This window comes from Theropithecus gelada, chromosome 15 (assembly GCF_003255815.1).
Source record: "Theropithecus gelada isolate Dixy chromosome 15, Tgel_1.0, whole genome shotgun sequence".
Lineage (NCBI taxonomy): Eukaryota > Metazoa > Chordata > Mammalia > Primates > Cercopithecidae > Theropithecus > Theropithecus gelada.
Window position 1 is genome coordinate 71300489 of NC_037683.1, and position 144179 is coordinate 71444667.

The window sequence follows — 144179 nt, forward strand, 5'->3', positions numbered from 1 at the left end:
TGAATATATAGCATTCATTCAATTACCACACCGTATGCATTTTAAATCCATAGCCTAAGATATTATTGGGCATAATGATATAATCATATAGAACAATATAATTATTTTAATTTTATAATTATAAATTAAACCTTCAGACTCTTTCCAGTAATGACATTTCCACTTATCTACAGGTCTGCCCTGTAACAGAGATATTTTGGCATTTTAAAAATTTGTTGGTGAGAAGAGGTTGGGCATTATAATATTTATTTGATGTGTTTGTAACTAAACATTAAAAAAATACTATAGCAAATCTTGTCTATGATCTGATGATGTTAATACAAAAATAATTGAACATTGCCCATTTATTGTAACTACAGAGACCACTGAAGATGACGATACGTTTTTCTAGTAAATCAGTAAATGGGTGATTGCTCCTGTCTGTTGCCATTTCCACTCACCATAGGTATGCTGTGAGATCATGAGATTGAAATGGACTCTATGAACATCTTTAGTTTGACAATTTTCAAAATCTTTTTACATTTATTTTTCTTACTCACCCATGCTGACCTGTGAAAGCTGGCTCTCATTTTTGATTTTGTGCTGATTAAACTGGAAACACCTTTAGAGAAAATTGATATACACAAGCTAAAAGTGAAAATTCTTCTGTCATAGATATTTACAGCTGAAGTTGCAGTGTATGGGCAGACCTCTACATACCAGCAATGTGTTTCATGTTGGCTGCAGATATTTTGTTTTATATATTATGGTGTCTTTTCTTGCAGTAGAACAGGTGATGCTGAGAAGCAAATTGCTCTGTAGGGTATGGATGCATTTTTCTAGTTTCCAAAGTCAGAATGTTGTCAAGATTATAGATAGGATACATACAGTTCACTTTTTTCTTCACACAAATGAATACTATGAAATCTGTGTAGACATGACATACATTCTTATTATTTCTTCAATTTTCCTTTGTTACTCCACTGTAATACTAGGGTTTTTGTACAAATGTGATATTAGATAGTTTTATAATTAAATCTGGTTATATGGTAACTTAAATGGTTACTTATTAGATGAATAAACTAATAAAATTTTATCTTTTTAAATTAAACTAAATTTAAACTACTGAAATTATAACCCTATCGTATATAAATAACAAATGCCATCCTTATTTATACTTTTATTTAATATTTCTCAGCTAGAGGAAATAGAAACGTCAGTAATTTCTAATTAATATACATTAGAATATCTCTTCTATTTCCAAGAAACATTGATCTGAGCTAATGTATCTTATAATGGATAGTTTACAAGAATATTTTGTGATTAATCCTTATAACATTCACATACTAATATCCATTGATATAGTTTAACAGCATTAATATGCTGTAGAACTCAACACTTGAGGTAGTCCAATCTTTATTTAAGTTTGTATTCCCTTATTTTTTATACTATGTATTCCTCTAAAGTTAATTCTTTTAAATTTTATTTAATAAAATCTTGATGCCTATCAGCTTCCCTTGAATTGATATAATTAGGCTTCACCAAACCATCTTATTGTTAAGTTGGTTAATATTTACTAGTTGAAGTTATTCTTTTGGTCCATATTAAATTATTGAGTTTCCATTTTATTGCATTTATTTGCAGATATAAATTATTTGTTATTGGATCACTACAAAATTTCTGTACATATACTTCTTTAATTTTTACACAGTATAAACTCATATGTAAGTGATTGAGAAGATTCTGAACCAGACCGTCAGGGAAGAATAAAAATTATTTATATCAATTGCTTTTATTTTATTTCCTTGTTTAGTGAATTAATCATATTCTATATATGTTGTACTGTGGCAACTGTGTTTCTCCCTAACCCTTGCTCTGCTATTCTGGTTGAAGTGTTATTATCTGTTTTATTTTCTCCCCTCCAGGACCAGAAAGTAAACTTTTCTTGTTAACAGATTTGTAGAAAATATAAGTAAAAATTCCAAGAAACTGTCAGTTAAACAAGATAATTATTTTAAACTAAAAACTTACTTGTTGTAATGCCATAATCAAACCAAGATGCATGGTAGCTTTCAAAGGCCTTAGATTCCTGCCAAATTCTCTCTATTAATATAATGGTCTGGCATTTTGACATGAATCTATCTAAGAGCTGACCCCAATTTCTTTTTTAGAAGGTTAATTTTGTAGTTTCTTTAGGGCTTGCCTGCCAGTTATATGCCGATAGCCAGTTAATTATTGGTTAATCCAAGCATGTGATGAAATTGCTCTTCTGATTGTTCACAAGGAAGAAGGGATGAAATTACATCAGTTTGAAACTGGACCTTTCCATTGCCACAGTATTTAGTGGCATTCACACATGGCTGTGGAGGATGAGCCTGAAGTGTTATCTCATCATTGCTGTTCTCTCATTTTTACTAGCCAGCTCTGCTCAGTAGTTTAGAGGGCTAGGGAAGAAAGTCATATCCTAGCTCACAACAACAAAGACCAAGTTAGACCTGTTTCAGTAGACACAAATTTTGGCTGATACATGTTTGTCAGTGCTGAGGATCTGAAATTGGCTTGAGAACTATAGAACTTTCTCTACTTGCAGGTATAAAAATGTCCTGTTATTAAGATTTAATATTTAATAGTGATTTTATTAATACAGCTTGATATTCTAAATAAGATGCCAGAACATGAAATGATAATTTCTAGAAGTTCACACTCAATAATTGCTACTTGTCATTTAATGTTCATTGGTTGATTTTGGACATATCACCAACATGGCTTAAGTTTAAAATAGAATTGCATTTATAAACGAACATCATTTGTGTACTATGATTATCTAAACTGTTTAATTAACACAGATTATATACTTTTGGAAAAAAATCAAATAAAATTTAAAATAATCAAAATCAGAACTGATCCAATGACTCTTGACTGTCTCTCTGCAGGGGTTCTTAACTGTTCTGGAAAAAATTAGGAAAGTTTTGAACTTTCTCTAAAAAAGTCAAAAAATCACCTATATGTATATTAAACAATTTCACAAAGAATGCAGAGGCCTTGAACCTGAAAAGTAACTATTTAGAAATCTATAACCACCTTCCACCACCCCTGGTTGAGAATCTCAACTCTGCGTTTGTTTGTTTGTTTATTACTTTAAATTTGTTTTTGTTAACTTTATTGTTTTCAGCAGTCTTACATTCACAGCACAATTTGAGCAGAAAGTACAGAGTTTCCACATACTGTCTACCTTCATGTATGCATGTCCCGTCCAACAATGATCATCCTCCACCAGAGTCGTGGATTTGTCATTACTATATGATACGTCACTATCACCCGAAGTCCATGTTTGAAATTAGGGTTCACTCTTGCTGTGGTACATTCTGTGGGTTTGGACAAATGTTATTATGGCATGTATCTACCTTTAGAATATTGTGCAGAGTATTTTTACTGCCCTAAAAATCCCCTGTGTTCTGCCTATTCATCCCTCCCTTTGTCCTAATCGCTGGCAACCAATGGTCTTTTAACTGTCTCCACAGTTTTGTCTTTTCCGGAATGTCATATAGTTGCAGTCCTGTTGTATGTAGCCTTTTTATATTGGCTTTCACTTAGTATTATGCATTTAATTTTCCTCCCTGTCTTTTCATGGCTTGATATCTTATTTCCTTTTAGTGCTCAGTAATATTTCATGGTCTGTATGTACTACAATTTGTTTCTTTGTTTACCTAGGAGCTCACTTGCTGGAGCCTATGGTCAGAGTGTGTTTAGTTCTATAAGAAACTGCCAAAGTGTACCTTTTTGCTCTCTCAAAAGCAATGAATGAGAGTTCATGTTACTGCATGCACATCCTGGACAGCATTTGCTGAGTCAATGGATTTTGTCAATTCTAATAGGTGTGAACTGTTACTCAATTAGAAAAATTATTTAAAATTTAAAATTAAAAAAATTTAATTGACTAAAATTTCAAGATAGTTAAAGTATGGTTTAACTTATCCTTTCTGTGTACTTAAATTTTCATTCAATCTTTACAACTGTTTAAAATATCAAGACTGACCTTCTTAGGAAATTGATCATTCACTACATTTTTCTTATTTTATATGTATATACACACACACACACACACACACACACGTATAATATATATATATATATTATGTATATTTACGCACACACACACACACACAACAGGAAAAGAAAAGCAAATGGAAAAACAAAGTGCTTAAGGCCAAAGCTTTAGTTTTATATTTTCTTTTTCAGTTATTAAAAATTTAACTGCAGCTTTATTTCTATACTTAGTCTATGGCAATACATATTGGTATGACTGGACTGAAAATATTTAGGTTGATGTGGGGAACCTAGGCTGAGAATTGAGTTACCCACTAGTTTCTTCAGTAGTTTCTAAGAATTATATAATTGGTGTGTTGTGAGGAAGTGGTAAAAAGTAAAAGAAGCACACCAATTTAAGCAGATCTAATGGCTAGGAAGAAATGTAATAATTGTCTAGAAGCCTACTACTTAGGCTTCAAGGCAATAAAGACATTCATGGTTTTGAAAGAAAGAGAGGCCTTGGTATTTTTCCGACATTAGGTGACTGGAGACCTTAGAAAATTCAGTTTCAATAAAATGAAATGAGTTTAATGTATGTTGAAATCTGTCAGAGATAGACAAAATTAGGCTGGGAAAAATGATTTAGTCGAGCTAACAAGTAAGATATTTCATTTATTTAGTTTAGTTTCTTCACTTTATGTAAATTCAGGAAGGGATAATTACATTCTTGTCAGGGATAACATAATTTACAACATTTATGTTAATGTATACTGTAGTTAATAAAAATATATTTTACTATTACTTTTACCACAAGATGTTTTTCAGAAATCTTCAGATACTAAATGAATGCTTTACTCTGCTTTATGGATCTGCTATTTTCTCATCTTAAAAATTAAAATTATAATCTGATGTTTAGTAGATATAAAACATATTTCCAAATGCATTAATGTTGGAATCACAGATTAAATTTGCCCTCTAAAATGTATCTTAGGAATTGGAATATGAGTCATTTCAGAATCCCAGAGAGTTCATAGAAGTATAATTGTTATAAATATTTTTGTCAGTTCTGTAATCTCAAGATATTTCATAAATCCCCATGTAGTTATTTATTGCATGGGCTTGTTCATAAGACAATCTGAAGACAGTTAAGTAATATTAAGTATTTATTGCTTTATGAAACAGTGGTTGGCCTAGTGCCTGCTCTTTAATGGCATGGGAACACCATTTACATTTTATGCCCTTTACCTTTTGACTTTTTTCCTTTCAAAACCACAGTCATTTTACTCTGATTTTAAACTTTATGAATATTTTTCAAATCTCATTTTATAATTGGATTTCTTATAGGGTGTTTTATTCCAGTGCTCTATCTCTGGAATATGCTCAATTTCTACATTTAAACTTTTTATTTTGGGCAAATTCATAAACTGGCAAATATGATTATCAGATGTAAATATATTAAAGTGAGGGTTTGATTCAAACTTAGGAATTTAAAGAAACCGGGAAAAGCCTCATATTTACATATGCTTTTATAGGGGTAGGACACATATGAAATTTTTAATTTGTAAATTATCCTGAGTATCCCATTGTAATCATACAAAGGAAGAAATTCTAGATGATAATTTAATACTATAGATATACTGTTATATCACAGACATACTGTATATACCTGTTTATATACATAATTTAATACTATAGATATACTGTTACATCACAGATATACTATATATACATGTTTACATACTGTGAGCTTTTGGAAGGCCACATACCATTTTCATGTCTAATACCTTTTGCCATAAGAACCAATTTTATCCATTTAGGAATGATACTCTGCCCATTGGAAAGACGTGTTCTGGACTATCTCTCAAGAGACTCCTTTTTCCAGCTAATGTCCACTTGATAGATTTATCATATAGAGATCACTTCAAGTAAATTACTGCAGGCACGACAGAACCTAACCCCTGTCCTTGAACAATTTATTATTTCCAGCGATGCTACTGCTGTATTAAATAAAATAAAGTAGCAGAACTGCAAATGCAAAGTAAGATGTTTTAGGAAAAATTGAACAAGTGGAAAACAGAAAATGGTCATTTTTAGTGAGAAACTTAAAGAGAAGCAAAGCATTTTATATTTAATATGAAGGTAAACATCTAGGCCTATGAAAACAGGTAATAGTAAGTTTTTATTGGGTCTAGAGCTGATTGGAAATTGATTTGTGAGGAAATAATTATAGTTGTAATGAATAGTCGTTGAATATGTATGTTTAAAGAGTAAAGAAAGGAATTGGAGGAATACAAATAAATAGATAAATAGCATGGAATCCAAAGGGAACACAAAGAAATAGATAAATAACACTGGATGTACTTTTAGCTCCTAAGTAAACTATCAGATCATTAGTTATGAGGGGAAATAATATATAATTTTAAAATATAATATCAGTAAAAATTAAAAAGGAAATAGGAAAAAACATTTTTGACAATTTTAATAAGTTTAAAATTACTCTGATTAATTTGATTTAGAAATTCAGTTGACATTTTAGTTCAAGGAATTTTTTACTAATCCTTTCAAGCTTGCTAAATTTTCATCAATATTCCATTTGATGTTTCTTAGTTTGCCTGGAGTGATGCAAATTCAAAAGCTGATTTTTACAGATTTATTTCATTTTTTACTTTGATCCTCAGTGAATGCATTTTAAAGTAACGTATTACTTTTGGTGCTAGCTATGGCTTACCTGTTACTAATTTGCAAAAACACAACTAGTTACATTATTATAAAGAAGAATAAGTCGACGAATTACATGAAAAATTGTATTTATTTTAAAATGTAAAGTACTTGTATTGACTAGAGAAAATGATGATAATAGTAACAATATAATAACCACATTAATAATTAACCCCATTTATTGAAGACTTTCTCTGTTGTAAATATTTAATATGTGTTATCTCAATTAATTCTTACAATAGGTCTGTGAGTGAGCACTGTTGTTATCCTTCTTTTAGAAATGAGAAGAGTAACTCACACAGACTTCAGTTGTCCTGCCTGACTACTACATAAGTGAAGGAGACAATAATTGAATCTATTTCCTCTGGCTCCTGTGAACACATGCTTAACCACTCTGTCAGAGTTGTGCTCTATAAAATAGGACAAAACTAAGATTTTCCTCTAAAATGTAACTTTTGAGAGATAAGCATTTCTGAAATAAAAATCTGATGTTACTCCCCTACTTTTAATGATTTATGGTTTCCCATTGCCAACAGCATAAATATAACATCTTTAAAATGGCGCACAAGGCTTTTAGGGTCCCATTTCTATCCATTTTCTTAGTTACACATCCTCCAGCTCAAATACCCCTTTTCTTCCCACCACTTGTAGGTTTCACTCTAGAAGCACTGAACTATTTTCAGTTTCTTTAATATATCATGCTCTTTCTTAGATTCTCACTGCCTGGAATATCTTTCTCCCACATATCATCTGCCTAAATATTCTTGATCAGTTTTTAAAACTAGTTCAGATGTCACCTCATCTCTGAAATTTTCTCTTAACAAGCCTCCACATAGGTATAGGTAACCTTGTCCTCTTATGCCCCTTGTATCTATTTCTAATGAATTATACCATCACTAGATATTGCTATTGAAGAACATGCATACTTTCATGAAGCCTCTTAAAACTAGTTTCATGTAGTTCTTTCTTTATATTTTCAGCATCTACACCACTGCCTGAACACATTTTAGGAACTCAGTGTTTGTTGTGTTAAATAACACTTATAAAAATGTTTTGGGTTTTTTAAAATAAAAAATATACTCTAATGTTAATGTTGTATTTCTGCTTAAAATCACTACTGCGTTTCCTGTGAATTATAACATATATGTTTTCAAAGCATTACTATGTAAGTGTTTAATAGTGGAAACATTTGAAATCAAAAAAGTATATCTAAGCTTTTCCCATTCTCTGATAATTACAGTTTTATCATTTGTCTCATCTTTGCAATCCTTCTCTAATTTACAAATCTAGGAATCTTTCAGTTTCTCCCTGCACAGGTCTTGATGAGTTTATTTCGTTTGGTGATATCATATTTCTTGACAATCATTCTATATATAAGTTAAGACCTCATCTCTGCAGGAACCAACCACTCTCAGTCTCACTTCAGATAATATTCTGAATGAGACCCTGCAGAAGAGAAGTCAGTCTGACATTTATTAGACATTCTCATCATGCCAGACACTGTGTTAGGAGGTTCCCATGTTGGAGATAATCAAGCACAGTTTTGGCTCAAATAGTCTAAAGCCTCAGATCCATGATTTCCTAGCAGTCTGATCTTAGATAAGTTATTTATTACTTTTATGCCTCCGTTTTCTCACTTCTAAAATGAGGATAAAAATAACCTCCTCATAGAATTGTTGTAATAATTATATGATAGCACTTTGAAAAGGTCTTCCATAATAAAAACACAATATGCATACCTGGCTGCCATTGTTATCGTCATTCATTATTATCACCACTACTAATACCGATAACTTTCTCTGCTCCTCATAACAACACTGTGAAGTCAGTTGGAAATATATTTTTACACTGAATTATAAGAAGCATTATGGAAGAAAATGGTTTTCATTTGTACTTATGTCTATAGTGCCAGGGTCCATATCTAGCACATAGCAGGTGCTTATAAAGTTTGGGAGTCTTCAGGTCCACCCATAGGTTCAATAGTTCACTAGAAAGATTGGCAAAATGCATTGAAAGCTATTTTTCTCATGGTTATGGGTTATGGTTATAGTAAAAGAATACAGTTATACAAATATATAGATAGATGTAGGTATAGATTTAGATATAGATATAGATATAGATATAGATATATCTGTAGCCCAGGCTAGAGTGCAGTGGTGCAATCATAGTACACTATGGCCTCGAACTTCGGGACTCAAGCAATTTTCCCAATTCAGGTTTCCGAGTAGCTAGGATAGTAGGCATATACCACCATGCCTGGCTAATTGTTTTTAAATATTTGTAATGACAGGGTCTCGCTGTGTTGTCCAGGCTGGTCTCAGACTCCTGGTCTCAAGCACTCCTCCGGTCTCTACCTTCTCAAATGTTGGGATGACAGGTGTGAGCCCACTGCACCTGGTTCTGGTTAACATATTATATAAATTGCTAAACACACAAGCAGAGGAAGGCCAGAATATATTGTTTTGATTTGAGAGATGGTAGAACAAAGGATAATGCATATAATTCAGTTAATGTATTAATTTTTACCTGCTCCTAATTAATATCAGTCATGTGTCACTTAATGACAGCAATACATTCTGAGTAATGCATGGTTAAATGATTTGGTTATTATGCAAACATCGTGGAGTGGACTCACACAAACCTATACAACTAGACTATATGGTATAGCCTATCATCCATTTTCTTAGTTACGCATCCTCCAGCTCAAATACCCCTTTTCTTCCCACCACTTGTAGGTTTCACTCTAGAAACCTACTGCTCCTAGGCTACCGGCCTGAACAGCATATTACTGTGATAAATACTGTAGGCAATAGTAAAACAAGGTAAGTATTTGTGTATTAAACATAAAGAAGATACAGTACAAATACAGTATTATAATATTATGGGACCACTATTAGATATGTGGTCAGTCATTGACTGAAATGCTGTTGTACAGTGCATGACTATATATATAAATAATTTTAAAATTGTGTCAATTATGATTAGTCCACTATTATTTTCCAATTTGCGTTGTTCCCTCTCCAAAAACAAAAGGATTGTGGTCAGAATTATAATAGGTTGTCAACAGCAACAACAACAATAACATTGCTAGGTAACAAGTACAGCAATTTCATGGCCTAGTTACTTGCTGGGACACTTACGTGTCGTTAAACTGACACAACAAATGTGTGATGGATGTACTATTACCATGTCCATTATACAGCTATGGAAACTACAACATAGAGTAATTAATTTGTGACAAGTCACATAAGTGTTAACTGGTAAACCTGGTGTGCAAATGCAAGAAAGTTCCTGTTGATATTTAAGTTTTTTCCAATTATCTTTGTTGCCTTTTAGGGAGAGATAGCAAGCTGTTAATCCTATAAAGGAGACACATTTTCTGGACTACAATTACCCAGTGTTGGTGTTGGGAGCAAGTGGTATATATTTCTAAGCTATTTTTAAGAGCCCCACAGCTGCCTGTAGTTTCCCCAGACGTGTAGCTAGGTGTGTGACCTGCAATTGTCAGAAAGATTGTTTGACTGAATGTATTAAGAGCCTGATTCTAGGGTCTCAAGTATGGAGGAGGTGCCCGCAGTGTTAGCTATGTAATTTTGTTCACAGCTCCCTTCAATCTATGCCTGCCTCCCCACTGGGCCAATTTATACTGCAGTGTAAAGTAATGAACAGTTACAGTGTCCCTGGGGAAAATCAGCAAGTTTTATTCAGTATTGCATTACAGAAAATTGTTATGTATACTTCCCCATTAGTCAGATTGAACAGACATAAATGAAATCTGCAGTTATTTCCCAAATCTCATTAAGACGGTGCTTTACCCTTATTTCTACCAAATCTTTTTACTAGGTATCTAAGAGCTAACCAGATAGATTGATTTCAGTTACACTGTCTCTCTAATTCTCTTCCCAGAATCTGGCAGAGGGATTAATAGGATTAAAGCTAGTTTTGAAATAATTGACAGAAGAATAGAACTGGGGGAGAAGAAAAAGAAAGGATGATGAATAATTTAGATAATTAGATCCTAAATAATCGACATATTTTACAACCATTCCCAACAGGTTGAGTCCAATAGGCCAATAGATCCTGAAGAATTACATGGTCTATTGCCCAGCCAGCTCCCTCAGGCTTCCTCAGCATCTCCCTCCTCAAAGCACAGCTCATTCCTCCACCTAAATGGTCATCAGAAGATTTCAGGGAAAGTAAAATAACACTGCTATTTCTGAGATAAAGTCCAGAGGCTCCTAATTTCCTTATTATATCACATTAGTTTCAACTAAAATTATCATTTGTAAGTAAAGGATCCATCTTGCATTACATAGAATAAAAAAAGGTGAGGAGGTATAACAATCTGAGGTTTTTCCATGGAGTCCAAGCACAGGGATGCATTCAGACTCACGAAGGATTGGAACTGAAAACTAGAACGTTCTAAAGGCACCAGAAAATCATTATCCATCTCTCCCTTTCTCCTTCTGTCTGTCTGTCTGTCTCTCTCTCTCTCTCATTCTCTCTACATCTCTCTGTGGCTTCTTCTTCCTTCTTCTTCCTCTGCTACTTCAGGACTACAATGTTTCCAGATCCTTCTCTAGGAACAAACAGTTCATTGATTCTCCTGAGAATTGCATGATTTTTCAGTGTTTTATTTGCCTTTTCCTTCCACATTTGTGATTATTACACTTCAGGTATTTAAAATGAGGATTTCTATGCCCAAGTGTAAATCTTTGGAAGGGAGAACTTATTTGGCCCCCATGGATCAGCTTATGTGTATTAATATCATTAACTTGGCCCTGAGAGATGAATAGCAATCTATGGGATGGCAGGACAACAATTAGTCATTAGTTATATATACATTTGTTTCTCAAAACATTAATATCTTTGTGGTCAATAATCATCTTATTTCTCATTGCTTTGCCTAAAACCTGACACAATGTCATATAGTGGATAAATTTAATTTTTTTCAGTAATGATAGTATTTTGAAAGAAATAAAGGGCATGGTGACTGCCTTTAGAAAGCCTGCAGTAGAGTAGAAGTAGAGGTTCGCTAAGAGACATTTCTCAGCATTTACCAAGCAGTAGGAGAGTACACATATATTGATAAAGTGCAGGCAGCAGAACCCAGTGTGACTGACAGCTGACCAAAAAAAAGAAACAATGGTGGCAGCACATAAGTAAGTTCAGTAAATGCACATTAAATCCACGTTCATCAGCACCATAAAAGCATTATCTTTGGAATGACCATCTTGGTACCTAAAATAGATTACATCACTCAAGTTTCTAATTTTATTTTTTAAAGTTTATATTGATGGTTTATTCTATTTAACAAAAATCTAAATTATTAAATGGCTTATTTCAAATCACTGTACATTTACTATTTAAAGTAAATAAAATTGTGCCCCACATGTCACAAAAGGCTATTTTCATGAAGGTTATTAATCACATGACATTGAGTGACTATTAGTGCGAGTTACTCAAAGAGTGTTTGGATAGGCTACATGGTTTTGGAAATGTATTTGCATCCTAAGGTTTCATAGTGTGCATTCTCTTCTATACAGTCTAACTTAGTTTATGTAGCAATTATTATCGATGAAAAAGGTTGATAGATAATTTTGCTGAGATCATGCTGCTACTAAGTGATAGTGTTTGTCTTTTGTATGGTCATAGCTAAGAAGAAGGCATTATTCATTTATTGCCAAATTATTCAAGATAAGGGCTAGATCCAGTTGTTGAAACCTTAAATTATATCTAAGTTACTAAACTAGATTTCAAGTTTTCAAAAGAATGTATGTTGAAGCAAATGAGAATTTTACTTATGTAAGACAAATGGTTATATTTTCTATATATTATATATAATAGAAATAAAAATATATATTGTATATTATCTTTATATATATGTTTATATATAGATATATATGTATATATATCTTCATATATAGATATAGATATATAGATATATATGTTTCTCTCTATATATAGATATCTCTATATATCTATCTATAGATAGAGATATCTATAGATTTAGATATATAGAGATATCTATATATCTATAGATATAGATATATATATAGACATCTCTATATATATAGAGAGAGACATACATATGAGATATATATATATGGGGGGAGAGAGAGAGAGAGAGAGAGAGAGAGAAAGAAACTCTATTGGGTCTTGCTATATTGCCCAGACTGGCCTTGAACTCCTGGCCTTAAGCAATCCTCCCTCCTTGGCTTTCCAAAGTGCTGGGATTAGAGACATGAGTCATCATACCTGGCCCCATCAGTTTCTATTTTACATACTTCTCTTTCTCTTTTGCATTTTCCTTGAAATCAAAGGGAAACTAATGTAACAAATATAAATCAGAACCTTGAAAGAAATGGGTCTAATGTATTAATTTCATTATGATATGGATCATAAGAAATATGTACTCATACATAGTTTCTGCTCTCTTTGGTTCTGGCCACACACACACACACACACACACACACACTCTCTCACAAAAATAGCACACCAATTGTTATTTTTTCTGTCAGTACATTTTTTACTAGTGATTATATTCACTTGCTACAGAACTTTATTACTATGGGACACTGTATCAAAGATTTTCAGATCTAAATATTTTATAATGGATATTTTGAGCATAAAGATAGAAAAATTTTTAGTGACTATGCATACCACACTACAAACTATACAAACAATACAAACACTGTTGTATAGGAAAGGCTAAGGAGTGAGCATCAGGAGTTCAGTGTAAGAGTACTGACCCGACTAGAATATGGCTCATAGTGGAAGGTCCAAATTCCCAAAACTCCTAGACTGCTCTGCTCTGCTACTTTGAGGACTGAGAATCTAGCAGACCCTACTGTGATGAATCACAGGATTCTATACCAAGACCTGCCTACTCCACCCACTGAAGGCCTCAGAAATCTGCTCCATTCTTTCTATTCCAACAAATGTCTGTACTTCCAAAATAGCACATGCTCCCTTACATATTCAAGCTTTGCCCATGTTCTTCCTTCCATCCGAATGGTCTTCCAATCCTTTTTCTGTTTTTTTTTTCAGTCAATTCCTGCTCATTCATAGAACCTCAAATAAGACATAATATTCTGGCAGAATTCCAAATTCCCTTCTCTGGATTCCCATTCAAATGCATGCTCTAACTCTATAAAGACATTTTAATCCCATATTATATTGTATAGCCATCTTCCCTCAGTGTATTACTTGAAGGAAGAATGTTTTTATTCCTTTTTACATTCACTGCACTGTGTAAAAGGCAGAGGTGAAACATTCTGGATAAATATTCACTAAATAAAATAATGGATGATGTTACATAGCTGGGTGCATTTCATGCAGTAGAGATTTTATCCCTCAAATTGGTCTGCTTCAGAATGGGGCTGACTCCCTTTGATTCTTGGTAATGGGGAATTCTTATCTAATCAGGTGATCTCAAATGACTAATATGTAACCTTCTTTACTTGCAGAAAGAAGTTTTGTATGATTCAATGTAATGCCACCTAACCATAGAATCAACCTGATCCTTATGTGGCTAGTGACTAAATCCATATTGTGGATCTATACATTTTGCATGATTATACCTTTGCTATATGCTAGAAAATGCACTCAACTCTTAGGATACAGCTGTGGCCAGATGTAGTTCTGGGCCTCATAGAATTTACATTATGGAAGAAGAGACAAATAGTAAATAGATACCTGAATAAATAATGTAAATACAGTAGTGATGAAATGCTATGAAGAAGAAGAAGAAGAAAAAAAAAACATAGTAGGGAAAGGAAGAGGCATAAAAGAGTTTAAGAAAGGTTTTGCCAACAGGTGACCATTTGAGCAGAAACCTGAAGGAGGTATGAAGTGAAACTTCTGATGACCTGGAGGAAAAGAACTCTTGATAAAATATATAGCAAGTGTAGAAAACCAAGATGCCATGAGTAGCAGTGAAAAATATCTGAGAAATAACCATGAGTAGGTTCACAGTAAGGTTTTGGCTGCTGGTCTAAGGGCAATGGGAACCCATTGGAATCTGTGCACAGGAGAGTAAAATATTCTAATTTATATTGGAAGAGACCACTGGGGAACCCACTAGAAGCAGAGGTCCAAGTAATCAGTAATGTTGACTTGGATGAAGGTTGGAGCAAGGAAAAGTTTGAGCAATGGTTAGATTCAGGGTATATTTTAAAGGAACTGTTGACAGGGATTTACTATTGACTATACAGGCATTCATATCTGTCTTAACTATAAGAAAAATAAGCAGTTTCTAACAGTCAGGAACTGTGCTAGTACTGTCAGTCATTCCTTTGTGATACTTAAAGTTTCCCTAACACTTAAGGCAAGACCATGCTCAGCAGGCTATTCTTGTGTTGAGCATAAAAAATGTATCAGAAGAACATTACATTAGGCCACTCTCTGACTATGATGCATCAAGACAAGAAGAAAACCATCAGATTTTAATGTAGATAATAATGTGAATATTGTCAAAACCACAAAAATAATCAAATACCTCTCATCCTGATATGTTGCTTCTTTACCAATTACAGCTTGGCCCTGCTTTGTTCTCTCTGCCTTCCATATAAGAATTTTTAAGATACCTAAAAATAGAATTACTCCTGATTTCTAACTGCATCCAATCCAGAGAAAAGGCCTACTTTATTAAGTATTAAATAATACTTCCCCAAGTAATTTAACACAATCCCCAATACTATAATGAGTCTTTCTAACAGCCTCTTAGTGAGACACTGCACAGTTCCCCATGGTGAGTGTTCTCCTCCATTGTAAAGTCAAGGGACCAAACTTCATCAACCATTTTATTTCTGGTGACCTTTAGCTGGGAACATTGACAGGTGTTGATAGAAGACCAATAATTTTATAATGCTTTGGGAAATTTATGTGTCTATTTTAAGTCCAAAATCCTATAGCACAATCCATATTAAATGTCTTAGCAAAAGTTTAGGCTCAAGTCTAGAACCTACAGACATGTGTCATATGAATAAATCAGATAAAAGCAAGCCTGGCGAAACTAGTCTATTCCAAGAAATTGCTATATTCCTAGAAGTGTTTAGTCTCAAGCCTCTTTCTTGCACTTATTTTCCCATCCTGAAGAAAGAAGTATGTTCTGATCTGAGAGGTCATGGCCAAAAATGAAAATTATTTCATTATCATTCTTCCAGATTTCCTTAGGCTTCATAGTCAAACACTGACCACTCTGTTGAGATTATCTTAGGTTTCACATACAGTAAGTACATTCTTTGGGAGAGGCCTACTGTTACTGCAAAGTCGTGGGCAGGAATAAGCCTCCTTTTAACAGTTTTCTGTGAAGAATTGCATTTTAACTGCCTTTACCCACTCTCAGGTAACCAGCATCTTCACAGGCTAGTGTTAATCCAGAAAAGAAGAGATGAGGCTGCCAAGCTGAGCCTCATTTGGATTTTAAATTATGTCTGTGGTGTATTGATTATAATGAAATGGAGGTGATGTGGTGAAGGTGAAGGGTGTGGCAGAGTCTAAGACCACATATTATGATTTTGGTTGTAAATCTTTTAGCTATTTTGAATGTTGCTGTTCTCATCTGTAATACAGAGATAAGTAAGATAAATAGCCTATGAAATAATGCATATATGAAATTATGTTGTATTTAATCTATACTGTATATGTGTCCTTACAGTACATAATATTTACTTTCTGTATTTGCTCCTAATGTGTAATTTATCAAAAAATTAATTGTAATTGTGAGCCATGTAATATCATCTAAATAAAAAACAGAAAATTATTTTGAGCTCACTAATTATCAGCTGTGCTGACTGTAATAGCTATAGATTATCTTAATTAATAATAGAATCATTAGATCACAATATCCCTTGTCAGCAATGGTAAGCTCCACCTGTTTTCTACTTGGAAAGGTGCCTTCAAAGTCAAATAAGATAAGAAAAAAGAAGGATCTGGAAAAGATGACTGCTAAAAATTTAAAATTACATGGAGAAACTGAAAAACTAACATGAAAGCATGTTTGTAAAATATTTTATGTGGTATTTATTATAATGACATAGAGGTGAAGTCAATGATGTGTGATATGGAGAAAATCAAGGATGTGGAGTCAGAACAGAGGGCATGTGCTATGATTTTGGCTGTATGTCTTTTAACCATCAGAATATGGATTTATTTATCTGCATTACAGATATAAATAAAGACAGTGCAGAGCATACAAAATAATGTATATGAATTATTTTGTCCCACAAAAACACTATTGAAGTGTTTATAGAAGACTTCTTGGCTGTGTGAAACAAAGGGAACAGTTATGGGTGATGCCAAATTACTGTGTGTGGATTGCTGGCATTGACCAGTGTAAATGTTTAGCTTGAATAGATGTCAGTAACATGGGATATCTTGAAAAATAGTTTGTAATATTATATTAAAATAGCAGTCTGATAAGAAGTCATCTAATTTCCAAAATGTCAGATCTATTCCTAGGGAGTAATTCTCACACTGGGAGCTTTTCATTGTGTCAATAATATTTAAATGAGTCACTGCTATTTGTAAACCTTTCATTGTGACAGCACAAAATAATATGTGAAACACATGATTATATGGTTACCATTCTGTTTAATAGGGTTTGTAGCCTCCATGTACACATAACAGCTGCTGAAGCAAGGCCTCAATTAATTTTACATAACAAGAGCAATTTTACACAATTACTTGAAAATCTTTGGCTGTGTTCCATTTCTCTGACATAAACATATGGACCAAAATCACAAGAAATGATTACTCCAATGGGATCTCTTATAATAATACTTATATTGGAGTTATTATTTTTCTCAATTAAATCTTTCAACTTTTATACAATTTCATTTGATGTTTAAAGCCTTTTTAAAATATGGATAATACTTATTATTGGTTATTATTAGAGCTAACATTTATTGAATGCTTATTAAATTCTAGTCTCTCTGCTAAGTATGAAATACTTATGCATTTCTACCTCTAATCCTCACACTTCCTAAAGAATAGGTTCCAACATTATTTTGACTTTTAAAGAGGGGGAAACTAACTTAGCAAAGTTAAGTAACATGACTAACGTCAAATAGGCAGGACTCAAACCCAGGTTTGCTGGTGTCTACAGCAAATTTTCTTAAGTCCAAGGCCTCTGTCTTCCTTTTGTCATTATAGTATATTATTAGTCAAAGATAAATTCAATACAAGATTTTTATTTCTGACTATAATTATAAATTACTTCAAAATGCATGTGTTTATTAGTCGTGGTGATTAGTATGATCATTTAGGCATCATTAGCTTTTTTTTTTTTTTTGCTAATTATCCATTTAGACATTCATTCCACAAATATTCATTAAGCATCTACTATAGTCAAGTCTCTCCTTGAGTTGACATATTTAGTCACTTCTCCTGCCAAGAAATGCAGACGTGTATTCCCTAGTCAGGAAGCATGTTTCTTTTTAATCATGTTATCTCAGGATGTACTTCCTTCCCATTTGGGAAGAGAATAATTATAGTTGAGTCCAGATTCTATATATAGCTGAAATCTTTGAATCACACTTTTGTCTGTTATCTTCCTATTTCCTTACCTTACAAATACCCATATTATAACATCTTTTGTATTGCATTGTAATTTCTAGTTACATTTCTATTTTCCCTTTTAATCCATTAACTCTTTGAGGAAGTAAATGGTATTTATCATGTTTTCAGCATGTAGATTACAATTCTCTGCTTAATGAATTGTGTTGTCTGAATGAATGGATAAGTGAAGTTCCCAGTGTACTCTAGAGAATTTGGGATCAATGCTTGAGACAACTCTAAAAAGAAGACAAAATTGCTGAGCGCAGTGACTCACTCCTGTAATCCCAACACTTTGGGAGGCCAAGGCAGGCAGATTGCATGAGCCAAGGAGTTCAAGACCAGCCTGAGCAACATAGTGAGACTCAAAAATAAATAAATAAATAAAAAGACAAAATCATTTTTTTTAAATCGTATTCACCAGGTATCAGTAATGACTAGCTCAGCTGTAAATGACAGAAATGGCCTCAAATGTGCTGTCATGCAAGGGAAGTCCTCTTGAAGCTTACATTTGTCATGTACCAAATTCTCAGGGTGAATTGTACAATGACACAAAGTACGGTTTAAGTAATAGGCTTTACTGGGGAAATGCATTATTCAAAGTTAAGCAAGAGGAGAAGACCTGGTAAAGCGGATCCACAATGTCATTTCCCAGGGAGGAAAGGTGAGGCCAGGTCCATTGCCAGAACACCTACTTTTACTGTGTCCAGCCAGCCCCGTTAGCCTCACAGTGGGAAGCTAATGAGGATGAGGAAACTTATGCCTTCTGATATAACTGAATCTTCACTTACACATTTCCCCAATAAAGCTTTTCTTTAACCCACACTTAGTTGTAGTGCCTAACTGGTAAACTATAAGGCATCAACCTTAGAAGACATAAAGAAAAAATGTATGGCTCATGTCACTGAAAAGACACAGGCATTATTAGAGACTATACAAATTGTTAAACAACTATGTTAGTTTGCTATTGCTGCTATAAAGAATTACTGCAAAGTTAGTGGCTTAAAACAACACACATTTATTACCTTACATTTCATAATATGAGCTCAGCAATGGGTCTCACTGGGCTAAAAGCAAGCTATAGGTAGGGCTGTGATCCTTTCTGGAGATCCTTGTGAACAATCTTTTTATTTTCTCGCTATTTCCAGCTTCTGGAGGCTACCCCCATTCCTTGACTCATGGCCCCCTTCCGCATTTGAACCAGCGATGGCTGATGAAGTGTTTGTCATATTGTATTACTCTGACACTGACTCTCTTGCCTCCCTCTTCCATCTTGTAATGACCTTTGGGATTACATTGGACCCAAGAGGATAATCTTTCTATCTTAATGTCAATTTATTAGCAGCCTTACTTCCATATGCAGCCTTAATTCACCCTACACCTAACATAACATATTCACAGCTTCTAGGATGTGGCTATTTTTGGGGATACATTGTTCTTCCTAACACAGAACTGTAGAATTGTCTCTCTTTTATTTAGTTTGGCTCTCTCTGTGGTTTTTTTTTTTTTTTTTTTTTTTTTTTTTTTTTTTTTTTTTTTTTTTTCGTCCTCGGGCTTTGTTCTTAGTCTCTAAAAGGCAGCAAAATGACTTCTAGACTTCTATCAGCTAATGATCTACAACCTTCTGGATTCAGGTTCAACCAGGGAGAGGAAAGTGTCTTTCCTTCCATTAGCATGAATTTGGTTACTGGACCTATCATTTTTTGGTTTGTTTCATGTGCACAGTCCCTGTGGACAGCAAAATGCAAGACCCTGGATCCCCAGACCTAAATCATTTCCTCAACCCTATATGATAAAGACTGATGATGGAGGAAAAGATAAACATAGGAAAAGGTTTCTTCAGGATACTAGTTAGGCTAAAATATGAGAGAATGAGAAGACCAAAATATCCATTGTATAGCAATGTGGAAAGGAGGGAAAATTTCTGTTTCTACAGAAAAATATGTCCATTGGGCTAAATAAGGTCTCTCTACACGTGTGTGTTGGTGGTTCCTCCACCCACCATAAGTCAGAAATATAAACTCATTCTAAACCTTGGGTGTGAGCTTGACTCTATGTATTTTATCATATCCAATGTATTTTAAAATCTGGATAATAAAATCCACTTGCTAAGTAAAGACTGAATTTCATGCTTTCAATTTTTAAAACAGTTCAAAAAATTGGGTCAGTATATTTTTCTTTCTTTCTAAGAAAAAAATCCAAAGGTAAAGAAATATGCCAACCTAGAGAATAATTGTACAAAAGATGCTGTTTTAATAAAACAGAATATGTGATATTTTTGCTAGTATTATTTCATTTTTTAAAAATGTAATTATCTCTTTTAATCATAAAATGTATTGTTCTAAGCTTTACTTTAAAGAAAAGAATTTAGTGTTTACATTATTGACCATCTATCAACTTTCACCAGAGAATCTCATAATGTTCATTTCTTTTGTGATAGCCATCTATGTGTCAGGCACTAAGCTGAACAGTTTTATATTTGCAATTTGCCATGTATGATAAACCATAAGTATTACCTATATTTTATAAGTGAATGAATTGAAGTTGAAAGAGATTAATTTGCTCAAGCCCACACGGCAGTTAAGTGGAAGTCAGGACTCTCCGAGAAAAAGCCCTTCGTATTCCACAATAACATCTTTCATTTTCAGGAAACAACATACTCAAACTTGGAGCTTATATTCTTTGAACTTACTTACATTAAGAATCACTGAAATGTACACTCTTTTTTATTGGTCTGTCAATGTATAGATACATTTTGTTGAATAAATGAATGAGATATGTTATATTCCCATCATTCATAGATTGGAGCCCTCCACTGTGAAGAATACATGCTAAAGCCTACAAGAAAAAATAACCATTAATTAGACTCTAATAGTCCTTCAGGAGCTGAAAGTTTAGTGGAAGAGATAAGACACACATACATATCGCGTATATAACCAGAACATCAGAATATGTATGATATTTTCCCAGTCAGAGGCATAAAGAACTTTAAAAAATAAAAACGAAATAAACTTGCTGGAGTAATAAACTTTTTGGAAAAAAATTAAGTGGTATTTGTGGTTAGCTCTGAAGAACACCTAACATTCCAATATGTAAAAATGTGAGAGGGAACTAATCCAGGTTGAAAAATAACCTGTAAGGTTAGGAATGGTGAGAGATATAGATGGAGGAAGGAGAAATTACCTTGTGAGCCATTTACATTATGAACATAGAGAGAAGCCAGGGAAGTGGATATTTGAGGCTAAGAATGATGTTACAATCCCAGTAAGAGTCCACATTTAAGATATAAATCAGAGTTTAAGTTACGGTTTAAGAAACAAAAAGCACAATTTTATACATCGTTAAAAATCAGATTATCCTTTGAAATTTATTTTAATTCAAATGTACCTCTTTAAGATGGAAAATCAGGATTTTTTCTGACAAATTTAGATATTATCCTTTTTTCAGTTTTTAAATTTGCATCATGTATGCTTACAGGGTTCCTGCTTTTAAATCTAACTTTAACAAACGTTCTTTTTTCTTATACAATGTTTTAAAACTAATTCCACTGTTTTAAAAATTCTGTTTTTATTTTTTTCACAAATTTTGTGATATTTTGTTCTGTTGACTAGGATTGGGGCTATCGTTCCTACCTTTTTAGTTTCACAGACATGTAAAGTTCTTGGTATTTTCTTTCTAATTGTACTTCAATATATTTTTGAAAGACCTTATTTTGCTCAGTATCTGTATTACTGATTCAATTAACATTTTATTTTTTATTATTTTTGATCATACAGAATCAGAAAGTTGTAATGAATCCCAGGAAATCACCCAGTCCAGAAAAAGTATAGAGAATGATGCCTACCACGTTTTAAAATATTTTTAATTTTTGTGGGCACCTAGTAGGTGTATATATTTATAGGGTACATGAGATATTTTGATGTAGGCATGCAATGCATACTATTCACATCATGTGAAATAGGATATCCATTCCTTCAAGTATTTATCCTTTGTGTTACAAATAATCCAATTATACTCTTAGTTATGTTTAAATGTACAATTAAATTATTATTGACAGTAGTCACCCTGCTGTGCCATCAAATACTAGGTCTTTTTCTTTCTTTTATTTTTTTGGACCCATTAAACATCCCTACCTCTTCCTCAGTCCCTGCACTACCCTTCTCAGCCTTAGGTAACCATCCTTCTCCTCTCTGTCTTCATGTGCCTGCCTTCTTTAATGAAGATTTTGAAATGATATTTTCAAAACTCCTTGGTAGATTAAACCTATGACTAATATTCTTAAGATGGATAAATTGTGTCTTTTGCTTATGCTGTAATCACGTGTTGATGTTCCCATTTCCAAATGATATCAGCTAGGCATACTCTTCTATTGCCATAGTTTCTATTATGCTAACTTATGATTAGAGTCAGACGTTTGAGTGCCTGTGTTTCTTTTGAAGTCTATACGATGACAATGACCCAAAATCTTATTGCTAGAGATTTTATCTTGTCATTTGTGATGAATTATTACTTAAAAATGGTGCAGATGAAACACATTCAACACTGTAACTCTGTTAATACTGTGCTTTGATGATCTGATAAGGTGTCATCCATTTTCAACCTGAAACTAAAAAAAGAAAAGGGAGTTAAAATAAGAACAGCTGAAGATGTCAACTGAATTGTCTTCCAAAAACTTAGTCCTTTCCATTTGAAGTAAAGCATAAGCCTTATCAACCACATTAATTCCATGCATTTATTGCAGAAGAAAGGAGCAAAGGAAGCATGAGATATAGTCCTATCCTTTGAAATGTGTCATAACTGAAATGAGAACATTAGGGCCTGAGCAGAGAGCATTATCTATTAAAGGTGATTTTAATTAAAGGCATTCTCTTTCACCTAAAATTGCTTGGTTATTAAGGAGTATAGTGGTCCTTAATAACTAGTGTTTAACTAGTGTTTTGAAAACGGTTACATTTTGTCTGATAAGAATGTTTGTAATAACTGAACAGAAAGTATTTAAATTGTGAATAATGCCTAACAGCCAATACCTGTAAGTTCATAGTTTCTATCCTTTTTGAGGTAAAAATGTAAAGACAAGCTAAGTGAATATGTTCACAATACGTTTCCATGCCCCTTCTTTGTAAGACTATTTTAAAATATGACCAATGTCTTAAGGCATCACTAGCCCATGAATACCAATATGATTATATTAACAGTAGTAATCCAAATATCAGTGTCACTTCCCAACTCATTCAGAAGCTCATTGTCCCTTAGAGAGCTGAATGAAAGGTCTCTCTCCTCACCCTACACTATACTTCCACACCATGGTTCTAAGGAAGATTCTGTCAGAAGCTTTTATATAAAAAGATTAAAACTAGCCTCATTATTATTATTTGTCCTCTGCATTTTGTGCAGGGACCATCTTCCTTGACAAATGCCATTATGTTTCTTTTACTCGTGCAAATTAATGGCTAAAAATAGATATCTTCGGGTTTCCTGTTTCATTCACTATCTCAGGCATACTTGTATGAATTCTGTTTTAATATGAAACCTCCTCCTATGATATATACTGGTATGCTGATTAAGAACTTTATTTTAAGCAAACTCATTCAATATATGTCATACGGGACAGTAGACATGGGTATATGATAGTAAACCTGTCATAATCTCTACTTTATCCTATTCTACAACAGAAAAGCAGGAATACTCAATCCAGATTGTATTTCAATAATTCTTCATAGACGAGGTAATGTTTCTGTTGCGGAAATAAAAATGGCTAATGGCAAGTCAGTTCTAGAATCCAGAAGTTCCAGGTAAACAATGACAATGTAGAGGCACTGGAGTGAAAAGTAAAGCATACAATGTAAAGATAACTAGAAATAATTCAATGAAGCTAGATTGATGTGTGTTTATTTGTCAACTCATAAGAGGAAGAATACAAACAAGAGTTTGAAAAAGAAAGGCTTTAAAGGCCTATAGTAGAAATCTGAAGTTTCATGTGGAGTTACTGAAATTAAGTGACAAGGTCAGCTATTATGTATTAGAAAGATCAGTTTGGCATCATTGTTGAGAATTAAAGCAGCCCAAACTCAGACTTTAATACCAAATAAGTACCCGTTTTGGAAGTAGCAATGACAGTGAATTGCAGACATTAGGCGACTTACTGGATTTGAAGAATAAGAAGTAAGGTGTAAGAAAGGTTCAGGTTTCCTTCTTGTGAACCAGGAAGATGATAGAACTATTCCCTGTTATAAGAAACAAAAGAGATAATTTTATATAAATTAAATATATCACAATGACCTTTGGGTTTAGATATTACTGTGATCACTTTTTACACTGGGAAAACTGAGAGCTACAGAGATTAAGTTTTCCCCCAATAATGCCACTGGTGAAATACCTAGCAGTTATAATAAATCATTATGTATGACATAATATTATTTTCCTCCATACTAGTGTTACACAAATATAACATATAACAGTCACACAGAGCCCAAAAATCTGTAGATAACTTTGTATGTGATAAACTACATCCTAGTTTCCTGAAAGAGCTATGTCCTTCAAAAAGTGAGAGAATAAAGCGATCCCTCTCCAGTGCTAATGTGTGCTAGTCTTTTGTAGCCAGATAACAGATTAGATTAACAGAAGCAAAATAGATGCTTGGTCTGTGGGACCACGAACGTCAAGGAAATGATTTTGGGAGGACCATAACTCTGTGCTTAAGCTCTCTGAAAATCTGTTTGACCCATTTCACTCTGTTGAAAGCATGATATGGTAACAAGTCAGTTGGCTGCAGTCAAGTGCTCCGCTGAAGGCTTCTGCAATATAGGAATGATGAATCTGGCTTACAGAGGGAATTTGGTGGTTAAATGAATTCCTGCTATTGCAGCAAAACCTTTGTATGTTTCCTAGGCAACTAAAATACTTAAGAAATGGTGGCAGTTTAAGTAGAAAAGTACTTTACAACTAAAGAAAAGATAAAAATTCTAAAGGCGATGTGTGGTCAGAAAATAATAAAAAAGAAAAAAGTACTGAGTGAGTAATCATCCATGATGTATAATTGGGAGCATTTTAAAAAATAATACAGGGTTTGGGTTACTTTTTTGTCTTTTTTGGGGTCTTATTTTTGTATTTTAATTATTTTGTATTTTAGTTAATTTAATAGTCTATGATTACTGAGTTGAACTTCCTACTAATCTCTTTCCATTCTAAGCAGCCTGTGGATTTTTAAATATCACTACCATATGTCAATTCTCTTCGGAGTAACTGTCTAAGTGTGAAATATACCTGTGAAAAACTATTTTCAATGTGTGAAGTGCATTTTTCAAACTGGTAAAGATGATAAAACTATTCTGATCATAGCATAATCGACTAATCACAATTGAACTCAAATATACATGGCACAGAATATCTAAAAATCAGACTAGGAAAAAAATGGAAATTTGTTGCGATATTTATTTGATCTGGGATGACAAGGGTTGCAGAAATAATTTTTCTATGCTTATGTTCATATTTCAATTACAAACGTTTCTCACAATTACTAGTGGATTTTGTTCCCTGGACTTCAGAATACTCAACTAGTGTCTCAATTTTATAAAATGCCTAAGGTAAATTGGTAAACAGTAGTTTCCTTTTGAATAAAAGCTGTGGGACACGTGATGGCGCTTTTTTTTCGGTCGTGTGGTAGTAAAGACACATTTTGCTGATTAGTGAAGGATACTATGATATGTGCTTAGTTTTCAGAGGCCTGCTAAATAAACCTTTCTGATGCGAAGAAGCTAAATATATCATTCCTAAAATTTCAAAAGATACAAATGCAATTGAAAATCATGTTCAAAACCTTCAAAACCATCTTGCTCTTATATTTTTTTTCTTTTTTGTTTTGTTTTGTTTTTGAGACGGAGTCTCGCTCTTCCCCCAGGCTGGAGTGCAGTGGCCCGATCTCACTACAAGCTCCGCCCTCCGGGTTCACGCCATTCTCCTGCCTCAGCCTCCCGAGTAGCTGGGACTACAGGCGCCCGCCACCACACCCAGATAATTTTTTGTATTTTTAGTAAAGACGAGGTTTCACCGTGTTAGCCAGGATGGTCTCGATCTCCTGACCTTGTGATCCATCCGCCTCAGCCTCCCAAAGAGCTGCGAGTACAGGCATGAGCCACTGCGCCCGGCCTCTCATATTTTATTCTTAAGATTTGTGTTGACCCATAATGCATTGTACATGTTTTGCTCTCATGGATCATTGATTTCCAGAGAGCATCCATGAAATTTTAAGTTTGCATAGCAAAGCGTTCTAGGAAAGACAGTGTTTTCCTTTTTGATATTATGCTTTCAAAAAATGCAACATCTCTATGTGTTTCTTTCTTGTTCTCTTCGAACGTTAATTAGAAATCAAACTGGCAAAATAGCTTTATCAAAAGAAAGAGTTGAGTGGCTCCTGCCTGTAATCTCAGCCACTCTGATGACTGAGGCAGGAGGATCGCTTGAGGCCAGCATTTCCAGCTTGCTGTGAGTAATGTTTGTGACACTGCATTCTAACCCGCTAGCCTGGGCAACAGAGCAAGACCTCATCTCTAAAGATAAAAAGAAAAGATAAAGAACAAAGAATAGTCTTAGATTTTCTACCAAGATTTTGAATATATAAATAGAAATAAAATACATTAACTAAAAAAGAATCAGACATAAAATATGTTATCCATAACCACACTCAGATATTTGGTAATTTCTACACACATTTATGAGAAATGTACCACATAGTTCAAACTACATTATGTTCCTCTAATGTTCTTGATCATAAATAAGTTAGAAAGACATAAAAGTTTTAATGCATGACCTTCAAACTAATGCAGAAATCTTTATTTATACTTTTTAAAGAAATACTCTTTTTGAACTGTTACACTTTTTAACAGAACACAAAATGACTAGACATAAAAATGTATTTTTTTAAGTACTTACAGTAGAATTTCATGTTAGAAATGTAGTATATTTAACTGTTGGAATATTTGCATGAGGTTGAAAAATTCATGTGGAATAAGTAAAAATAAATCCTGACCTTAATTGAACCTCAAGAATTATCCATTTTGTAAGCCTTTCCTCTAAGATCTGGAATGCAACAAGGATGCTTACTTTTACCACTATTACTCAACCTAATACAAGAACTCCAAACTAGAGCAATCAGACAAGAAAATAAAATAAAATAAATAAAATAAATAAAAGGCATCTAAATTGGAAAGGAAGAAGTAGAATTATTCTTGTTTGTAGATGATATGATCTTATATTTGGAAAAACCTAATAAAAAAAAAACTATTAGAACTAATAAACAAATTCTTTAAATTTGTAGGATACAAAATCAACATACAAAAATCAGTAGCATTTCCATATGCCAGCAGTGAATAATCTGAAAAAAGAAATTTAAAAAGCAATGCCATTTACAATACCAGAAATAAAATTAAATACTTTGGAATTAACTTAACCAAAGAAGTGAAAGATCTTTATAATGAAAACTATAAAACACTGAGGAAAGAAATTGAAGAGGACACCTAAAAATGGAAAGATATTCCATGTTCATGAACTGGAAGAATCAATATTATTAAAATGTCCATACTACCCAAAGTCATCTACAGAGTCAATACAATCCCTATTAAAATACCAATGACATTCTTCATAGAAATAGAAAATAAATTTCTGCAATTTATATGGAACCACAAAAGACATAGAATAGCCAAAACTATCCTATGCAAAAAGAACAAAACTGGGGGATTCACATTACCTGACTTCAAATTATAATACAAAGCTATACTAGCCAAAATAGTGTGGCACTGGAATAAAAACAGACACAGAGACCAATGACACAAAATAGAGAACCCAGAAAGAAATCCATATACCTATAATGAACTCATTTTTGATATAGGTTCCAATAACATACAGAGGGGAAAGACAGTCTTTTCAATAAATGATTCTTGGAAAACTGGATATTCACATTCAGAAGAATGAAACTAGAGATAGGGGTCTACTATCTCTCACCCTATACAGAAATCAAAATGGATTAAAGACGTAAACTTAGGACCTCAAACTATGAAACTACTACAATGAAACATTGGGGGAAACTTCCAGAACATTGATCTGGGCAAAATTTTTTGAACAATACCCCACAAACCCAGATAACCTAAGCAAAAATGGACAAAAGGGATCACATTAAATTAAAAAACTTCTGTGCAGCAGAGGAGAGCGTTAACAAAGTAAAGAGACAACCCACAGAATTGGAAACTGTATTTTCAACCTGCTCATCAGACAAGGGATAAATAACCAGAACATATAAGAAGAGGGCATATGAAAAGGTGTTCACCATCACCGATTGTCAGAGAAATCCAAATCAAAACTGCAATAATACATTATCCTTCTCCAGTTAAAATGCTTATATCCAAAAGACAGGCTATAATAACAAATGCTGGAGAGGATGTGGAGCAAAGGGAACCCTCATATGCTGTTAGTGGGGATGTATATTAATACAACCACTATAGAAAACAATTTGGACGGTCCTCAAAAAACTAAAAATAGAGCTACCATATGATCCAACAATCCCACTCCCACATATACACCCAAAAGAAATGAAATCAGTGTATCGATGAGATCTCTGTACTTCCATGTTTGTTGCAGCACTGTTCACAATAGCCAAAATTGAAAATAACCTAAGTGCCCATCAACAGATTAATGGATAAAGAAAATGTGGTACTTATACATAATGGAGTACTATTCACCCATAAAAAGAATGAGATCCTGTCATTTGCAACAACACGAATGGAACTGGAAATCATTATGCTAAGTAAAATAAGCCAGGCACAGAAAGACAAACATCACATTTCTCACTTATTTGTGGGATCTAAAAATGAAAATAATAGAACTCATAGAGGTAGAGAGTAGAAGGATGGTTACCAATGGCTGGAAAGGGTAATGGGGGTGGGTGGGAGGTGGGGACGATTAATGGTTACAGATAAAATAAAAAGAATGAATAGGACCTAGTATTTGATAGAACCACAGGGTGACAATAGTCAATAACAATTTAATTATACATTTAAAAGTCACTACAATACTGTAATTGGATTGTTTACAACACAAAGGGTAAATGCTTGAAGGGTTACATATTCTATTTTACATGATGCAACTATTACACATTGCATGTCTGTATCAAAACATCTCATGTGCCTCATAAGTATTTATTTACTATGTACCCACAAAAAATAAAAAATATAAACAAACCTAAAGAATCATCTGCTTTGAGGATTTATATAAACAAATAAATTGTAGAATTATCTTCTCTGACTGCACAATTACATGGCTCTGTATTTAAATAGCATTGAAGAATAAATAAGTTCATTTAGATCATGACACCCTGTCTATGAAGATAAGGGGATGATTTTCTGCCTGTCTTAATTCCAGTAATAATTGCTTTCCTCCAATCAACTGGTTATTTTTGTCTTATGGATAAAGCAGGTAACCAATCCTGTTTCCTTTTAATACATATTTACTATGTACAAATTTAGAATGAATTTTGAGACCCCTCTAGAAGGCAAGCAGAATATCAAGGCATGCATTTAATATATGAATATTATTTCTTAAATAACTGTATTCTGTAATTTTTCCTTTGCTCTAGTTTTCTTATGCTGTACATAACAGTTTCCTTATTGAACAGGATAGTCCACAATAGTTGCACTGTTCAGATTCAAAGTTTCCAAGGTAATGCAGCAGGAAAAAGAAAAAAAACAGGTAGTATATCAACAATTAATAATACCTGATAAGGAATGACAGCATTCATTTTGGCTCATCACACATCAATAATAACTAGTCTTATAACCTTTACCTAATTACAAAGTATTCTGGGAAATGTAAGGAAGCTCATTAAAGATGAGGTGAACACCACTTTCTCAGCCATAGTCCCTTACACAGAATAGGCAAGTCAATAAAATATCTTTGATAAAAATATTGTGTAAAAGTATATGACATTATAACAAAAGGCAAAGAAACTATGTTAATGAAGAAATCCTAGAGAGTTAAAAGAAAGCAGTTAATATGCAACAGATTTGAAACAAATGAAAGGATAAATGCAAATTCAAAATAGGGCATGATAAGCTAATCTCAATATTAAGAAAAATTTGACAAATAATTGCTCCACATTGTGAACACTATCTCTTATTCTGAAGAGAATACCCAAGATTTTCAGAGTCACTTGTTAAGAATCTCAAAGGTTTTCCAGGGATTCTATCACCACATATCATAACTTCAAGTACTCTTCTCCTCAAAGGGAAAGTAACAAAGCAGAATTATTCATTGGGGATTATGGTGATAAAATATTCACAGTTCCCATTAAAGCAATAATGTGCCAGTTTTTAAATTACTGAACTATTCTGTTTGTTATTTCCAAGGATATCTGATTAGCAAAGATAGAACACACTAACATGGTTTTGCTTTGGGATTCATCACATGTCTGATTAGAGAATATTTAAAAATACATTTCAGATATCTTCTCCTCACTTGCTATAAACAGGCCGAAATGACAATTAGGTGGTCTCAGGGTTATTAAATTCAGAGGACATGAAGGTACCTTGTAACTTGTGAAATTGAACCAGAAATGCACATAATAATGTAGAGAGTAAAAAGAAAAGGATCAGACTTATAGTTTTAAAATAGATCTAGTTCTGTATGCATAGAATTACTGCCCAAAGCATTCTGGATATAATTTAAAGCATACAGCATCACCTTGGTTGAGTAACATTATAATGTAAGTCCAAGCCTCTACTTAGATATTTAGTTACTTGCCCCAGTAAGAACTGGTCTGGAAATATCTATGTTGCCATGTAGAAAAAGTAAATTGTCTATTTTTTTCAAATTCTTTGAACCTTGTTTATTGATTCAGCCAATTTACATAAAGAACCCATTCTAATATAAGCAACCCAGTTCTATAAACCTGTAGTTAACAATAATTTGAAGATGTTTTATCTTGTTTTTCTATGTTTCCATAGTTCAATATAATTATATGAAATAAATATCCCATGCTGCTGTAACCCAATGTTTCACCGCAGTTTCAAATTATTGAGCACAGGGTGAATTTTCAAATTTGATATTTTTAATGGCTCTTTGGTGAGAGGTCACAAATTACATCGGTACTGTTTTCAAGTAGTCATATATACCACCCCCTGCCAACATCAACTGATTATGGAAGATGGATGTTCTACTTATGAATTAGAAGAGGTTAATTTTTTTCTAATCAAGTGGGTCCTTTTTAATCATAGAGAACATAGAGCTAGCAAATGTGTGGAAAACTACATCACGCTTCATATTACCACCTCCCACTTCTTTTAAAGTGAAGGGAGAGGACACTAAATATAGGCAAGATTAGGTTCTCCAATTCAATTCCAATTCATATATAGATCTGATGACCTGTGGGTTCCTGAGGCATCTGAGTGTGGCTCCTATGATCAGGAAAGAGACAGTCAGTCATTCCATGGGCAAGTTCTAGCAGGTGGAACAGTACAAGCATGGACTAGAGTGCTTGTCTTGTTGCATTAGCCTTTCCCTAAAAGAGTATCAAGGGAAGAGCCAACTGGTGTAATTATGGTGTTTATCAAGAGCAGCCAAATATTTATATACACATTTAACCCCTAGATAATGCACTATCACTGAAATAAAATACAATTATAATTTTTACATTGCACTTGCCTGCAAATTCAAACTTCTGTATTTTGACACAATTGTATCTACTTGTTTATGAATTAAGGGCTATAGCAGCAACCAATTTAAGAGTCATTTTGATGACCGGAAAGGGAAATTTTTAAATAACTAATAACTATGTTCGTATTTGCAAAAAGGACCCTCAAAAGGGCTTTTGTAAGGATTCCTACTTATACATAAGTTATACATAACTACTCTATCTATCTCACAGCTAAGGAGTCATAGAAAATATTTGTACTAAATTAAGGCCTGAAAATGTTGATATAAACAGAGATATTTCTGGGGATGATCTGACCAAACACTAGCCAGGTAGATATACCTGCGATTGATGTGAACTCACCAACCTAAAGGAACATGATGATAATGTAAATAAATGAAGTGGATAGGGAATAAAATATGGTAAAATGAAGAACGTAGTTTTTGGCTTAAGGAGTCAGCTGCTACTAAGTTCCAGCTAATTGCTGACATGTTGAAACAAGGGTTTGATATTGACAAATCTTCTGATTTTTACACAAACTGAGAAATATGGCAAGGCATAAAAGTGGTAGGTCTCAAGAAAAGTAAGAAGAACAGATATTGGAAAGAGAAAGTGAAAAAAAGAGAAATTGAGGCAAAGATCATCAAGGTGCATATACCTAGGGGAAAAGCTCAGGTTCCTGCAATAAGGGATGCAATTTTCTATTTTCCTTTGACTTTACACAGTCATTGAAGGGCATTAGCTTAACTAATGATCCAGTGTCCAGTTCTAGCTACTTATTTCAAACACTTGTATGCTGTTTCACAAGGTGATGATTCAATTAATGATGAATAAATATATAAGTGAGACTGATAAAGCTCATACACTGAAAGTTAAGTTGTATTCAAATACAAAATAATCTGAATGTTAGACATCAAGAACTGTCCAAGTATAGAGAACAAGGAAAGTTACTTGAAAACATAAATAGGTTTTGGGTAAAGGCTAAATTCATATCAATTCATGTAATGAAATTTTTTATTTGACTGCATAAAGTTGATTACTTTTATTGGTTTTACTCACAGTCTGAATAGATTAACCTCATTTTTAACTCATTAGATATATTATGCTTTATGTTGCATTTTTATAAACTTCATCATTTTTTTTTTTTTTTTAAAGTATAAAGACAGGCCGGGCACAGTGACTCATGCCGTAATCCTAGCACTTTGGGAGGCCAAGCTGGGTGGATCACTTGAGGTCAGGAGTCTGGGACCAGCCTGGGTTGACATGGTAAGACCCTGTCTCTACTAAAAATAAAAAAATTATCTGGGCATGGTGGTGAGTGACTATAATCCCAACTACTCGGGAGGCTGAGGCAGGAGAATTGCTTCAACCCGGGAGCCAAGATCGTGCAACTGCACTCTGGCCTGGGTGATAGAGCCAGACTACATCTCAAATAATAATAATAATAATAATAATAATAATGTATAAAAACAAGTATTTTGCATACTTTCAGTCTACCTTTAGGCCTACAAGCTAGTCACATTTTGTAATGAGATTTTGTGCATATAAACATTAGCAAGAACGCTAGTTAATTGCAAACTCATGAAACGACTGAACTTACAAGTTACCCGTATTGTAACATACTGACTGTGTACTCACCATGAGCCAGGCACTGATGGAGGCTCTAGGATGTAATGGAATATGTAAAGGTTTAGAGTAAAAGGAAAGGCAACAATGCAAAGGTAATAGAAAATGTCGTGAGTATGAAAAATGTTAATGGCAGACAAAGTAAAATTTAAGGTAAAAATTCAAGGCAAACAGGAACAAGGTATCACTCTTTTACTAATAGGTGGTATGAGCCACAATCCAGATATGTGTCATTCACTATCCAAAGTCCTGAATTACATGACAAAAATGTCTAAGCAAAAACTTCCAGGAACCAAAGGAATGATAATCAGAAACATGAAGACACGTGGCACCTTTACAACCTTCTCAAAACCTGTCAAATAATGCAAATAACAAAACTGAGGGCATAATTATGAATAATTTATCATATAATTGCATATTACTAATAAGTATACATGGAAATCTAAAGGAGAGGAAGGGAGGTCATTTTAGTAAAGCAGTTATTAATGGATTTAAAAATGAAAAGAAAACAATATGTTGTACTAAAGTCTGTTTTAATAATTATTCTCTTTATCCTTCTTTCTTTCTATTTTCAGCACTTGCTCTGACTTTGTGTTGGCCACACTTTCTCCTACCATTAATGGCTTCCAAACTCCTTTGCCTGTGCCCTACTCCCCACCGTGCATGTGGCTGATAAATAGCTGTTAGCCATTAGCATCACATCTTTCAACTAAGAAATAGTTGGGTCATTTCCATGACCCAAGAGTTAAAGTAGATCACATAACAGGAATGAGAATCAAAATGCAATCAGCTGTTTTATCAGCAACACTGAGAGGTACAAGGCAGTAGGTATGTAATTCTGAGACATACACCATATGCTTCCAAAATATTCCAAGAAAATGGTTTCTATACTAAATTTATATGCTCTGCCAACTTTCTAATCATGTAAATGATCAATTTCCTTTATGCTCTATTTCCAAATGTGCACATTTACTTCATGTGTATATTTGTCAGTAAGATGTTCTGAGATGACCTCCACCAAAATGGAGTAGTGTGACAAGAGGGAGAGTTGGATTAAGGGAATCGAGTATTCATTACAGGAGAAAAGAGAAGAAATGTCCAAGGTAATGATAATTGGAAGTCTGAAGAGGGCTCGATAGACAGATAAATAACTTGTTCAGTTTGGAGCAGGAGGACAAAGTGCTCTGGTAGCTAATACCAGATACCATTTTAAATGGTATCAAAAGGTTTGTGACAATATTAATTTTTAAAGTAAGATGTAAAAATAGAGCAAAACAGTGAGGAAAAAAGTTGTATAAGAAAAGAAACATAATACTAATATGCAGTTCAACTCAGTTACATAGCCAACCATACTAGCATAAACCCTCAATAGCAACTGGACCTGGTTATGTCACTATACTACATTGCTTGAATAGAGGAGAGCAAGTGTGTGTGGATAAGAGACTGTAAGATATTTAAATACATATCATTCATATTAAGCCTTCAGTAGACAATACCTAACATTCAGAATTTTAAAATAAGAGCATAAGCCTATAATTTAGAAAAATGGAGATATATAATAATAGAAAAAAGCTGAAAGTATTGAAAAATATGATCACTGAGAAGCACGAATTTGGTTGAATAGGGAAACTAATGCTTTTCATTATAACTTTAAATTTTAAATTTACCTATTTTATTTTGAGAAAAATAAAATTATTTTGAAAAGAGGCAACTTTTCTGCCAATTCCACCAAACAGAAATACTTCAAGCAAAGATCACATGCTTAACTCCTCTGAACACTCACTCAGACCAGGGGTGAGGATTATTGATCAGAGAGAAACTCATTATATGTCTGCATCTGTGATCTTAGGGGAGAAGAGTTCTTTGATCAAAGACAGCATTAGGTAGGAAATGAGACCATCAAACTGACCTTTCAGACTAATTTAAAAAAGGATGCGTGTAGGTATAATTTTTTGATATTTAAGAAAAAATTCTAACTTCTTAATTATGAAATGTTATTTAAGCATAGTATATTTTGGAAGATTTCTAAATATATTTAGATGAGTAACATATTCTGTCTGCAGAAATTTCATAGAAATACCTCAATGAAAAACGTATTTTCACTTAATTTTTGTTTTGAGTAATTCAATTTCAATGCATTTCAAAATTCTACATAAATGTTTCCTAAGGCCAAACATGTAGAAGTTTAGTACAGCACCGTTTGATTTTCAGGTTGACATGAAGCAGTAAGTATTGCACTATGTCAGAGCATTCTTACCCTAAAAATAGAATAGCCCCAAGAAAGGAAAATATTTCACAATGTTGGAGTCTTCCACTGAAAATTAAATTAATGCACTCTTCAGTTGAAAATTTTAGTAAAGCACAGTTAAGTGGCTTGCTTGTGAACATGTGTTATAATATTTCCTTTCATTGATTACATTCATCACATTTTTAATGAGAAGAAAATAATAAATATGAGGCTTTTGAACGTATGAAGAACTGTGAAAATAAATAATGTTCTGAAATATGTGACTTAACATCCTACTGATAAACAAACCATCAAATAAGTGATGGTTCAAGTCTCTTGTTTCGGACTTTGTTCCACTGCGAGCTATAAGACCTCATTCAATGTACTGGATCTTTCTCTCTCCCAGTTTCAACATCTGTAGAAAAGGGATAATAATAGTGCCTGCGTCATAATATGGCTATGACAGTTTGATGAAATAATATATGTATACTATTAGGACAATGCCTCACATATAATTAAGCACAAGCTCACCACTTGTTCTCATTATTGTTCTTTTTTGACACTATGTTTCTATTTAGTATGACATGCTATTTATACTTTCTTAAAACTTAATTGAGAGGTATTTTTTGTTCATTAAAAAATTCTAATGTGCTGTGTAGCTCACTTAATGCTATTCTTTTGGAAAGTATTATTTTGGAAGATTAGCTTTCAAGACTTACTATCTGATCCAGAAACCTTCAGTCTAGTGAAATATTCAGTCTATAGAAAAAGAGAATGGGGTGAGTAGGCAGCAGTCAGCAATTATTACTTAGAAGGACCAAATTAAATGGGCTGATAGTTAGAAGAGGATTTTTTTCCTTTTAGGGGTATTTCTTTAAAAATCATCTAGTTTCATTTTCACTAGTCTCATTCTTATACATACTAGAAAACACTTGGCTTTCAAAGTTGTGTTTACATACTTGCTATTACAATTGTGGCTGTTCGTATAAGTACACTCAGCTGTCTCACCTGCTTGCTTTGTTCTCTCCCTACTGTCTCCACTCTGTCCCTGCCATTACCACCACACCACCAGGACAAGAACACTGGATGCCTGGCTATAAGAATTGAAGCACTCCTGTCCCTTCATGTTTGATCTTTTGGGAAAATAGATGCAATGTGCTAATTAATAGAAAACAAAGGATAATGGCATCTTGAACTGTTAAAACTGCTAAGATTTTTAGAAAGTATTTGCCAAGGCTTAAACGCCTTATTTTATCATTACGTAAATGAATCCTAAGAGGCAAAATAATTTACATAAGTTTTATTAGCTAGTAAATGGAGAAACAACAACTAGTCTATACATCTTTTGACTCCAAATTTAGCACAATTTTTTTAACCATGGTGCATACCTAAGTTGAGATACTTGGTACCATATTTTTGTTTTGCTTAATTTTATCAAACATAATAAAAAAAACACATATTCCCTGAACAGATATGACTGAAGCCATTAAAATGGGTAAAATAACCCTGTCCTGTATGTTTTGCTGCTTAATCATATCCTCTGGCTACTTACTCTTTTTAAGTTCAAGAAAATCACTAATTTAGTTAGGTAAAAATGTTGATGAAAGGTCCTTCTATGAATCAGTAAATTTTTGTATCATGATTTGCCATATGTCTTTCCATTACCATTCCAAAATAGGTCCAGTTATGCCCAGGCTGAGTTTTGTAATATTAACATGATCATATGTTTAAGAAAAGACTATGCTAGGCTTGATCATAAGTCTTTTAGTTCCTTCCCATAAGTGAGATTAATATGTAGTAATCGCAGCCTACCTTTAAAAGGACAAAAATTCCCTAATATTACTCAATTACAACGTTCTGTATTCTTTCTAGTATTTCTGTGTACTGCATTAAAACCCTATTACTTTAATGACATTGCTTTCAAATAAACACCTCTAATTTATCGATTTAGACAAGATCTATTTCATTGAATGTATTCTTGAGAAGGGTGAGAGGTATTATTTACTATCCATCACTATTTCATTTTAGTAGGTGAACTTAGAACAAAAATAGAAGAACAAATAAGGTGTCATCATTGTATCTAGAAAAGAAAATCCATCTCTAAGTCTCCCATTAGATATCTTCAGAAGATATTGTAGATCTTCTATCTATGAGTTAGATAACTTCTTTTTGTATTAGATTTACTCTCTTTCTTTCTAAGTAAATTGTAAAATGAGTTAATATCAGTAACATACATTACTGAAAACAACATATAAAGAGGAAAATTCATCATTTTTATCATATGTATTTTAAAGAAAACTTAACAATATGTGTCAAAGGCAGCACATATAGCCCCTAAGGCTGTCTCTGCTTGCACTCAAATTATGCTTGTCTATGGCTGAAAACACCTGCTATAGCCCTAGCTTATTTCTAGGTACAGAGATATTCCTGACAAACAGAAAAATGATAGTAATTATAATAACAATAATGGCTGTTACTAATTGATCACCAACAATGTGCTGATGTTTAATTATATATTTTGTCTCTAATAGGAGAAATATGCCTGTAAAGCAGATTTTCTTAACTCATTTTTATAGCTATGGGAGCTAAAACACAAGGAGGTAAAGTACTTTCCTACAGGTTTCAATCAAGCATTGTCTGAATTTAGAGTAGATACTCTCTGTATCCCATTTTGCCTCTCTTGACATAAAATAACACTTTGAACACTCTAAGAGCTTAGCGGAGAGGAGAATCAATGGAGTAGTAAAGAAAGGCATCTGTGGCAAGTGAGAACAGCTTCTTACAAACTCTCTTCTCCCCGCCTTCCCATTTTCTGCTTTTATTCATATTGACTTATCTCCTTTAATTCTTTTTACTTTTTCAATCATTGCACTTTTATTTTGCTTTTGGCTTGTTATTTATTTCCCCATTGGGCTTCCAGGATGTCAAACTTTCAACATTATTTTACTCAAATATTTGTGTTTCTTGTATCCCCACAAAGCTGCAAACCACCCCAGTGGCAGTGGTTGGCTCAAAGGATAACACAGTAGGTAAAGAGGTAGGCAATGAAGTGGGCATAACTCTTCCTCTTATGATTATTATATCTTCCATGTAAAGAAAAATCAAGATGACTTGAGCTCTTAAGAGGGTTTCCTAAGGTAAACACCAAGGATTTCTTCATTACACTTTGGGTAAGAAAGACAGCGTAAGGCTTTGGCACAGTTGAATTTTCTCCTTAATTTCTCTCTTAACTTACAAGTTAAATACATTTTTGCCATTACACTAAGTGATTCCATTTTTCAATAAGGAATAGCTACCCTACACTGTAAACCTGTATCTATCAAGAGGGCAGGATATATAAGGCACAGGTCCTTTTTTTTCTTTGATGTTTGTCTGTTTCTTTTTTCTTTTGTGAAAATAAACTATGTATACAGAAAAGTACACAAGTTATAAGTCTACAACTAGGTGAATTACAGCAAAGCAAACCCACCCATGTATTCACCATGCAGGTCATGAAATAAAGCCAAGAGACTTATTTCTAATCATTATCCTGGTGTTCTTTTAAAAAATGGATAGTCTATACTCATAATCTTCTCTTCAAAGATTGATTTCAAGTCAAATGTTTTCACAAAGTCAGTTTTGTCAAGGAGAATTATGAGTTTTTTTAGTGCATGTATATATGTGGCATCAAAACATGGAGCAAGTATATGGCAATAAATATGAACAAGATAGGTGGTGTCTTGATAATTGCTCAAGCTGAGTTGTGAGAAAATGGAGGTTCATTACATCAATCATCTACTTTCAGATGTGTTTCACAATTAGAATTCCCATGATTATAATTATAAAAATAGCAAAAATATGAAATATGATAATTTTATATTGTGAGTCTACATACATCAGTAAAAGCTCTATTTAATCTTAAGTATAACCACTCACTGCTTTACAGCTCTATATTTTGCTTATCTCAAGATCCACTTTGTCTGGTATAGGGTGCTCATTCCACGGTTTTTGGCTGTCCTGGGAACAACAATCTAGTGGAACTCCAGCAATGTGAGTTATAGTGCAAATGTCAAACCAGTGCAGCATCACCATCTATTGGTCAAAATGATAACTGCAAACTTTCTCACCTTTATGAGGCTTCCATATTCTGTATACATAGCAGTTTATGTGAATGTACAGAAAATAATGTTTGCTATTGTTTTCTCTCCAGTTGGACTTCCAGAAAGAGATCATGGCATAAAGCAGGAGCCACCTGTATTTACAGATGGCTAGGGAAGCATACATCGCAGAGTCATATATCAGCAGCACTACAGCATGTTTCAACCAAAGATGAGCCTCCCACATGTCAGACAAACCACCTACAGTGGGACCACAGCAGTGACAATGTTTTTTAGCACATTCCTGATAATGAAATCTATGTTGAACTCAACATGAATGGCTTTTCCTTTCTCTTGGCAGTCAACAGCCTACACCATTCTGCATTTGACTGTTGGGTTTATTCTCCCCTCTGGAAAGGCATGACTATGGAAACAGAGTAGAGGATATTTTGGGGATTTATGAAACTATTAATATAATTTACTCCCATTGCTACACTTTCCACAAATATTTTTCCATCCAAATCAGAGAAATTATTGACATAGTGATGTGGGAGATAAAATGCCCTATCATTTATTAGAAATAATATTATTTGTATTTTAACTATTGAACTATTATTTAAATATCAAAAGTTATAAAGTAGAAAATAGAAAACCATTGGTTAAACCTAATGGTTTGTTTTAATTTATTTATTCAGTAAACGTTGACTGAGCTCCTCTTATGTGCTAAAATCTATGAGAGACTCCCTTGCCTGCTAGAAGTCGATAATCTGGAGTGTCTCAGAAAATACATTTAAAGTACAATAGAAAGTCAGTGATAAAGTATATTCTACTTAAGGAAATAGGAAAATACTTCAAGTATAAAGAATCATCTTGAAGAATAAATAAAAACTGTCAAGCTGAAAATACGGACAAGAACATTCTAGACAGAACAAAAATGTGTGTGCTAAGAAGATTTTAAAGGGCATGGTTCGTTGAAGTAAGAAGCTGATGTAGCTACTTGGGAAGAGAAATAGTTGGGACTGTGGCTGGAAACATAGTCAGGGGTTACATTAGAAATGTCCTTGTATGCCTTACTAAGTAGTTTGGGCTTAAATCTATAAGCAGAGTGGACAACTTAACATTTTTTAGCCTGCAAGTGTAAAGAATATCTATATGTGGTTTTAAAAAGCATGTCTGATGAGAGTATCAAAGAATAATTGGAGAACTGGGAGCCATGAGAAAGTCGGGAGGTACCACAATAGTCCAAAGAAGAGATGGTCAGTCCTTCAGCTAATGTAGTCTCGCCTGAGGTAAAATTAATGTTGATTGGTACACTTTGATGTAATAAAGAAAAAAAAAGGAGAATTGTTGAGATGTCTCTGGGATTCCTAATTAATGAGCAGGTGGTAATATCATTATTCAACACAGTGCTTATTGGCTTATTTCGACAAGGAACATCTTTGTGGGAGGTTGATATGGTTACTTTCTCTTACCATTGTACAAAGGTGAGTGGTGATGTCTAATGCACAATTGGAAATATAATTCTGAAATTTTAGTGAGCTACAAAAATATAGATATCATGTGGTAATAGAGATAATAGATTAGCTTATTATAGCAGAATATGCTCAGTGAAAATTAACGTGAACCCAGGGGATATGATGGAGAAGAAAGACCATGCCCCACTTCCCTGGCAATTTTGTAGGCCTGAGTCTTTTATAATTATTTGTTGATATTCTATTTGTGACATGTAAGTTGTTGGAGGAAGTCTGATTTTTGAGGTTAACTAAAGATATAGTTGGATAGAAAATTTCAACTCTTTGAAAGTTTCAAATATATTTTTCTAAGAAATGAATAGAGAAGCAGCCTGGAGTATACCAGTTAGGAGTACAGATTTTTAAAATTTGTATAAATATATGGGTTACAAGTATAATTTTGTTACAAGCATAGATTGTGTAGTGGTGAAGTTAGGGCCTTTAGGGTACAGATGCTGAAGCCAGACTCCTTGAGTTTCAATCCTGATTAGCCCATCAAATAGATGCTATACCTTGGGTGACATTTAACTTTGCAGTGCTTTGGCTTTTCACCTAAAACATAAAATAATAATAGTACACATTGATTGGGAAGTTATGCCTAGGAAGCAAAAAAAAATTCGTATAATACTTAGAATAGTGTCCAGAAGCAATTAAATATCATAAGAGTATTTGCTGAATAAATACTGATTACTTTCTTTAAAATTTTCCATAATGTCTATCTACATGTGTGAAATGAATGGAATCAAGCCTGACTTTTTCATTGCAAAAAAAACCCATAAGGGGTCACATTTTATTGGTTTCTTTGGACAATGCTTATCTATTGAAATCCTGGAATGATGAATGAATCCAAAAAAAAGTTGATGTGGATGATTTTGCATTTTTCCATTCTAATCTTAACTGTAAGATAACTTGCCTTTTCAAATGGTTAAATATGTGTTGATTTGTGTTTAAGCCATAGAAAAGGTCATAGAAAAAACATTTGCAGTTGGAAATATCCAGACAAAGCATTACAGTATGTCCCCAAGTGAAGCCTGAAGAATTTAATATCACATGTGACAATTCCAGTAGCAGTGAGAAATGTCACTTTTCAGTTTGTCCTAAAATAATGGCAACAGTGAAAATAAGAATGGAAATGTGTAAAAAATATCTTGATGCACAGAGTATTTATTTACTGTTTCTTATTATAACTTGTAAGTGATTTTAATTACTTAAATCTGAAAGTCATATCTATTATTTACTTTTAAGACTTTGATACTCAAAGAGTTGTCCTTGGACCAATAGCCTTGACCTCACCTGGGAGCTTCTTAAAAATGTGGAACCTCAGGCCTCATTCAAGAACCTCCAAATCATAATCTGCATTTTAGCAAGATCCACAATTTGTTGTATCAATATTAAAATTTGAGAAAAAATAAATAAGGAAATCTAGAGATTAGCAACAGATTGATAAAAGAGTTTCTGGAGAATCAAAACTAAACAAAGAACCTCACCTTCCAGCTCCACTTTACTGAATTTCTGATATAGACATACATTATAAATAATAGACTTCTATTCCAAAAATATGTATTAAAAGCCTATTCTGTGCTAGTCAATGTTCTGGGTTCTAAAGATACAGTGGTGAAGAGATTCGACAAAGTTATTTATTATTTATTTATTTATTTATTTATTTATTTTGAGATGGAGTCTCACTCTGTAGCCCAGGCTGGAGTGCAGTGGTACAATCTCAGCTCATCGCAACCTCTGCCTCCCGGGTTCAATCAATTCTTCTGCCTCAACCTCCCAGGTAGCTGGGATTACAGGCACGTGACACCATGCCTGGCTAATTTTTATATTTTTAATAGAGACGGGGTTTCACCATATTGGCCAGGCTGGTCTCGAGCTCCTGACCTCGTGATCCGCCAGCCTTGGTCTCCCAAAGTGCTGGGATTACAGACATGAGCCACCACGCCCGGCTGACAAAGTTATTTTACTAGAGTTGTTATCACTCAATTCTGCTCTGAGAGAGGTAGAGAACATTCGTGTGTTAGAGTAAGAATTTCAAGAAGTAGACTTCTCTAGACATGGAATTTTTAGAAAAACTTCTACATATTCTTTTGTTGTATAGCTTTGTCCAGATTCAGTCATTGCTCGGTTCCTTTCCATATACTGGAGTCAGACTGCCTGGATTTAAAAGCTCTTTTCCTCAGTTCTTTTATCTGAAAAAAAAAAAAAGGTCTCTGTCAGAGGACTGTTATGAGGATCAATGGGGCCGAAATACACAAAGTGCACAGGGCAATGCCTGACATATAATAAGCTTCATGTAAGTGTGAGAGATTGTTACTGTTTTTGTTAGTGAAATAAACATTTCACTAGTACATTTCTCTTTTCTGAGTATGATTTTTTGAGAGATTAGCTCAAGCTTTGGAATATGTACAAGTTTTTAATTTTTTTATGAAATCAGCCACCAGTGGATCCTGAAGAATCTCATTAGTTTAAGCTGTGGCAGTTACTAACTAGATGTTGTTGGAGAAGACCCCATTCTCCAGATTCTGTCCTGCATTGAAAACATGAACATGAAAATGCTGACATCTTAACCATGATGCATTTCCAGCATTTTTACATAATCAGAGATAACTTTTTCTTTTGTTCGCTGCATAGAGGAAATATGTGTGCCCATCTAATTTGCTTTGAGCCTTGCTCATATCTCCATGCTCTTTCTCCTTAATCTCTGCTTCCTCAGTGTAGTTTATTGGTACATGAGCAGGTATTTAATTCTTGCTTACCTTGGTTCTTTATCATGAGTTTTAGTAAAAGTGGTGACTCTTATCCTTTTAAATAGTATATTATTCAATACCTAACAGGAATGGTAAAACTTTATGAATGATTATATAATAGTAAGTGTTCTCAATAGAGATTTTGACATAGAATTTTGTTTCTTACCCAAGTGGAAATGGTTATTAATTAATTCAGATTCTTCACTGACTCTCCATGCATTTGGACTGCTTATTTCAGGTGTATAGTGGACACAACTGCATACATGTTACCTGTGGTCAGGGATTGGCCTTTTAGCCCCCTTTTTTTCTGCCCCACACCCAGCTGTCCACTCTGCTACTCAAAGCACAGCATTTTGTAACTTACCCCTGTGCCGTTGTCTACATCAGTGGTTCACAAAGTGTGGTCTGGGAACAAAAACCTTTCCGGGAAATCTGTGATATGAAACTATTTTTATAACACCAGGGGGTTATTTCATTTTTCACTCTTTTCTCTTATGAGTATACAGGAAGATTTCAAGAAGCTCCATGACATGAGATACCACAACAGATTGAAAGCAGATGGAAGAATCTACCTGTCTTCTATTAAACCTTACAATATAGAATTTTTTCAATGTAAAACAATGCCAATCTTCTCGATAATTTTTGAATTTCAAACTAAGGGATTTTAATGACAATTTTTGTTTGTTTGTGTTGTTTTTGAGATGGAGTCTCACACTGTCGCCCAGGCTGGAGTGCAGTGGCACCATCTCGACTCACTGCAAGCTCCGCCTCCCGGGTTCACGCCATTCTCCTGCCTCAGCCTCCCGAGTAGCTGGGATTACAGGCACCAGCCACCATGCCCGGCTCATTTTTTGTATTTTTAGTAGAGAGAGGGTTTCACCGTGTTAGTCAGGATGGTCTCAATCTCCTGACCCTGGTGATCCATCCACCTCGTCCTCCCAAAGTGCTGAGATTACAGACGTGAGCCACCGCGCCTGACCTTAATGTCAAATTTTACAGGACCCTTTAATGAGATTGCTCTGATCAGTTAATAAAATGTGAATGTTTACAAAGCTCTTCATTTTAATATTTAATACAGTAAATATCGTTAGATAAAAACCATGTGAAATAAAGCTTTTGGGGTTTCTCAATATTTTTTTTGAATCTAAAGAGATCCAAAAAACAAAATGTTAGAAAACTTCTGGTCTGTAATATTTTCTTGGCTGCTTGGGACAAGAGAAAAGCTGGTTCATGCCATGTTGTGACTTCTTTCTCACACTCTCTGACAACTCTATGTCCTTTCCAATACTTTGCCTTTGCAAACTGGAAGGGAAAGAGAATGATAGAGGAAACAAAAGAAAATGTGACATGTTATGTGGATTAAAGTCTTTTTTCTAGACAATGACATGCCTGCAGAATGGCAAGTAATGTCATGACATTATTGTCTGATTTAGTAAAATAAATGGAGTAGCATATAAAGCTAATTGTGATGAGTTTTGCGGTGAGCTTAAAAGTCCAATTTCATTGTGTTGCATAGGCAAAGAAACTGAAGCCAGGATTGATAATCCAACTTGCTCTGAGTGACTGGCCTGGTAGTGTCCAAATCAAAAGTAAGAACTCAAATTTCCAGCCTCTAGTTTTATTATATTACCATGTATCACACAAAATTGAATATCTGTATTTTTCAGTGGGACAAATTATGACAGTAGTTATATAGAACTGTATGCATAATGCAACTTCTCTTAATAAAAGCCTAACTTGTGAACTAATAGATCTGAAAAGGAACATTGAGAAAAATGTAAATCTGTAGCTGACACTGAGCAAAAATTAGTCTTAAAGGTTCAACTGCAGCTTTCAAAACAACATATACAATTCTCCCTGTAATTTGGCAAATTATTCCAATAGCCTGTAACACTCTTGATTTGGAGCTTCTATGGGGGTTATAATTATGTCTCAACTTTTAAAACCATATCATTATCCATTCAGTTAATAGAGTGCATTGATAAAAATCACAGTATCCCCTAGTGTACACTAAAATTGTTAAGCAGAATAATTTATGCAAATTACTTATAGAGTTAATATATGTTAAATAGGTTTAATTACACTGCAGAACTTAGTTCGCTGCAGCACACACAATTATTTTTAATTATAAAAACAGATATTTTTGAGATTTATGTTCAACCCATTACACTGCTAGTTAATACTGCTTTTCTTCCTTGCTTTCAGAAATAAAGAAAAGAGATTAATAATTTGTGACAAAATCTTCTTGTTACTGAAAAGCTTATGTACATTTTAATGTTAGCATTCTTTGAGATTTAAAAGTGACAAAATGCTTTTGGGCCTTATTTAAAATATATACTTATTACCAAGAGATGAGAAGGAAATTAACAGAAGAAACAACTTAAAGATGTAATAATATTTACAACTGGGGAGTAAAACTGGGGGAATAAAGAAGAGAAGAGCTGCAACTGTTTTAATTATAAGCACTTCTTTACTACATGGCTTATAATCATATATATATTACTTCGCTTAAAAAAATTAAATGCACACATACATACACCAGGTTCACCCACAATCTTTGCCCCTACATCTTGCTGTTATTTGAATTTATGTAGAAAGGATGCCTGAACAATGAATATTATGTTAACAATAGATCTGGTGATATAAATAAAACTAAGGATTTCCAAATTTTTGCGAAAATCCTTTTGTACTGGTACAGTTTTTCCACATTGTAACATTAGGCATTAGACTTGTAATATATATACACACATAGGCAAGGAAAAAACAACTTAGCCGAACACATTTCAATAATAATATTAAAACAAAGACGTGAATTATATGGCAAAGTATGAGTTTACAAATGACCTTTGCATCTGCCTACAGTATACCAACCAGCAACCATGGAAGATATACATGTTTACTAAATAATTATACAGAAAACAATATACAACATAATAAAATATGCATTACTTAGTGAAGTTCAAAATACATAATTTTAGTGGACTTATTTTAGTGATATTAGTATTCTATCAGATGAACAAGCAATTCTGTTGGGCACAAAATGCAATTATGTTACAATATAATATTTCAGATTAAAAACTTAATATATATTTGTGTACTTTTCTTAAGATAGTGTATACCGATCTAATAGTAAAATATAATAATCAAATTAAACACAGGATATCTTTTTCTAACTCTAAATTTTTCAGTTTGCTATTTTGAATATGATGCTAATAGACATAAATCTTTCAAATTTAACTCATTGACATTGCAGCTATTTAATAAGGAAGTTTTATAAATACAAGGGTGCCAAACTAAAGTAAATGTACTGTCTAATATTTGTAATTAGATGTTAAAACAAAGATTGCTTCATTGATCAATGAAATTATAATACCCTATAAGATGTAAAATGAACAATAATTAATAAAACTTACACATTATTTATTTGCTATCTTTATTCCCAAATAGGTTCACCATGCATTAAATTTATCCTAATCAGCACGATTAAAGATGGTTAGTTTTGTATTTGAAGAATTTCTGGACAAAAATATTGTCTTTTCATGAAGACAAACCACTGCTAATTCATTATGTAGAATCTCATTATCTCACCATACTATTTTTCATAGATACATATGTACATATTTGTGGGTAAATATGGCAATATGATGCCTTAGACAATCAAATCAGGGTTTTGTCCTCTATCAGATATATAGCTTTCTTGCATTTTAAATATTAGTCTTCTGATGAGGTTGTCTCATCCAAGTATTGAACACTGTAGTTAGTGCTTTTGACTGTGGAGTACCTGGAGATGTATCATTATTGCTATTTTATCAATTTGGTCAATATTGCTGTTTCAGTGGCTTTAGCTTGGAATATCCATCTGATTTCTCTTTATATAATTCTCTCTTTTTCTTTAATACAGTAAAGCACTAAATACCAAGTTCTGATTTACCAAAAAGTCCCCAGTGACCTCATGGGTTTTGATCACAAGGCATTTTAATGGCAAGGAAAATTCTTCACATCGTTGCATATCCTCAGTGCCTAGCCCAGCACTTTATGCATAGTAGTTGTTTTTTAAATTATTTGAAAATCGTCTCCAGCCACTCTGCCTATGGAGTAGCCATTCTTTTCTTTCTTTAATTCTCTAACAAACTTGCTTTCACTTTAAAGAAATAAAAATGTCTAAACTTTCCTACCGGCACAAAAGGAAGTAATAATGCTAATATTAAACCAGTATGTTTTCACCATTTACTATGTGCCAAGTTCTGTTTTAAGCACTTTGCTGATTTATTATTCACAACTCCATCATGTAAATGTTAATCTTATCCCATTTTACAGGCACTGAACAGAGGTTAAATAGTTTGCTGTTTGACATACAGCAAGTAAAAGCCAAGTCCTGAAATCAAGGCAATGAACACTAGAATTCATTCTGAATAATAGTGCCAATTATTATTAAGGAACGAATCCAAGTGAAAATACTTTATTCTAGTAGAGAGTGCTCAAAAATGTAGTTTTGTGATGGTTAAATCAAATCAAACACAGAAAAATCTAATATAAACACACCCTTAAGCAGTGTTCTCAAAAACACCTGGTGTGCAGTGCTGGAGTATATAAAATGATCTAGGGGGTCTAGGAGAAATAGATGAGGATTTCTGTCTCTATTATATTATATTTGCTAGTTCTTCTTATTTTTTGGAGCGTTTTCTGCTTTGTTTTAGAGACATAAACACTAATATAATTTAGTAGTATATTTACATCATTTATAAGTGAATAGTACACAAATATTGGTGGTGCCTATATACTTTTTAAAACCTTTTTTATGGGCTGGACGTGGTGGCTCACACCTGTAATCCCAGCACTTTGGGAGGCCAAGGCGAGTGGATCACCTGAGATCAGGAGTTTGAGACCATCCTGGCCGACATGGTGAAACCCCGAGTCTACTAAAAATACAAAAATTAGCTGGGTGTGGTGGCAGACACCTGTAATCCCAGCTACTTAGAAGGCTGAGGCAGGAGAATCACTTGAACCCAGGAGGCGGAGCTTGCAGTGAGCCAAAATGGTGCCACTGCACTCCAGCCCGACGACAGAGCAAGACTCCGTCTCAAAAAAAAAAAAAAAAAAAAAAAAAAAGTTTTTATGGATACGTGAGCCATAACGTTTGGAAAACCACTACTCACCATTTAGGGAAAAATAAGATTTCAGGTAAAAAAGCATTATGTTCATCTCTGCAACTGTAGTTCTGTATCCTTTTTCTGAGTCTTCTTTTCTGTATAATGGGCGTATTAAGTGCCTATATAGTTTCATTTAACAATGACAGAATGAGCGAAATTTGTATGAATTTTAAAGGTATACAACTCAACAGAACAACTAATTATTCAAATATCACTGGACAACATTTTCAAATAGCATTTTGAGTATATGGAACAAACCCATTTGAGAGAAATATATATTCAGTGAGTCTTTTGTAACCCTTCATGATAAAGTCATCAGATTGACTTTTGGCATGGGTGGCATGGAACAGACAATTCCTGATAGACAAATAATCTCCTCGAGGCACTGTCTTCACCACTTTACTCCTTGTTGCTAATATTTCTGAAGTGTATGAATAGGCTTTTAGGAAGCCATACTAGCCTCTGGCCAGGCAGTTCTGAGCTTGGTTGATACAAACAAAACAAATAGCTGAAAAGAAAGAGGAAATTTTCTCTTTTATTTAAAGCTCCCTCCAAACCCCAACAATCAAAAATGGAAATCAAATGAACCAAAAATTTGGAATGTTATGTTAATGTATTCGGTTAATAGATATTAATATTTTAAGTATCCATATCATTCCCAGTGTGTATCTCAATGCACTCTCTAATACAACTTTAGATTTTAACTTAGTAAACACAATCATTAAATTTCTACTGACAATATTTACTTAGATTTTAACATCTCAAATTTGCATACTAGTTAAAATGAGTTTGTCATAGAGTGTTTCTTCCATAGTCTATGTTTTAAGTATATATTTAAAGGATTGGAATATAGCAACGGCCGGGTGCGGTGGCTCACGCCTGCAATCCAGCACTTTGGGAGGCTGAAGCAGGCAGATCACCTGAGGTCAGGAGTTCAAGACCACCCTGACAAAAATGGTGAAACCCTGTCTCTACTAAAAATACAAAATTAGCCGAGCATGGTCATGCATATCTGTAATCCCAGCTACTCTGGAGGCTGAGGCAGGAGAATCTCTTGAACCTGGGAGGAGGAGGTTGTGGTGAGCCGAGATCGCGCCCCTGCACTTCAGCCTGGGCAAGAGCGAGACTCCGTCTCAAAAAATAAAATAAAATAAAATAAATAAAATAAAATAAAATAAATATAGCAGCATTTCCTAAAGTGTAATCTATAGAACAGAAGTTCTATCAGCTCTCAATTGTTAACAAAACATGCCATGGTGCAATATGTTTTAAAAATATAACAGTTCACATTAGCAAAGTATTGAGCCTGGGAAGTCTGAGTACTTTGAATAGTTCACCAGTTTAATTGACCAAAAAAAACATTTTGAGTTTTGCTTGCTTGCTAATATCCCAAGAAGATGAATTTCACACAATGCTCTATTAAATATCAAGATACGTATTTTACCGCACATGTTTTTTAATAATTTAAATTATATGAAAAAGTTTGAAGTAAATGCCAAAATTTTCTAGAATTTTACATTTAGCTCAAAATAACTGAGCTATTTTGCCAAAATAAAATTTGCCAAAGTAGAAATATATGATGATTTATAATTCTAAGAAATTTGTTTTCTGATTAATTTATTTAAGAGAAATAATACATTTATAAGCCTTGCGTGAGGAAGTATATGTGTATTTAGCAAATAAAATTTAAAAATTGATTTTAGCATATTTTCATCAAGGACAATGGGACACATGCTAAAGTCAGAGGAAAGCACTATGACCACATGCAAAATTGTGATATATACTAGACACACAAAGCACATACGACACACATCCTTCTCATGTCTTTCCTTCTCTCCATTAGAACTGTCTGATGCATTTCCCATGCCACAGTTTGCCACAGTAAAAAATGACATGAAGATGGAAGTGACAAAAGAAATGAGGATATAATGTCACCCTAGCAGTAGCCTCATGTTTCATCAGTGTCCTCATATAATCCTTCCAGTAATATGACAGATAAGGTATTTTAAAACACCTTTTTAATACAAACTGAATACAAAAGAAATTACTAAGTAAAATACAATAAACATTCTTGTAAAAGCATAGTTGAGATTCAAAGAACTTAAGGAAAATCTCTAGGGGCAAATCCTAAGATGATGTAGGAATCAAATGTGACTGTCTTGTGCACATGTATTAAAAACCAGAAACCGGCCGGGCACGGTGGCTCAAGCCTGTAATCCCAGCACTTTGGGAGGCCGAGACGGGCGGATCATGAGGTCAGGAGATCGAGACCATCCTGGCTAACACGGTGAAACCCCGTCTCTACTAAGAAATACAAAAAAATAGCCGGGCGAGGTGGCGGGCGCCTGTAGTCTCAGCTACTCGGGAGGCTGAGGCAGGAGAATGGCGTGAACCCGGGAGGCGGAGCTTGCTGTGAGCTGAGATCCGGCCACTGCACTCCAGCCTGGGCGACAGAGCGAGACTCCGTCTCAAAAAAAAAAAAAAAAAAAAAAAACAGAAACCAAGCGGCTTCATTTATAAAAGTGATAAAGAGGACAAGATTGGAATTTGGGAATTTGAACCTAAAGTTGATTGACTCTCTTAGCCTTTTAACAGTCAGAAATTAGAAAATCCTAAATGTATTTTGCTGAAATGTCTATCAATATTTGATACACATAGAGATAAATAGATAAATAGAAGACATATAGCAACAAATGTTTATCATTACATGGATTTTACAAAGGTAAAGCTAAGCAAATTGCAAAAGCATTCATAATAGATGATACTGATTATATTAAAACATGCTGGACAATGTTATCTATTGTGTAGGGATATTTGTATAGGTAGGAAAAGAATGAAAATTGTCATTAACAATTAAATGGCTAGTACTTGAGAGGGTAGGAGGATAATGTATCTTGGAAGTGCAATACAGGGAATTTACATTTTATTGATAAGATTCTATATTTAAACTGGGTTTTAAGTGCATGGAAGTTTGTTGTATTATCCTTTATGTCTTTCTTATGCTTCAGTTATTTAATAAGTAAAAAATTTACTCAATTGATTTCTTATGGGTGAATTCCTTTGGAGATTCCTAATGATTTATTTAATTGTGACAGTTATTGGTTGTTTTGTGATAATTTTCCAATTAATATGGAAAAAAATTATCAAGCTATATTTTCTAATAAATTATTCCAATGCCCGTTTTTTTGGACATGAGTTTAAAGGTAATGAACAGGGTTTAAATTATATTTTGGCATATGGTTGTTACAAACTTTAAATTCATTTTAAAGTGCTTGCTCTCATTTTGTGAGAGACAGTCTTGATTTTTAAACAGTGTAAGATTATTTTGACTCTCTAATCTTATTTGCAGTCTTTAAGAGATTCTATATTAAAAACCTATAATTCTTCTGCTGAAAATTTTTACTCATCCTCTCTATACCTCCAAATCCTCTCTTCTCCCATGCAGAGGTTGACAGGAGTTGTAAGAAATGTTGTACTGTTGAGAACAGAATATGGTAGAATTAAAATAGTTCTTATTATAATGATGTGAACAAAGTATTCAATTAATATTGATGACTGAAAAGTGGTATTAGGAAGTGGAATAAACAAGCTCTGAAACAGTCAAATGCCAGGAAAAGAAAAAGCATTAGATTTTCTCCTTAGTGGTTCCATTCTTATCCTAGACCATTATTGTAAGTTTTTCACAGAGGATGTGTTTTTTGTACGAACATTAGGACTACCTCAACACCATTAATATGACCACAATATCACCTCTGAAATATTAATTTTAAGGGAGAAATAAATTCAAATATAAAGTTGTGATTTAGCTGAGTATATAGATATGATTATTTTTAAAAAGATTATTCTATTTTGAATTCAGGTAAACTAGCTGATATGTTGTTTGAAAATTTGGTTTTCTGGTAATTTTAAGGGACTTGTTAAAAGGCAAATTTCCATATATACCTTGCCTCACATACATACCCTCTGTGGCTTATCAATTTTATGAGTATTTCACTTAACCGAAAACTGTTGAATATAAGTTAATATTTATTTTATGATTTAAAAAGCCACCTAAAGGTATTACAGCATTTAGGAATCAGTATTATGCTTAAGGAGAGGCAGAGAGGTAAGAGTTAATGAGGATTTCTCTAGATAAAATCCTGAGTAAAGGAGATTTTAGCCTATTTTGCAGATTGTACTTATCTTTAGTCACTTAGAGAACATTTAAATATTATAGTGAGTATATAGAGTAATAGAAATATAACCACTTCATCATTGAATATTCAAATAGTAATAGATTGTAAGAAAGGCTTATATTCAACACCTCAAGATGCTTGAACAAGCAATACATTCAATTACCTATGTTCTTAGAATTATAAATACACATGCTCATGCATATATAGCTATTTCTACGTCTGATCTATATTTCATTACTTTGACCTTACAGGTAAGACAATTGTGTGTTTCATATGCAGGACCTCAACTGCTCTGTCTACAAAGGTGATATAAAATTTCTACTTGAATAGAAATAAATCATGTTAATTCAGCCCTAGTCAAACAAAATGTGGTAGAGAGGATGGAAGAAGAATAGGAATGAGAATGGTCAAAACAGTATAAGAATCTGCCCAATTGAAGTGATGTACTAATATTGAGTCAAGTACTTCTAGTGATGAAACAAGGACTCAGATCAGCAGGAGTGTTTGTATATTTAAAAGAATCTATTGATATTAAAACAGGATAAAGTAATGTTATATATTTTTATTTTAGTACAGTGATTTCTTAAAAAGCCAGTGAAGTAAACTCAATTTAATTTCAAAAATGAGGTGAAAATGAACTGCCTGCCAAAGGTTAATGAGGTAAATATGATTTGCTTTAGAACTACAAGCAGAGTCCAGAGATTGGGGAACTAAGAAGCCACTTTATTCAGTTCTCTTTCCACCACATGTAGTTCTCAAAATGAAGCTTAATGAAATAGGATTTGCCTATCAATGCCTCCAAAGTTAATTAGCATACATAGCTAATCCTGACACAAAACTCAGGCTGTTTTGTAGGGCACATTTTCCTAAGGAGGTTTGCTGACCCATCTATGACCATCTCCATTTGTGACCCATCCCCTTTCACTGTCAAAGTACCATCATTTGGGAAATGAATGTGTCTATTATGTTCTAGGCCTCTACATTTTCCTGCATTTTCAAATTTTCATTCCTCAAAAAGCTTAGGAAATTAAGAAACAAAGAGAAAAAGTGTACATTTTTTTCTAGTGCAAATGTGATACAAGATTTTAGGAACCCTCTCTGTCATTAAAACAAACAAACAAACAAACAAACAAAAAAGTTAGAATTAAAATATGAGAGGCACTAACCTCTGATTGCCTAGTATTATTTCTTGGATAAATTATAGCTTTTGATCCTCTCTTTCCCACAGTTAAAGGCTAAGGGTTCCAGCTATGATTGAATCCAACGTGGCTATTCAGCAGTCAGTAATCATTTCATGACTCCAGTACAATATATTTTCTTACTGGTGAATAAGAGGTCCCATGTGAACAAATCCATTCCCTTTTCTACAAAGAAGGTTTGTGTATGTGACTCTTAATCTCCATCACAGTGTAATTGGGCACTAAAAGAAACAGATTAGTTATTGTCGACCATATGATAGGCAATGCGTGGAGCCAGGAAAAGACATGATTCATTGATTTTAATCATGCTCAATACTTAGTCAACTCGTTATCCACATAAATGGAGGGCGACAGTAATTTAGATAATCCACGATAGTAGATGATACAAAAAAAATGTACAACTGAGTTTGCAAAGCATATTTTTCTTCAACACATTTGTCACAACTCTCTTTTAATGCTTAATGCCTCAGATTTTACAATTCTTTAATACTTTATAAAGTGACTTTATATATTGTGACTTCTCTTCTTGGTATCTGCCTAGTGAACCTCCTTTTATGTATCTTAGCTCAAATGCCATTTCCCTAAAACTGAGCTTTGGCTCCTTTCTTCAGTATTATACCCATCTCTTCTCTGCTATTATCATAGCTCACTGTACTTTCTTTTTTATATCATCACCATTTTATGACTCTAAGGAATTATGATGTCTTTCCACCAATCCTGTAAACTCCATAAGGCCAAACACCTGTCTCTTGGTTCATAGCTGTATCCCACCACGCTCAATATTTGGTGAGCACATCCTAAGTGCACGATGATCATTAGATTTATGATGGAATGTAGGAATGAATGCATAAATGAATTTAATCCTACTTATTGTTCTGAGAAGTTGTGCAGAAGTCTTTATTATCTTTTTATATGCAGTGTAATACTGTATAGACTCTTTTGGCAGATGGCCCGTTTGACCACTAACCAATATCCTGATCTTAGAAAATTACGTATCTTTTGGTGCCTCTGTGTCATCATCTGTAAAATAGAAATAATGACAATATGTTCTGTATATTGTAATGAGGATTAAATGATATGATATATGTAAAAAGCTTAGCAGAGAGACTCAAACAAAGTAAATGCTCATTTTTAAATTTTATAAAATAATGGTATATTGTTTTCAATGGTATAAATAATATTAAGTAAGTTGATATCGGGAAAGATTAAGTGAGCTACCCTAAAGTATATTATATCAAATAAATATCATGTAAAATAAAGGTAATATTTAGATAACAGAATTGTTTAGAATGACTATTTACAAGATAAATTGACTTGGTCTTTAAAGTTTCTTCTTACAGTTCCCTTGACCATATTTTGACAACAAAAAGAGGGTCTTTGCTAATTAATGCCTGGAACATTTAAAAACTGATAAGGCCTCTATGCTGCGTCTCTCTTAAGATATAATCCAGGTTGCTGAGAAGAAAAAAACATGCATACTCTGCACACCCAATGAAATGGGTCTATATTAATTTGTGAAGTATTGTCTAATCAATAATGTCCCATAGACTTTTCTAGTCTGTGAACTTATATTGTCCTCCAAGTTAGTTTGACCAATCTAGCTGCCTTGACAGGCATTGCTGTTTCTCTTTTAATTATTTAAAAGAAAAAGGGTCCTGGCTGGGCACAGTGGCTGATGCATGTAATCCCAGCACTTTGGGGGTTGAGGTGGGCTGATCACCTGTGGTCAGGAGTTCAAGACCAACCTGGCCAATATGGTGAAACCCCATCTCTATTAAAAATATAAAAATTAGCCAGGTGTGGTGGCATACACCTGTAAGATATTCACAGGTTCTTGGAATTATCATGTGGACTTCTTTGTGATGCAATTATTCAGCCTACCAAAGGTGACTTTTAAAAATTTATTTTTAATGATTAACTTTAAATTAAGCCTAAATTCACAGATATTATGAAATGAAAATGACCTTTTTGTACTTTTTCATGTATTCGCACAGTCAAAATTAATTTTAACTTAAATACCTATTCAAATGACACTCTAAAAAAAATACTGAGGGACGTGGAAAGAAATCCACAGTATATCAAATAGAGAGGTTTATGTATATGCATTTTTGTGTATGTGTCTGTGCACATTTCATATTTAGTAACTTGTTTATTTAGGTATGACAGATGGGAACATAGGCCACAATGTTAACTGGAAAAATTTATCTTCAGGGGCTGTAATTACAGCTAGAAAATATGTATGAATGTGTGTTTGTGTGCGTGTTTGTATGCATATGTCAATCAACGAAAATGATCCAGGCAAGTGTCATTTTAGGAGGTTTATTTGCCAAAGTTAAGGATGCCTCCCACCCCCACCCCACTGGAGACAGGTCTATGACTTTCCCCAAAGATGATTTTGAGGGCTTCAAATTTAAAGGGGAAAGGACAGGATATTGAGAAATACAGTTATCATGTGAGATTGCAGTAGGGGAGAATATTAATGCCTTTGTCCTGCTCAGGGAACCTGCATTTTTATATAATATAACATAGACAATAAGGCAGAGGAAACAACCAGATATGCATTTGTCTCAGGTTGGCAGAGGGATGCCTCTGAGTTCTGTCCTATGTCCCCTGTACCTGCAAAGATAATTGATACGTTTATCAATTACATTGCCATGGTGAACTTTGACAGATATGCTTGAAGATAAAAATCTTGGGGCCCACAAGGAATTTACTTGTGGGCAAAATGTGAGGGAGGTATGTAGCTTTTCATCTTTGTATCCATCTTATTTAGGGACCAAAATAGCAGGCAGACTTGCATGACCAAGTTCCCAGCTGGACTTTTCCCTTTAGCTTAGTGAGTTTAAGGTCCCAAGATTTATTTTCCTGTCACACATATATCTAAGTTCCGTGATAGCACTTTACTCACATTATTAGGAAAACTTTACAAGATTTTGAAAATGAAATAATATAACAAATGTTATATGCAAACCGGGGAGGTAAACTTTTTTCATTCTTCAATAGCATATATTAAAAGGTACATTTTTAATACAGAGAAGACAAGTTTTGTGCTTCTTCTGACCAAGGGAATATTACTTAGAAGAATTCAGAGACTGCATCCTTGCTTAGAGGGAAGGAATTTTGACTGAGTGTTGATGTGTACCACAGAAGGGGCGGTGTTTTATCACTTGCAGCGTATGCTTGTCAACCCTGTTTTAAATCATTTTGGTTGTTTTTTTCCATCTAAATGCTGTTTTCTAACATTCGTTTTACCTAAAATTAAATAGCACGCTTAGAAACCTAGATAGATAACAACATTTCATATTAAGAAAGTAGATTATTGGCATAGGTGAATGGATATTTTAGAGTTTATAGTTAGAAGCTCAGACCAATCTTAACATTGCCTTATAAAAAAGTAATCCTACAGAAGCCAGGAAGGGTAACAAGGAAGGAGAGCGGAAGAGAAGTTGATTAATGGGTACAAATATAAGGTTTGACATAAGATAAGATTTGGTGCTTGATGGATCAGTAGTGTGACTATAGTTCCCAAGAATCTATTGTACATTTTTTTGTTGTTGTTTTTAGATGAAGTATTGCTCTACTGCCCAGGCTGGAGTGCAGTGGTATGATCTCAGGTCACTGCAGTCACCATGTCCTGGGTTCAAGCAATTCTCCCTGCCTCAGCCTCCTGAGTAGCAGGGACTACAGGCACATGCCACCACGCTGGGCTAATTTTTGTATTTTTAGTAGAGATAGGTTTTCCCTATGTTGGCCAGGCTGGTTTCAAACTCCTGACCTCAGATGATCCTCCTGCCTCGGCCTTCCAAAGTGTTGGGATTACAGGCATGAGCCACCACTCACAGCCTATTGTACATTTCAAAATAGCTAGAAAATAATAATTAGAATGTTTCTATCATAAAGACAAATAGCTGGCCAGGTGCGGTAACTCACACCTGTAATCCCAGCACATTGGGAGGCCAAGGCGGGTGGATCACCTGAGGTTGGGAATTCGAGACCAGCTTGACCAACATGGAGAAACCCCATCTCTATTAAAAATACAAAAATTAGCCGGGTGTAATGGCAGACACCTGCAATCCCAGGTACTTGGGAGGCTGAGGCAAGAGAATTGCTTGAACATGGGAGGCGGAGTTTGCAGTGAGCCGAGATTGCACCATTGCACTCCAGCCTGGACAACAAGAGCAAAACTGTCTCAAAAAACAAAACAAAACAAAACAAGAAAACAACAAAAAAAGACAAATAGCTAAGACGATGGACATTCCATCTTTACAAATCAAACAAATTATGCTAATGAATTAAATTATCACACATACTTGAAACTATGTACATCTATTATGCATCAACAAAAATTGTATTTACAATGAAATAATTTGACAGAAAAAAATACATGGAGGAAAAACAAAATATGCTCTAGAGGCAGGGCTAGTTCTGGACCAGCTCCATTGAAAAACAGTGGCAGACAATGAAGTGTAAAGACAGGAATGAGAAAGGAAGAGTAGGGAAAGACAACTGGGTGTGTGGTGGAGATCTGGGCTGATGAGAGTGAAATTCCAGGGAGGCTAGGAGGGGAGGTGTGCCTTATAGTAAGGACAGAAAAGATAATTTTTGTTTTTTTTCGTATGGTCTAGCATGTGGCCACCTGAAAGATAAAAGTATTTAAACATTTGCTTTATTGTAATGACATCATAATTATGCAGCTCATAAAACTATGATTCCTTATTGTAAGATTTCTAACAAATTGATAGTTAGACAGATGGATAGATCTAAGATTACTCAGAGCTATGACACTTGCTGTAAGGCCTATGACAAATCACATGTTCTGTGAAATTACATTACCTCTTGCTTTCAGACCCACACCTGTGCAAACTTTTCCACCCATTCACTTCAGTAAATGTAACACAAGGACAGGAAAACAAGATATCCTTTCTGATTACCAGATCAGTTTACAGGCATGGGAAAAAGATGCTGTCAAATATTTTCTACAACTCGAATCTCAGCTCACTGACCTTAGAATGGAAAGAGATAATGCCTCATCATGAATGTTTAAAAATCTACCTATGCAAACATACTTTATATTTTCTGGAATTCTAATATCATTTGCAGTTTAGAATAAAACCATAATCTTATGAAACTACAGCACATGAATTGTTTTTTTGATATTAAATTATTAAATTACTGTATCATATATTCTTATATATTTTTTTCGATCTTTATTTTGTCCTCCTCATACTTTATGCATCAATTTTCAATTCCTAAACATTCTGAACCTCCTCATTGATTGATTCATTCATTAAGGCATTTAAAACATGAATTGAAGCCTCAAAATGAACCAGGTGTCATGTTCATTGCTGGACATAACAAGGTCAAGAAGATATATATTTTGCTTTCAAGGAACACAGGTTTTTGTTTTGGATGACATTAAGAGCTAGGGAATATGTTTTGCTTCTAATTCTTTTCATAGACTTCTACCATTTTTACATGGAAACATTTACTTAAGCATTTTAAGCTTAGAATCCCATTTCTTTCAAATACTATGACTGGTTGTACTGTTTTAAGTTGTGTTTCAAAATAACTGCTTAAATTCTATATATTTTCTGTGTTATCATATATGAAAGGTTAAATGATCGCTACTGGTTATTAGAGAAATGCAAATCAAAACCACAATGAGATACCATCTCACACCAGTTAGAATGGTGATCATTAAAAAGTCAGTAAACAACAGATGCCGGAGAGGATGTGGAGAAATAGGAACGCTTTTACACTGGTGGTGGGAATACAAATTAGTTCAATCATTGTGGAAGACAGTGTGGTGATTGCTCAAGGATCTAGAACCAGAAATACCATTTGACCCAGAAATCCTATTACTGGGATCATACCCAAAGGATTACAAATCATTCTACTATAAAGACTTACATACACATATGTTTTTTGTGGCACGGTTCACAATAGCAAAGACTTGGAATCAACACAAATGTCCATCAGTGATAGACTGGACAAACAAAATGTGGCACATATACACCAGGGAATCCTATGCATCCACAAAAAAGGATGAGTTTATGTCCTTTGCAGGGACATGGATGCAGCTGGAAACCATCATTCTCAGAAAACTAACACAAGAACAGAAAACCAAGCACCACATGTTCTCACTCATAAGTGGGAGGTGAACAATGAGAACACATGGGCAGAGTGAGGGGAACATCACACACAGGGGCGTGTTAAGGGGTAGGGGCTAGGGGAGGGGTAGCATTAGGAGAAATACCTAATGTAGATGATGTGTTGATGGGTGCAGCAAACCACCATGGAACGTGTATACCTATGTAACAAACCTGCACATTCTGCACATATATCCCAGAACTGAAAGTATAATAAAAAATTTAAACAAAAAAAAAGTTTGCTATAAATTTATGAAAATATATTTCCATGTGTAAATTGAGGTTGTCTGAAATAATATTTAAAATTTATAATCATTTTGATTATTTTGAATTTTGATAATTTTGAATTTGCCCAGCAAATATTTATTGACCACTTGAAATGAATCAGATGCAATGGGAGGTGATAGGAATTCATCAGCATACAAAAATATAAGTCTTTTTAGCCTTAGTCTTCACCAAATTTCCTTTCTATGAGAAGGGAGAAAGGATGTAATGCTCAGAAACATAAAATTACATTATTATAGTATAATAGAAGATTTATATGATTTCAGATATAATAGCATCTAAAATGAATAACATAAATATGAGACAACACAAAAAGCATGGCATGAGAACATTATTTATTTGATTCTGATTTTGGTTTGCTTTTTAAAAAGTGTGTAACTCCAATAACAGAGAAACAGAGAGCCAAATCATGAGTGAACTCCCATTCACAATTGCTACAAAGGGGATAAAATACCTAGGAATCCAACTTACAAGGGATGTGAAGAACCTCTTCAGGGAGAACTACAAACCACTGCTCAATGAAATAAAAGAGGACACAAACAAATGGAAGAACATTTCATGCTCATGGATAGGAAGAATCAATATCGTGAAAATGGTCATACTGCCCAAGGTAATTTATAGATTCAATGCCATCCCCATCAAGCTACCAATGACTTTCTTCACAGAATTGGAAAAGACTGAAGTTTATATGGAACCAAAAAAGAGACTGCATTGCCAAGACAATCCTAAGCCAAAAGAACAAAACTGGAGGCATCATACTACCTGACTTCACACTATACTGCAAAACTACAGTAACCAAAACAGCATGGTACTGGTACAAAAACAGATATATAGACCAATGGAACAGAACAGAGGCCTCAGAAATAACACCACACATCTACAACCATCTGATCTTTGATAAACCTGACAAAAACAAGAAGTGGGGAAAGGATTATCTATTTAATAAATGGTGCTGGGAAATCTAGCTAGTCATATGTAGAAAGCTGAAACTGGATCCCTTCCGCATGCCTTATAGAAAAATTAGCTCAAGATGGATTAAAGACTTAAATGTTAGACCTAAAACCATAAAAACCCTAGAAGAAAACCTAGGCAATACCATTCAAGACATAGGCGTGGGCGAGGACTTCATGACCAAAACACCAAAAGCAATGGCAAAAAAAGCCAAGATTGATAAATGGGGTCTAATTAAACTAAAGAGCTTCTGCACGGCAAAAGAAACTACCATCAGAGTGAACAAGCAACCTACATAATGGGAGAAAATTTTTGCAATCCACCATCTGACAAAGGGCTAATATCCAGAATCTACAGAGAACTCAAACAAATTTACAAGAAAAAAACAGCCACATCAAAAAGTGGGCAAAGGATATGAACAGACATTTCTCAAAAGAAGACTTTTATACAGCCAACACATAAATGAAAAAATGCTTGTCATCACTGGTCATCAGAGAAATGCAAATCAAAACCACAGTGAGATAACATCACCGCCAGTTAGAATAGAAGTCATTAAAAAGTCAGGAAACAACAGATGCGGGAGAGGATGTGGAGAAATAGAAAAGAAATAGAAATGCTTTTACATTGTTGGCAGGAGTGTAAATTAGTTCAACTATGTGGAAGACAGTGTGACGATTCCTCAAGGACCTAGAACAAGAAATACCATTTGACCCAGCAATCCCATTATTGGGTATATACCTAAAGGATTATAAATCTGCTACTATAAAGACACATGCACACGTATGTATATTGTGGCACTATTCACAATAGCAAAAACTTGAAACCAACCCAAATGACTGGATTGAGAAAATGTGGCACATATATACCATAGAATACTATGCAGCCATAAAAAAGCATGAGTTCATGTTCTTTGCGGGGGCATGAATGAAGCTGGAAACCATCATTCTCAGCAGACTAACACAGGAACAGAAAACCAAACACCGCATGTTCTCACTCATAGTTGGGAACTGAACAAGGAGATCGCTTGGACACAGGGTGGGGAACATCACACACCAGGGCCTGTCAGGAGGTGAGGGACTGGGGGAGGCATAGCATTAGGAGAAATATCTAATGTAAATGATGAATTGATGGGTGCAGCAAACCAACACGGAGGTATACCTTTGTATCAAATCTGCACATTGTGCATACGTACGCTAGAACTTAGAGTGTATTAAAAAAAAATGTGTGTAACAAACAAGAGGTACGGAGGTAAGGCTATTTAAATGGAGAAGATACTTTATATTTAAACATTGTCCCTTTTCAGAAATCCAACCTTCTTAAGTTGTTCATTCAAAACATTTATTTAATCTCTGGATGGACATATGCTGCTAAGTAGATATATAGAGGAAGAAAACACAAGAACATTGTTTATCTTAATGGAATTTACAGTCCAAGGGATTGCTTAACTTATTTTGCTTTAGTCTCTGAATGGCTTATATTCACTCAATAGTGATACAGGTGTATGCTGGAATTTATTAAATACAAAACACCACATGGAATAGAAGGTGCTGAAAATTAAGAATAATAAAATAATATTATACTCTAAGTAGGTATATTTATATGTTTGAGGACAATACTTTGACTCTTTATTTTCAGATTAATTCAAATAATTTGCCATGAAGTATCTATCCTGTTGTGTTTTCTAGTGTATTTGTTGTTCCATAAATTTTTCTATTGCTACAAAGATTCAGTAACAATCATCATTCTTTACAATGTTGATGCCTTTGTCATATCTGAATTAAGGCATATTTCATCCTAAATGTATAGAAATGTAAAAAGGCAGGCAACAGTATTGAAGTTTTTAGAGCTGTTAGTGTGCTTATTTACAAACATGTTAAATTTCTTCTATATTCTACTTTATTAAAAATGCTGACTATAATCTCGAATAAGCAAAGTAAAGAAGTAAAGAGGATTAGTTACCTATAAATGACACAGGTCAACATCAGGGGCATAACTTATGATGTGGACAGGAGTCAATACGATCTGATGGTCTTCCAGTGAAATGCAAGTGAAGTCCATACTAATTAGCTTATGAATCAGACTGATACTCAAGTTTATTTGGGCCAAAAGACTACCTACTGTCAAGCAATCAAGTGCTATCCCTTTAATTGCAATTTATTTCAAGAACCACAATTTATTGATCCTAGCATACACTTAAGCCACAGCAGTATCATTATTTGACTTTATTTTAACAGCTTCAAAAGGTTAGAAAGCTAGAGACCACTGTGAAAGATACCATTAAAAAGTTGAGTTGCTAAGATTGCTTAACACTCTATGCTGGGTAATATTAACAATACATATGGAATTACATAAAAGGACAGGGAAAAAAGAATTAATATTACTTAGGAACTCAGTATGAGCTGCTGCTTTCTATATCAAATATCCTTTAATAATAACAAAACAAACAAATGACAAGAAGATCAATATTGCTATCTGCATTTGACAGATAAGCAGCAGTTTAGAGAGGTTTTGTAAACTGCCCAGAACTACAGTGTTAAAATGTTAAAACCATCTATCAGACTTTAAAGCCACATTTCATTTCTTACATGATTTCTTGTATAATTTTTGCACACTGACCATTCTATAATACTGTAGTCATCTTGACACACGCTTAACAATATTAAAAGTATGAAGACATAACTCATCCATATGAATTTTGCACCCAATATTGTCTTTAAAACACAAAATATTAATGTCTGATCACTCTCATTTGTTTGGTGTATTATCTTTCATGAGTCACATTTTTTCTTTTTTTTTTTTTTTTGAGACCACATTTTTTCTTTATTCAATCATTAAAGTTGTATAATTTCACCTTATAATTTTCAGCTTATTAGACAATGTATTCAGCACAATTATTGGAGCTTCAAAGACTATTTTTCTTTAGGTAATATTCAGTGACTGTAATGGTTTAGAGTTTGGCATTTCTTGTATATACTTTCTGAGTAAGCCTTAGTAACTGATTATCACAATTTTTCATGAATCTGCTGTTAACCATAGACTAGATTTATACCAAAAGTTGGAGGTCCTAGATTTTCTCTTTGTATTATTCAAAGCAACTCTGCTTTTAATGCTTTCAGTTTTTACTTCCATAAAATTTTATTCACAGAATGAAGAAAGCAATACTTTTAAAAAATTAATGTAAAATAATGGATCTAGCCCATTGTCCTCATTTTTGCAGGTGAAGAAATGAAGAATCAAAGAAGTAAAGGACCTGTCTCAAAGTCACACAACTAGTAAGTAGTATCTGTGAACCCGAAACAGATAATAAGAAACTGAATTCTATCCATTGCATAATAATGCTTCTCATTTCAGAAACAATATTTAAAACATGAAACCATGTTCTTATTCCTGCTTAGATCACATATGGTCAGTGCATTAATGGTGTGCCACCTGGATTTAGTATTGCTATACACTTTGGAGAAATCTTCAAAGTGAATTATGGAATCTTCTGACAGTATTGCTCATCAGATGTTGGCATCCATTTGAGGACTTTCCATGTCCTAGATTCTTAATGTGAATCATCTAATTTAATCTTCACAAAAATATTGTAAGAAAAATGGTTTTATTTCTGTTGTAGAAAGAAATTAAGGCTCTAGGATGGTTGGTAGTTTATCCAAATATGTGGGGCTATTTAATATCTGAGCTAGTTTTTAATTTTCAATAGCTCTGACTTTGAAGATGTTCACCTTTGGTATCACACAATTTTGTACTTAAACCAAAAAAAAAAAAAAAAAGCAGAGACCAATACAAATAGTATATAATCTCACACTGGTGTGATATAGCCAGCTGTGTGATACAGTGCATAGTTCAAGGTGCTAAGAGAAAACTGAATCATGAAAGATCCACTTGGGTTGACACTGTATATGTTGTAAAGATTGGTATGCTCTTGCTATTGACTCCCAGCTAGCAATTATTTGAAAACTGGTTGCTATGAGAACATTACATACAATGATATTTGTAAACATGGGGAAAAACATTGACAACAAATATACATAACCGTATCACAGGTGGACATTGAGAACTTGTCCAGATAATGTGGAATGAGCATTTAGAAGACAGAGGCTAATTTAGCTCTTGTAGTATGAAATAATTATTGAAAAAAGTAATTAGCATTTTTTTTTCTGGATGAGATGAATATATGTGGAGTTAGATAAAATCATTTTCTTTAGAGAGGAGAGTATGAACGGAAACATAAAGGTGGAAATAAATAGGGATATGTTGTCAATATGGCATATGCTAAATCAAAGAATATAGTTGTGAAGAATAAGGTGTTATTTCAGAAGGTTGGAGTGGGATTTGTTGATGGAAGCTTTTGAAGGTGAATTTTCAAAATTATATTTTTACTTTATAAATAATAAGGAGACATCGAAGGTGTTGTTTTGTTATTATTGTTGTTTATTGGTTCTAATCTGTACATTGCTATCATCAGAGCAATGTGGGGAATGAAAAAATAATGAGACCAAGGTTTCCTGTTAATCTCTTAAAGATAACAGGACTTCTCCCCACGCCATTAGCTGTAATCACCCAGGTTTCTATAGCAACTTTGAGGAGGATCCAATATCCATTTTCCTCCCAAATGCCCTTTTCTTCATAAATATTGGTAGAATGAATAAATTCCCTTTCTATCTTGCTGAAAATCCCTGTCAAATAAGAGAGAGAATAGATATCACGATAGATTTTTATTATCCTGGAATCTTATTTCTTCCAAGATAAGAAGTCTTTCAGAGTGAAAATGCTTTTCGTGCTTTGAAGATTCCTGCTTACCTTAAATTTGCAGTTCAGATGAAGGGAAGTGCAAAAACAGTAAGGGATGCTTACTTTTCTCTTGAAGAGCAAAACAAACAGGAAGAAAGTGTGTTATTTTAAAGCATTTTGACTGTATAACAAAAGAACAACAATGAAAAAGCCTTTATGCAAATTAAGAATGATTTAGTTCCTAAAATGTCAACTGTGTGGTTGTAACACTCAGAGAAGAAAGTGGTCTGAAGTTTTCCGCCCTAATGTTAGATGACCAGTACTGGGCAACTTCTCTCCGAATAAGGATTCCTTTTTAATCTTCAGGACTCTCCTCATTTTACAAATTGTTCCAGGACTTATATGTATCCACTAACAAAGCTAAACAATGCCACCTTGATGCTCTGCTGCTTATTAACTCTGCTTATTAACTCACCTCGATACTCTGCTGCTTGCTTATCTTGCAAGGAATGACAGCTGAACTCTGAACAATTTGCTTTGTTCTTGCTCAGTTGAATTTATATCCATGAATCTTTCTTCCGTGTTGGAATTTTTTTTTTTTTTGTCTATATTATATTTATGACCCCAGGTCCTCTTTAGCAATATACTCTATTTAATTTGTATTAATTTGTCCTATAAGCTATATATCTGCTAAGCTTATCCTTTCTATATTGAATCTCTGCTCTGTTTTCTTAGAGAAAAATGTATATATTTTTTCTCCTGTTCCAAACATGGGCTATCTCTCTTAAAAGCAATGCCTTTACCATTAGAGTTCTTTTTGCTAAGTCAATACATATTAACAGTTTTGAGCTTCTAAGAAAGCAGCACTTTGATGTAGGAGCTATTCAAGTAAGTTCTATATATAAAGTTTGACATTTCCTTTAGCCAGGTATTTGCAATAAAAAGATGAGTACAGTTTGGGGTGGGAAAGAAAGATAACACTACACCTTTATCTATAGATGTGATAAAAGTCAAAATAGGCCAACCTTGTGAGGTTTTGGTATGAACACTGAATACCCACAGTATGTGCCTGGCACACAAAAAATTATTTGTTGAAATGCATTATTGGCTTGTAACTGACAGTTCTTTTGTCAGTTTCATTTGTCTGTGTGTGGAAGTACTATCAGCTGAAAGTTATATTGGTATGGATAGAAATCTAGCATTAAATTTCAGGTAACTGTCTTGCAAATCAGTCCTCTGCTTGCTAGAATGTTACTCATTAGCCAAAAAGGTAAGACTGTGCAGGTACTGAGCTATAGCACTTACTATACATGACTCCTGGTAGCCAATTGTGCTGAGAACTGGCAATGAATGTGGTTTCTCAGCACTGTTTCCTTACATAACTTTGAAACTGCTAGCAAGACCCAGTGGTATTCCATATATAATCTTTTTATGCATTCTCAGTTGGTCTTTGGACTCAAAATAGAATGAAGCTCATATGATAGAAATAAACTTACTTCATGACTCTTTAATACCTGACATGGAGAAATGAGTGAAAAAGTTTGCGCTTTTCCCAATAAGATAAATTTAAAAATTTTTAATACTAGGAAAGTTTTAAGAAAATGCAGTTGCTGCAAACAATTTTAATATAAAAGATATAATATGGGAAACAGCTTGGCAAAGAGATCAAAAGCATGGATTCTGAAAAAAATGTAATATGGGTAAAATTGTGGTTTCCACCATTTGCTATTTGTATAACCTTGAAGAAGTTTTCAAATGTTTCTGAGGCTCAGTTTCTGCACCTGTAAAAACATCTACCTCATAGACTGGTTCTAAGTGTTAAATAAGTTAATGCATGTAAAGTTCCTGACACATAAGTATAAATAAGGTTTAGTTTTGAGTATTACAAAAGAGCTTTATGACTTAAGCATTATTTTAATTACATATAAAACTGGTTTTTCTTTAAATTCGCAAATTGCAAAGGAAAAAAAAATGCGTGAGTGAATATACAAAATATTGTTTTGTATTAAAGTTTGTTAGAGCACAACCTCCATATGTTAAAATGTTATGGCCGGGCGCGGTGGCTCAAGCCTGTAATCCCAGCACTTTGGGAGGCCGAGGCGGGTGGATCACGAGGTCAGGAGATCGAGACCATCCTGGCTAACATGGTGAAACCCCGTCTCTACTAAAAATACAAAAAACTAGCCGGGCGTGGTGGCGGGCGCCTGTAGTCCCAGCTACTCGGAGGCTGAGGCAGGAGAATGGCGTGAACCTGGGAGGCGGAGCTTGCAGTGAGCCGAGATCGCGCCACTGCACTCCAGCCTGGGTGACACAGCGCGAGACTCCGTCTCAAAAAAAAAAAAAAAAAAAAAAAAAAAAAAAAAAAAAAAAAAAAAAAATGTTATGCATTTCTTTGGGACCTATTAAAGTATACTATCTCTGTTTTGTTCACATAAATTTCCTATTCAGATGCATGAAAGTGGATAGATAGATAGATATGATTCTTTGAAATGATATCTAAATCCATTTGGTATAAATCATTAGGAAGAGCAAAGTGTGCTATGTTGAATAGTATATCTGTATCTTGCATCTATATGTACATGTATACTCACCCTTTAGATTAACATTTTATTTGGAATTTATTATAAAATCTATACATATATAATAATGAGGGGGAAAATTCTGTATTATAAATGGTGTTTGCAAAAGTGATTTAAAGTAATTTAATACAATATTGAGTCACTCGGTTTTAGGAACATAAAATTGAAAAGGAAAAGTTTTGTTTGTTTGTTTTTGGTTTTGCTTTTTAGAAATTAAATAAGCAAGGTTGTGTAGATGCCAATATTTGCTGAAGTTGCTGCAGTCGCAAACCAACTGACCTAGTCTAGTTTGTCAGATGGCTCCTGGACTATGACTTTGAATGAATACTCTCCATTCAGAATTTCCTGGGCTATTTATTTCTTCATTGCACATCTGGAACCATTTCATCTCTGTCTATAGAGAATGACTTTTATCCCTAAATCCAACTTCCAAAGCTCCAGTTTTCTTTCACAGTCTAGTTCTAGCAGTATTTTCCAGATTTCATTACTGGTACTCATACCCTATTCCCTGTGTCCCCTTAGTATTTTGTTTTAGATTTAGCTCTTTATAGTTCCTGCCTATTGTTATTTGCAATTTTTTTTGTCTCCTCCCTCAATTTTTTTTCATTCATTCTTTTTATCTTCAACCTTCCAACCATCTAGGACAGACATAAATATTACCTAGACCTAATATTCTTGGCTACTGGAGAACCCATTCTTGCTGATCCTGGCTCTTTTCCTGTTATTTTTTATTTGTGACTGAATTCTGGCAAATGCAAAATAGGCAAAATTATGTGAACCATTTTCTGTCCCACAAAAAACTCCCACCCATAATCCTCATGCTTTTTTCCTTCCAGTAATCACTTTGGGAGCCACACAAAACTGGTATTTTCCTTCTGCTTACTAATTCTCTTCCATTCAAACTCTGAGATTCAGTCTTGGCTTTCACTTATTTTAGTATTCACATTTATTAATTAGAAGTATACCATATGAATAAAGCTACTAGAAACATCTGTATGAAGTTTTTCTGTGTGAACATAAGTTTTCAGCTCCGTGGGGTAAATACCAAGGAGCACAGTTGCTGGATTAGATGGCAAAAATCTGTTTAATTTTGTAAGAAACTGCCAAACTCTCTTCCAAACTGGATGCACCACTTGCACTTCCACCAGCATATGAATGAGGGTTCCTGTTGTTCCACATCCTTGACAGCTTTTAGTGTTTTCAGTGTTCTGGAGTTTGGCCATTGTAATAAGTGTGTATTGATATCTCTATGTTGTTTTACGTTGCTTTTCCCTGATGACGAGGTGAGAATCTTTCCACATGCTTATTTGCCATGTGTATATATTCTTTGGTGTAATGTCTGTTAATGTCTTTGGCCCATTTTTTAATGAAGTTTTTTGTTTCTTATTGTTTAGTTTTAATTGTTCTTTGTATATTTTAGATAACATTCCTTTGTCAGATATATCTTTTACAAATATTTTCTCACAGTTAGTGGCTTGTCTTTTCATTCTCTTGACAGTGTCTTTTTCAGCTGGAGTTTTTTTAACTAATTCCAGTTTATCAATTATTTGTTGCATGGATCATGCCTTTGTTGTTCTATCTAACGTCATCACCAAACTCAAGATCATCTATATTTTCTTCTATGTTATCTTGCAAGAGTTTCATCCTTTTGGCTTTTACACTTGGGTCTGTGATACATTTTGAGTTAACTTTTGTAAAGGGTGCAAGATTTGTGAGTAGATTCATTTTTTCATTGCTTTTGCATAATGATGTCTATTTGTAGCAGGCACCATTTGTTGGAAAGGTGATCTTTTATCCATTGTTTTGCAATTGTTTCTTTGTGAAAGATCAGTTGACTATGTTTATGTGAGTCTGTTTCTAGGTGCTTTTTCTGTTCCATTGATCTTTTTATCTGTTCTTTTGCCAGTACCACACAGTCTTGAGTACTCTGTTTTTATATTAAGTCTTGAGGTCAGGTAGTGTCAGTCCAGGACTTTGTTCTTCTCCTTCTATATTGGCTTGGCTATTCTGGGTTTTTGCTTCTACGTATTAGCTTAATAATCAGTTTGTCAATACCCAAAATATAACTGGCTGGGGTTTTGATTGGGATTGCAATACATATTTAGATTAATTTGGGAAGAACTGTTATCTTGACATTGAGTCTTCCTGTTCTTGAACATGGAATATTTCTCCATTTACTTATGTTTTTAATTTCTTTCATCAGAGTTTCACAGTCTGTATCATGTACATCATGTACATATTTTGTTAGATTTACGCCAAAGTATTTCATTTTCTTGGGCACTAATGTAAATAATATTGTATCTTTAGTTTCAAATTCCACTTGTTAATTGCTGGTGGTTAAGACAGTGATTGACTTATCACTGTCAATCAAAGAAAGAGTGGCTTTTCTTTATTGACCTTGTATGCTGGATCTTGCTATAATGGCCTATTACTTCTGTGAGATTTAGTTGTTGTTGTTGTTGTTGTTGTTCCTTTTGGATATTCTGTGTAGGTGATCTTGTCATCCTCAAGCAAAGACAGTTTTATTTCTTCCTTCTCAACCAATGTAAATTGATTTCCTTTTCTTGTGATATTATCTATGACTTCCAGTATATTCTTTGAAATGAATAGTGAGAGGGAATATTATTGCTTTATTCCTGATCTTAGAAAGAAAGCTTCGAGCTTCTCACCAATGTGATGTTTTCAGTATGTTATATTTTTTGGCGGGGGCCGGGGGAGGGGGGTAGATATTTTTTACCAAGTTGAGGAAGTTCTCTTCTATTCCTAGTTTACTGAGAGATTTTATTATGAATGGAAGTTGGATTTTGTCAAATCCTTTTTCTGAATCTATTGGTATTATTATATTATTTTCTCATTTATTCTATTAATGTGATAAAGAAAAGTCACCTTTTAACATTTGATATAACATATAGGTATATTTGCCTATTATCTTATAACCTTTTTTCAGAGTCTTCTTTGTTAACTAAGTTGAATAATTATTTTCAGGCCTTCCCCTATCTTTAGTTCATACTTACTTCATACAGAATACTTAGCTTTAGTATCTGGTCATTGTTATAATATTTTACATACTAATCATATTCTTTCCACTATGTATACTTGCCTGTTTAGAAATTTAGTATTTCATTTTTTATGTTAACAAGAAGAATGAGGAAAACTTGGGTCAACTTTAATATGATTTCTGTAACATTTGGCAGAATGAGGGAAATTTTCTTCAACAGAAAATATAAATGTCATTGTATTTAATTTATTAGTTCAAATATCGAGAAGGTAGCAAGTCTCAGTCAAGTGCATAGATGCAGGAACTAATTCCACAACAATCCTAGAGACCTAGGTAGACAAAACCTAAAATGTACAGAAGAAATAAGACTTTTCTAACAGCATTGTGCTTCTTTAGTTTTAGTAACATCTTTGCAAGAATCAAATGAAATCTTCATAGCTATCCTGGTGTCTGCCATGGAAATAGCAGACCTTAATCAACTGGGCTGAGTTTAAAATTCCTTGCTAAGATTTTACCTTTTTAAATGGAAGTAAATATTGTCTTTCTTCTAACCTTTCCGTATTCTCAAACCCCCTCAAATATGAAATTAGAAAACAGCAGATTCCACTTCTTCAGGGCAGCCAATTAAATGGCTGAGGGTATCTGTTTCTGTGTCGTTTTCAGAAACAATTGTATCATTAAATCGCTGAAATTGTAGTGTCAGCAGGAAATAGAGAAAATAGCTGCCAAAGAGAAAAAATATGAACAATACAGCTACTTTGATGTCTTCCTGCCCTCCTTTCCAGTGTCTAGTGCTGAACAAGCTGTAAACAAAATGTGAGGGACCAAAGGCTCCTGTGGTTGTTCCTCAGTGACTTCAACCCCCCTTTCAGGGAGATCTGCTCACTGATTTTTCTGCTCCCACCTGACGCCTTAGGCAAACTGCACTAATCAGATCTCAGAACACAACTCTGACTTCCATGCCTCTGTTTCTCTCCACTTACTGTTCACTCACTGAATATCCTCACTTCGTATGTTACAGAAATCAATCATTTATTTATTCAGCAAATACCTTTTGAAGCCTACCTTGTGTCAGGCATGATTCAAGCTGTTAAAATACATCCATGATCAAAGCAGATTAAAAAATATCTTCCTTCGAGGAGTTTACTTGAAGGTGGTAGCAACAAACATTACGTTATATACATAATAAATATAACAATTGTATGTTAAAAGGTGATCAGTAGAGCTCGGAAAGGGAAATCAAAAGTTAGGGGGCTGCATCTTTTAATCAGGTGGTTAGAGATTCCAGACAAAGCTTTTTGCTTAAACTGTCTTGAGAGGCTCATGACATAGTGCTTAAAAGCACAGACTCTTTCACCAGACTGCAGGAGTTCGGAATGTAGCTCTGTTGTTTATTAATTGTGTGACCTTGAAAAACTTACTTTATTTTTTCAGGTCTCAGTTTTCTCATCCATAGACTGAGGTTAGTATTAGTACCTACGGAGTTTTATTTTACATATAGGATTTAGGACAAGGGGTGTAGGTAGTACACATTATACACTGCATGTAGTATGTCGTACTAGGTGAATTCCCTCAATATTATTTTCTGAAAAGAGTGTACACTTCAATTTAGAGACATATGGGTTCGAAACTCAAAGATGTTTTTTTCTCTCCTCACTAATCTGAACCTCAGTTGTATGATCAGGGAAGTGAAGATAATTCCTACTGCTGAAAGCTGTTTTTGAGGATTAGAAGAAAGTTCATTTATGTATGGGTAGGAGATCCTTGTTGAATGTCATGCCTCTTTGCTCTGCTCTTCGAAACCCTGTTGACATTCTTCGTACTCTTCTTATATTATCTCAGCTGGTGAAACATTTTAAGTCTCCTGGCATCTCTCATGGTATTTATTATATATTAACTTTTGCAATATTATAGTTTCTTCCATCTAAGACATTACAGATGATTTAGAAGCCATTGTTGATTTAATAGCAAATTTTCAAGGGAAAAAAAGAAACACTTTCACGTGAAATGCATCCAACAGTATATGATGTGCCCTGATTTTAAAACAATTTAAATGTAAAAATTTAATGCATTATAGAATCAAGGAAATGTGTTAGTTTCTGTTTACATGTCTTATTGCTGCTAGTGTGTGATTATTCAGAAAAACTATGATTTGGTATATCCTTCTCCTTGCTTAAGCCCCTATTGTGAACATTGAAAGAACTCAGTAACTATTTCCTAAATGATTTAAGGAATGACCACGTAATTTATTGAACAAAATAACTTATTTAAATTTATACAAAATGCCAACTGAAAGTGATCATGACTTTTTCTCTAAGAGGTATTTTTCATCTAAAATTGCATATAAATAAGTAAGGACATAGTAAATTTTTGGATATTAATATGCATGACAAAATTTCAAAAAGTTTATTTTTGATAGGTTGGGACTCTTTTTGGTGGCAAGTTACAAAAACTCAATTTGGACTAACAAGCAAAAGTGGGGAATTTCCTCTAAGCACACAGGATTCTAGAAGCATAGTGTATAACTCAAGAGCAGGAAAGCAGATGCAACTCTGACTGCTCCACTTTCAGCACCAAATTATTTATGAACCATCTCTTACTATTTAACAAACCACTTCAAGACTAGTGAAAAAACAAAAGAACTGTGGATCAGAGAATTCAGACAGTTAATGGGGAGATGGGTTGCCTCTGCTCCACAGTGTCCGGCCTTTCACATGGAAGGCTTAATTGCTGCCTTCTCTTCAGTCTGCACTGACAGCCTCCTTCAAGCTAGACAAGCTTCTGTTAATAGTCTTCTCAATGCCCTTTTAGCTTCCTCACACTGCAGGAGTCCAAAGCCATGGCCAGATGGTTTTGCTGCTCCAAACCATGCTGTTTTTATTGAAGTAGCAATCGTCTTCCAAACCAGTATCTGCATTAGGCAGTGTTTGGTAAGAGAAGCAGGATCACTATGATGATACAAACTATGGGATTTATTATAGGCATTAGATCTTATGGAATTGTGAGAGCTGATGGAACAGTTTACAGAAGGCTATTGCCTCTGCATCTGGTGTTGAGAGTGATGTTGCTGTAAGTCAGCTGAACCATTAGGAAGGAAGAATGATTGTGAAGTAGAGGAGAACAAGGACAAAACTGAAATCCTCAAGGATGAACTGGGACCCATAAAGATAAACTGGAATTCATATATGTTTCTCACACCACCAATATTGATGGTATAGATGACCTGCAAGAGAAGTTGGCTAACTTTACTAGTGAGCCACACATGTACTTGATGCAAACTTAGAGAAGTATAAGGAGGATCAAAAGGAGCTTAAGGGGTTACATGGCTTTTTGCTGCCCTCTGCCAATATTGAGTGAGTAGTAGGCCAGGGATGCACGCAAGCTGCTCCTGAGCCTAACATCCTACATCCACCTTTGGAGAGTAAACATTACTACCACTTCTCTACTTACAAAATCATGTGCAAATTTCTCTCGTGGTCAAATCTTACTTCAAACCATTTGGGGAATGAATTTATGGAAAATGTAGTTCCAGTTTAGTTAAAGTGACACAATAAAATATACCACCAGCAATAGTATGCATCAAGAACCTTTAAAATATTGATATCCTTTGATTATAAGCTTTTGAAGTTATAGAAACCAAATATGGAAAAAAGGAACAAAAAATGTGTTGGGGGAAGATTGTAATAAACATAGAAGATTCTTAAGTTATCTTATAATAACTTAATTATAATCAGGATTATATAATTATAATCAGGAATGCAAATATGCCCAGGAATTGGTCTCTGTGAGAATCTGAAACTTGCCTCTACTCTCTGTCCTTTGTTACTGCTTCTCTTTATATATCTGTTTTATTATTTTTCCTCTAACACCAGACATGGTTCCTCTGTACACGTAATCCAGATATTGGAATACGCCATCATTAGCTGTTGGGATTTACAAACTACAACCACACAGATCAGAGTAATGTCAATCTCATAGTCCCAGTTAAAATTTCTCAGAAAAGTATTTAAGTTTACTGTGACAGAGGGCAAGTTCTTGTTATACAAATTGACAGTTGCTTCCTCAGATATGTGGATGAAATAAGAAAAGCACAATTTTCAGAAGAAAAAGTACAGGAATATAGTTCTATAGATGTCTACTAGAGTCCAACTTTTATTCCTAATACAGTGATTTTACATTTCAAATATTGATGATGAGATTTTTCTGTATTATTTAAAATATAAAAAATGTAAAAAAGTGAATATCCAGTAGCAATTTAATTTTTTATACATGACAGACTATGTCATGCGCATCAAAACGGTTATGAAATTTTAAATGGTAGAAACATGTATATCATATCACATTAAATAGAAAAAGCATACAAAATGGCATATGTAGTATGAACTCAATAATGTGAAAGAATATCACTGTAGTAAGCCAGTAAAGTTGTTGTGTGCATGTTGTAAGATTATAGGTGTCATTATTTCAAACGTTCTATTTTTCCAACCTTACATAAGAAAAGTATACTTGTATCTTTTTAAAAACAGGTATTTGTATAAAATGGATTAACCAGCAGACATTAAGCATACAATGTACGGATTAAGTTGTTTCTAATCAAAAGCCAAAAGGGACAGACAGACTACTTGATTACCCATCAGAACTGCAAGTAGAAAAAATATTCATGAACAGACTTCATGATTTTACATGCTATCCAATGACATGACCAAAAAAAGCTGAAAACATACAATAACTTTTTAAATTTTATTTTAAAATAGTACTACTACTCTTAATTAAATCAAATCCCTTAGAACATGCACATTAAAGAACATATTTTAATTCCCACTTCGCTTTCTTAAAATAAGTCATGTATTGCCCAAACGGCAAAGAGGGCAATGTCAAGGAAAACAAAATGTAACCCAGGCAAACAAAAAGCAACCAGTGTGTTTTGGACTTATTTTCAAATGATATAAATTCCATAATGATAAGTTAAGACCATGTGCACTGAAATATTTTGGAATATTGGAAAGAATATATGGGAAAGATAAAACCACACTTTATAGGCAACTCCCATATTCAACAGAAAAACAACTATAATTTCCAGTGTATTCAGCTGGTGTTCCAAATTCATTATTTGGAAAATAGTGACATTAGTCTAATAAAGCTTAGTTTTATAATCAAAAAGTGAGCATCTGACACTGAAGAGCTGACACAGTATACATTTTGCACAGTGTAGCCATATCTGGAGAAGGTAGAAACAATCTCAGGCCACGTTAACCAAGGTGCGAAAGAACTGGGCTGGTCAGAGATCTTCTATTGAAATGACATTTTGTCCTATCAGAGTTGGAAGTTAGCAAGATGCCATAAGACTGAAAGGAATTACTTTCTGATTCTAAAGTTCCAATGTCTGCATGTTTCTTCTATTTCTACCGTTAATTAAGAAATTATTCTTTTGCTGCATAGAGATGAATTCATTCCCATGTGAAGACATGAACTTATGGAATGTATAATCCAGTATTTTCTCTAGGTGCCTAACATTCTTGAGGTTTACCTCCAGCAAGTCATTCACAGTCTCAAGAAAACTTTTTTTTTGTTTTTTTTTTGAGACAGAGTCTCGGTCTGTCACCCAGGCTGGAGTGCAGGGGCGCGACACTCACTCACTCCGCTCACTGCCAGCTCCGACTCCCGGGTTCAGGCCATTCTCCTGCCTCAGCCTCCGGAGTAGCTGGGACTACAGGCACCCGCCAGCACGCCTGGCTAATTTTTCGTATTTTTGGTAGAGACGGGGTTTCACCGTGTTAGCCAGGATGGTCTCCATCTCCTGACCTCGTGATCCGACCGCCTCGGCCTCCCAGAGTGCTGAGATTACAGGCATGAGAGGAAGACTCCTTACAATAGCTATGCTGAATCGATTTCTGGAGATAAAGTGACTTTGTTTCCCTATGTGTTTGTTTAAGTTGCTAACAAGTTCCTGTGGGCAAAGATAAGTTTGTAGGGGTGTGCAATGCACATTCAAAAAAATGATTTCTATACTCTCAAATCTTGAAAAACCATAAAAAGTTGCTCTTACTTTTTAAGGGAAGAGCACCGCAGAAACACCCCTACCAGTTTTACAGTCTCCCGTGCAAATGTATTTTCAAGTACCAGGTGTAATTCAGTAGATATCATCATGAAAAATAAGAAAACAAAAAAGTTAATCTGTGTCTCTGAGCTACTAAGAGTGTATTCTGGAATAGCCCGAGGTTAGATATAAATCACTGATTAAAAAGAATGGCTCCCAACTTTCTTTAGGATTTCTAATTTTTTTCTGATTTGTATAGGGCCAATTGAATCAAATTTTTTTGTTGTTGTTTCTTTAGTGTTGTTTTGCTTTAAAGATGGGAGCTCATCTACAGGGGCAGGAAGCTTACAACAGGAAATATAGAAGTCTTATCTCTTTATTTTATATCCCAACCTACAGACAGGAGAATTTTTATAATAAAAACTCCAGAAATTGTAACTGCAATGTACAGTTGCAAGGACCCAAGTCTTGTTCTTTCAAACAGGTAGCAAAGAGTAGACCTGGGTTCTTCAGGAGCCCTGGAACCACCAGAGTCGTTACAGGGGACATTCTCAACAAGTTAGGCATTGGTTTGAGTTCTAGAAATTCTTGTCCTGAAGCAAATGGCAGGAAAAAGTACATCACTTTTTCATACTTTCTTCCTCAGGAGGTTTGGAAAGGGTAAAAAAATAACATTCTTGTCTAAGAAATTTTTTTAAATGTATATTTACTTCATGCAAGAGCTCTAGATTTTGTTATGTTTCTCCAGCAAAGGGTTTCCAAACCCAATGGTATAATATAGAATATTCTAGAGATTGGTGAAAAATTGGTAGTTATTTTTATTAAACCTTTCTGGTACACAAACAAGTGAGACCTTACAATAATTCTTTTAATTACCAATTATTAGGAAGTGATAGAGAATAGTATTTGGAAACACATATATTTTATGATCAATTTATTTCAAATACTTATGTTAGTCCAACAAATGATAAATGATCCAGTTGTTTCTATTAGATAAATCAACTGCCATGAGAGTAAGTATTTTATTTTATTTAGGGGTCCTATTAGCTCTAAATAAAAATGATTGTCTTCTTTTTCATTTCCTGTTGAACTGCAAGATTACAGAATAGTATGCTATCATATATATATATGTATATGCACAAATGCACACGCATATATATCTGTAATATATTTATATATGTAATGTACATGATATATGTGCATGTTTACTGTCTTCAGTGCCTAGTATTGTCTAGTAGAGAATCAGTTTATTTATCATTCAAATTAAACAACCACACAAAAATTATAAGATTATTTGAACATAGATTGTCAGGTGTGCAGATGTTTCCTATCAAAGTGTTCATTGAAGTTTTTGTTCTCATAGTTCTATTGTATTCCAAATAAATTTTAGATGCAAAGACTGCACATTGCCTTAGAGAGCTTGTCTTATTGATATCTCATGATCATAAATAGAAAATTGTCAAAGTACATTTTAAAAGTTAAAAAAAAGTATAGAACCCCTTTTTCTATTTAGAAATATTATAATATTCAAAAACACATAAATGTTTATATAAAATGGATGAAAGAGACGTTTTCTGAGAGTATGATTCATAGATGCTTTTCTTAATGCTTCATATATCCCTGATGAACATCGATGCAAAAATCCTCAATAAAATACTGGCAAACCGGATTCAACAACACATCAAAAAGCTTATCCACCATGATCAAGTGGGCTTCATCCCTGGGATGCAAGGCTGGTTCAACATTCGCAAATCAATAAACATAATCCAGCATATAAACAGAACCAAAGACAAGAACCACATGATTATCTCAATAGATGCAGAAAAGGCTTTTGACAAAATTCAACAGCCCTTCATGCTAAAAACACTCAATAAATTCGGTATTGATGGAACGTACCTCAAAATAATAAGAGCTATTTATGACAAACCCACAGCCAATATCATACTGAATGGGCAAAAACTGGAAAAATTCCCTTTGAAAACTGGCACAAAACAGGGATGCCCTCTCTCACCACTCCTATTCAACATAGTGTTGGAAGTTCTGGCTAGGGCAATTAGGCAAGAGAAAGAAATCAGGGGTATTCAGTTAGGAAAAGAAGAAGTCAAATTGTCCCTGTTTGCAGATGACATGATTGTATATTTAGAAAACCCCATTGTCTCAGCCCAAAATCTCCTTAAGCTGATAAGCAACTTCAGCAAAGTCTCAGGATACAAAATTAATGTGCAAAAATCACAAGCATTCTTATACACCAATAACAGACAAACACAGAGCCAAATCATGAATGAACTTCCATTCACAATTGCTTCAAAGAGAATCAAATACCTAGGAATCCAACTTACAAGGGATGTAAAGGACCTCTTCAAGGAGAACTACAAACCACTGCTCAGTGAAATAAAAGAGGACACAAACAAATGGAAGAACATACCATGCTCATGGACAGGAAGAATCAATATCGTGAAAATGGCCATACTGCCCAAGGTAATTTATAGATTCAATGCCATCCCCATCAAGCTACCAATGACTTTCTTCACAGAATTGGAAAAAACTGCTTTAAAGTTCATATGGAACCAAAAAAGAGCCCGCATCTCCAAGACAATCCTAAGTCAAAAGAACAAAGCTGGAGGCATCACGCTACCTGACTTCACACTATACTACAAGGCTACAGTAACCAAAACAGCATGGTACTGGTACCAAAACAGAGATATAGACCAATGGAACAGAACAGAGTCCTCAGAAATAATACCACACATCTACAGCCATCTGATCTTTGACAAACCTGACAAAAACAAGAAATGGGGAAAGGATTCCCTATTTAATAAATGGTGCTGGGAAAATTGGCTAGCCATAAGTAGAAAGCTGAAACTGGATCCTCTCCTTACTCCTTATACGAAAATTAATTCAAGATGGATTAGAGACTTAAATGTTAGACCTAATACCATAAAAATCCTAGAGGAAAACCTAGGTAGTACCATTCAGGACATAGGCATGGGCAAAGACTTCATGTCTAAAACACCAAAAGCAACGGCAGCAAAAGCTAAAATTGACAAATGGGATCTAATGAAACTAAAGAGCTTCTGCACAGCAAAAGAAACTACCATCAGAGTGAACAGGCAACCTACAGAATGGGAGAAAATTTTTGCAATCTACTCATCTGACAAAGGGCTAATATCCAGAACCTACAAAGAACTCAAACAAATTTACAAGAAAAAAACAAACAACCCCATCAAAAAGTGGGCAAAGGATATGAACAGACATTTCTCAAAAGAAGACATTCATACAGCCAACAGACATATGAAAAAATGCTCATCATCACTGGCCATCAGAGAAATGCAAATCAAAACCACAATGAGATACCATCTCACACCAGTTAGAATGGCGATCATTAAAAAGTCAGGAAACAACAGGTGCTGGAGAGGATGTGGAGAAATAGGAACGCTTTTACACTGTTGGTGGGATTGTAAACTAGTTCAACCATTATGGAAAACAGTATGGCGATTCCTCAAGGATCTAGAACTAGATGTACCATATGACCCAGCCATCCCATTACTGGGGATATACCCAAAGGATTATAAATTATGCTGCTATAAAGACACATGCACACGTATGTTTATTGCAGCACTATTCACAATAGCAAAGACTTGGAATCAACCCAAATGTCCATCAGTGACAGATTGGATTAAGAAAATGTGGCACATATACACCATGGAATACTATGCAGCCATAAAAAAGGATGAGTTTGCGTCCTTTGTAGGGACATGGATGCAGCTGGAAACCATCATTCTTAGCAAACTATCACAAGAACAGAAAACCAAACACCGCATGTTCTCACTCATAGGTGGGAACTGAACAATGAGATCACTTGGACTCAGGAAGGGGAACATCACACACCGGGGCCTATCATGGGGAGGGGGGAGGGGGGAGGGATTGCACTGGGAGTTATACCTGATGTAAATGACGAGTTGATGGGTGCAGTAGACCAACATGGCACAAGTATACATATGTAACAAACCTGCACGTTATGCACATGTACCCTACAACTTAAAGTATAATAATAATAAATAAAAAAAAAGAAAATAAAAAAAAAATGTGAAAGCAATAATTTTTGAAAAAAGTTTCAAATATTATTTTCATAATTAATATTTAATAAAACCAAAATGTGAAGCAATTTGAAAGTAAAAATGGGTGTAAAAGCAATTTATCTATAATGGAGCAGAGATTTAACAACAACAACAATAAACAAATAAATATTCAACTTTTTGGCTTTGGCTCATTAGCATATTTCATAATATCCAACTAATTTTTATTATTTTTCTATCAAAATTCTATACTATGAGGTACTTTAAACTTTGTTTAGTTAATAAATCAATGTGTTCCCCCAAAGAATATCAAAGTTATGGCTTACAAGTATAATACACATAGCTTTCTGTGTATTATATTTGTAAAATGACCCAGTCAGCTTAGAGGACCTCTTTTTTGGACATTAGCATTCTACCTGAATTATGCGGCAGCTTTTTATTAAATAACACAAAAATTGCCCAGTCTAGCTGCTAGCTTTACTTGTTTAAACTAAGACTTTTTGAAAATTGTCCAATCAAATATGGTAGATTGCTTTTCAGTTTTGTTTGGTTTTTAACTTAGCAAAAGTGAATGTATTTATATAAAAAAGAAAATGTATATCTACCTTACAATTAATCAGTGGATCAAAATCTAGGTTTGGACAAACATATCTTTTTAGATACTTGCTCAAATATATTTCTCAATGTGAAAACAAAATGATCTGAAAGCAGTTTCTGTTGTTGCTTAAAAAATTTATTACACTGGGTGTATATTTTATATTCACTTTTGTCAGTTAAACTAACGAAAACCTATCCTTACTGTTTTATAAAATTGTTACTATGCATCTAATTTTTAACCCAGGCAAAATTCTTCCTTTAGTCATTATTTTGAAAAATCAGGCATCAATTAACTAATTATTGAATATGATATGTATCTTACTGGTTAAACAAATTTAATCAGCTTGGAGTTTGGTTGTTTTGAAAGGTCTAGCTATTGTTTGGTGTGTTCAAACAATTAAACATTTTTAAATGCCTCATGACTTCTCTTTTATTTCCTTATAATAAAGCTTTTAAAGTAGCAAAAAAAAAAAAAAAAAAAAAAACCTCAGCAAACTAAAAATAAATCAGGGATATTGTTTAGCAGTTTGTAATTCCTCATTATTACTCTCTCTTTCCTTGTAATTAAGAGGGTAAAACTAACTTAGTGTTAATTGTTTATAAAGATGGTAGGGTTAAAGATTGCATGTAATATCAAAAATAGTTTGTAGTAGTGTGTATTTGCTCAGACTTCATCTTCCCCAAAAAACAAAAAGAGATATGACCAGAGTGGGGATTTAAGTGCTGCCTCAGTAGAACATTAACCTTTTTAAAATTGTCTAATGTATAACTAGGCTTTGTGTCTCAACATGTGGCCAGCATAACAATAGTATCCTATGTGCTTGTCAGGAATTCAGAGTCTCAGGCCCACCTCACACTTACTGAAACAGAGTCTGGTTTTTAAGAAGACCCCCAAACTATTTGTTGGACCTTAAGGTTTGAGAAACACTCTTTTAGAATACCTGTCTCCATTTTACACTGAGTAGGAGACTGGGGAGGAGGTGAAATCTTGAGCCACCTGGACCTGGGTACCAGCTTTAACACATACGAGGGAAATATCATGTTGTTTAACAATAACAACTTTAAAAATGTATTATTGGCCTCATTTAAATAAAGTACAGAAAAGTACTTTATATATCGATTAAGATGGTATGTGTGTTGGTAAATTTTGAAATTTTGATTTGCTTTGTTGACTTGTACATTTGATTGTTAAATTAGTTCCAAAACTTTGAGAACATACAGAGATTTCTGATAGCAAATCTTATAGTAAGTGAGGTATCATTATTGATAGAGTATTTCAAAAGCTTGGAATAGAGATTATTTTTTCAAAATCTAATAATGGTTATACAAAAAGACTGAGCGTTTCTTTGAAGGCAGGGGTAACCAATAGGGATACCTTAGATCACAGCAGATTCTATCAGAAAACGTGCTGCATTTGGTGAAATTTAGGGATCTTCGAATGCATATGAAGCCGTTGAAGGAGTGCCATCTAAATTCACAGTCAGATCAGCTCAATCATCTCTGGAATCAGTGGAGGGACAGATGTCTCAGGCAACTACTCGGCATATCCTTTTAATAATATTGATGCTAACAACATTAACCATCTACTTGTTGGCCAAGCAGAAAATATAACTTGTCTTTGAATTTCATTCTTGCTATGAAATCATACCGACTTATCATCAATTATTTCTGCATCAAAAATGAAGAAAATTTCCTAAACCTTGTGTGTTAAAAATCTTTGTTCAAATTACTACCAAGGAGATATTATAAGGTATTATTAATATCCGCATTGATATTATTTGTTTAAAGGTTGGTCTAAGAGAATGGGTGGGCTATCAGAGTATCTAATAATTGGAATTTCTTCTTATAAGCAGTTGCATATTGATCAAGTTCATTTGTGAAAGCTATATTCCCTCTCTTTAGAGAAGGGCCAGTCAATCCTCAGTGTTCTCATACTTTGTAATTACAGGAGAGTGAGAGAAGAGACGTTATAATTTACGAAGGGTTTGCTTTGTTTAAAGAAAGACGTGAATCAATATAGCAACCCATTTTAAATGTTTCCAGGTTCTATTAACTTAATTCAATGGAAGGCAATTATCTAATTTACTTTTAATTTTTCTTAAAAATTCTCACAAGTGAATTCTCAGAATTGTTTTTCCTTAGAGAATAAATACTCTTCTAATCTGTCCCTCTATAGCTTGTCTTAAAATCATTTTTTGAGTAGCTGTTCTGATCACTTGTAAACTTGCAGGTTATAGCTTATTTTTGATACAGTGTGGAATAAATAATATACTTATTAATATACTATATCCCAATATTTAAAAATCTCTAGACAGGAAACTATGCATAAATCATCTTTCACCAGACAAAATTTAAGATTAGAACTAAATAGCAACTACATATTAAACTGATAACATTTATTATCAATGTTAAATTGACAAATTCAGTCATTCAGTGGACTCTCCTTTCTCTCCATTGATGCCGCTCCATCTTTGCCCAGATGTAGAAAGAGTTGGAGTTACTTTGGGAGCCGAGGCAGGAGGAGCTCTTGAACCCAGGAGTTTGAGACCAGTCTGAGAAACATAGTGAGACCTTGTCTCTAAAAAATAAATAAATAAATAAATAAACAAACCAAATTAGCTGGGCATAGTGACTTGCACCTGTAGTCCAAGCTACTTGGATGGCTGAGATGGGAGGATTGTTTGAGCCCAGGAGGCTGAGATTGCCATAAGGCAAAATCACACCACTGCATTCCAATGGAGTGAGACCCCATCTGAAAAAGAGGAAAGGAAGGGGTGGGGAGGGGAGGGGAGGAAGAGATAGAGAGAGAGAGGGAGAGAGAAAGAGAGAGAGAAAGAGAAAGAAAGAAAGAAAGAAAGAAAAAGAAAGAAAGAAAGAAAGAAAGAAAAAGAAAGAAAGAAAGAAAAAGAGGAAGGAAGGAAGGAAGGAAGGAAGGAAGGAAGGAAGGAAGGAAGGAAGGAAGGAAGGAAGGAAGGAAGGAGAGAGAAAGAAAAGAAGGAAAGAGAAATAATTTATGTATATTTAGGTTTTAACTGTATAGTTAAAATGTTCATTTTTCCTCCTTAAATGTATTTTCAAATAGATTATTAAGAAGTAGAACAATACTTTCTTCAATAGCTTGATAGGTAAAATTATAAATCAAATAATTTTGTTGTAATGCTATTTTTAATAAAATCTGTACTTTACCTATAGTTACTTTTATCCCTGAACATTTCTCTACATTATAATTGGTTTTATTCAGACCACTACCGTAGGTAACACAGATCAACATCTTCCTCCCCATTCCCAGATGAGGAGTCCCTTCCTAATGACATCTTGGCACTTGGATTTCATCACCTTCCCCAAGTCCAAATGTGTTTATTTTAGTCCTTTAAAATGTACTATTTCTTTCTGTCTCTCTGCTAAGTGAAATCTCAGATACAAAACCAATTGGTACCAATGTGCAAATTGATTGATGTGATAATTGCCATCTTATCTCTTTATGAATATATTTTTGCTTTTTAATTTATTTCTAAATATTTTAACCCAAAGAAAATAACACAAGTGGAAGTTACAAGTATAATAGCAAACTTACATATTAAGGTTTGAGGGAGAAAATTGATTTGGCATTTATTAAAGCTCAATTGTACATGCAAATATATAAGCTAGCTTGAGTATCCTAAAATCGCTGTATATTGTAGGTTTGACATATTGTCCTAAGACAACAGAAAAATCCTTAGTTTCTATGTGAAATAGTCAGATTTGGGGCTAGCCTGTAACCTCCTGACTCAACCTGCAATTGTGTCTTCCTAACATAGCTTATTGTGTACTAGCTTTAGCTTGCATTTGTTGTTTTGTGGTTTCCTTCACTTTTTTTTTTTTTTAATGCAGTTAGGATGTGCCAACACTGCACTATTTTATCATGCATAATCTTTTTTATGGGTCTGTCATGCATTAAACTGTTTGCAAGATGTTCATATTCATGGTTGTGAAGAGTACATGCTGGTCTTTCACAAGCTGATCAAATATTTAATGGGAGTTTGGTTTGAGCTTGTTGGAAACACTAATGTAATAACTCTCACGCGGATGACTCAGAGCATAAATTTTCCTCACTCCATCTTTTGATTTGAATTTATTTTGAAATCCTGGGACGTAGTCTTCACCATACTACCATTTCTGCCATTATATTTAAGATTTCAGTTACATTAATATGCATCTCTAACTAATAAATCGTCCTTCTTGGCTTTTTTGACACATTTATTTCAAAGTTAAAATGCTTAAGAGAGTAATGTGAATTCATTTTCAGAAAAAAATTGAAACATTTAACCATGATATTCAATAATGTTTTTGCAATGATCATTTGAATTTCACAGGAGTCAGCCATTCTAATCAGCTGTTTCTTAATTCTATATATTAATCTACTTGGATGGCAGTTTCAAACATAAATGTGTCCTACATAAATATCATCCCACCATTGTTTCTTTTAAATTTTTAATAGACAAATAAAAGAGTTGCTTTTGTTTTAATACTTAAAGATTATTTATGTTGCTACCCATTCCATCCCCACTTTTAAAAACACTTCAAAATAATTTCATTGCTCTGATTAGAAATGAAACTTATACTTGGACAATCAACAACATTCCACTTTGTCATGTTATTTTTCCAACATAATCTTGTATATCTTGTCTTCCAAACCATATTAAGCTTCTCTCAGTTTCTTTGATGCCCTCAGTTTCTTCTTTATAATTTTGTTTTCTGTTTGTTGCATCTACTACTCATTCTGCATTTACAATTCTTTCCTCGACCCTTCATTTGACCAATCAATACCCTTCTCACTTTTCTTATTGCAGCTTAAATATTATTTCCTCAGAGATGTTTTCTCTGACTCTGCAGTGCTGACTCTGCAGTTTCTGTTAGGAGTATATCAGACACTCTTATAGCAGTTATCATTTCCCCCCTTCCCCTTTGGAGTAGTTATTATCATTATAAATGATTGCTTAAATAATTATTCGTGTTGCTGAAATCATTATTAGTGTAAAGTATGCCACTTTACTAAAGCTGCATGAGGACTGAGGCTGTCTATCTGGTTTTCCACCCAATGTGTAAATTTTAGCCAATACTCTACACACATTTGGTGAAAGAATCAATGGGCCAGGCGCAGTGGCTCACACCTGTAATCTCAGCACTTTAGGAGACCACGGTTGGATTGCCTGAGTCCTGGAATTTGAGACCAGCCTTGGCAACGTGGAAAAACTCTGTTTCTACAAAAAGCACCAAAGTTTACTGGGCATTGTTGCACACATTCGTAATCCCAGCTACTCAGGAGTCTAAGATGGGAGGATCACTTGAGCCCAGAAAGCAGAGGTTCCAGTGAGCCCAGATCATGCCACTGCACTCCAGCCTGGTGATGGAGTGAGACCCTGTCTCAAAAAAAAAATCAATAAATGAATGGAGGAAGCCTCAAATCAATGGTCTCAGTAGTAGTTTCTAAGAACTGATAAAGAGAAAGCAATAGCATTAGTTGAATTTAATGATGTTATTAAAATATGAGACCTCTGTGGGTTATAAGATTGAATTCTTTGGGTAATAATAACCTAAATTTTTATACTGATAAAAGAGATGTTGCAATATCAGAAGATACATTAGTTTTGCAAAAGGTGCCTACCAAGCACATGACAAAGCAGTTAACTAAAAAATTATGATGCTTTATCCTTTTTTAGGATGAAACCTGGCCATGATTTGCTAAATTCTCAATGCATATATTAATAAAGGTTAGTGTGATTAAAACAGGGAAAATATTCAAACTTAGGTAGTCAGCCTTTTTTTTTTCCCTCCGCTGTAGGCATTGCTGACTTAAGCGAGTCTGAGACATTATTTATCAATATAAAGTGCAGAACTCCTCAATTGCTAGGTTCTTCATAATGTAACGTACATGTGTAACTGGAATCATTATTTATAATTGAAATTGATGTTTAGACATCCCTTGCTAAATAGTTGCATAGAGATGTAAATTATTCTCTAAAAAGTCAAGAGTTTAGAACAGAAAGCAGAAATCTATAACATATAAAGATTTTAGAATTTCAATTGGCAAGCTACTTACTGATCCACTAAAATGTCAGATAATGCATTTTAGGCATTTTATTAGAATTTCCGTGAGAAATGACATTTAGTGTTTAGAAATAATTCACTGAAAAATATATTTTTTTAGATTGGCACTGTTTGAACTGAGTAGGTTGATGATAATATGAATTAACTTATGCGCAGAAGGGAAAACATGTTATTACCAAGCGTTTTAGCTAAACCCCTAACCTGACATGCTGTGTTGTAACAAAGTTTTTGTACATATTTAGCTATCTCTCATGATCTATCTTAAGTGTTCTTTATTGCTAGAAATTAGTCTTCATTAATATCAATAAGAATGTAAAAGCATAGGTTTTACAAACACTAGATGAGTAATTATACTTCTAACTGCATTCATCATTCATTATCAACCCTATATATCCATTCCTTTATTTTTAAAAAATGTGGTGAAAACTAATTTTATGCTAAGGTGTGACTCTCTTTAACCAAAACTAATTGAAAGAAAGAGATGACATCTTCACCTCACTTCCTTGTTTCCCCTTACAAAAAAAAAATATAATCTGGAGATTTTTAAAATTAGTTTGATAATTGGCTTGTGAAATGAGGTTCTAGAGAGCACCCACAGAAGCTGTCATCCATATAGTGAAGTAGGTAGTGCCTTGCACATATTTTGAATTTCAGATGTACTTATTAGTTGAGTGAATCTCAGATATGAAATCTAATGCAATAACTGACTGTAAACCACAGTATGAAATGAGCACTAAGTCATCTGCAGAGGGGAAGGTTGTTAAGTGCTGTTGTTTGCAAGCTTGAAGAGACAGAATCAGAAAGTAATTACAGTTTCAGAGACTGATTAATAATGCATTACAGGTTAGGTAGGCCCTGTCCCCCACCCATCCTTTTGAATCATCATATAGTAAGTAGCTTATGCTGGTGGTGTCTTGTCAATAGACGCAGTGTACATTGCCACATTTATTTCTATTTTCCTATAATGAATGATTTCTTAAGAGTTGGTCACATGATTCCATAAAAGAGGGAAGGAGAGAAAGAGGAGAAGAAGGAGAGGGAAAAGCAGCAGCAGTAACAACATGTTTTTCTCTCCTGGCTGGTAGCTCTCTGGAGTTTTCTTATAGTTCTTAGCCCTATTTTCAGACTTAGGAGTAGAATCACCATGCCAGGCAGATATTGTCCAATGTCTGACAAGGAAACATTCTCTCCTACTACATAACACCTTAACTACCAAATTTAATCTGATTTGAGCCAGCAATGTTCCCATTAAAGACAAATATGGCTGAGTGCAGTGGCAACCACCTCTAGCCCCAGCTACTCTGGAAACTTAAGTGGGAGGATCACCTTAGCTAGGGAGCAGAGGATGCAGTGAACCAAGACAGTGCCACTGCACTCCAGCCTGGGTGATAGAGTGAGACCCTGTCTCAAAAAATTAAATAAATAAATAAATAAATATAAATAAATAAACGAATTCCCTTCTGTGGACTCCAGTGTAGCTAGCAATGATGCTACAGCCCAGTTCCAACTGGTGAGAAGTGAGGGAACATACACAGAACATGGGTCCTAGGAAAGCAATTAATTTTCTGACTAAGAGGCACTGATAAGGCCTGAAAAGAACCTGAGGCCCTTTAATATGTCCTCTGTTTTACTTCCTGTTACCCTGATTCCACACCTGGAGGCGAAGTAACTATATTATGGTCATAAAGATTAAAGTTAAGAATCAGAGATACACAAGAGGACACTTGATCTAGCCTAGACCCATGGTAATTTTCTGAGCAGATGCTGATGCCCATCTTCTGACTCTTGTTATGTGAGAAAAATTATCTCTTTTATCATTGTGCCACTGGGACTGGCTTAACCGAAGGTAGTCACTGAAAATCTTCATGGATGTAAACAGAAGGAATGCAGAAAGAGCAAGCCTCCATATTGTAATAGTCATGACTTATAAGTAGATATCTATTCTGTCAAAATATTAGCCAAAGTTTGTAAGTTTGATTTCATTTACTAAGGGAGAAAAGTAGCAACAGAACAGGTAGTAGACATATGTAAAATGACTAAATAGTTAAATTTTAGATAAAAAAATAGGACATGCAAAAATAGATTTTAGTATTTATTCAAATGTCATATCTATTTTGAAAATTAGAGAAGTGAAGCTGGAATTTAGAATACCTTAACTACCAAGTATTAAAAATCATCATTGTACATATGTATCACATATGAGCCAAAGGTAAATTTTCTAGTGTAAGTAGAATAGTCAGATGTTGTACATGACCAGCTTATAGATCACATTGGGGCCAAATGATATCGGCCTGAAAGTAATTTTTTAAATTTTTATTTGCTTTAAAAATTCTGCTTATTAATTTTAAATTTATGTGAATATGTTGCATCATTTAAAAATTGAGATTGCTTATAAAAAATAGATTTTTAAAAATTTTCTCTCAAAAACGTTGAAAGATTTAGTAACTTGGGGTCCACCTTCCAGTAAAGTTTAGTTGCAGTTGAAGAGCAACTGCATATTCTTTTAAACTTGCTGTATTATCTTATATTTCCTATTACTTTAAACTCTATTCTTCTGACTCTAGTTTCCAGGCATTATACTTTACTTTTTTTGCTCCATATAAATATTAAAAACTACTAAATTTGTTTGACAAAAGACATTTTTACCTAAGTGTGCTATTGAAAGTTTGGCCTATGAACAAATGTAAAATTGAAATATTTAAGTAACATAATCTGCATAGTTTCACATTATCATTAAAAATGAGAAGCTAATTCAAATCTACTTTCAAATGACAGCAGAAAAATCTAATTAACTAATTAAATTAGATAAGTAATACTGGCAAAAATCACTAGTTCCCAATTATATTTTTGTTATTTTTTTTACCTGTACTTGGCAAAATGCTTTATACAGGCTAGCTTTTTGCATTAGTGTTTCCATATTGCTCCAAATGTTAGGCTCAGTAGCCAGTGTCACAAGGGAAATAAACCCATTGTGTATGGAATGACATTTTCTAAACAATGTATTAGCAAACTAATAGGGATCTCTGTACAGAAAATAGAATTGCTTGGTTTGTGAAAGCATGTATGTTTTGTTTTTTGTTTTGTTTTTAATTTTTTTTTTAATATTTAGGGACTCCTTAAAAAGCAATTGGGATTAGGTTTAAGATCTATAATTAAAACACTCAGCCTACAGTGTAAATTGTTAGCTTCTTATTCACTTGGGAAATTACTTTGCTGTTGTTGAATCTGTATTTACCATGCCAAGATTGAAAACGTTCTGGCTGCAATGCTAAGAGTTTTTTTTTTTTTAGATTAGAATAATCTCTTACTAATATCTGATAGCAGTTGTTGTTAGTAGTATATGTGGAAAAATGTATGTGTAGGTCAGAAAAATTACATTAAAAAGCTTCTAATTTCACATCTTGAGAACTGTGTTAATTTACTATAAAGCTGACTTTCAACATAAAACCGTAGTGAATTTTCTGGAAAAAGACCAAACGAAATCGTTCACAATTCAAAAATAGAAATATAGACCAAATATATTCCTTTGGCTTTTCTTTGTGTTTTCTGTTGTTTATCCAATATTATTTAATCTTCGATAATGTGAGTCATAGTACATAACTCACTCATGCAATGACTATTCTGAGTTGGGATTTTTCTCTCATTTGCCCTTCAAGTATTAGGTTATTGGAAAAATAATTGTGGTGTCTTCTGTTACTATAACTATGGTTTTATTTTCCAAATGTCAAAGGCCCTTTACATTTATAGTAGAGGACAATATGCTAAATTATTAAATGATTGGGAATAGTATACTTTTTTGTATTTTATATAATAGTACACAATGGTCTTTATCATATTTGTGTGTGTCTATACATATGTATATACATAGACACATATACATGTGTGTGTCTATATATGTATATATAGACACATACACATAAATTACCTTAGCATCATATATATATTACATCATTGTAAATTTAAAACCCAAAATACTATGTTCAGCTCACTTTGTGTCTTAAACTATCTCTTATTTTCTTATCAATTCCACAGTGGCTAATCTGGATCCAAAAGCAATTCCAAGTTTTGTGATAAACCTAGAGAAAAACATTATAAAATTGATGCAGCATGAAACTTTCATGAGAAAGACTCATCTCTTAAAATATACTACTATAAATGGCATAAGCCACCAGCTAACAGATGAGCCACTCTCTGGGGATCAACCAGCTTGAGTGCAAAATTGGTAGAGGCTGCCAAAGGAAGGTTAATTCTTCTCAATAGTTCCATGGGGCCTATTGCTGTGCCCTGCGGAACTGTAAAGGGCTAATGGAGCAAGGTATGTTTTACTTTAACCCACACAAATTATTTGTTGTATCTTAGGAGACATATTAAGGAGAAATTAATGTTAAACATTTATGATAGTAAAATTGAGACACTCTAAAACATGCATAGAAATGCAATGCAAATACATTGTTTAAAAGTTCCAGAAATTTGGTTTTCAGTTACTGTCATGTTACATATAATAAGTTAAAAAGTAACCCCCAATTCATAATCTAATTGTTTAATTGTTTCATATATGAAACCTATAGTTTCATGTAGCCATTCTAATTTCAGAAGAGGTAAGTATATTGATAGATATAATAAAGTCAAGACATTTATGATATTAGGTACTGAAGTTTACAAAATAAAATAAATTTCTTCTGCTGGTGGTTTAGATTTATCTCATATTTTTTAAGGATGCATACCATACAGCTGGCTTCCCAAATCATGCAATCTGTGATTGACCTTATTTTAAAGACAAACATTTTTGAGATGAAACTGAAATCTCAAATGATAAAAGTGACACAAGCATAATAATTAAGCCATTCATTCTAGATCTCTCATATAAAAAATGAATCATAATTATATATTTTCTAATCATGAAAATGTACTACATGTACATACATTTTAATGTCAACTTGCTATTTGTCTTTCTTTTCTTTATATATGTTTGTAACTCTTTTCTATCCACTACCTCTCACATCATTCCCAGATGCATTTAAATGGCAAGGAAGTAGAGTTAGGAGGTACAAATCTATATTATCTTGTCCCAGAGCCCCGAAGAAATTTATAACCAAGCACTCAAATACCAGAGAAAACCTGCAATTCTGGAAGGTTGAGTGTGATACTTGGCTGTGTAATAATGTCAAAAGGAAAAACTTGGAATTAGAAGACATAACTTTTAATCCTGCCTCAATCATTCATTCAAAATAGTCTATCAATAGTGGCTAGTGGATAGTGTTGATCACTCTTGTTCTCTAGAAAGTTTCCGCCCCCCCCTTGGCTTGTGTCATGCTGTATACTTATGGTTATTTATTTATCTGTGTCATCTATTATCTATCTATGTATCTAATCTATAACCTATTTATAATTTCTCACTGACTCAATGAAAACTGCTATCAAATATGTATTTCGTCCTTGAGCTCTCTCCCAAACTTCAGGAATGCATTTCCAATTGCCTCACAGTCCCTTCTAATATCATGTGCCAACATAAACTCAAATTTTCTATGACAAATCTAAACTCATCATCCACCGCCTACTCAGGAGTTCCTGATTCTTATTTGTTTACTTGTTCCTGCTATATTTCTTTTCATCAAGATTCAAAATCCCAAAGTCATCTTCTCACTTCTTAAATCTCATCCTTCCCCTGTAAAAAAGTGACAAAACCTTTGATTCTGTTTCTAAAATATTTGGAAATTTCACCATTTTTATTCCAAGCTTGTCCTGGTTGGAGACTTTTTCTCATATCCTATCATAATAATTTTCAATCTGTTCTTCACACTTCTAGAATATCCTTTTCCATACAAATACATTTTGTGTATATCTAACATAATAATATTTCTACAGAATAACTGTTTCTTTCCTGCTTCATAACATTCTGAATATCTTCTCTACCTGATGATTAAAATTCAAATTTCTTAGACTAATGAAAAAATTATTTTAAACTATCTCTCACTTCTTCTTTTTTTTTTTTGGACTTGATATTGATATTTATTTATTTATTATTATTATACTTTAAGTTCTAGGGTACATAGGAATCTAGAACTAGAAGTGCCATATGACCCAGCCATCCCATTACTGGGTATATACCCAAAGGATTATAAATCATGCTGCTATAAAGACACATGCACATGTATGTTTATTGCGACACTATTCACAATAGCAAAGACTTGGAATCAACCCAAATGTCCATCAGTGATAGACTGGATTAAGAAAATGTGGCACATATACACCATGGAATACTATGCAGCCATAAAAAAGGATGAGTTTGTATCCTTTGTAGGGACATGGATGCAGCTGGAAACCATCATTCTCAGCAAACTATCACAAGAACAGAAAACCAAACACTGCATGTTCTCACTCATAGGTGGGAACTGAACAATGAGATCACTTGGACTCGGGAAGGGGAACATCACACACCAGGGCCTATCATGGGGAGCGGGGAGTGGGGAGGGATTGCATTGGGAGTTATACCTGATGTAAATGATGAGTTGATGGGTGCTGATGAGTTGATGGGTGTAGCACAGCAACATGGCACAAGTATACATATGTAACAAACCTGCGCGTTATGCACTATCTCTCACTTCTAAGCTGTTACCACTCCTGTATCATCATGTCCATTTATTAAATCTCCACTGCTTACAGACCACTACCTCCATGAAGTTGAACAGAAAGCACTAGAGTGATAAATGATCTGTCTAGTCTGAACCATGAGACTTTCCTTACCTCTTTGCCTATACCTCTCTTATGGCACCTACCATAACAGACCTTGCATCATTTATATATCTCTCTCCTTAGTAAGGGGAAACTATTATGGAAGGCCTCTAACAGGCGGTGTTAGTTTAGCTAAATTTTGAATGGTGACTGAATTCAACACACAGTGAAATTCAGTAAAAACACATTGGAAGCAGTTGCAAATGCATCCAAGTGGCTTGTTCTGGGAACTGGCAGTAGACTTAATGGCTATGTATGTAGATTTAGTTGGAGTTTATGCCAGATTCCTACCCTAGGAGCTACACATAGATGGCTTTACATCCCTTGCTGAAAAATAGCTACTTTTTCTTCAAGTTGATTAAGAGCTATTTGCAGGATTTTAAATTTTGAAATCCTATTATAATTGATAGTTTTGTCCTGTGAAAACTATTCTAGTAGCACTGTGAAGTGAAAATGAACAAAATAAGGAGTATTGGGGACTTTTTTAAAATTTGGTTGCGTGTGTGTGTGTGTGTGTGTGTGTAATCTGTACCTGTCTCTGGCCACATCTGCTGTCTCTGTACATGTTGTATATTTTTAGGTTTGTGTACTCTCTCTTTTCTTCAAATATATAATTATGAGCTACAGCAACCTATGTGAATAGTGCATGAGAGAAAGAGTCCACGTTAACACTGTCAAGCTGTGTGTAATTATCAGGATGGTTTCCTGGACTGAATTGTCAAATGGTGGAAGTCCTGCTCTTATGTAGGCTCCATCCAGCATTTCTTTTCAAATTTCTGTTCCAATCTGGTGTTCAGAAAAGTTTAGCCTATGGAGATTGCTAACAGTAAAGCCTGTGGAGAGAGGGAGAATGGAGAGGACATATATCCAATCATTATTGATAATCAAGATTGCATCTGTTTATCTTCAACCACTATGTTTTCATAGTGTCAGGACCATTGACAGACTAAAGAATGGGTTTGTTTTACTCTGTATATAATTATAGTTACCAAGAAAGTGTTCATTCTTCACAAAAAGTAATATAGATGACAAGAAATTTTTTATTTCATAAAATTGCATTTCAAACCTTTCACATTTGTTCCTGAACTTTAACACAAATGCAGCAAAATTTCTCTTTCCAAGGTCAGTGAAATTGTACCTTTGAATTTCCTTAGATTGATTTTTGGGTGACTTGCTACTTTAGCATCATTTTTATTGCCTTACTCTCTTTTCTGTTTATATGTTAGTCATGCTTTTATATATAAAGCTCTTATGTTTTAGAGATAGGTAATATATGCTATTCAGTTACACTCACATAGACAATAAGAATGTTACCAGTCATTCATTTTCATATCGGGTAAAGGATGCAGGCAAATCTTTTCTTTAAGCAGGAGTTTATAAATTTTAAAACTTCTTATGCTAGGTTTTTATAAAATACCTTATTAGAGTTTTCCCCTTGAAAATCCATTTCTAATCCAACAAAACTGAAAGGCAGCTATATATTCTACTTCCTGTTAGTAGTAATCAATACTTCCATATTCCTACAATACTAAAATACTATTTAATTGTATATGTGCTTACTTTATCAAAAACAAAATCAATATTTTAAGAAATCAATGTTCTTTACAAAATAGCCTCAAATGGATGAGGAAGAGTGGATAGTGCAAATATGCAGAAACAATTGACTTTGCCTTTTTATTCCAGTGTTGGCATGGGAGTATGTAATGAAAAATCAATTATAACATAAAATCTAATAATAGGCATTCCAAGATTCTCTCATCAAATGACAGTAAAAAATCATGTCTGACTATTGACTGTATTCCATCTCACTAGACTCTGGTTATTTTTATTGTTTTTAAGTAGCCACAACTCTCAAAGGTGAATAATAACAGCGAGGTGAGATGAGACCTTCTTATTGGTCACTATATGTGAAACCCAAACAATTAACTGGCAGAACCAGTTGTGTCTGTGAATGTTGGAGGCAGGGAAGCAGAGAGAGAAAAAAAAGTAGTAAATAAAACTCTATGACATCTCTCCCAATGGGCAATCCTGACAATTCTATCTCACACCAAGCTCACCTGAAAAAGCATTTTATGTCATCAGAATTACCTCGAGTGGTTAACAGTGAGGATGGAAAGCACATTATGGTTAACCTAGTTATCTTTATATTATAAACTGATCTTCTACTTCCTAGAGTTGAATCTGATTATATAAGAAATAATACAATGCCACTACTATCGATAACCTGAAAAATATGCATAACTTTTCCACTTTAAAGGTAGTTTTATGTGCTTTAATTCTCATTTGATTCTCACAACAGCTTGGTGCCCAACACATAGGAGGTACACAATAAATAGTTGCTAAATAAATAAATGAAGGATAGAATGAGCATACAAATATCCCAATGAAGTAGGGAGTGTTATTATATTTATCTTGATTTTGTAGATGAGAAAACTGAATTTCAAAATAAGATGAGGATTTTTTTAAGATTATTTGGCAAAATGAGTAGCAAAGCCCAAACTAACACTTAGGTCTTAGATTCTTAGAAGATACTGCGTTTTTGTTTAGATTTTCACCATTTCTTAGTCATTTGGGTACCTATAAGCTTCCCTTAGTTCTTTTCTTGATCAGTATGAAGGTTAACTTTTAAAGTTTCGAAAAAGGCATTGTGATGACTAAATTTTTCTCCTATGAGTTAGCAATATTAAGAAGGACAAAGTTAAGACTTTGTCCCTAGTACTTTCTCTAGTTTCTTAAACTTAAGGGAGAAAAATTTTCCCTTAAGTTTTTTCCCTAGTACTAGGGAAAAAGGAAGGGAAGACTGCAGATTGCATACCAAATATAAAGCATAAGTAAAATAAAAAGTAAAAAGAATATTTATCAGTATATAAATATTCTCAATTTGAATATGCAAAGTTGGATCTTGCATCCACATTTATAGGAAACTGGCCAAATGAAATTTGTAATCAAATTGGTTCCCATTTACCACACATGCTTCTTCTGTGACAAAGAAAGTTTGAAAGCGTAGGTACAGCAGGTGATTGGAACAAGCAGCTTGTTCTCAAAGTTCTTTTGGACTCAGCTGTCCTCTGCCCAGAGCAGCAATATATTAATGGAAAAATCATCTTTGCAGCCTTTTGTGTTTAATAATTATTCAGAATTGTCAAAATTTCACTATAACTGTCTGTTATTAGAAGACAGTGTTACAAGTATGTCTATTGAGGAATGCATAAATATACCAAAGGCTTATAGACAAAAGGAGACAATGGAGTTTCAGCCAAAAGCTTTAACGTCCACTGGGATTTGTGTAAACACTTTCCCCAAGAACCTGGGAAAGATCCAAACTTCCATTATTCCTTTCCCTTCAAAATTACATTTTTTTTTCTAACTCTCAGTGAATATGTTTCTTCCCTTTCTTTTGTCACAGAAACATCACATTCTTCATCAACCTGTTTCCTAAACCTTTCATTTATTTGCATAATGTTTATATTGAATTTGACTAGATTTTGTACTTCTTTATTAAAATAGGCATGGCTAATAATGATAAAGTTGAACAAGTTTTTTCTTTCGATAAGCCTCTGTACTTCTGAAATCATGTTTTCTATTTTTGTATCAGTTGGCGGGGGGTAAGAGAAGGTATGTATGCCTTGACATTTCTTTTGCTATATACATTAATGAACAATCTTTTTCTTTTACTGGCTTTTCTCTTAAATGCTACATACATTTCTCCTCATAACATTTTTAGAATCTTCAGTTTGCCCCTGAAACAAATTAGAAGAGTTGGACATGGGTTTTATTGCTTTACACTATTCTTACTTGATTTTAAGTCTCCATAAAGACTTTTTGTTCATGTGTCCAAAAAGAGAGTAATTGGTTAATAAAACACCATTTTACCAATTGTAAAGAAGAGTTCCCAGCTTTGATTGTGTGATACCTCAGGGGATCTCCAGTTATCTCAAAAAGTAGTAAACTCTGAACATATTATTTCATTAAAAGTTGTATGACATGCCGCACATTTTGGAACAAAAGAAAAGTGACAGAATCAGTGATACTGAGTGATAAGGTGCTAACACAAATGTTGTCCAAAATTGTTGTCAAATACTACAGTAGCCTGCAAAATTGTGCCATTCTTAAAGTTTCTTCTTTTAAAAATATTTCTAATTTTTTATGTTTAAATTAATGTCGAATTTATCATAGCAGACATATATGTGTATATCTATATTTATAAAATAGAAAGAGAGGATAGATAGTGTTGATTGTGATAAAGATGAAGAAAGTGTTGTCAGAAAAAAGTTAGGTGGCGCCAGGTGTGGTGACTCATGTCTTTAATCCTAGCACTTTGGTAGGCCAAGGTGGGCAGATCATTTGAGGTCAGGAGTTTGAGACCAGCCTGACCAACATGGTGAAACCCTGTCTCTACTAAAAATTAAAAAAAAAAAAAAAAAAAAAAAAAAAATTAGCTGGATGTGGTGGTGAATGCCTGTAGTCTCAACTACTCGGAAGGCTGAGGCAGGAGAATCACTTGAACCTGGGAAGGGGAGGTTGCAGTGAGTTGAGATCGCACCACTACACTCCAGCCTAGGCAACAGAGTGAGACTGTGTCTTCAAAAAACAAAACAAAACAAAATAAAAAAAGGAAGAAAGAAATTAGTTGGGTTTCAAAGGCATAATATTTATGAAATTATTAAGCTGTTTTTTTTAAGTGAAGAAGAAAATAAGAAAAAAAAAGGAGAAAGAAAATAAGTGGAAAAATTACAAGGACGTATTTTTTCATCCCTGGTTCTCTTCAATTGTTTAGAAGTTTGAAGGATCAATATGGAGGTGAAATTCATAATCTCTGGGTACATTTGAAAAGGATGCTGAGTTGCTTAGAATTTGTTAAAACTAGTACCCATATATACTCTTGGTAGGAGAGTGAGGTGATAAAATACATTGAGAAAAATTTGGCTTTATATATCAAAGTAAAATATATTTCTTAGACCCAAGAATTGCACTTTTAGGATTTTTCCCCATAATGTGTTCACAAAAGTATATAATAATTTTAACCATAAGGGTATTTATTGCAACATTTTTATAATAGTAAACAGTTGGAAGCAGTCTAACTGCCCATTGACAGACAAAACTGGTTAACACAATTCCGACATTTCTGTGCAGTGAAACATAATGTAGCTATTAAAAAGAATGATAGAAATGAGCTGATTGAAGAGGTGAAAAACCTCTGCGAGAAAAACTACATACCAGTAATCAAAGAAATTGAAAAGGATACAAACAAATGAAAAGACATCCCATGATAATGAATCAGACAATGTAATATTGTTAACATGTCTATACCTCCCAAAGTAATGCAAATATTCAATGCAAACTGTATCAAAATACTAATGGTATTATTCACAGAAATAGAATAAAATCTTTACATTTTTATGAAACCACAAAAGACCCCAAATAGCCAAAGCAATCTTGAACACAAAGAACAAAGCTGATGATATCACACTATCTAACTTCAAAATATACTACAAAGCTACAGTAACCAAGACAGCATGGTATTGATATAAAAACAGACACATAGACTAATGGAACGGAAAATATAACCAAGAATTAAATTTATGTATTTATAGCCAAATATTTTTAACAAAGATACCAAGAATATATATGAGGAAAACCACATTCTCTTTAATAAATGATGCCGGGAAAACTGGATATCCATATGCAGAATAATGAAGCCAGATGCTATCTCTCACCATATACAAAAAGCAACTCAAAATAGAGTAAGGTCTTAAATGCAAGACCTGAAATTACAAAACTACTATAACAAAACAGGAAAAACACTTCAGGATATTGATACAGGTAAAGATTTTATGGCTAACACCTGAAAAGAACAAGCAATATAAACAAAAATAGACAAATAAAACTATATTAAACTAAAAAGCTCTGCACAGCAAAGGAAAAAAAAAATCAAGAAAGTGAAGAGATAACCTGTTGAATGAGAAAAAAAAACCTATTTGCAAACTATTCATCCCATAAGGAACTAATATCCAGAATACAAGGAACTTGAACAATTCAACAACAAAAAATCAAATAATCCCATAAAAACAGGGCAAATGATATGAACAGATATTTTCAAAATAAGACATACAAATGGCACAAAATTAAATGAAAAAAGCGTTTAGCATCACTGAACATTAAAGAAATGCCAACCCAAACTACAATTATGTATCATTCTACCCCAGTTAGACTGGCTATTATCAAAGGACAAAAAGTAAGAGATGCTGGCAAGGATGTGTCTTTTACATCAAGTGTTTAAGGGAACTGTTGTACACTGTTGGTGGGAATGTAAATTAGTACATCCATTATGGAAAACAGTACGGATATTTCTCAAAAAATAACTAAAAATAGAACTACCATATGATCCAGAAATTCCACTATTGAAGGAAAGTTGTATATTAAAGAGATATCTTCACCTCCATGTATATTGTAGCTCTAGTTACAATAGAAAACAATGAAATCAATGTAAGTACCCATCAATGAATGAATGGATAAAGAAAACTTGATGAAACACTATTCAACCATAAGAAAGAACACAGTCCTGTCATTTATAGTAACATGGATGGAAATGTAGGTCATTAAGTTAAGTGAAATAAGCCAGGCACAGAAAGATGTCATATGTTCCCACTCACATGTGAGAGCTAAACATGTTTATTTCATGGAGGTAGCATGACAGTTACATCTTGGGAAGGATTTGTGTGTGTGGAGATGTTCGGTGGTGGATGAAAATAGATTATTTAATTGGTAAAAACATACACTTCGATAGAAGGAGTAAGTGCTCATGTTTTTAATAAAGTAGGGTAACTATAGTTAACAACGATGCATTATATGTTTCAAATTAGGTGGAATAAAGAACTGGAAATGTTTCCAACAAATATAAATGATAAATGCTCAAAGTGATGGATATCCTAAATATCCAGACTTGATTATTGCATATTCTATGTATCTAATAAAATATCACATGTACCCCATAAACACTTTCAAATAGTTTGAATCAATACAAAATGAATTGCTTGTATTTCTACCACAGGGTTTTATTATTTTTGTATAAAAATAATTTGATAAGAGAAAAATGAATAACAGCAGATTTATAATTAGGATGCCAATGAGATAATACTAGCATTTGCAGAAACAGTACAGCTGAGTTCATTTTAGAATACATACATTGTATCACAAATTTGCTCAATGAGGAGCTATTGTTACTTGAAGCAAGTGAATTCAAGGCAATAGGTAGAATTTTTGAGACTCTGGTTGGATATAAAAACCAACACATATACTTATGGAAAACTGGGCAATTAAAGGCTCTTAATTTTAATTATTACTAATTTTTATTGAGAAAAAAATGCTTGGGGAACTTAAATTCGAGTGATTAGGTTAAACTCTTACTATTACCTTAGTTTCTATATATTGTATCACATATTTGAAAAACTTTACTCTGAGTGATGACAGGAAAACCAATGAGAACTAATTAGAAAAGTTACAAGTCATGTTTTCCTATTAGAATTTTATTATTATTATTATTATACTTTGGGGTACATGTGCAGAACATGCAGGTTTGTTACATAGGTATACACATGCCATGGTGGTTTGCAACACCCATCAACCCGTCATCTACATTAGGTGTTTATCCTAATGCTATCCCTCCCCTAGTTCCCCACCCCACGACAGGCCCCAGCATGTGATGTTCCCCTCCCTGTGTCCGTGTGTTCTCATTGCTCAACTCTCACTTATGAGTGGGAACATGCGGTGTTTGGTTTTCTGTTTTTGTGTTAGTTTGCTGAGAATGATGGTTTCCAGCTGCATCCATGTCCCTGCAAAGGACATGAACTCATCCTTTTTTGTGGATGCATAGGATTCCCTGGTGTATATGTGCCACATTTTCTTTATCCAGTCTATCATTGATGGGCATTTGGGTTGTTTCCAAGTCTGTGCTACTAGGAACAGCATCACAATAAACATATGTGTATATGTGTCTTTATAGTAGAATAATTTATAATCCTTTGGGTATATACCTAGTAATGGTATTGCTGGGTCAAATGGTATTTCTAGTTCTAGATCCCTGAGGAATCACCACACTGTCTTTCACAATGGTTGAACTAATTTAAATTCACAGCAACAGTGTAAAAGTGTTCCTATTTCTCCACATCTTCTCCAGCATCTGTTGTTTCCTGACATTTTAATGATCACCATTCTAACTGAAGTGAGAAGGTATCTCATTGCGGTTTTGATTTGTATTTCTCTAATGACCAGTGATGATGAGCTTTTTTCATGTTTGTTGAATGCATAAATGTCTTCTTTTCAGAAGTGTCTGTTCATATCCTTCACCCACTTTTTGATGGGGTTGTTAATTTTTTTCTTTTAAATTTGTAAACAAGAAAAAAGAAAATTTTTTTCTTTTAAATTTGTAAGCTCCTTGTAGATTCTGGATATTAGCCCTTTGTCAGATAGATAGATTGCAAAAATTTTCTCCCATTCTGTAGGTTGACTGTTCACTCTGATGATAGTTTCTTTTGCAGTGCCGAAGCTCTTCAGTTTAATCAGATCCCATTTGTTAATTTTGGCTTGCTTTTTTTTTTTTTTTTCCCATTGCTTTTGATGTTTTAGTCATGAAGTCTTTTCCCATGCCTATGTCCTGAATGGTATTGCCTAGGATTTCTTCTAGGGATTTTATGGTTTTAGGTCTTATGTTTAAGTCTTTAATCCATCTTGAGTTAATTTTTCCTATAAAGTGTAAGGAAGGGATCCACTTTCAGTTTTCTGCATATGGCTATTCAGTTTTCCCAACACCATTTATTAAACAGGGAATCCTTTCTCCATTTCTTGTTTTTGTCAGGTTTGTCAAAGATCAGATGGTTGTAGATGTGTGGTGTTATTACTGATGTCTCCGTTCTGTTCCACTGGTGTATATGTGTGTTTTGGTACCAGTACCATGCTGTTTTGGTACTGTAGCCTTGTAGTATGGTTTGAAGTCAGGCAGCATGATGCCTTCAGCTTTGTTCTCTTTGCTTAGGATTATCTGGGCTATCTGGGCTGTTTTTTTGGTTTTATATGAAATGTAAAGTAGTTTATTCCAATACTGTGAAGAAAGTCAATGGTAGCTTGATGGAAATAAGATTGAATCTATAAATTACCTTGGGCAGTATGGCCATTTTCACGAATTGATTCTTCCTATCTATAAGCATGGAATGTTTTTCCGATTGTTTGTGTCCTCTCTTATTTGCTTGAGCAGTGGTTCATAGGTCCCCTTGAAGAGGTTTTTCACATCCCTTGTAAGTTAGATTCCTAGGTATTTTATTCTCTTTGTAGTAATTGTGAATGGGAGTTCACTCGTGATTTGGATCTCTGTTTGTCTATTATTTGTGTATAGGAATCCTTGTGAGTTTTGCACCCTGATTTTGTATCCTGAGACTTTGCTGAAGTTGCTTATCAGCTTAAGGAGATATGGGGTTGAGACGTTGGGGTTTCCTAAATACACAATCATGTCATCTGCAAAGAGACACAATTTGACTTTTTCTCTTCCCATTTGAATACCCCTTATTTCTTTCTCCTGCCTGATTCTACTGGCCAAAACTTACAATACTATGTTGAATAGGAGTGGAGAGAGAGGGCATCCTTGTCTTGTTTTGGTTATCAAAGGGAATGCTTCCAGTTTTTGCCCATTCAGTATGATATTGACTGTGGGTTTGTCATAAATAGCTCTTATTATTTTGAGATACATTCCATCAATACCTAACATATTGAGAGTTTTTGCATGAAGGGCTGTTGAATTTTGTCAGAAGCCTTTTCTGAATCTATTGAGATAATCATGTGTTTTTTGTCATTGATTCTGTTTATGTGATGGATTACATGTATTGATCTGCATATGTTGAACCAGCCTTGCATCCCAGGGATGAAACCAACTTGATTTTGGTGGGTGAGCTGTTTGATGTGCTGCTAGATTCAATTTGCCAGTATTTTATTGAGGATTTTTGCATCAATGTTCAATAGGGATATTGGCCTGAAATTTTCTTTTGTTGTTGTTGTGTCTCTTCCAGGTTTTGGTATCAGGATGATGCTGGCCTCATAAAATAAGTTAGAGAGGATACCATCTTTTTTTTCTTTGGAATAGTTTTAGAAAGAAAGGTACCAGCTCCTCTTTGAACCTCTGGTAGAATTTGGCTGTGAATCCATCTGGTCCTGGACTTTTTTTTGGTTGGTAGACTATTTATTACTGCCTCAATTTCAGAACCTTTTATTGGCTTATTCAGGGATTGGACTTCTTCTTGGTTTAGTCTTGGGAGGGTGTATGTGTCCAGGAATTTATCCATTTCTTCTAGATTTTCTAGTTTATTTGCCTAGAGATATTTATAGTGTTCTCTGATGGTAGTTTGTATTACTGTGGGATCAGTGGTGATATCCCCTTCATCATTTTTTATTGCATCTATTTGATCCTTCTCTATGGTCTATGTATTTTGCTGATCTTTTATTTAAAAAAAAACTCTTGGATTAATTTATTTTTTGAAGGGTTTTTTGTGTTTCCATCTCCTTCAGTTCTGCTCTGATCTTAGTTATTTCTTGTCTTCTGCTAGCTTTTGAATTTGTTTGCTCTTGCTTCTCTAGTTCTTTTGATTGTGGTGTTAGGGTATCAACTTTAGATCATTTCTGCTTTCTTCTGTGGGCATTTAGTGCTATAAATTTCCCTCTAAACACTGCTTTATATGTGTCCCAGAGATTCTAGTACATTGTGACTTTGTTCTCATTGGTTTCAAAGAACATATTTATTTCTGCCTTAATTTCATTATTTACCCAGTAGTCATTCAGGAGCACATTGTTCAGTTTCCATGTAGTTGTGTGGTTTTGAGTGAGTTTTTTAATACCGAGTTCTAACTTGATTGCACTGTGGTCTGAGAGATTGTTTGTTATGATTTCCATTGTTTTGCATTCCCTGAGGAGTGTTTTACTTCCAATTATGTGGTTAATTTAAGAATAAGTGTGATGTGGTGCTGGGAAGAATATATATTCTGTTGATTTTGGGGTGGAGAGTTCTGTAGATGTCTATTATGTCTACTTTGTTCAGAGCTGAGTTTAAGTCTTGAATATCCTTGTTAATTTTCTGTCTTGTTGATCTGTCTAATATTGACAATGAGGTGTTACAGTTTCCTACTATTATTGTGTGGGAGTCTAAGTCTCGTTGTAGGTATCTAAGAAATTGTTTCATAAATCTGGATGCTCCTGTATTGGGTGCATATATATTTAGGATAGTTAGCTCTTCTTGTTGCATTGATCCCTTTACCATTATGTAATGCCCTTCTTTGTCTCTTTTGATATTTGTTTAAAGTCTGTTTTATCAGAGACTACGATTGCAACCCCTGTTATTTTTGCTTTCTATTTGCTTAGTAAATATTTCTCCATCCCTTTATTTTGAGCATATATGTGTCTTTGCACGTGAGATGGGTCTCCAAAATACAGCACACCAATGGGAGTTGACTCTTTATCCAGTTTGCCAGTCTGTGTCTTTAAATTGGGGCATAGCCCATTTACATTTAAGGTTAATATTGTTATGTATGAATTTGATCCTGTCTTTATGTTTCTAGCTGGTTATTTTGCCCATTAGTTGACGTAGTTCCTTCATAGTGTCAATGATCTTTACAATTTGGAAGGTTTTGCAGTGACTGGTATCAGTTGTTCCTTTCCATGTTTAGGGATTCCTTCAGGAGCTCTTGTAAGGCAGGCCTGGTGGTGACAAAATCTCTCAGCATTTGCTTGTCTATAAAGGATTTTATTTCTCCTTCACTTATGGAGCTTTGTTTGGCTGGATAAGAAATTCTGGGTTGAAAATTCTTTTCTTTAAGAATATTGAATATTAGCCCCCACTCTCTTCTGGCTTGTAGGATTTCTGCCAAGAGATCCGCTGTCAGTTTGATGGGCTTCCCTTTGTGGGTAACCTAAACTTTCTCTCTCGCTGCCCTTAACATTTTTTCCTTCATCTCGACCTTGGTGAATCTGACGATTATAAGTCTTGGGATTGCTTTTCTCAAGGAGTATCTTTGTGGTGTTCTCTGTATTTCTTGAATTTGAATGTTGGCCTGTCTTGCTAGGTTGGGGAAGTTGTCCTGGATAATATCCTGAAGTGTGTTTTCCAACTTGTTTCCATTATCCCTATTACTTTAAGGTATACCAATCAAATGTAGATTTGGTCTTTTCACATAGTCCTATATTTCTTGAAGTCTTTGTTCGTTTCTCTTCATTCTTTTTTCTCTAATCTTGTCTTCTTACTTTATTTCATTAAATTGATCTTCAATCTCTGATATCCTTTTTTCCACTTGATCAGTTTGGCTATTGATACTTGTGTATGCTTCACAAAGTTCTTGTGCTGTGTTTTTCAGCTCTATCAGTTGATTCACGTTCTTCTCTACACTGGTTATTCTAGTTAGCAATTCGTCTAACCTTTTGTCAAGGTTCTTAGCTTCCTTGTGATGGGTTAGAACATGCTTCTTTAGCTCAGAGGAGTTTGTTACTACCCACCTTCTGAGGCCTACTTCTGTCAATTCATCAAACTCATTCTCCATCCAGTTTTGTTCCCTTGCTGGTGAGGAGTTGTAATCTCTTGGAGGAGAAGAGAGGAGTTCTAGTTTTTGGAATTTTCAGCCTTTTTGCACTGGTTTCTCCCCATCTTTGGTGGATTTATCTGCCTTTGGTCTTTGATGTTGGTGACCTTTGGAGGGGTCTCTGAGTGGATGTCCTTTTTGTTGATGTCGATGCTCTTCCTTTCTGTTTGTTAGTTTTCCTTCTAACAGTCACCCCACTCTGCTGTAGGTCTGCTGGAGTTTGCTGGAGGTCCACTCCAGACCCTCTTTTCCTGGGTACCACCAGCAGAGGCTGCAGAACAGTAAAGATTGCCACCTTCCTTCCTCTGGAAGCTTCATCCCAGAGGGGCAACTGCCAGATGCCAGCCAGAGCTTTCCTGTATGAGGTTTCTGTCGGCCCCTACTGGGAGATGTCTCCCAGTCAGGATAGACGGGGATCAGGGACCCACTTGAGGAAGCAGTCTGACCCTTATCAGAGCTCGAATGATGTGCTGGGAGAGCCAGGGCTCTCTTCAGAGCACTCAGGCAGGAATGTTTAAGTCTGCTGAAGCTGCACCCACAGCTGCCTCTTCCCCCTGGTGGTCTCTCTCAGGGAGTTGGGGGTCTTATCTATAAGTCCCTGACCTGGGCTGCTGCCTTTTTTTCAGACATGCCCTGCCCAGAGAGGAGGAATCTAGAGAGACTGTCTGGCTGCAGCAGCCTTGCTGAGCTATGGTGGGCTCAGTCCAGTTCGAACTTTCTGGTGGCTTTGTTTATACTGTGAGGGTAAAAACCACCTACTCAAGCCTCAGCAATGGCAGACGCCCCTCCCGTCACCAAGCTCAAGTGTCCCAGGTCAACCTCAGACTTATGTGCTGGCAGCGAGAATTTCAAGCCAGTGGATCTTAGCTTGCTGGGCTCCATGGGGGTGGGACCTGCCAAGTCAGACCACTTGTGTCCCTGGCTTCAGCCCCCTTTCCAGGGGATGGGAATGGTTCTATCTCGCTGGCATTCCAGGTGCCACTGGGGTATGAAAAATAAACTACTGCAGCTAGCTCAGTGTCTACCCAAATGGCTTCCCAGTTTTGTGCTTGAAACCCAGGGCCCTGGTGGCGTAGGGACCAGAGGGAATATCTTGGTCTGTGGGTTGTGAAGACTGGAGCTGTCCCTATTCAGCCATCTTGCCAGCAAATCTTCCCATTAGAATTTTAACTATACTATGTGAATTTTACTTTTTTGTTGTTGTTCTCACTACTTATGTTTATCAAACAATTAATCAGTTGTTGATACAGACAATCAGGATGGAATGGGAACATTTAGAATTGTAAACTTTTAAAATGGGAGTTATTTTAGAGATTTTTTAGCAATGTATAGGATTTATTAGTGCAATGAATATAAGATTAGCCTTTCAGAGCTATATTATAAAATGAACACATAATGAGTCAGATTAGTACACCAAGTTTTCTAGATGAGAGAGAATTGACTCTGGGCTGGCAATATTTGATTGTGAGTTACTTTATGCATTAATACATTTACTGGGAAAAAGCATCAGTGAAAGAGATAAATTATAACAATGTAAAGATAAATTATTTCCAGCAGAATATTTGCCTTACCATTCATATGCAAATATTTAGTTTGCTTGACTGTATTATCAGTTCTAAATGTATCTACTTCCAGCTATAAAAACCAGTTCTCATGACATTTAGTGACTCCAGGCCTGCCAAACAATCTTCTGATGAATTGCCTAATGGGGTTGATGGTCTACAGGGTGAGAAAGCACTGCCTGGGCCATTGTGAGGTCTGCTTAGCAATTACAATGTAAAATTTACCTTCAGGAAGTCAGTATTCTTCCCTTACAGGGACCTTGACCCCACAAAAGCCCCCTACACACATTTCTAGAAATATCTTCACATTCAAGGTCTCCTTTTACCTCTAAGGATTATAAATTCTACAGATGTTAACTTTTTTTTCATAATCATACAGCTAGTTTATAGGCTGGCTGAAATTAACATCTCAGTGCCTTGCCTTCCAGGAAAGTTCTTTGTCATATTCATTCTGGCATTGAAAGGACACATATTACAGATTTCTGACAATTATAACTCATAAGTTAGCAAAATAGACAATAGTCCAAAATATTCTGCAGTTAATAAGTTCTCATCTATTGTTGATGATGATAAGAGTTCTACCCAATATTTATTGTGAAATTACTATTTAAAAATAGATTATAAAATGTGAATGATAAAAAAAATAAATGTATATTACATTTACACATGTAAAATAGTAAGCCCAAAAAAGTTAGTGACCAACACTTAATTGAACATTTACTAAATTACTGGGCACCCTACAATGCCAATACATTAATAATGTAGTGATAGTAAGGTAGCTTCTATTTCAGCTTAGTTTACAGATGAAGAAACTAAGCATTAGAAAGTTTCTAGGTACTTTCTAATTAATGAACTGGATGGGCAAAAGATAATTAAAATATCTTGTTGTTTTCAAGAAACGGCTGGTCTCTATTTTCAGTGCTTAAATATACAAAGTCTTATAATGCAAGTTAGAAATTAAATGTCATGGAAATAGTAGAGAATGCCTTTCAGTACATTATTATACAGCACATTATTATATTTGTTAGATATGGTATGTCTTTCACACTGTGCTAAATATATACATAGCTGTGTATATATTATATATGTATATATACATACACTTTCATTTCTTTGTTTGAAAGAAGGCATCACAATCACGGGAAATAGGTCTACCTTGTATTTTGTCTATATCCTCACATTTTATTTATTGTGTGATAACAAAAACTAAATATTTTAGTCTGAGAATGATGGCAATTAAGTGAAAAGTATAAAACAAATGAGTGTGCATCAGCAGAATGAAAAGGTGCATTTTAAAATTCAGCCTGCAAAAATTCTCTTTGAACTTAACTCTAACATATTCTTTTATCGTTATTGGAAATTGAATGCATGGCTTGGCAAGGATCATATCTGTACTATAATTGGAACCAATGGAACTCTAATTTGGCAAATAGCCTTCTTTGCTGAGTAATGGATCTTTTACAATGTATTAGTATTCGAACCTGTAATGCATTCTTAATTTTAACTTTTCAGGAGAGGCAACCTGATTTCTATTTTAGAGCACAAGCAGTTACGTTCCCTGCCAGGGTAAAAATCTATTAAGAACTATTGCAGAAAATAAAGAAGATTGTTGTTTGATTTAGTAGTGATGAAAAAGAAAATTCATGAGATATGTGTTTATTATCGTATTTTTTTCTCTTTGATGCAAGTGCCTCCAAATTAAAGGATAACCTTGGAGTGCCAGTTTCTATGTTTTGCATATATTTTGTTACTCTTGGGAACCATCTTTTTCTGTCTGATACTTCGGATCATTACATGTAGAAATGCATATATTCCTTAGACCTGTTTGCTTTAGAAATGCCATAGGAAATAGCCACCATAGTAGCAGAGCTTTTTAATATGAAGGGGGCCTTGGAAATGCCATATTTCTATGTCTGAAATGTTTCCAAGTGGTTGGACTAGAGCTGACATAATCAAAAGTAAACATTCAAGCAGATACTGTACCAAAATTCCTGTCATTTTCCAGTAGCTGTAATTAAAGAGCTAGAGTTGAAACTCATAGTTTTACTTTTAGTACGCAGTCAAGAATTAGTCACACTACTCCATATAAATATAATTTGTAAATTGAGTGATTATTGATTCATTTATGTATTCACACATTATTTTATCCTAGAGTATACATCAGTAACTTATATATTTTTAGGGGAAAAAAACACAATTTGTTACAAAGGCGTGCCATCTCTAAACTCTAAGCATCACTGTTACTCAGGCTAACCCTGGGAATTCACTTTCCCTACTGGAGCAAATGCTTGCTGGAAGAAAAACCCAGGTCAAACAGAGTATGTTTGCCTAACTTCTGCTTTTTCTTACAATCAAAAGGCAAGTGAAAGAAGATAGTCTAAGTCTATGCCTCCCACACTTTGTGTGCAACGGGATATTTAAAATTGAAGGACAAAATGGTATAGCTTCTTGTAATTTATTTTTATTTATATGATTCAAATATTTAAGAAAATAATGTTATAGATGGTGCCATGAATTCAATTAAAAATAAAATTCAATTTTCTCATGCAGACTTTCTCCAGTTGTGCTCTATGTTCTCTGGAAACTCAAATTCACTGTACTCTATTATTAGGGCCTTATCAGTCAAAAAGTATGAGTAGTACTGTTTGAAGTGGATGGGCATTGTCAAACTCTTCTTTTCTAATGAAGAATGGGAAATACTGCAGCCTTAATTACAGAAATAAAATCGATAAATGTAGTGAATTCAGAAGAACCTGAAGTGGTCAACAAAACCGTAAGAAGACAGAAACAATCTAAAACAGGTCAATCGTCACTACATTTATTTTTGTTACCTCAGAAGCAATGTCAGTGAAAACCATGCCTTGAATTTGACTACAGTAAACTGAGGATTGTGCAGAGGCTGAGCTACTTATATCTCACTCCCAAATACCTGAGGTGTCCCTTCCTGTGCCAAGGACATTGTTATTGAAACATTAGTGGTTCAATCTAGGTCTTGCAGCTCACTATACAGAAAGCCAATGACTGAGGCAAGGAGTACAGTATTGCCAAGAAAGAAGGCTTTAATTGGGTGCTGCAGCCAAGGATATGGGAGATGAGTCTCAACTCCATCTCCCTACCTGACTTGAATTAGGGGTTTATATAGCAGGGAAGAAATTTAACCATGTGTTAGAAATATGAATTAGGTTGGGATAGGGAAGCAAAATGAGATGTCTGGCTTCACATTGTTTAAATGAGTAATCTGGTGAGTCTCAGTTCTTGGATGTTTTTTGAGAGGCATGGCTGGGTGAGGGGGTCCTTTCCTGAAGAAGGAACTCAGATAAAATGAATATAAGTTTCAAGCTTTGATACCAGAAGGGTCAATCTCTATTTTTATCCAAAAGAACTACTTATGTGACTATTGGGTTGGCTTCAATATTACTTAATGAAGTGAATAGAAATTTAAAGAATCTATAAGTGATTGATTTTTACACAGAACAAAAATGCAATTGAATAGAAAATACCTTATCTAATATTAAATCAGCTGATTGTGTAAACTTTGAATCATCTTTATGGGCATGAACTTGTGCTTTCTCCCATCTGTGGTTCATGTTTAGTGGTGATAAATAGTGGTGTACATGTGTAATTATGTTGCCATGTGGTTCTGCCTGTCCTTTAGAATCACTGTCTGTAAGGAGTCTTACACTGAGGAAATGCAGATTATTCTCTTGGTCAATGTGGACAGTTAGTCTGAGATCTGAGGAAGCAGTTGATTGCGCTCCCTTCCATCTTCAAAACAGCAAAGGTACATGAAGCCCCCCACACAATTCAAATTTGACTTCTTCTGCCATATCTCTTCTGCTCCAGCCAGGGAAGTTCTCTGCTTTCAAGGCTCATATGAATAGATTGGGGCCATCCAGGTAAGGGTAACATAGGATGATGTCAATATCATAAAGTTCATACTTTAATTACATCTGAAGAATTCCTTTTGTCATGTAAAGTAGCATATTTACAAGACCCAGGAAATAGAAAATGGATATATTGAAGGGCCATCTGCCTATCATATTAAGGAAAAAGAGAATGATGTAAACAAATAAGATACTTAATAAAGTATGTGAATGCTGTGTAATCACAGAGAAGGGAGAAATCAGAGAACCTAAGAGAAAGCGGGTCTTACTCAAACTGGTGGAGCTGGCACTGATTTAGTTTTGTTGTTTTTGGCTTATCACAAATACTTGAAAAACTACTTCTCTAACAGTGATGGTAATTGATATTCTTGGTAATTTCTCAGTGTGCTAAAAGCAGTCACCTCAGGTTTTAATAAATTTGAAAATCACCTACAGTTTGGGTGAAACTGAAGCTTAGGTGTTATGGCTCATGCTCTTTTAGCAATGAAACTAATGTCTTTAATTGATGTTAACTGAAATCTTAAAATATCCGGAATTGTTTGATAGTCTGTGTTTTTAGGAAAAAGGAGCACATGGCACAAAACATTAAAGGGTGTGTGTGTGTGTGTGTGTGTATACATACATACACACATACATGCTAAAGTGTATACACGTACACAGACACACACATGCTAAAGTAAAACATAAATAGGCATTAAGGCAATACATTTATACAATATCCTTTGGAGTTTTTCAACAATGATTAAAGACTTTTGACACTGTTTTTGTAAAGACGTTCAACAATTAAGTTTTCCTCTTTTATCAGTATGTTGTATTAAATCACCATAAATGTATTGAAAAAAATTCATCTGACTAGAAGAACTTACTACCATAAATTGATATTACATTTATTTATTTATTTATTTATTTATTTATTTATTTATTTATTTTGAGACAGAGTCTCGCTCTGTCACCCAGGCTGGAGTGCAGAGGTGCCTCGGCTCACTGCAAGCTCCGCCTCCCGGGTTCACACCATTCTCCTGCCTCAGCCTCCCAAGTGGCTGGGACTACAGGCGCCCGCCATCACGCCCGGCTAATTTTTTTTTTGTATTTTTAGTAGAGACGGGGTTTCACTGTTTTAGCCAGGATAGTCTCGATCTCCTGACCTCGTGATCCGCCTGCCTCGGCCTCCCAAAGTGCTGGGATTACAGGCGTGAGCCACCGCGCCTGACCAATATATTTATCCTTAAGGAAAATAAATGGATGTCAAACTATACAATAAACAAACGTGTTGTTCCAAAATCTATTTTCCATTATTGCTACTTCATTTAGTATTAGTAAACGTTTAATTTGTTATTTTGGTTACAGATATCAAGGATAGTTGGTAAAGTGAAGAGAAAATAGCACTGGCCTTAAATGAAAAGATAGGAATTACAATCCACCTGATTTCTGATACATCCTAGCTACCTAATTTACCTCTTAGACATTCTGAGCCTATTTGCTTATCTCTACAGCGGTTAGATTAAACAGTCTCTGAGGTCTTTTCCAACTATAAATATTTAGAATTTTCTAATGAGATAAGAAAATGTCCAGAGAAATGTATGCATAAAATTAAAACAAATGGATACATCAATCATTTTTTAGGAGTTTGACTGTTTTCAGTTAAAAATGCAAATGTTTTCTGGGAAAAAAATAAGGCTTTTGAGTTGACTTGATTTACAGTCATTGTCCAAATTGTTGAAAGCACCACATAAAGTAATTGTTTTTAATGGTTTTTATGCTTTAGCTTCTAACCACCCAATAATGTGACTATTTTCCCTATCTTTTTGCCTTCTTCAAATTAGACATTTTATCTTAATGGAATTTTTTTCTTCCTGTGTTTTCAATAGATGAACATCTCATTGTATTTAGAACCACTGAACATTATCAACTCATTTGAGGTTTAGCCTGGCTGGTATCTCTCTTACTCTCTATCAGTAAACTTGGGAAATTGGGGGAAAAAGTTGTTTGGGCAGTGTTTACTGAAACACTCAATATAAAAATGAGATATGGCCAATTTCCTATCAAGACACCAGTTCTAGCCAAATGTTTCATATATTTTGCGATAATGTCGAGAGAACTTTGTAGATTCCTGGACACTTGTGATGCTCAATGTTCATTACAGAATATGCCATAAGTAATGGAAAATCAATGAAAATCTGTCACACATTTAAATTGTGGGTTTGCAGAAGGCATATTACTGAGCAACCACCGTAAGAAGGGCAGAAAACATTTTGCCCACGATATATATCTACACACACACACACACACACACACACACACACACACACACATATTTTTTTTTTGAGATGGAGTCACTCTGTTGCCCAGGCTGGAGTGCAGTGGTGCGATCTCAGCTCACTGCAAGCTCCGCCTCCTGGGTTCACGCCATTCTCCTGCCTCAGCCTCCTGAGCAGCTGGGATTACAGGCGCCCACCACACGCCTGGCTAATTTTTTGTATTTTTAGTAGAGACGGGGTTTCACCGTATTAGCCAGGATAGTCTCGACCTCCTGACCTCGTGATCCGCCCGCCTCGGCCTCCCAAAGTGCTGGAATTACAGGCGTGAGCCACCGCGCCCGGCCTGCTGATAATATTAATTCCATGCTGTTCCTAAGAACATTTCAACAAATCAGTAGTAAGACCTATCTAACTCAATGTCTCACCTTGGTGTCTTTGCAACAGTCATCAGCAGTCACCCTGGAGACAAGTGGCTGTTCTTTCCACCAATGAAGTCTAGAGTTATATCTCAAAACATCCCCAAGGAGCATAACTTATCAGTGAATTTTCCCGAACTTTAGAAAATGAATGTATAATTTCAGCTTTTGCCATCATTGGGAGAAAGGCAATTCATAAAGTTACTGCCCACTTTATAATGGAGTACTTCCTTTTATCTTACTGTTAGACTCTATAAACTCTCAAGGAGTGCCCTAAACTTAATGAAGGAGCAAGTATGAATAAAGTTTTTCTAACATGATTTAATATCCTATGTGCTTTACTTTTTTAGCCTTTTTGTTTGTTTGTTTCTGAAGAATCTACACTAAATCATATCAAAGGCTAGATCTTCTCCTCCAAAACATTGTTAATTCTGTATAACTTGCAACAATGTACATTTCTAATGGGTGTGTCTATTTTTAAATTGACATATAGAGAAAAAACTACATATTAGTCTAAGGAAAAAGAATCAGTATTGGCCGGGCGCGGTGGCTCAAGCCTGTAATCCCAGCACTTTGGGAGGCCGAGACGGGCGGATCACGAGGTCAGGAGATCGAGACCATCCTGGCTAACGCGGTGAAACCCCGTCTCTACTGAAAAATACAAAAAACTAGCCGGGCGAGGTGGCGGGCGCCTGTAGTCCCAGCTACTCGGGAGGCTGAGGCAGGAGAATGGCGGGAACCCGGGAGGCGGAGCTTGCAGTGAGCTGAGATCCGGCCACTGCACTCCAGCCTGGGCGACAGAGCGAGACTCCGTCTCAAAAAAAAAAAAAAAAAAAAAAAAAGAATCAGTATTTACAAGATAATGAAGTAAGAGTTTTCCAGTTTTCTTTTCTATACCTCTTTCAGGGAAGTCCCAAGATTTTGTTGAACTTTCTAGTTGTGTACTTAATTTTGATGTGGAAGCAGTAAACAAAGAATTCAGGTCCAGAGATTTCAAGAATGAAATTCTGTATCAGCCATTATCTGCATGATCCTGGTTATACTACTGACATTATAACATTTAAAATGACATCAATAAAACTTTCTTCACAGGGTTCCTATTCTTTGCTTTATTTGTCCAGTTTATGAGAAATTATTCATTCACTCTACAAATATTGAATGAACATTTTAATGTAAATGAGATCATCTGGAATACAAAAGTGGGTAGTATTGGCCATTATTTGTAGTGAGTTATTCTTTTATGTAACTTAGTAACTAACGTAACATTAATTTATATACATACATTATAACACTCATTAAGTGTTCCTCATTCAGTAACATTAAATGGGAGAAACTGCCTTTTATGTGTTGGAGACTTAATAAAATAGTGGGAAAAAAAAAAAAAAAAAAAAACAGAAAAATCCTCATTCATTCATCAGGAGAGAGCCAAAAAGTTAAATAAATTAATTAGTGTATGATTCAAGTGGTTAAAGAAAGAACAAAAAAGGGATCTTTTTGACATATTTCATTTGGTTTCACTAGATTTTGTTGAGTAGCAACCAACCCTAAGATTGCCTGAAAATAACAGTTGGTTCCTCTCTTATGTTACACGTTTTCTGTGGGCTATTTTGGGTCAGTCTGAACTTAGCTTGTGTCTTCTTCACTCTGATATCTAGGCTGTACAGATCATGTGAGCTTTGTAGACAATTTTTGAGACTTTTGCTTTTAATTCCAAGAGAGATGAGAAGGCATTGGAAGGTTTTGAGTGGAATAACATGATCCATTGTGTATATTTTTTATAAGGGTGATGTCAGGAAGAGCAGCTGAAGACTAACACTATAAAGTGGTTTGGAATAGGATGGTGGCATTAAAAATGGGGAGAGACAAGTAGTCTGATTTCAGAGACATTGAAGGCAGAGCTGAAAGATGTGCTGACAGATTATAGGTGAAATGTGAGAGAAAAATAGATTCAAGATATCTCCTCAGTATCTTTCACTTGGGCAATTGAAAATTTGGTGCTGTCTTTTATGAGGATAGCTTTCAGGATCAATTATAATAAAACTGCAATGAATGATTTAAGTTTTTTCCTGGGTTATGATTAATGCCTTAGAACCTTTCATAATGTAGGAATCAAAATTACTTAAAGTAATGGGGAGCTTACTCTAAGGCTACTTAGTGCATGGAAATTTAGAAGGTCTAGTAACTTCAGCAAAAATGTAAACCCATTAACCAGATCTTTACTGTAGAAAACAGTCATCAATGCCACTCAGATAATTCCCTGGTGCACCTATCAGTACTACAATTGAGTGGCTCCAAGGTGCATTAATTCAGTGACTCTTTCAAATTTTCTTTACATCTCCATTAGTTTCTTATGGCCTCTGCAACAAATTTCCACAAACCTAATGCCTTAAAACAGCACAAAATTAATTTTCTACAGTCCCGGAGGCCAGAAGTCTGAAATAAGTTTCACTGTGTGAAATGAAGGTATATTCAGGGCTGCTTTCCCTTCTGAGACTGTAGAGGAGATTTTGGTTCCTTTCTGTTCCCAGATTCTAGACCTGCATTCCTTGGCTTAGGGACTCTTCCTCCATTTTCAAAGCCAGCAGTGTAGCATCTTCAAATCTCTCTCTGCTTCTATCACATTATATTCTCCTGTCTACGGTAAAAATCTACCTTTGCCCCACTCTTTATTAAATACACTTGTGATTATATGTAGGGTCCACCCAAATAATTCCGGTTCATCTTCCCATCTCAACATCTTGACTTAATCATCTCTGAAAAGTTTATTTTGCCCTATAAGGCAACATTCAAACTTTCAAGGGTTAGGATGTTGACCAGGTTTTGGGACCATCATTCCATCTACCACATATTCTTTCTCCTTTGCCTCCTGCAGCTGGTTGACTTTGTCCTCAGCTGCCACTCCTGGTGACTGCATGATGGCTGCTCTTTTTAGGAAACCCAGGGAGACTTTAGTATTCAGTGGAAGAAAAAAGGCCCAATCTGTCTATGAGTCTCTATCAGTGAAGAAACCTTTCTCAGAAGCCCCTTAGGAAGTTTTCTTCATATCTCAAGAGGAATCTCACTATATGCTCATTCTTAAAGAAATTACTAGTAAGGAGGAAAAAAAAAAAGATTCTCTAAACAATGGAATTCGTTTTAAAAAAAAGGAAGGTCAGACTGTTAGATGGGTCAATATTAGCTAAACAACAAACATTTCTCTAGCTTTAGCCTAGCATTTCTAGATCAAGAGGGTTTATTTTATATTCAACAGTATCTGTAGGATTTTGCATGTATACTTCCTTTGTTGAAATATTTTTTATTTAATTATGATGCTAATTAACAATAATTCCTCCCAAATAGCAATGATACTTCATGATCTTGACACTTATTTATTATACTTTATTATCTGGAGAATGCTCTTTTTTTTTTTTTTTTGTCTCCTAAACATAATGCATGCCAGCTATACATGCATTTTTAAATAACACATCTCCTTTGGTCTCCTTAATTAAAACCAAAAATAAAAATAGTGTAAGAAAAATTAACCTGTTGCAGAAGTCAATAATATAATTCTTTAATTTCTTGCTCCATGTATATATTATAATATATATCATTAGAATCTGTTATTTTTAAACGTATGGAAGAAAGTAAAAGAGAAACTTTCCAAAATTAAGCTGCACTGTGATACAACTACAGCTTTCTCATGTAGTACCGTAATCCTGAAAGCAAATGTCTGACATTCTTTTTCTTCAGTGAGAAACTGATTTATGGGTTTACATGTGCATCAATGCCTCCTTTAGATCGTTGCACTATGAAAAACAGTAAAAGAAGCAGCTTAAGATTGTCTTTGTCAACATTTCTGGAAAATAATAACCAGCCTGTCATATAAAGGGAACAAGATAGAAGAGTACTGAGGGAAGAAAGATATTGACTACCATTGAATAAATGAACAGTATTTTGGGTACCTTCTGATATGCAATTTGTGGATAACAGCAACCACCCACTGGCAATCACCATTTAATGTAGTTATTTTTATACACCTTTGGGGAAGTTCCTGGATAATGATTTGAGTATTAAAATTTCAGTAATGTATTATGGTCATCCTATAAGATTTTCTTTGTTACTTCAATTCATGATAAGCATTTAGGAAAAATCCAAATTGACCAAAATGCCAACTTTTAAATTTCGCTGAAACAAATTAGTATATAAAAATTTAACTATAACCCTTTTTACTCTACCACTCCTCAACAGCTGCACATCAGGGATCTGTTTTTCTCTGAACGCACCTTAAGATTCTATGTGTATCTGTCTTTCCATCCATTGTATTATATTCTTTATTGCAATTTCTTGTGTGCATATCCCATGTATCTTACTATATTTTAAATCTCATATGCATAACAAGTTCTTTAAAATATATATTGAATACATGTTTAGTGCCAAATTATACTGCAAGATTTCCTATTCAGCCCTATGTTTATAATGTCCTAGAGTGCCGTGATAAAGGACCTTCCAATATTATAAGTCATTTTCTTTTTCTTTTTCTCTTTTTTTTCCTAATTAAAAACCAGTTGAAATATTAGCACAAATGGAGGGGGAGGGGAAGCAACCTACTCAGGGGAACCTACTCAGGGAATCTGAAAGATGAGTGAAAATAACCTGTTAAAACAATTAACAGGGGAAGCAACCTGTTAATCATTTTAACAGGTTATTTTCACTCATCTTTCAGATTTCAAGACAAGTAAATTTCTCTCATAGTTACTCTAGGTGTGTGGGGGACCTCCTTTGCCTCAGTATTGTCTTTGATGTTAGGCAGTCACATCAACCTAAGCAGGGTTCTCCTCTGTGCTCCCTGGCACATCTCCAACACCTCAGTTGGAGCTTGCTCTGTAGTTTACACTCAGTAGATGTTCATTGAAAAACACATAAGAAATAAAAATGTAAAAGTTGCTGCCTTGCTTTCTTAAACTGGGGGATATGACACATAGATCCTGTTAATAAATACATAGAATAATATATAGTATATAAATAAGTCCATAAATAAGAAGGTTGTGAATAAATCTACCCAAACTTTGCATAACCTACCTCATTTCTAGAGCCTTTCAACTTTATGGCATAGTCTCTTATACTCATCCCATCCTGGCAGCCTTTTCGTTAAATTTGAAATTGGCCTTTGGTTTTCCAGAGAATATATAAGAGAAACAAAAAGAAATTAAAAAAAAAAAAAAACTCCATCTTGATTCGGAGTAAGTTAGGGAGCTTTGTCTTGCTTATTCTGTATCTTATATTCCCAGTTGAGTGCCTTATTGATGTCATATTATATAGTCAGTTTTTTTTAAGTACAGATCATAGCAAGGTTAGACTCCTCTCTACTTTATGGTATATTTTCATATAATCCAATTTTAGCATCTCTGAAATAAACCCTTCAAAAAGGAGAAAAAAGTTTTTAATTTTCCAATTCTAATCTGGGCTGTTGCCATGTCTATATTTTAGAATTTGTAAAGTAAATGAGGCAGAGATAAAGCTTTCATGCCAGAGATGCTTTTAAATACCAAAAGCATGTCATTACTGTGGTGCTTCATTTTTCTTCTAATTCTTTAATTAGATAGGATAAGAACTGCATGTCTTAAGCAAATTCTCCTGCTGTTCTTTCCTGGCCTCTAGAGGATCTTGAATTTGCATGCATCATATTTTATTTGTAGCGGACTTTTAGATATTGCAGATTTTTGTTCTTTCATGCTGTACTTGACCTCTAAGTGAGTTCTACTTATGTATTTCTGAAAACAAAAGCTAAGTTGTATAGTTTCTTTACTTGGGTCATTAAGTTAATAAACGGATGTTTATCATCTTATAACATATTTGAGAATGGGCAATGCTATAATTGTTTTTAAACTAATGATCCAGCTGATGATCAAAGAATTATGACAACGAATGGAATTTTTTAAAAATCTAAGATCGTTTTAACTGGATAATACAAACAAATTTTTCTTTTCTTGGTGGTTATGGAAGCTTTAAGGTAATTTTAAAAAGTTTTTCCATTCTTAAGGAAATGAAGACAAAATTAACCACCATTCCCACCCCCCCCCCCCAAATTTTTTCTGCAGTTGATTTTGTGTTTCCAAGTCTTCCAACAAAGGTATGTGGTCAAAGTTTTTAAAATATTTTAGAAAAAATTTTGAATTCTTGATTGATTCATATTCATCTCCCAACTTTAAGACTAGGATTGCTCTAGTCATTATTGAATTTGAGGCTTTGCAAGTTATTTAAACTTGTTAAAACATAAATCATACAACATATGTATAGGAGAAATAAAAATTAGGGGTTGGAGTCAGAATGCCTTTTAAGAGAGAAAACCCCCTCTGTTTGGCAAAACACGATGTTGGTCATTTTGGCTGAAGAATCGCTCTCGAACGATTGGGCAATAATTTCTTTCCTGCCTAAGGAATGCTTCTAAATCGGGATAGTTGCTAGTTAATGTGTTAAAGAATAAAGGAAAGGATATCAAAGATGGGAGAGAGAGTGCACAAAAATATGGCAGAACTTGAAGCCTAAACGGAAAGGCTAAGCAACAAAATCCTGCCCAACAGAAGAGAGAACAGACTCCACCTGGGACGATGAGGCTTCCTGGTTGAGCTTGTGTTATTGCATTTCTCATGGCACCACCTGACACCTTGATAGTCTCCCAGGGGAGAGGCCTGGTTTTAGGATACATGCAGTAGTAGTGGTGGCATCATTATGTAGATACTTTCCATGGCACTCAGATTCTTAGGGTGCAAGGGGTCATTTAACCAGAAACAGTCACCATGGCTGGGGGCTGAATGCAGGAAGAATAAGACATGCTATAAGACATCTCTTTTGCTATGAGTGTACAGGTTTTTGCTATGTAGAGGCATCCTGTTGCATGCGCTAGTGGTTTTAAGCCAGTTTGGCCCTACTCACCAAGCTAGAGGGTCTAGGCCTCTGCCTAGATCTTGAGAAATCTTTATCTAAAAGTATCACAATTAGCATAAACACTCCACGTCCTAATTGTGACCCTACCCTTGTCAATTTTTACCTTTGGCCCCAAAGTGGAATTTTGATAGTCTAAACTATAGAAACCATCTTTGTTGTGTAATTAATGAGCTCCTTGGCTTCACCAGTAGGTTAGTGGCCTGAGTAAAACATCTTTTTTTATTGGCAATGTTTTCTATCTTCTCTTTCTTATTTGCTGTGCTGTTTCCTACAAGCTCTGATTTTACTTTTGCATTTTCAAGTTCGTTAACCTTACATTCTGGTTTCTCTACCATACTTGAGACATCAGTTTTTGTGCATAAGTTGATACCAACATTAAAAATAAACATGTAGGCTGTACGCAGTGGCTTACGTCTGTAATCCCAGCACTTTGGGAGGCTGAGGCAGGTGGATCACGAGGTCAGGAGTTCAAGACCAGTCGGGCCAACATAGTGAAACCCCGTCTCTACTAAAAATACAAAAAAAAAATTAGTCAGGCGTGGTGATGGGCACCTGTAATACCAGCTACTTGGAAGGCTGAGATAAGAAGAATCCCTTGAACCTGGGAGGCAGAGGTTGCAGTGAGCCAAGATCGTGCCTCTGCACTCCAGCCTGGGCAAGAGTGCAATACTCTCTCAAAAACAAACAAACAAACAAACAAACACTTATAGTAGTTTGAGTATATGAATACTGTTGGCTTCGATAGTGTTTAATCTTATGCCCCCTTTCCTGCAGATTTAAGGCTAAGAAGTTTTGCATCAGAGATTTAAATTTTTTTTTAAATTTTTAGTTTTTTAAATGTATTTCTTTTGTAATGGGGTCTCACTCTGTCACACAGGCTGGAGTGCCATGACACGATTAAGGTTCACTGCAATCTCTGCCTTCTGGGCTCAAGTGATCCTCCCGCCTCAACTTCCTGAGTAGCTGTCACTGCAGGCACATACCACCACGCCTGGCTAATTTTTGTAGAGACGGAGTTTTGCTATGTTGCACAGGCTGGGACATCAGATATTTTTTAAAGCAATATTGCTATTGTTTTTGTCTTTGTGCTTTAATAGCTGTTTACTGATTTTCTTATTTGGTACATACATACACAAACACAAGTCTAGAATTGAAAGACATAATTATATGTATGGATTTAAAAATACGTAAATATATATTTAACACAAACACACATGTGGACACATACACATATATACCCATATGAATGCTAACTATTAGGCTCTTTCTCAGTATATAGAAACACATATAACTAAAAAGTTAATCTTCTACATAATGAGTCTGGTACCTATTATAGGCTTATTTTATTGCTAAGAAAGATGAGACCCCAAAATAACATGTAACATGTCCAGTGTCATATAACTGGTTAGTTAGTGATGGCGCTGGGGTTCAACCCAAGCAGCTTTGCTTCAAAGGCTCTGTGTGCTTTTTAAAAATCATGTATTGTTTCTGTAAGAGTAATTAACTTTAGACACATGTTAAAATATTACTTATGGGTGTTTTGCCACGAAGAATGAAATCGGAAGTGGGAATATACAACATGTTGATGTTCTGAACCCCAATAAAATGCTTTTTAAAGTTCATAATATAAAAGAAAAATAAATAAAAATGCAGTCATTTTATAGATATTCTTTCTGCAATTTTATTTATTTTCTCACTTGAAAACAAGTAGTCTCTCTGCTAAGTTTTACAAAACTTGTATTCTTACCGTATCATATGCAAGTGATAAAAGCAGGTATGTTGGAGGACTAGGTTATTTTACATTTTAACTTAGGACCCTAAGTTTCAAGAGATTCTTAGAGTTAATACAGTTATTAGACCAATTAAAAGTAAATTTTTAGTTCCAGTAAGCAGTAAAAATTAAATATTAATAACTTTCATAAAATGTTCAAAATAGCAGTTAAAATTAAACATTCATATCATTTGGTATAGTGTCCAAAATGAAGTCCTGATATATAAAACTCATTCAGATTATGTTATAGACTATGTGTGAATGTGGTACGCAGAATTCTAAGATGGATCACAATTCCTTACACCCTTGTACATTCCCTCTCTCCTTAAGTGATCCTATCAGGGTGAATCCTTAAGAGAATTCCAAAGATAAGAGACTAGAAGAAGCAGATGCTCTCTCTCTCTCCTCCTGGCCTTGCAGAAACAAGCTTTCATGAGTTGTACAGCTGCAAGGAAATGAATTCTGGTAACAACCAAATGAGCTTGGAAGACCCTGAGCCTCATAAGAGACTAAGACTAGCCAACACTTGGTTGAAGCCTTTTGGAAACCTGAACAAAGATACCAACTAAGCCATGCCTATATTTCTGACCCACAAGAACTATGAGATAATAAAATAGTATTTTAAGATGCTAAGTTGTAGTAATTTTCTAAAGCAATAGAAAACTAATATATGATCTCTTACAGAAAAATGGTAGAATGTTTCCCAAATAGAAGCATTTTCCAACTTTGATAATTTTCTATCATAGGCACGTACATGGTTTTTCTACCATGCTCGAGACATCAGTTTTTGTTTATAGGTTGATCCTAACATTAAAAACAAACTTTTATAGTAGTTTGAGTATATGAAGACTATTGGCTTCAATAGTGTTTAATCTTATGCACCCTTTCCTGCATATGTAAGGCTAAGAACCATTTGCGTCAGAGATTTTTATTTTCTTAATTTTTAATTTTTTAATGTTTTTATTTTGAGATGGGGTCTGTGTCACACAGGCTGGAGTGCCAAATATGTGCACATGTACATGCAAGACTAGGACACCTAACTCCACAGAATTTGTAGGAAATATCCAATCTCAACAATAAAATGTAAGTAATTCTAATAATCACAGAACGTCAGAGATAAGCCAAGCAGAGAGTGCATCTACTCTAAATGATTTCTTTTTCTTTTTTTCTTTTTATTATGAACACTTTTTTTTTTTAATACTTTAAGTTCTAGGGTACATGTGCATAATGTGCAGGTTTGTTACATATGTATACTTGTGCCATGTTGGTGCGCTGCACCCATCAACTCGTCAGCACCCATCAACTCGTCGTTTACATCAGGTATAACTCCCAATGCAATCCCTCCCCCCTCCCCCCTCCCCCCTCCCCGTGATAGGCCCCAGTGTGTGATGTTCCCCTTCCCGAGTCCAAGTGATCTCATTGTTCAGTTCCCACCTATGAGTGAGAACATGTGGTGTTTGGTTTTCTGTTCTTGCGGTAGTTTGCTGAGAATGATGGTTTCCAGCTGCATCCATGTCCCTACAAAGGACCCAAACTCATCCTTTTTTATGGCTGCATAGTATTCCATGGTGTATAGAAATAAGAGCAGAAAAAAAGACTAAGAGCTTAGCAGCATCACACGAACTGTGAGAGAAGGAACTGGCATAAGAGTCCATCCTCTGCCCTAGAACTAGACCCAATTTCCTCATGATTCAACATATAGAACTTGTGAATTCTAGTCAAACTGTCCCTAACCAGTTTCAGAATGGCAGATAACTCAAAGATCTGCACACATAAAATTCCGTAATCTTGCAAAGCACAAGGATTGAAAGGACTTTACTTCAGAAAAAAACACAAAGCTAAAGATATTAGGTCAATCAGATGGAAGTTTTTATCCTATATGGCAGTTCTCGATGATGAACTGTACATTTTGTTACCAAAGAGACAGTTAAAATTTCACCTATATCAATGGAGACCTGATCTCTGTTTACTGATGAGTAGATTACTGGACGTGAATAAGTCTGGATGATTATACCATAGTGAAACTCATTCACAGAAGAAATGCACAGCACCAATAGACATAATAAAAGATGCTCAGACTTACCAATAACTAAAGAAGTCCAAATAACAATAACAAAGAGACAATTTACTCTTTAGTTAACTTATTCAACAAATATTTATTGAATTCTTATTGTGTTGAGGACTTCGTCTTGTTTCTAGGGATAAATAGCGAAAACATTGTCTTTGCCTTTATGGACTTCATTCTGGAGATATATGTTAAACAATAGATCATAGAAATAAATCTAACATTGAATTCATATTTCTTACGGATGAAAGGACCAGGGGCTATGAGCACATATATCAGGACATGTGACCTAGTTTTGGGAAATTCAGAGGAAGCTTTACCAGAAAAATAATTTCAAATGTAAAATATAAATTAATTGGTTGAGTGGTTGTGTGTGTGTGTGTGTGTGTGTGCAGGCAGGTTTCGAGGATTATGATGGAAGAAAAAGTCTTAAATTTCAAACTGGAGATTAGATCTTGAAAAATTGGAAAATGGAGATTTTCTTAATAGAAATGAAAACCATGCAAAAGAACAGATATTAATGAAAAAATGAATTTGATTATGAACAAATTGAGTTTGAAGGTGCTATGTAATACATAGACAGACAGAAATAAGAGAATAGAGTTTTGGTGAGGGACTTCGATGAAGGATTCTTTGAGGTACACGTATATCAGGGTATGCTTTGCCTGGGAAACAGAATGAGAATCTTGCTGCTTCTGATCTTAACTTCTCTTACAGCTGGCATATTTATGGCTTTCTGTGAAGCTGGTGGCTCAAAACTCTAACTACAATCAGAACCACCACGCAACTTAAAAAAAAATCAGTGTGAAAGCCGTACTTCTAAAATATTCTGTGTAATTTGGGGGGTGTGAGTATTTTTTAAAGCTGCTCAATTGATTCTAATGTACAGCCAGGGTTGAGAGCCACAGCCTTCAGATATTTCATAGCTAACATTAGGGTAATTTATCTGCTACCAAATTTTAATATCATTTAAATTGGAAATTTCTTAGAGCAGCAGTTTAGAATATAATAGAATAATAAAATTTAAGTGCCCTGGGAAATCATCTAACTCAGCCTCCACATTTTATAGATTAGAAGACTGAAGGTTTATCTTGTCTAAGTGACTTATCTGGAGTGAAAAAGTATCCTTGTTTCTTTTCAGGTGAACCTATTTTAGCCATAGTCCACATACAAAGTTCTGTATTGAACAATTAACATTCATTCTCAAAAAGCATTTCCATATCCATTATGAGTCAGACATTGTGCTATGTCAATTAAGTTACTGCCTAATCCTGTAAGATAATTGTTATAATTTCCATTTTAGAGAGCCAAGGGCATTAAGTCAATTCTCTTTCTCATGGAGCTAATAGGTGGCAGAGTCGGGATTCAAACCCAGTTGTACCAGAGTAGAAAGTCATGATCTTTCCATGACTGCTTTCATGGTTTCATCTAGTATTTCCTCATAAGCCTAAAATTATCTATTGGAAAATTAGCTGATTCATACTGGCTTTCATCAAAGGCTTATTTTGCACCATTTTATTATTTTAATTACTTAGGCCCCCAATATTTTTGGAATTGTATAATCATGAAAGATAAGCTCAGGAGCTTTAAATGATAAAATAGGTCTAAAATAGTTTGTATGACATGATAAATGCAATAGAATGCTAATCCTTGTTCTAGAAAATTTCAGGATGTTCACTTAAAAAATCTTTTGAGTCACTTTTAAAATTGTAGTCCTGACCTTTAGTAAGTGTTAAACAGGCTTTTCAAAACTTAATGAGGATGAGTTTTCATATGATAGTCCTTTTACTTCAGAGTATTACGAAGGATTCAACAATTTTAGTATAAAATAGCAGGACTTGTTACATATGTATGGTCTATTACTAGCTCAGGCTAAATTTTGCACATCTATGGAGTCTAAAATTCAATTGGGATTACATCCAACTTTTTGTTTAAGTACCATAAGTAAAAAAATAAAAATGCCTAGTCTAAAATGAACCATAGTTTGAGACTCCGTTCTCTTCTCAGTCACTTTCTGGCTTCACAAGAGCAACTGTAACTTTTGGATATTAGGTGAGATTTGGAAATTTCCATGAAGCAAAGCATGAATAGAATGCCGACTGCCTTTCACTTAATCTTATCTATTAACTGGGAAAGGTGAGAGCCAGTCTTATTTTTCTAAATATCATGATTTCAAGATGTAGTAAATGATACAACTGAAAAATAATTTTTGGTATCTACATTATGCTTAGAGTTAACATCTGAACTAAACACCATTTCCCACTCAAATCTCTATTTAAGTCCCTGGAAAACTTTAATCATTATTGGTGACTTGTTTTTACTCATTTTCAGATGTTTCTTTTTATTTGTTATTCACTCATTAGAGTATTCACTTAGTGTAAGGAGAGATTACTGTTCTGGGAGATATGAAGACTTCAAGGAGTTTACAGATTTGCTTGGGAAAATTAGAGTATCATAAATGAAGAAAAACTGCTAGATGAACGTGCCGATTTACCTATATAATTTGTTTCTTTCTAGACCAGTAGTTCTCAGATGTGATTCCTGAACCACTGGCATCAGCACACCTGGGAACTTTTTAAAAATGCAAATTTGGCCTGGTGCATGTGGCTCACACTTGTAATCCTAGCACCTTGGGAGGCCTAGGAGAGAGGACAGCTTGAGCCCAGGAGTTCGAGACCAGCCTGGACAACAAAGTGAAACCTCATCTCTACAGAAAATCAAAAAATTTGCCGTGTGTTGTGGTACATGCCTGTAGTCCTAGGTGCTCAGGAGGCTGAGATGGGGGAACACTGGAATCTAGGAGGTCAGGGCAGCAGTAGGCTATATGATCTGATTGTGCCACAGTACTCCAGCCTATGTGACAGAGTGAGACCTTGTCTCAAAAAAAATATGCAAATTTGAGGTTTTATCCTAGATTTACTGAATCAGAGACTCGGGAAGTGGAGCACAGCAACAAGATCTTCAGGTGTTTCTTACACACAATAAACTTTGAGAATCACACTCACTCACTTATTTATTTATATTGTTTAATTATTGTGAACTCATCTTTATTACTCTAATCATTCTGAATTTGGTGGAGATGGTCTATGTTTTTAGACATCTTAGAATATATGTCTTTTATATATGTGTGTGTGTGTGTGTGTTTGTGTATTTAAATATTTTTCTCCTACTTCATCTACATCTCATCCTATCGACTATGTTTCTGAGAATCTAGAAAAATTTCAACCTCAGGTAATTGATTACTAGTGAATTTAACTACATTACTCTTTATTATTAAAACTCTTTAGATAATTTTGAAAGGAAACTTCTATTGGAGACAATGGTAAACAAAAACAAACAAAAACAAATCTAGGCTTTGCAAGCCAGATCTCCTGATTTATTTGAATCTTTCAGCAGTTATGTATATATAATGGTTTATTGTACTAAATATATATTTAACAATAAAAATCATATTAAGTACAGAATGTAGTATCATTCTCATATTATTATCATAGTATCATAAGGGGCTGAGAGCCAGGATTTTAAAAACTGAAGATTTAGGATGAACTATATGTCAGTAGGAGGACTGCGAATAGGGTGGAATTCTCACTAGTTAAAAGATAAGAATTTATATAAATGAGGATAAAAAATATTTCTAGCAAAGGGCATTGGTATTAATGATGAAAGTATCAATTCAGGACTACTCGTGGTAGATTACCCACACTTACTGAGTGTGGCACTGAGATGACTTATAGTGTTCTGAAAGCTTGACGTTTTAACTGTCGCTCAGAGGAAAGGTTTTTTTTGTTTGTTTGTTTGTTTTCTGTTTTGCACTGTATGCTCATCAGCTAGCACAGTGTCTAGCATATAGTACCTAGGTACCCAGTAAATAGTTTTGAACACATCATGAAGACTGAGTAGACATTTGAAAGTAGCTTGAGTAAGGTATAAATGACAAGGCTCCAACAAAAGAGTTTAGATAATATTCTGAAAATTTTATCAGGGAAATGATCAAAGTGATACTGTGAACATGCAGATCTAGTAGGAAGAAAGATTACAGTAGGTAAAGAAGAGAGAGCAAGAAATCACTCAGGGATGAATGACTGTTAGAGTTGACCAAGACTTATGAGCTAGTAGCAGGTCTAGGGCCTAAACAGTCATGCGTTTCTGTTCTGTTTCCTAAATCACCAAGCTATTAGGTCGAACATAATTAAAAAGGATTTCTGTTTTCATGAAGGTGATATCTGAATTTTTCCTCATTTTCTACATTCAATATTTTTTCAGTTAAAGTCTGCTATATATGGATGATCATATGCCCTTAAACTATACTTGGTTATATATCCTTACTACTGACAAGAGTGGACGGATGAATTGGAGAACAGTGAGAATTATGATTGATTATCCAAGGAGAAGTGAGGATTGAAGCAGAGTTCCATTAAAAACTTTGAGCATACATGGGGCCGGGTGCAGTGGCTCACGCCTGTAATCCCAGCACTTTGGGAGGCCGAGGCAGGCGGATCATGAGGTCAGGAAATCGAGACCATCCTGGCTAACCCAGTGAAACCCCATCTCTACTAAAAACACAAAAAATTAACCGGGCGTGGTGGCGGGCGCCTGTAGTCCCAGCTACTCGGGAGGCTGAGACAGGAGAATGACGTGAACCCGGGAGGCGGAGCTTGCAGTGAGCCGAGATCGCGCCGCTGCACTCCAGCCCTGGGACAGAGCGAGACTCCATCTCAAAAAAAAAAAAAAAAAAAAAAAAACAAAAACTTTTACCATACATGAAGATAAGATTTAAGTTAACATATATTTTCAAACCTACAGATTGGTGTAAAAATCATATCTTGGAATCAGTGGTAAAGTTTAATCTGATTTGAAAATTTTTGGTATTTTGTTTATATTCTAAGTGAGAAACCTAGATCAGGAGATAGAACTTTTTGGAGCAGCAACACACACACAGACAGTACTTTCCTGTTCTGCAGTGGAATCTTAGTGACAATCTTTTTACTATGTGCAAATTAAATGAAGCCAGAAGTTGTCTGATTTTGGAGGAAGGCAGTGGAGCAAGTCTGAGCCTCTCCCTCTACTGACCTCAAACTCACCTCCAGGACCTCCTGAACCACTTTATTTGTACACCAGTCTCCCAGGAAGCTGTGAAAGCCTGTATTTTCTTGTTAAGGGTAGACATAGACTATCATGTCTACTCTATACTTATGAGACAAAATCTAGAAGAAGAAAAGTGTGTTATAATTATTTTCTCATACATATTTTCTAATAACTTTCTTCATATTTGTCCCTAGGGGCCACAAGTTGATCAGAGCACCCTTTTAAAGTATCCCTAATGCACTCAGCCTGTGGGCCAGTTGCCAGAATCTCCTCAGAATCTCCTTGGGGAAGGATTTAGTTTCATGTAACTCCATTATGTAGGTGATTCTTTGAAACTTGAGATAAGATCTACACAGAGTACAGAAATATCACAAAAGAACATATATTAATTGAATCATGAGGATTTCTTTACTGTAGGAATAGAACTCAGAGAGCAGTAGTTATACAAGAACAAGGAAAGTTAACCCTCAAATACAATCATGACATTAGCCAGTATTTATTGAATATTCTATATCAGACACTCAGCTAATCTGTTTATATGATTATCTTAAACTTACAACATCATATGTTAGGCTCTATGATTATTTCCATCTACAAATGAAGAAACTTGTACATAGAGAAGCATAGAAATTTCTTTAAGTTACACAATTAAACTAGTGGCACAGAGAGTCAGGGCTGGCCCTGGATCATTGTCGTTTTTGTTCCTCTAAAATTCCAAATATCGATGGAAGATTATTTTGGAAAAATAAGTAAGAAACATGGATTTGTGATAAAGGCAGCAGATGGTATATATTGTTCAGTGTGTTTATAACTCAACTCAGGGTTTGTTTTTGTTTTTTTATGATTTAAATAAAGTACTCCAAAAGGTCAAGTTTATAAGACTTAAAGATGATATTGCATGAGATATTAACCTCCAGATTGGCTATAACAAGGCTAGAAACATGATGAACTGGGGGCCTTTGCCGCCGGTTGGAGGGGTAGCCCTCTGCTACTTCTTTTCTCTTACTCTCCTTCTATGCCTGGCCTTTGGACATACCATGATGGAGGTATCCAGGGCCAAATAATTGGATTATTCTTTACCATATCCCACTGATATGTTCTCACATTACATCTAGATTCTGACTGTACCAACCTTTGTATAGTTTGTGTACTCAAAGAAGAGCAGAGAAAGTCATGGTGATCTGGCCAACAACTCTAATTTGGGTTGTCTTTTTCTCACTTCTAAAAGGATTAGACCTACAATTTTTAACAATGAGAGTACTTTACTTTCTCTACTACCTGGCCCTCTGTTCTCACATGATTAGTCCTACTATTGCCAACTATAAGAATAATTTACTTTCTAGGCATATGCCAGGCATAATGTATGTGCCTTTTAATCAATTAGATAGGTGTGTGATACACAAGAGTGAATTTTATAGGCTTTAAAACTCATATCTTTATCTACTATGACTTTCTATTTTAGATTATAGAAGTACCTAGAGGCTAATGCAATGAATTTGTCTGAAGATTTGTTGCTCAAATGAATTTTGTACAATAATTTTAATGGCTTTGTCTTGATTTACCTAGATACTACACATACTGAGATCCAGTCATTTCTCAAATGGCTGAAATAAGTTGCCGTTTTCAACCAAGTTATCTTTTAACGAGCAAATTAACTACTCTTCTCTTGCATTGTCCTTAGGGGCAAATAATAGGGGCATCAAAGAAAGGAAGGAAAATGCAGGATCGTGTAGCTGTGTCATGTATTTGTTAATGAGCTGAACACGTGACATTTCCCAAAGAAAATTAAATATGCAAATGAAAGCAATGGCTGGATTAAGGCCTGTTCATATGTTTAACTGGAGATCCTCTACAGAAATTATTTTTTAAAATGACTGTTTTGTCATATTCATTTTTTATGGCTACTATCTGTCCACATGGCATTGCTGTAAAAATTACTCAGAAATTTAGGTGTCTCCAGTAATCCTGTGCTGAACATTAGTATAGGGTCACTAAGGTCCAACTGAAAGGCGCAAGATACCTGAAAATTTGTCAAATGCTTATAAATGTATTTAACTCTACAATCTGGAAGAAGAAATGAGTCACTCTTCAGAATTATCCCAAATTACAGTGACTCCCAAACCCCTTGAGTCATATTGATTTTGAGGTTCCTTCTTTCATTTCATGTCCCTCAGGGATTTTTCTCCACTTGGAGCATCACAAATGTATTTCTAAGGCATGCTTTACTTCTGGTTCTACCATTTCCTGCCTCTGTGTTGCATCTTTCTGATTTGTCAAAGTGACACTTTATTTAAATGCTTCCAAGAATTATCTCCTGCAATTCTGGGACAGGTGAACTTAACCTAGTTTCTAGCAATTTCTACCTCTATTTGACCTTGAAAGAGAGGGAACGGATATTGGCCCCCTCTTTGGTAGTCTATCCCAATAATGGAATTGAATCTTCCCTTCATTTTTTTTCCCAAAATGATACTAATTACAACACTATTCATGATCAACACCTGGTTATAATACCAGTTATGGAATACTAAATGTGTGTAGGTAATACGATTTAATCGTCAAATAAATTTGTAAGTACATTAATTCTCTCTCTCTCTTTTTCTCGCTCTCCTCCCCCTCAATTTATTTACTTATCGACCAAGGCTGAAATTAAGTTTCAAAGAAGTTAAACTGTCTAAAGGTTTAGATCTTGAAAATAGTACATCTCAGATGCTGGACCTCTCTAGCCCATATGGTATCTTTTTATAAATAAGAAAAAAAAAAGTTTCCTTTACTTAAGAAACTTCTATCTTTCAGAAAATTATCAGAATTTAAAGTTTTCTGTAAAAAGAAAAAAGACACTTTGCTGCCACCTACAGGAAGGTTTGGCTATAATTTGGGAATCTATAATGACTATAATACGGTGTCCCCTTAGATGTGCTATCCTTGTGAAGACAAGAGTTTGCACAAACATACACAGTAGCCCTGTTGAAATGTGAAAACTAGTCCTCTGATTTCCAAGTCCTTCTACTTAACTGTACCATAAACTCAGAAATATCTATGCAATACCTAGTTACATGATATATATAAATTTTCTAGGTAGAACTGTTCAATGCTTTGTGGCTCCATCCCTAGTCACTACAATACATGCGTGCCTTCTATTCCACCATCATTATTCTTGAGGGCACATTTCCATTGTTGCTGTCCACATCCTGAATGTCCTAAGGACAAAAGGGATTTTAGAAGGAGAGGTGACAGAAAATAAATGGAGTTACAGAAAAAATGTAAATGTAGCTTCTAAGTAATTTTAAAATATTTAAATGGAATAGCTTTACTCTATTTCAAAACTCACCACACAATGGGAGGAATGAAAAAGAAAATTAAGTTCTATTATTCCTTAAGCTACTAGACATTTGTAACTATGAACAACATCTAAAGACAAAAGTTTGTGAAAGGTAGTGAATGCGGGCCCAATGTTCAGGATACTTGGTGTCTGTTTTAAATTGTCTGCATTTTGGCCAGAGCCATACTTGTCTTCTAATTTAAATATCAATTTAGATCATACTAGCTCAAATCCAATTCTCCTTTTTTTAACTTGAAGAATTTATATGCACTAATGGTTGCAGGAAACTATTTGGAGAATGTCGTTTTTGAGGCACTATGTTTAGAGACAGCCTCCTGTTGTCATAGCACTTCTGGTTAGAGTCCAACCGCCAAAGGATTCAGTCACTTGCTAGCTATAACCCTTGTCCTCAGAAGGAATTCCTAACAAGTCAATCTGTTTTCATTTCTCCCCAATGTCACATACAAAAGTTATTAATAAACCGTTCAAATTGGATTTCTGTCTGAAATGATCCAGTTTTCATATGGCTTACCTGCCATCTAATTTTGTACCATGTTTTTCGCTGTAATGGGAGCATTAAATATCAGAGTTGGACAGAACTTTAGAGGTTGACTGGTGGGCAAAGCTTTCATTTACAGTTGAAGAAACAAAAACTCACAGCCATTAAATGAATTTCTCAAGAATGAAATTCTGTTACGGGGATACAAACAGAAGTAGTATATCCATCTTGTGATATCAAGCATAAGAATTTTGAAAATTACATTACATAGCTATTGTTACAGTGAGTCAGCTAAAAACTTTTGTTTTCAAAAAGAAGCACAGTGTGTTGTTAAATAAATATTTGTAGCTCCAAAATGCTCTGTTATCTCAATAAAGTACATCAACATAAAAGCGAGGCCATTGTGTTTTAACTTTTATGGTATGCTACTACCTCATAACAATAGTCTACACTATGACATTTAATACTGATTATACAAACTTGACTACACACCAGGAATCAGAAGCATTTTTCTGACAGCTTGGTGCACCATTCCCTTCTTAGTGGTTCTTTGGATAAGGAAGTCATTCTGTATTTCTATCAATTTCTGTACTGTGGATTGCATATGTCCTCAGAGAAATTCTGATATACACTTAGGAATCACCCTAAGATATTTTTGACAAAATAAATGCATTTCTACTGCTTCAGGATTTTTGGCTTGGACTTTAGTCAGGTTAAACACTAGTTGTTACTCGTCTACTTTTTTCTTTCTTTAAATTTTTATCTAACTCTAATATACCATATCTAATGTAGTTGGCCATTGAAAAATACCCTATTTCTATTATGGTTTTAAAACAATTTTCTTATAGACTTGGAAAAATGTATTCTTCACAATATTCCTTCATTTATTTACTCAATAAATGTTTAAAATCTAATATGTACCCCATGGTGTGGCAATATGAAATCAGAGATCTATAAACTGATAAACCAAAGAGGGACACAGATTCCAGAACTATATTTGGTCTAAAAGGGCATTTCCAAGCTCTCATGTGTATCATAAATCCTTAGTGATATTGCCTTGTGGGATTATGTATTGTCACATTACAGGTACATCATCTGCAAAAGGTAAGTTCTCTGAATATCAGAACTGGAAATTAAAGGAAAACAGCTGCATACACGTTGTGCCAATCATGAGAGCATTTCTGGGAAAAGACAAGTTTTCCTGTGGGTTTGCTTATCAAATCTTTCTGAGTATGTTTGACAGTGACATCAGGCATTTTTCATTTCTACTGAATTGAGACAGAATACTGATGGACAACATTTCAATTGCTCATCCCACAGAAGAAAGACATTTATTAGAAGTTAAGATAAAAGTCTTCAAAAATTCACATGATGTGTGGTATTCTCTCAGTTCTCTTAACCATATATTAGAATTTTAAATAGGCAAATATTTCTGTTTATAGAAAAATGTCAAGTTGAATACAGCTTAATTTACTGACTCTCTAAACAGGTTCTCAAATGAAAATAGTGGATAAACCATTACTTATGTGAGTTCAAACACCAGGGGAATTTGTGAAATGGAAAGAGAAAGTTGTCATATTAAATTATGTTTTACAAATTTCACAGGCACGAAACATAGAGCTGTCTCTTAACAAAATATATAGGTTTTTAAATCAGCTATTAAGAGAATGAAAATTACATGAAGAAAATAGGATACAAAAACCATGTATTGAACAGTGAGTTCTTCTGTTTTCAAAAAACAAAGCAGTCCATACCTGGTTATATATCCAAGAAAAATGAACACATATGTCCACACTAAAATTTGTACATAAATTTTCACAGATGCACTATTTACAGTAGTCATAAAGTAGAAATAACTCAAATATCCATGAACACACAAATGTAAAAATGAAATATTTTGTCTATAAAATGGAATATTATTGGCAATAAAAAGAAGTGAAGTGCTGATACATGTTGCAAGATGAATGTATCTTGAAAACATTATGTTAAGTGAAAGAAGCCAGTCGCAAAAGAGACCACACATTACATGATTCCGTTTATGTGAAATACGCAAAATAGGCTAGTAGATCTAGAGAGATATAGACAGAAAACAGGTTTATGATTGGTTACTGCTGGGAAGGGATTGAGGGAAATGCTGGGTGACTGTTAAAGAGTATGGGGTTTCTTTCTAAGGGATGAAAATGTTCTATAATTTCAAAAGTCTGTGAATATAACAAAAGATAGAGAATTGCATATTTTAAATGGATGAATGATATGGTACAAAAATTTTATCTTCATGAAGTTGTTATCGAAAAATGCTTAGAAAATAGACTGGAAGAGAATTCACACAGAGACAAACAAAATAAAAAAAAATCAAAGAAGAATTCTAATTGTATAAGAAACAATTGAGGGCCAGATGCGATGTCTCACGCCTGTAATCGCAGAAATTTGGGAGGCTGAGGTGGGCGGATCACCTGAGGTCAGGAGCTAGAGACCAGCCTGGCCAACATGGTGAAACCTCATCTCTACTAAAAACAGAAAAATTAGCCGGGCATCACGGCAGGCGCCTGTAATGCCAGCTACTCAGGTGGCTGAGGCAGGAGGATTGCTTGAACCTGGGAGGCGGAGGTTGCAGTGAGCCAAGATTGTGCCACTGCATTCCAGTCTGGGTGACAGAGCAAGATTCCATCTAAAAAAAAAAAAAAAAAAAAAGAAAGGAAGAAAGAAAGAAAGAATTGAATTCATCAGTAGTGGTTAGTGATGCTTATTAATTTATAAGAAAACACTTGAGATAATTAAGAATATTTTTTCATTGCTATTTTTGTGAAGTTCAGTGTTCTTTGAACTATTAGATTCTAAGAAGTCATAAAGAGACTCTGAGTGAGTTACTCTTTAAATTTTAATTACTCAAAAATAAGCAGTAGATTAAATGTATCTGTTGGTGTTAAATAGTATTTGTAACACCTAAAAATGCAAATATACATACATTGTTTTCTGTTCCAAAAACATATTGATTATAAAATATCATTTTAAGGAATTTAAAATAGTAAATATTAAAATATTTTAAATGTAAGTATGGAAAAATATGGCTCACGTATCTCTACACTTAGTTTTATCTATTAAAATGTTAGGTCCAGGCCAGGCACCATGGCTCAGGTCTGTAATTTCAGTACTTTGGGAGGCCGAAACAAAAGATCACTTGAGGCCAGGAGTTCAAGACCAACCTGGGCAACATAGCAAGACCCCATCTCTACATTTTTGTTGTTGTTAGCTTCACATAGTGGGGCACTCTTCTAGTCCTGCGAGGCTGAGGTAGGAGGATCACGTGAGCTCACGAGTTCAAGGCTGCAGTGAGCTATGATTGTACCACTGCACTCCATACTACAAAAGAAACATCAATAAATAAAATAAGTAAAATAAAATATATGACAAAGAATTTACATAATGTTAGAAAAACTGTACAATGTATATTTCAGATCATTTCTTATAGGATCAGAAAATAGCCTATATTCTGGTTGTATATTTGAAAGAAAAAATACATTCAAGTCAAGATACATTCCATATGCATTCAATACCACAATTTTTTATGCTGAAGAAAACTTCCGTTTAAATTTAATTGTCATTATTGAGCCTGAAATGTTTTCCAAGGAGTTGAAGATCAAAAAATCTGGTATGGAAGTCAGGTTTTTATTTTGGTTTTTGCATGGCAGTTCTGCCTTTTACATCTTATTCAGATTAGGCTTTCTCAATATCTGGCACAGCCCTCTCTGACAGATCAAAATTGCTTTGTAAAATTATAGGAAGCAAAAATATATACAACAAGGCTCATTTAGTTTGCTTTCAAACTCTTTAAAATCCAAGTTGAAATTATATTTTCTTGACTTGAGACTAACGCCTTTAAGTAGACATACATTGCCTTATCACATCCTATTTTACAAATATGTTGTAATATGAATGCAGTATCAGCATAAGAAACTTTTATTTTCAAAAAAACTATTGCAACCATTCTTTTAAAAGCATTTATGATATAATAATCTTTTTCAATAATTTGGTTAAGGAAAATGAATTAAAGATTTTAAAATTTAAAGATTTAAAAATGTATTTCCATAAGTTTATGTATATCTGTTGACACTTCTTACTGTTTAAAACTTACAAATGCATATATATATACACGCATACAAACAAAAATACTACTCATTAGGAATCAAATTTTTATCTCATTATCTGCTAAGTATTTAGCGTCATTGTAACATATATTTACTCCTCTCAAAAAGCTTACATTTAGTATTTTATTCTATATTTCCCTATTTGGAGCTTATAATTTCTGTCATACTATACATACTTCGGTTTAGATGTCAAATTTAACATTTACTAAGAAAAAAATAATAAAATTATTAAAGCCGGTTTTGATTTTTAAAAGTTTATTTTTTAGAATTGTGTTTTATAGAACATAATTTTTCTTTTTCAGAAGATTTTTATAGACTTGTAAAGATATATTTGTAAAACACAAATTATAAGAACATTTTATTCTCAGTGATTTAAAAAGTTTCAGTAAGTTGTGTTGTACTTTTAAAAGTTACAGTTAATAAAGGACTACATCTTGAACTTTCTACAAGACAACACTCTGGAAGGTGGGTGAATAAAAGATGTTGAAAACACATTGCTTGCCTTTAAGCAGCTTAGAGTCTTACTAGGCAGAGAAAAATGTGTAAGCAATGGTAGAGCACCCTGTGTTTTCTTAGAAATCAAAGGGTTTTCTTTCCTCAGGTGGTTGTATGATGATGAAAACAACCCACAGAACAGGGTAAATATGTATATTTGTTGACATTTCTTATGGTTTAAAACTTACACATGCACGTATATACATGCATACAAACAAAAATACTAATCAATCGGAATAAAATTTTTATCTCATTATCAGGTAAGTATTTAGTGCCATTGTAGCATATACACGTACACAAGCCCTCGCTTGTCCTCTTACCTGGATCAAATACATTAATTCATGGTTGGGGCAATTAGAGATTGCATTAGACTTCTTACAAGAATTGTTATTTTGAACAATGCATTTTTATTTTTCCTGGAGTGTTTAATCTGGTATGTTCAAGGAATGGGGCAGGCAGCAGTCAGCTTGTGGAGTGAAAACCTTTTGAATGGAGGAACAAAAGGTTTGAGAATGTGAACATTTAGTTTCCTCTTAAAGCAGTGGTTCTCAGCTAGAGTAGATTTTGTCCCAGGAGATATTTGGCAGTGGCTGGAGATATTTTCGATTGTGACACTGGAGGGCGCTACTGATATTCGATGGCTACAGGCCAAGGATACTGCCAGGCATTCTACAACGCACAGGGCAACAAATAATGCCAATGTTGCTGAGATTGAAAATCCCTGCCCTAGACGGGCAAATATATTTAACCAACCCTCTTAACCCCTTCTTTGTTTTCCCTTTTTGTAAAGGTCAGTTTACGTTTGTTTCTATCACTTAGAGTTGAAAAGGTAGCATAAAACAGATGGTAGGCATTAAGTTCAATATTGTGGTTAAATAGGGATTCTGTGATGAGAGGATATAGTACTAGGAAGGGGATTTAAAAACAGGAAGGAGACAATGGGAGTAACAGATGAGGTGTTTTATACAAATGGAACTCAGCAAAAGCCCTGGACTGGCGAAATACAAACTTATGATGAAAAAAGAAAGAGCAATCTATCTGCGTTAGGTGGAAAGGAAGAGTGGGAGCAGGATCAAAAGTTACTTGATAACAGATTGTTAGCCTTGAATGCCAAACTAAGGAGCACTTTAGAGTTTTTGAGTTTGAAGGAATCATATTCTCCAAAACCATATTTTTAAATCCCTAGGAAAACTATTAGTATAACACATAGTTACAAATTTAGAACATTTAAAAATAACAAATAAAAAATTCTACCACTCTGTTGTAATCACTATTATTATTATTATTATTATTATTATTATTTATAGCAACAGAGTCTCACTCGCCTGCCCAGGCTGGTGTGCAGTGGCATGATCATAGCTCACTGCAGCCTCCAACTCCTAGGTTCAAGTGATTCTCCATCATTAGCCTCCTGAGTAGCTAGGACTAGACAAGCACACTACCACTCAGCTAGTTATTAAAAAAAAAAAAGAGAGAGAGAGACAGCGGTTTGCTATGTTGCTCAGGTTTGTCTTGAACTCCTAGCCTCCAACAATTCTGCCACAGCATCCCAAAAAGTACTGGGAATATAGGGATGAGCTACCACACCTGGCCGTTAATCACTATTTTTTAAGCATATTTTTTGACAAAATTTTCTCTACTAGTAAATATTTTCGTACTCAAGATCATTAGATATGTTTGATTTTTATTTCATTTTACTGTGTTCACCTAATAATACGTTTCTCAGAGGACAGAAACTATTCCAAATTTTTAATGGCCAGATAGTTTATTAAATGTATACAGCATTTTCTTATTGTTAGCCTTCCTGTTATCAATTAAAAAAAAAATAAGACTTTAGTGAACATTTTTGTGAATAACATTTGTATTTACTATTATGAAGAGAGTCTGATCAAATGCATAAGCATTCAAGACTCCTGGTAAGAAATGCCAAAATATTTTAAGAAAGATTGTACCAATTTATATTTCAGTCCAAAAATAAATTCTAGTTATTCTTAAAATGTAAGGTAATTCTTAACCAAGAAATGCCTTGGGCAAGAATTTTCTTTCTTTCTTATATCTTGCTAGTAGGTGTCAATCATTTGCTATCTGTGACTGAAAAACTTAACCATCAAAAAATTATGAATTCATCTTTTTGTTCATAAACCACGACTCTAATAAAACGTTAACGTGCAATTTTTTCTTTGCTTAAACCATAGTTGCTTCCTATATAAATTTGTTCTTAACACTTAGTGTTAAGACGCTAGTGTTCCTGAGATGCTAAGTGCCTATCATCTGTATATTTATTTTTTATTTACTTTCAACCTACTTCCAAAAGTGTTGGTGTAAATCCATCTGCACCATCCCTGACTACTTTTTTGTTGTTGTTGTTTTTGAGACGGAGTCTCACTCTGTTGCCTGGGCTGGAGCACAGTAGTGCGATGTCGGCTCACTGCAACCTCTGCCCACTGGGTTCAAGCGATTCTTCTGCCCCAGCCTCCCGAATAACTGGATTACAGGCGACCGCCACTACGCCCAGCTAATTTTTTGCATTTTTAGTAGAGACTGGGTTTCACCATGTTAGCCAGGCTGGTCTGGAATTCCTGACCTCGTGATTCGCTCGCCTTGGCCTCCCAAAGTGCTGGGATTACGTACGTGAGCCACCATGCCCAACCTGACTACTTTTTTTGTTTGGTTTTTTTTTTTTTTTTTTTTTTTTTTTTGAGATGGAGTCTCGCTCTGTCGCCCAGGCTGGAGTGCAGTGTTGCAATCTCCGCTCAGTGCAAGCTCCACCTCCCGGGTTCACGCCATTCTCCTGCCTCAGCCTCCCAAGTAGCTGGGACTACAGGCTCCCACCACCACGCCCGGGTTGTTTTTTTGTATTTTTAGTAGAGACGGGGTTTCACTGTGTTTGCCAGGATGGTCTGGATCTCCTGACTTCGTGATCCGCCTGCCTAGGCCTCCCAAAGTGCTGGGATTACAGGCATGAGCCACCGTGCCTGTCCTCCCGCTCCCCCGCCCCCACTACTTTTAAAGGCAGAAATTATTCCCCGGTTTCTTCATGAAGTTTTCTGACAGTAGTTTGACAGCTTCCAGAATGTTCTTAATGGGCTTTACACACTAAATTTTTTAACCCAGGTAGGTTACAACAGTAACTTATCTAGGTTAGAGATTTCTTTTTTTTTTTTTCTAAAATTAGCCTGCCAATGCAGTGCTATTCTCGCTTGTCCTGAAAGTATAGTTTCCTCTCAAGCTCGAATCAAACTGTAGTCT